At 46.8% G+C, this 130,627-nt stretch overlaps 2 protein-coding genes across 10 annotated transcripts; both read right to left on the bottom strand.

Annotated features, from left to right (window-relative positions):
* Window positions 1–15,108: 15,108 nt before the first annotated feature.
* Window positions 15,109–115,524, bottom strand: LOC142585837 (influenza virus NS1A-binding protein homolog). 9 transcript variants are annotated; one of them, XM_075696917.1, is made up of 12 exons: window positions 115,327–115,524; window positions 114,797–114,941; window positions 75,368–75,604; window positions 70,753–70,937; window positions 64,637–64,761; window positions 63,896–64,152; window positions 62,420–62,693; window positions 61,701–61,904; window positions 57,367–57,606; window positions 39,298–39,423; window positions 22,395–22,568; window positions 15,109–17,288 (listed from the first exon to the last, which is right to left on the bottom strand). In XM_075696917.1, the coding sequence occupies exons 3-12, from the start codon at window positions 75,527–75,529 to the stop codon at window positions 16,963–16,965; spliced, it is 2,073 nt and encodes a 690-aa protein (XP_075553032.1). In that variant the 5' UTR covers window positions 75,530–75,604; window positions 114,797–114,941; window positions 115,327–115,524; the 3' UTR covers window positions 15,109–16,962. The 9 variants fall into 9 exon arrangements, with proteins under 9 accessions (XP_075553032.1, XP_075553024.1, XP_075553007.1 ...); XM_075696909.1 differs by having other exon boundaries at window positions 114,804–114,941; XM_075696892.1 differs by lacking the exons at window positions 114,797–114,941; window positions 115,327–115,524 and adding exons at window positions 87,124–87,171; window positions 88,271–88,288.
* Window positions 115,525–116,299: 775 nt separating this feature from the next.
* Window positions 116,300–117,189, bottom strand: LOC142572183 (RPA-interacting protein A-like). Its single transcript, XM_075681119.1, has one exon. The coding sequence runs from the start codon at window positions 117,154–117,156 to the stop codon at window positions 116,467–116,469; it is 690 nt and encodes a 229-aa protein (XP_075537234.1). The 5' UTR covers window positions 117,157–117,189; the 3' UTR covers window positions 116,300–116,466.
* Between the last annotated feature and the right edge of the window lie 13,438 nt (window positions 117,190–130,627).

Raw genomic sequence — 130,627 nt, 5'->3', positions numbered from 1 at the left:
ATAAAAATATTATCTGCGCCAGTTTATGCGTCAGACATTCGATAGCCGCCACCGAGCGAACGTGTTTAAATACGCTGAATTTTATCAGCTGCGGCGCTTCACTTGCATAACGGCTGCACGGCTTCCATCGTTTGACGAGTTGCTTGAGAAAAATATGCTAGCTAGCGCGCAAATTCATTGCTGGAATCGAGCACAGTCGGCTTGGAGACTACCCACGAAAGCGGATTAACCATGCAGCCGGTGGGCGTGTGCATCAGTGAGTAAAAAAAGCACTGCTTCGCATTTTAAACATTGAATTCCTTGACGTGCGAGGAGGTTAAAGCAGATTCCTGTAGTCATTTCTTAAGAGTAAAAAAAATATAATTATTATATCGTTATTGCTCTTCAAAGGCAATGCAAACGAGGCTCTTGTTATTTTGCCGCGTTTCTATAATTCCTAACATGGAGTATACAGCATGAACAGTTAGCATGAAATCAATAACTAGGCTAGCCATGCACAGTAAGATAAGAGATGCTAGAAAAGGCAAGCTCACACAACTGGTTTACTCCGCACTTCACAAACATGACAAATCGCTAAAAGCAGTTTTTCTTTCTCGTCAAACAGCCGATGACAAACCTGAGCACAGTGTGTTCCCAAAAAGTTTTTGAAATATACACGGAGAATAGTGAGTTAGGCTTAACATTCAGCCAATCAACAGCGTACGAACAAGGGAAGCCTCAGCGTGGGAACTTGTCTTCGTCACGGCCCTCACAAATATGTTTGCTTTTTGAAACATTCATGCCGGGTTGAGGCTTCCCTTGCTCACCTATGTTATCTCCTTGCAACCTCTTTGCCTTGTTTCGATACATAAACCGATATCTTTTTTCAACATAAAAGCGTAAATTGTGCTTTCCAACGATCTGCGAGCATTAATTTGGTTTGCTTATGTGTTTATCTAGTGTCCTTGCTTCACACAATCTTTGCCTATATGTCTTCGCAAGCACTGTTGTCTCTATAACGTTCCTTGCTTTCCCATGAGTACTCCGCTTGTGTCAAAGCCTTTACTGCCGCACCTGAACACTAAATGCGCAGCAGAACTATCAAGAGCAGATAATATGTGCTGGAAAATTTAGCACAACGTTTTTCTGTTGTTTTTTCATACACTATGTGCCTCTCGTCAATGTGTTGTGAAAATAATGGGACATTACAGCTCGAGTTTATCTTGGGGATACTACAACTTTGCCGAGCACAATTTATTATACTTAGTTTAATCTAGCTGAAATCGTCGAATGCAGACAATACACGTGCAGTGTGAAACACGGCAAGCAGCACTGTACGCAACTACAGTACGAGGTAGCCCGGCATAAAATATCGTTGTCTGAAGCTTCGTTCTTCCTGCTTTAATCGGCACGCCGAACAGGATGAGAAAAATTCACTCCATTTCAACTTTCAATTCCATTAAAGAGATGGCTATCTATGTTTCTGTATGTTGTAAACTCAGTGACTGACCGCATTATGTCCACCTTGCCTGTGCGAAAATTGTGGGAACGCACTGCTTCATTCGGTATTGACAATAGAAACAGCCAGAAGTCGCAGGGGGTCATATCAGGAGAGTAAGGAGTCTGTTGAAGCACAGGAGTCTGGTTTTTCGCCAAAAAAGTCTGAATCATGTGCGAGGAATGTGCAGAAGCATTGTGGTGATTGATGCGCCAATTTCCTGTTGACCACAACTCCGGTCTCTTGCGCCGCACAGCATCACGTAGGCGACGGAGGACATCCCTGTAGTACTCTTTGGCGATTGTTTGACCCTGTGGTGCGTACTCCTGGTGTACCACACCGCGGGAGTCAAAGAAAGCAGTCAGCATCACTTTGACGTTGCTGCGCACTTGGCGGGCCTTCTTTGGTCTTAGTGACGTGGAATGTTTCCACTGTGACGACTGGGATTCGGTTTCCGGGTCGCACCCGTACACACAAGACTCGTCACCAGTGATTATGGTGTTCATGAAGTCGGGGTCACTGTTTGTGGAATCCAGCATGTCCTGTAAGACTTCAACACGAAGTTGCTTTTGCTCCACCGTGACCAGCTTCGGCACGAATTTCGCCGCAACTCTCTTAATGGCCAAATCTTCGGTCATAATGGAATGTGCAGAAAAAGTGCTGATGCCCACCTCTTCCGCAATTTCTCGGATAGTGACACGACGGTCCCGCATCACCACAGCGTTCACTTCGGCAATGACCTGGTCATTTCGACATGTTGATGGCCGACCGGAGCGTGGCTCGCTCTCCACCGATGTGCAGCCATCTTTAAACCGGTTGTACCACTCCTTAATCTGCGTGCTGCTCATAGCATCGTCACCAAAGGCTGTCTGAATCTTTCGAATGGTTTCCACTTGGCTGTCGCCCAGTTTCTGGCAAAATTTGATGCAGTAACGCTGCTCCAGTCGCTCCGCCATTTTCCTTGCAATAAACAACCGCCGAGAGCACTGCGCACTACCTCACTCAAACCGTTGCTCAAACGCTGCGTCCCAGCGACTGACGCTATCGGCAGGCGGGAAAAAATTCGCGCATGTGCACGAAGGTTCAAGGTCGGTTGATGCAAGCGCGCTTGTTTCATATCCATCAGGTGTTCGCAAAAAATAAAAAAAAAATAAGGTCGGATACTTTTCTAACAGACTTCGTATGAAGAAAGGGGTCAGCCAAGGGGACACAATCTCTCCAATGCTATTCACTGCCTGCTTGGAAGAAGTATTCAAGCTACTAAGAGATTTATTAGCAACGGGGGCAGGCGAATTGGTATCAGTCAGAAGCGTTCGGCAAGGACAGCAACCACGAGCTCATACCGGTAGCGATGGTGCTGTGGCGCAGGCAGGCTACTCATCTTCGTTACAATCGCCCTCCGCGGATAAAGGCGCCATCCTGGCGGCTTAAGGTGAACAGACTACTATTGGGTCGTAGTACTGCTTAATGCGAGAGACATGGACAAGTTCGCGGCCGCGATGGCGTAGATCTGTCGATGGCGTGAGCGGCTCTACGATGTAATTGACGGAGGACGTTTGCTCCAGGACGCGGTAGGGTCATTTACGACGATAAAGAAGGCCGTCGCGAATGCAGAAGTGGGTAGCCTGGCGGCATAGAGCGCGACATGGTGAAGAGGTGGATGGACCAGAAAGGATGCTGATGAGAGAACTGATCCAGGGATCCTTGCGCTGCTCCGACGGCATGTTGTGCAGTGCATGATATGTAAGGGTGGGTTCAAGGGCGGATAGGCAAGCGCAGTCAGCGGAGACCGGTGAGCGAGAAAGGGCGTCAGCGTCCGTGTGTTTACGGCCGGAACGGTAGAGAGCGCGGATGTCATACTCCTGTAGCTTAAGGGCCAAGCGAGCAAGTCGGCCAGATGGGTCCTTAACGGTAGACAGCCAACAAAGGGCGTGATGGTCAGTGACGACATCGAAAGGGTGACCATACAAATAAGGACGGAATTTTCCAAGGGCCCAAATAATGGCTAAACACTCTTTCTCTGTAACAAAGTAATTAGCCTCGGCCTTTGTTAGAGTTCGGCTCGCATAGGCAACGACATATTCATCGAACCCCGCTTTTCGTTGCGCGAGTACGGCGCCGAGTCCGACACCGCTGGCATCTGCGTGGACCTCTGTGGGGGCTGCAGGATCGAAGTGGCGGAGGATAGGTGGCGAGGTTAGCAGGTGGCGTAATTTCGTGAAGGCGTCATCACAGGCGGGCGACCAAGCGGAAAGTTCTTTGTCGCCACTCAGAAGGGCTGTCAGGGGTGCACTTATGGAAGCGAAATTTCGAAAGAAACGTCGGAAATAGGAGCATAAACCAAGGAAACTTTGAAGCTCCTTTAACTTCTTTGGTTGTGGAAAGTCGGTGACAGCGTGGAGCTTGGCTGGATCTGGAAGACCACCGTCTCGCGATACAAGATGGCCAAGAATAGTGAGCTTTCGGGCACCAAAACGACACGTTTTTAAGTTGAGTTGAGGTCCCGTGTCAGTAAGGCATTTCAGAACGTGCTCGAGACGGCTGAGATGTGTTCGGTAATCAGCGGAAAAGACAACTACGCCATCCAGGTAGCATAGACATGTGTTCCATTTGAGGCCGCGTAAAATATTATCCATCATTCTCTCAAAAGTGGCTGGAGCGTTACACAGGCCGAAAGGCATTACGATGAATTCTTATAATCCGTCAGGTGTTACAAATGCTGTTTTAGGTCGATCAGATGGTGCCAAAGGGACTTGCCAGTATCCGGAACGTAAATCCAGCGAAGAAAAGAACTCCGCTCCCTGCAAGCAGTCGAGGGCATCGTCGATGCGCGGTAACGGTTAAACGTCCTTGCGCGTTTTTCTTGTTCAGACGTCGGTAGTCGACGCAGAATCGAATAGAGCCATTCTTTTTCTTAACGAGAGCGACCGGTGATGCCCAGGGTCTGTTGGAAGGCCGCACAACGCCACGCTTGAGCATGTCAGCAACCTGGTGGTTAATGACACGGCGCTCAGATGTGGATACTCGGTAAGGGCGCTGCCGTAAAGGTGCATGACTGCCGGTATCTATCTGGTGAAAAACGGTCGCTGTGCGGCCCAAACCGGAATCATGGCTGTCGAAAGAAGCGCTGAACTTCTGCAGAAGAGCGATAAGCTGGCTTCGTTCTGAAGATGAAGTTCCATCGTCGATGGAGTAGTGGAAAGCGCGAGGAGTGACTGATCAACCACATGGTCACAAGTAAGTGCGCCAAGGTCCGCAGAAGTAGAAACGGCAGGAGCGTCAAAGATGCATAAGGTGTCGACTGGTTGAACGAGGCCTAGGCATTCACCATGAAATAAAGGTAGAGGGCAGGCCGTGGGATTGTCGACGACCATTTTCGTGACGCCACTGCGAAGAGAAAGGAGAGCAAAGGGCAGCGGAGAACATCGGCGGCGAATGAACACCTCAGAGGGCGTAAAGAGAACTGTGCCGTCAGAAATAGCGTTGCACGACACAGGCACAAGCAGGGAAGAGCGTGAAGGGACGGCATTGTCTTCGGACACAAACAGTTTAGCACAAGAAGGGCCGTTTTCGATAGTCTCAAGGTCGGGAAGTGCAGAAAGTTCGAGTTCGGCGTGACAACAGACAATAACGACGTTATTGTTTGCAAGAAGTCCCAGCCTAATATAATGTCATGCGAACACGAGGGCAGCACGACGAATTCGACGGTATACAGTTGACCTTGAATGAAGACACGAGCAGTACAGGCAGCGAGAGGCGTTATATTTTGAGCGTTCGCGGTTCGAAGGGAGAAGTCGGAGACAGGCGTCAAAACCTTTCGTAGTGTGCGGCAGAGTGCGGCGGAAATTACGGATACGGCGGCTCCTGTATCTACAAGTGCCAGGACGGCGATTCCTTCGACAGACACTTCAATTACGTTGGCTGGAGAGGGACCAGGACTTGGGCATTGCGACGTGGACGCAGTTCGTGCCTCGGGATAGCGGCCATCAGTTTTTCTGCTCGGTGGACACGGGACGGCGCCGCATCGGAGAAATCGAGCGACGACGTGGAGATGGTGATCGGCGAGTAGAGGCGGTTGGGCGGTCAGGGGAAAAGGAAGAGGTAGAGACTGGAAGGCGAAGAGGAAAACGGAGCTGGGAAAGGTGGCGCTCGCCGGATGTTCCGAATAGAGTTACTGTATATGCTACCGTAGGTAGCACATACAGTAACTCTAGTTCCGAAGAGGAAGCATGCAACGACGGCAATGGCGCGCCACGTGAGCAGCACCACCACAAGCAAAACATATTGGGCAGTCATCGAAGGTGCGCCCCCTGGTGGGGGTAAGGTCCGAGTCGTGGTTGAGGAGTCGGAAAATGCTGTCGGTCGGGTAGCGGCATAGGAGGAAAATGCTGTCGGTCGTGAAGCGGTAGATGGCGGCAAAAATATCGGCGGTTGATGCATAGAGGGCGGCAAGAGCGTTTGTGGACGAGATCGGGAAACTGCTTCAGCGTAAGTGAGAGGTGCAGTGACTGGTGTCTGTTCAGCGGCTGGAGGAACGGCTTGAGATACTTGCTCTTGAATGAAGTCGCGGATCGTAGGAGGCAAAGCGGGTGGTGGTTCCGGGACAGAAGTTATCAAAGATAGCTGGCGGGCGACCTCTGCGCGAACGAATTCCTGAATTTTTATGAACAGATCAGCATGGTTGTCGTCGACTCCAAGGCTTGACAGAAAGTCGGCGGGCGGAGTGGGACGTCGGGTGTGAAGCCGTTGCCTGCGCAACTCGCCGTAACTCTGGCACAATTCTATCACTTCAGCGACGGTGTGAGGACTCCTCGATAATAACATTTGGAACGCGTCGTCCTGAATACCCTTCATTATATCTTTGATCTTCTCCTCCTCTGACATCGACGCGTTCACCCGTTTGCAAAGGTTAACAACGTCCTCAATGTAGCTCGTGAAGTTCTCTCCGGCCTCTTGGGATCGTGTGCGCAAACGTTGTTCTGCACGAAGCTTTCGTACTGTTGGCCGACCGAAAAGTTGGGTGAAGCTGGTCTTGAAGACCAACCACGAAGTGAGGTCGGTTTTATGGTTTAGAAACCATAGTTTCGCAACGTCCGTAAGATAGAAGGCGACGTTTCTCAACTTGGTAACATCGTGCCACTGGTTATGGGCACTCACTCGCTCATAAGAGGAGATCCAATCTTCAACGTATTTGTCATCTGTGCCGGAGAAGATAGGGGGATCTCGCTGACGCAAGGCACCGGCACAAACCAAGGTTGCCGGCGCCGTTGGAGGAGTTGGAGGAGTGCATGCGTCGTCAGGCATGATGGAGGGTAGAGTGCGACTCCGAAGTTCCGGGGTGGTCGAAACCCAGCACGTCCACCACTTGCTAAGAGATTTATTAGCAACGGGGGCGGGCGAATGGGTAGCAGTCAGAAGCGTTCGGAAAGGACAGCAACCACGAGCTCATACCAGTAGCGATGGTGCTGTGGCGCAGGCAGGCTACTCTTCTTCGTTACAAAGCTATTAAACTGGGAAGGCTTAGGAGTGAGGATCGATGGACAATATCTCAGCAACCTTCGGTTTGAAGATGACATTGTTCTGTTCAGCAACACTGGAGACGAGTTACAAATGATTGAGGACCTTAACAGAGAAAGTGTAAGAGTGGAGTTGTAATATGCAGAAGACAAAGATAATCATCCATAGGCTGGCAAGGAAACAAGAGCTCAGGATCGCCAGTCAGCCTCTAGAGTATGTGAAGGAGTACGTTTACCTATCAATTACTCACAGGGGACCTGATCAGGAGAGGGAAATTTACATAAGAACAAAATGGGTCCGAGTGCATACAGCACACATTGCCAGATCCTGACAGCTCCTGAACGTTAACAGATAGGAGGAGAGCGGTGTGAACAAATTGGAATAGCCGATATTCGAATTGACATGAAAGGGCCCCTCACCAGGTCTGGTCATTTTTAGCTGACAAACCCAGAGCATACAATGCGCGCTAACGATCGTGTTTGCAATGAATTACATCGCTAGGCGCCGTGGAAAGGTCTGAAATTTCAATCCGAACGCCATTTTCCCTTCTCCTGGCGGCCGCTGCGCACCAAGCCGGACGGTGGCTTGATCGTGCCCCTGCGTCTACGTACTCGGGCCCGCAGTGCGACGTCGCTCGTGGTGACACGTGACTTCGAGAATTATTCAAGGCACCATATGTTACTTTTGTGATCTGTTGCATGAATTGACGAATAAGTTTAGAGAAATAATAAAACACACAAGCGGAATGTCTGCGTTTTTTGTTTTACTTCGCACCGAAGCAGGAGGGATATGTAGTTCCGCTTCGTCTGTTTGTTCCCACGGTCGTGCAATCACGTGCGCAGGTACCGAAACTATGCAATTTTCTACCGTGTTCCAGCGCGTCATCATGCTTTGCGACCCGCTTGTTCTGCCTCAGTATTCGTGTAGCACTGAATTATGTCGCTAGTTATGTGTCCTTGTGCACAGCGCGCAATATCGTGCGCTGCGCGAAACGATAACAGCTCGCGCACAACGCCGCCAGAGGAAATGCGCAGCGCCGAAAAAAAGAAAAGCGAGGAGGAAAAAAGAAATTGAAGGTGGGGCCCGTGACGTCTGTGTCACGCGATCCTCGAGGTCCGGCATGGGAGAACACAGGGAAGGAATTTCTAGACGGGGCGAGTGGAGATTGCGTCTCGCTTGGCAGTGGAGCCCGCCTGCTGAAATCATGGGTTCGCGGCACGGAAATATTTCTATCTCGGCTAATAACGAGCCGATTTGAAAAATGTTTGCGGCAGAACGCTCCCTAGAGGAGACGTAACAACTTCCAGCGTATAACCAAAATTTGCTATGGGGCCTGGTGAGGGACCCTTTAAGAGAGAGAGAGAAAAATGGAGCTGGGCAGGCAATCTAATGCGTACGTTAGATAACTGGTGGACCATGAGGGTTAGAGTATTGGTGCCAAGAGAAGTGAAGTGCAGTCGAGGATGGCAGGAGACTATAGGTGGGGTGATGTAATTAGGAAATTCGCAGGCACAAGTCGGAATAGGTTGGCGCAGGACAGGGGAAATTGGAGATGGCTGGGAGGCTTTTGTCCTGCAGTGGTCATAAAAATAGGCTGATGATGTCTGCCTCTCCTAGGAACTCTTCTGCGAAAATGCCACGTTCGCAACTCTTCTCCTAAATGAAACAACTCTATGTAAAAAAACAAGAAAGAAAGTGCCCTGTATATACATGCATACGTTGTAGGGGTCGAGGACGGACGTCGGGATGAAACTCTTGGGAGGTTTATTTTACATTATTTACAGTGAGACGTCAATGAACAGTCGTACAGTCATTACGGGCCGGCAGCAACTCGGACGCTGCGGCCCGCGGCAAGAAGTTCGAGAGAGGTGAATCCGGGAATCCTCCAGGAATCTCTGTTTTAAGCCCTTCGATGTCTGGAAGACGCGTCATGTTCGGCCAATGGGAGAGTCCGCTCAGATGACGCCATTTTCGGCCAATGGTAGGCGCCCGTGCGGTGGTGTCACACCCGGCGGCTCCCTGCGGTCTTGCCTTGCTGACTTGCAATGCGCTCTTCAAAGGCGGACGGGGGCGACGCTTGGGCCCCAATTGTCCGAGGGCCCCCTACTCCCGGCGGTATGGCCTCGCTGGCTTGCAAATGCCCTCTTCAAAGGCGGCCGGGGCGACGCTGCCAGGCCTTCCCGGTACATACCAGCCGTCTGGCTTCGGGACTCACGTTACCTGGAACAGCGCCGGGCTATCCCTTTCTTTTCTGGAAGAGTCAAGCATTGAATAGCTCCACCGGCTGTGGGGCCCGCCGACTTCTTTGCACGTGTCGTGCCTCCGGAATGTGGCATCCGTGCTCCTGCATTCCTTGCTTAGCAGTGGTGCGATTCGATGTGGTCTGGGGAACTCGAAGGGGGCCTAGAAAAAGGTCTTTCAAATCTCGAGCTTCTTAAACAAAACATAAACAGAGCTCATACCTTACATATTGAAAGAAATGCTAGTCTCAAATCGCGAAAATTATCCAATGCACAAAAATAAAACAAAACATGTTTCACTTCTACGGAAGCTCTGTTTGCCTCCCAGACGCTTACGACTGACTCATGCTTTTGAGCCGTACCCGAGGTGGTCGCGGTTTGAAAGCTATTCTGGCTGCCGAGGAACAACAAAAGGGCTGACTCACTATCAGCTCCCCCAAGACGTTACAGTCTCCCGCCAATTTGCGTCCGCGCGCCCCTCTTTCTTCACAAACTCGATTGACCGCGTCGCTACTCCCCACCTGGTCTCGTCCTGCCACCTTGCGCTTCTTCGTACTGCACGCTGAGCTTTGAAAAGAACTACGGAACGACGAGGAGTTTAACTGCCCCGTGCCCTTTGTCCGCGTCCGTGCAGAACATGTTCGCGGTCCCCCTTTGACCGGTGGCTCGAACGTTTTGGATGCGTCAACATCGTCCGTGACGACCGCACCTTTTTCCTCGCGCCCTGCCCTTTTGGGTTTCTCGCCATCTTTGGCGGCGCTACATTAGTTACCGTCTTTCGGTCTTTACCGCGCTTCTTTTTACGGCGCTTTCTCTTTGCACTCGCTTTCATGTCGCCTTCTCGTGCCTCGTGCTGGCCGGTACACATTTCGTCGGCCCGGATCGGTCTCTTACCCGCACAGTCTGAGTGATTTACATTTAAATCTACTCTCACTTTGCCTCGACTGGCGGACAGCTCAACTGACTCTGGCACAATGCAGCAGGCTTTACTCGAGTTATGCAACTCGCACTCTTGCGAACTGCCCTCTACTGCACTGCCCAGCTCACGCTGTGCATCGACACACAGCCCGTCGGTATCGATCGCTGTCTCACGCGCACAGTCCGAATGATTAACAACGGAATCATCCCTATCTAGGCTATCTAGACTGGCGGAGAGCCGCACCGATCCCTGAACAATGCAGTTGTTCTCTCGTGGACTACGGAGCTCGCCATCCCGAGAACTACTCTCAACTGCATCGTCCAGTTCGCACCTCACTTCTGCACGCAGATCTGACCTGACATGGGTGCTCGTGTCCATCGGGTCAGCAGTACCCTTTTCTTCGCTAGCAACCTCGCTAACATTACAAGCGACGCACACGCGCGGTAACTGTGCCAATTTGTTCGCAGCTGGCCTAGCTGTCTCTACAGTCATCTGTTGGCACAGCACCTCGTCGCTCTCGCTGCGGCCTTTAACGGCCTCTGTTGCCACTAAGGCATCGTTAGCGGCTAGCCTTTTCCCTTCACCTTTGAATGTGCAGCCAATCTCACAGGCACTACTCTTCTCGTCGGCTTTTGGTGAAAATCTGCTAGACACTTTCTCATTTTTGTGCTCTGTACTGCCTACAGAATTTTCAGACAGCCTTTGTCTCTGTGCCATTAACTGATCACAATACTGTATCTCTTTTAACAGTGCTGCCTTCTCTCTCTCATACTTTTGCTCACGCTCACGCTTACGTTTTTGATACTCACGTTCGCGTTCATTCTCACGTTCGTGACGCTCACACCTAAGAGTAAAAGTTCTTGAAGCTCACGCTTCCGTTCATTCTCGCGTTCTTCACGCTTACGCTCACTCTTACGTTCACGACGCTCTCGCTCACGTTCACGACGCTCACGCTCCCGTGGTTCTTGTATCACCTCCCAAGCAAGCTCAATGCTTTCCTCATTATTGCCACTATCTTTAATTGCCTTTATGATAGCTGGCGTTTTCATCTGTTCATCCGCCTCAACTCCCAAATCGTCGCACACCAACAACAAGTCTAACCTCGTCAACCTTCTAAGATCCATGGCAGCTGCCCCGACTGGTGGTTAGAACTGTTTTCCTTAATTAATTTGTGCAAACACACAATGCATCAAACTCCCGATTCCCAGAACTATCAAAATGAACACACAACATTTGAGTCTGGCGAATCAAAAGGAAAAAAACCACGCGCTCACTTACGGTTGCAGCACCCTCCCATCCGGTTCATTTGTCCGCTGTTCCCGGTTCCTCAGAACTCCCTGGGTCGAAGGCTCTCTCTTCTTCGCTCTTCCCGGTTCCTTGCGACACCCTTGGACGAAGGCTCTTTTTCGCTGTTCCGGGTACCTCAAGATCTCTCTCGACGAAGGCTGATCCGTAGCGCTGCCACCAGCTGTTGCATTCGGAGGCGATCTCACCGCTGTCAACCAGTTGTTGGGGTTGAGGACGGACTTCGAGATGAAAAACTTGGGAGGTTTATTTTACATTATTTACAGTGAGACGTCAATGAACAGTCGTACAGTCATTACGGGCCGGCAGCAACTCGGACGCTGCGGCCCGCGGCAAGAAGTTCGAGAGAGGTGAATCCGGGAATCCTCCAGGAATCTGTTTTAAGCCCTTCGATGTCTGGAAGACGCGTCATGTTTGGCCAACGGGAGAGTCCGCTCAGATGACGCCATTTTCGGCCAATGGTAGGCGCCCGTGCGGTGGTGTCACACCCGGCGGCTCCCTGTGGTCTTGCCTTGCTGACTTGCAATGCGCTCTTCAAAGGCGGACGGAGGCGACGCTTGGGCCCCAATTGTCCGAGGGCCCCCTACTCCCGGCGGTATGGCCTCGCTGGCTTGCAAATGCCCTCTTCAAAGGCGGCCGGGGCGACGCGCCTGCCAGGCCTTCCCGGTACATACCAGCCGTCTGGCTTCGGGACTCACGTTACCTGGAACAGTGCCGGGCTATCCCTTTCTTTTCTGGAAGAGTCAAGCATTGAATAGTTCCACCGGCTGTGGGGCCCGCCGACTTCTTTGCACGTGTCGTGCCTCCGGAATGTGGCATCCGTGCTCCTGCATTCCTTGCTTAGCAGTGGTGCGATTCGATGTGGTCTGGGGAACTCGAAGGGGGCCTAGAAAAAGGTCCCGTATCTAACAACGTCTTATGAGCAAGATATATTTTAATTGGAACCAGTGGCGTAGCAACAGGGGGGGCCGGGGGGCCGTGGGCCCCGGGTGCAAGGGGCCAGTGAGCGGGGGGGGGGTGTCATATATGTCTGAAGACACCCCTCCTTCCGCCGGCTACACCCGGGGAGGGGGTGATAGAAGACCTATGGGCCCCGGGTGCCAGACGACCTAGCTACGCCACTGATTGGAACACAGGTATCAGAGTGGGATCTGGAGGGCCCATGCACGCCACTCGTACGTCGGCCTCGCAACATTCAAAACGAGAAACTTCAACGGGCAGCGCTTGAGAGAACGTTCTTGTACCTCACGAGTTCTCTGATGCGTGAAAGACATGTCGAGCAGTCCGTAGAATGATTTCTAGCTACTGGAGTGCAGACGCCGGCCGTATCTTGAGTGCGCCTGTCCCCTCCCAAAATATAGGATTGCCACCTGACCAGCCACAAGTGTTTTTTTCCTTCAGTGTGCCATCTGCAAGTTCTCCCTAAATCTACACATAAGCTGCATCGCAAGCGCTTTGTTGAGCGTTTACCACAGCACACAAATGAATTGTTACAAATAAGTTCCCAATTCATCCAGACTTCCACATATTGCTTTGCTGTTTGTAAGCCATTAATGTGCTCCACAAATAAATTATTCGCAACATAAACATTTCAGAAGTTAAAAGTATGAAATTTTATATAAAGCCTTTTATTAAAATCCAATCATGCGGTGTTTATATTTGGAATATCACTACATCATTTTCATTTCGTATTTTAATGCGAATAGCATTCTTGGCACGCATTGCCAGACCAGTTTTCTTTCCAAGAAACCACCATTTTCGTGGGCAAATATGCCAAAGGTTGCGCAATCTAAAAATGTGGGCCTAACCTCTATCACTGTGCTCAATAAGAAAATCTGAACATTTTCCCCCATTTTAGTCTCAAAAGAATGACATTCGAAAACTGGGATAGTCATCGCCGATGAATTCTGGCCATATTTTTGCATAGTTTTTGCATACAAAAGCAGTCACTGCTCATGATAAACAATTGTCGGGGATCATTTATGAAGCAGACGATACCAGACAGAAGGTGTATGCAGTAATGCTTCATAGTTCCATTGCAGCAATGAATTAAGTTTCGCATTGCAGCATTGCGCCATCTTTTCTCCAAATAGTCGAGGCTCGAAATTTAGTTTAGACAATAGAAAAGCTAACATTTGGCTCCCAAGCAGACTACCTGCAGTTGTGGACCTTGCCATTTGATCCTCACCACAGAGTTGATGAGAATGGGAATGATTGCCGAACAGTTATTGGCATGTCTGAATTTCAGGTCTTTATTCTCCAGGCGTTCCACTTTATTTCAATTTTTTTTCATTATCCTTTTTTTAATGGTGGTTGTGAATAAGCAGTGCACAAACCAGTGCGTCCAGTAATTGCAGTCACTGGAGCAGCCAGTACCTCAATGGTGGTGCGTTCAAGCATAAATGACATTAGCAAGGGACTTCAGCATTGCAATCACTTGCTAATCTTGGCCTTGTGGTTAACCGCCTCTGTGTGGTTTTGAAATCCTCTGGGTGCCAGTGTTCTGCTGATTTTGTACTTATTTTACCATAAGTATGATTCAATGCCCCAAAGCAACACACAAGATATTAGGGTTGCCATAGTCGAAGGCTCCCAATTGATTTCAACACCCTGGGGTTCTAATGAGCACCTAAACTAAAGCGATTCTTTTTGCATTTTGGCCTCCTAATGCTGTCACCGTGGCCGCAAATCAAATCCACGAGACTCGGCAGCAAAAAGCTTGATTTACATTACAGTGAAACCTCACTAAACCATAGTTGGCCGGAGCTCGGCAAAAGTATGTACTAAACGGTAGTACTGCTTAACCGAAATTGTGCAAGATCGCCCACTTACCTGTCAAACGGAACTACGAGAGAATGCGTTGAAAAGAGAAATCATCCAATATTTATGCACTTCGCGCGACAAAAGCATGTTATTTTCATCTGATGCTGCGATGGGCTAGCCGCAACGACGATGGCCTCAAACTCACTCAAGCTACGAGCCAGCTTTTTCGCCAGCCCCCTCTTCTTGGCAAACACCCGCATGAGGCTGACGTACCGCACAACATGTGCCACTGCCGAGCCTGAATCGGCCGTGCTGTCGTTTTCTGTGTCGTCCTCACCACTGTCATTGGAGACACTTCGGCAAAGCAGAGGCAACGACGGCGAAAAGTTGAACCTCGTAGTCGACATATTTGCAGTCCCAGCAGCATTGCCTACCAACTTCTTTGAGTTTCCAAATGCCACATACCAAAGTCAATGGTAGATCCCTCTCACGTGCCAGAACCAACTTCTTCGTGCCACGTTTGATAGCACGAACAATGTCCAACTTTTCTACTATGCTGAGCGTCCGGTTTTTGTCCTAGCTTCACAGTGGGCCTCCAAGCGCCCACTGCATTTACACTTGGAGGCCATTCTGATCTCTTAGGCTCATTGTTCTGCCGGGCTGACGTACCACCATGATATTATGAAAAAAAAATGGAAACACTATGCGTTAACCGATACATATGCAATAAGCTGGTATAGTTTATGTGGATACAAAACACATTACGTTCAATGGCCGCTGAGTCGATAATTTCACTTTACTACTTTTAAAACGAAACTACTATTTAAGCGGGTACAGTTTAACGAGGTTTTACTGTATATGATTTCATGACAAAGAAACACTGGAAATACATTATGTACACTTTATTTATATATGCATTTCCATATAGCCATATGGGAAACATGTCTGCATATTATGCCGGTACACATTCCAAAAGAAGGAAATACACTGTTCCCTTTTAACAATGATCCCCGAGAGTACAAAATGGTCACTTTATTCTGTCATGTACCTTAAGCATATAGGAAATAATTAACAGTAAACTGCATTTGTAGAAACCAGGCTCTCGCACCTCCTTGCCAGCTTTTCGAAATACCCAAGGCTGGAAATGGTAATACTTGGGCAAGTTTTGGCATTCTTTAGCCAATTTATATGGTAAACCTGACATAAGAAAAAATACAAAGTTTTCCAGTGCAGCAAAATGTGCTCTCACAGCATTCAGGCACATGACCTTTGGGTTAAAAGGCAGTGAGTACAGTAGGGTACGGTCAACAGATGGTCAGGTCGCATTGATCCTGATTGTTCATCTTTCAAGGACGGGAAAGACATGTCAAACAGTAGTGGCAAAGAGATGGGGCTACCATGCTACTAGGTGCATGGCAGCCCATTTGCTTTTAACAAAGGCAAGGAGGACAGGAGATACATAAATGCAGAGCCCATAGGAAAAATAATCTGGTCCATGTTGATATCTTTTCAATTTAATCGGAAAACAGACCCAAAACGTATATTTGTGCCAGTACCAGTTTCTGGCTCTCAGTTTACTTCAACAGTACTCACATTTGTAACCATAACGCAATAATGGTTGTCATCACTGCTTTGTTAGAATAGTCAACACAGTAGTTTGTTAAGCAACAACACCCAAAGACCATCCGACAACTGAATTGTAACGGTCTATGTACAAATAACAGGCCTGCTTTCAGCAAGGTATAGTATATCTGATCACAAGAAATTCACAGCTAGACATATGTTGCAGCTTGAGTATATGAACAAAAATGCAGCACTATTGAGCAATTCATACAGGCAGACTATGCGATAATTTGGAGAACTTATGTCTAAAGCATCTTAGTACTCAACAATTATATTAATGAACAGGCAAAACTGATTTCTTTCGTGGCAGACATCCAACTACATGTACCACTTAAGACCTACCTCTGCCTTCTGTCTGCGATAAGCAAAAAGTGACTAACCACATGTTTGTAAAACATACAACATATGAAATTAAATGTACTGCAACAACCAGAGCAAAAGATTTGTCAATGCTAACAAAATTTGTTTTTGAACACTGTTCACCCAATTTGCTTGCTCTTTCGTGTAAAATATGAGAACTGGCTAATCAACATCTTCAGTTCTGGGACAGGCAAAGAAAAAATGTGACAGATCTTGAGGCAAGAGGTCAAGGAACTAAGGAACACACTATCACTTCTGGGAATAAGTAAACAAAATAACTATACTTTGTTCAGGAGTTTGACAAAGTATGTTTTAGATAACCATGACTAACTCAATATAGTGTGAGCAGGCTTTTGTGTCTGTTGCAGGAAATAGTAGTTGTTCCCATATCTATAGTCACTCCAGGCCACTGATATAAGTACAGCAATTAACAGGATCATGTAAAATTGACTTCCAATTGAGAGAACTTTGTCAATACTTAAACTGATGTTGCTGTCCATAACAGCTGTGCTTCTATAAAAGAAAGGCAAGTTGTTCTTGCCATTTACTGGTTGAAAATGACAGCCAATAATCTTGAAGGCTCCTTGGTACACAGCACACCTCCCATTGCCATAAAAACATTGGAAATGAAGTGGTGTGCATCAGGTAGCACACAGATGCATGCACATATAACAGATTCATAAAACAAAGACTCAACAGCAGTGGCCACAGGGAGCACAGCAAATACACAGGTGACAATAGGGGACTGACAACGACTGCTAACGGCACTCCTCAGCCGAGCCCTCACGTGAAGAGTCCCTGTCATCCTCTGCAATGTGGGGTACCGGCTGCTGGGACTCCGACTTGGCCACAAATGTGGTCCACTCATTGGTACGGACATCGAGAAATTCAACAGTGTTGAGGAAAGCCTTGCCATTGAAGCCACCCACAGCAAAGAGCCGGCCACCTACTACGGCAACGCCCACGTTAGCACGGCAGCTGGTCAATGAGGGGCCTGGGCTCCAATTGTTGGTCTGTGCATCATACACTTCGACACTGCAGAGGGAGCGCACCCCGTCATGGCCACCAACTGCGTAAAGCTTGCCTGCACAAAAAAGTAAGAGAAGGGTATTCCCACCAATTCTTAATATAAAATAATGTGGGGGCACATTTAAGAAGATGAAAAGACTACTAATGACTGGTACAGCAACCACAAGAAAACTGGCTATCACACCATCCACATTGTCTTGTTTGTCATTCGATGTGTTTGCCAAGCTGCTAACCCTGAAATGCAAACCTACACTTGGAACATGTCACTTCAGTTTCAGAAACCAACAAGAAACTGAATTTTCAGTAACAATACCAGTGATTCTGACTTTTAGCAGATAATAAAGAAAAATTAATTAAAAAAACCTCCATAATGACCCAAGAAAGAAATTAAGGGTCTTGCTTGAAAAGTTATTTGTTCCTGCAGGAACCATCCTGGTCAATAAGGAGGCCTAGTTGTAATATAGGATTCCTAATAAATACTTGTCACACAGGCACTTCACAAGCTGTGCCAGTGGACCTTGTGGTTTCTCAAGCTACAGTGCAGTCCACTTATAACGATATAGAGAAAAAGGAAAATATGATCGTTATAACCGATGATCGCTATATCTGGACTGCAGTTATTAAAGAAAATATTACAAAAATAAAAAAATGCGGAACATACCTTTGTAGCTACGAACTCGAATTCGCTACTTGCTCTAAAGAATAAGAAAGTAGGCTGTGAAAAACAAATTTTATTTCTAGCACCAATGACCGTGTCAAGGGTTAGGCGCACCGAAATAGTCCGAAATCTGCACTTGCTTTTGCAGAAGCTTCAGCTTCACAACCACGATGTGCATGGATTCAAGCTACTGCGCGAACACTGGCGGCAATCCTTTAGCATGCATAAAATCAATTAAGGAGTCGATTGACGACAGTGCACTTTGCGTGGACATCGTGGTCGGGGTCAAGGAGCCACTGTCAATCTCGTTGTCACTGTTGCTGCTGCCGTCGCCACCGTCGCACAACTTTGCCGTCTGTCGAGACAGCACATCTTCGGTGATTGCCTCGTCGGTGACCTCACCGCAGAACGAGGCAGCACTGTCTGCAGTCAGGAGCTCCTCCAACGCACCACCTGTGTCACCAGTAGGAAAGAGCTCCCAGAGCTCGGTTATGTTATGTCAGCGGTTTCCACCGTGTTGGTCTCAGCGGGTTGTGCAAGTTCGTCCTGATGCACAAAGCCTGCCTTTTTGAAGCAGTTGTATATGGTTGACTGCTTTACTTCATAACATGCATACCATGACAGTGCACTTGCGTGGACATCGTGGTCGGGGTCAAGGAGCCACTGTCAATTTCGTTGTTACTGTTGCTGCTGCCGTCGCCACCGTCGCCACCGTCGCACAACTTTGCCATCTGTCGAGGCAGCACATCTTCGGTGATTGCCTCGTCGGTGACCTCACCGCAGAACGAGGCAGCACTGTCTGCAGTCAAAAGCTCCTCTATCAACGCACCACCTGTGTCACCAAGGAAAGGGCTCCCAGAGCTCGGTTTATGTTATGTCAGCGGTTTCCACCGTGTTGGTCTCAGCGGGTTGTGGAAGTTCGTCCTGACGCACAAAGTCTGCCTTTTTGAAGCAGTTGTATATGGTTGACTGCTTTACTTCATACCATGCACCATAAACGAAGCGCACGGCTTTCAAAAGGCTGATCTTCAGGTCAGGGGTCTGCATGACCCGACGTGCCAGGAGGTGTGCGGTCAATGGCTAAAATTAGCCACTCCAGCATGCGCCGCCGATACAGGACATTAAAGTTGGCGATCACGCCGGCGTCCAATGGCTGCAGGCCTGCCGTAGTATTCGGAGGCAGAAACATAAATTCGACAGATGTTAGCTCCAGGTTAACGCTGTGTGCGCTACAGTTGTCAAGTAGCAACACTACTTTTCTTCCTTGGCCTTCAATTATACTGTTGAACTCAAGCAGCCATTCTTCGAACAGGTCGCGGGTCTGCTGCGATAGCGGACCAGGATGCGCCGATTCTTAAAGCACGTTGGCTTCTTCGATCGCCTGATCATGAAAGGCTCAAGACGATGGCTCCCGTCCATATTAACGCACAGCAACACGGTCACCCTAAGTTTAGAGTGCTTCCCGCTGGGGCCTCGATCTCCTTTAAGAGCGTGAGTCTTCGACAGCAACATTTGAAAAAACAGCAGCTTCGTCGCAATTATATATGTCCTTTTCTGCGTAGCGCTCCAGCACACCGGGCAGCTTTGTCTGCAGCCACTGCTTCTTTGCCTGTGTGTTCAAAGACGCCGCTTCCCCTACCATGTTTTTGTAAACGAATTCCATGTCGCTTTTTAAAGCGCTGAATCCAGCCTCCCCCAGGTTCAAAATTTGGGCGGCCCAGAAGAAAAGCGAAGTTTTTCGCTTTGGTGGCAAGTATTGGCCCACTAATAGGCACATTATTCGCGGGTTGCGATGAACCACTGGTAAAGCGCCTCTTCAACATCGGCATACAAAGGGTCTCTAACCCTTTTCCGCTGATCGGCATGGCCTCTGATAGCTCCTGCCTTCACAATCGTGGTGCTCCCAGTTTTCAAGATGGTTGATATCATCGACTGGGCGTGCTCATACTTCTTCACGAGGGCGCTAGCCTTGAAGCCGCGTCGAGAGTGCTGCAAAATATCCACCTTCGAACTGGGTCACTGGGTTGTACCGTTAATTGCACGCTGCTTCGGTGGCATCAGCCTGCTATCGAGAGAGAGAGAGTCTGAGTGCGGGACGGACGCCACCGCGCCGCTTTGCTTGTCGCTTTTTTTTTCTTTCTCTCTCTTTTGGAGCGACTGTAGCCGACGCGCATGAAGCAGCTAGCGCCATCTTGTGGCGCGCTGCACCTACTCAGGTACTCTCCGGTGCGCGGGCGCGGCGGGACGCACTGCGCGGCAATGCGGCAGATACGAACTTGAACATCGCCTCGTCTCGACATTGTTCGTTTCAGGGAACTAAGCAACGCAAATACGATTATTTGGCACAGAAAACGCCGTCCAGACGGCAAAATTTTGATCGATATATACGATATGCGGTGAATAACCTATCATTTATAAATGTTTTTTTTTTTTTCGCCATAGACCTAATGCAAAAAATGACACTCTCATGTCGACCCATCGTTATAACCGAAATATTGTTATATGTGGTATCGTTGTAAGTGGACTGCACTGTATAGAACTCGCAGGAGTTGTTGCAACACAGCAAAACTAATGGCCATGAAGCAAGATTATAAGGAGCGCTGACTCGGGTATCTAGCAATGCATTCATTTTCTGTCCTGAATTTCACACCTACATCACATGCTCTGTTTCTGCTGTGCTTTCACCCTTCACTCCACCTCCTTGCGTGTTTGTAGCTTTACCCCACACTTCCATCTAACCCCTCTCCCGGCAGTTACATGTTTAGTGCAGCATGACAACCGAAAGTGATAAGGCTGCTGACAGCTGCTTTTGTGGCCAGGAGCGAGAACCTGCGTGCGACTCAAGCATAGTCTGCTTAATAATAATAATTAAAAAAAAAAACTGACTGTGGCAGGAAGCTGTTGTCTGCTTGGGAGATTGCCCGCAAATGCCTTAATAGGAAGACTAAATTGGTCTTTCCTTAACCCTTTCAGGGTCAATGACGTAAATATACGGCACCGCGAACAAGTTCAATATGTTCGATGCCATATATTTACGGCGCTGTCTTTACGTTTAAAATGCGCGCCAATTTCCTAACTTTTTCTTTTCTGCCACTATGTGGGAATACAGGGAATCTTTTCGCGCGCCTCCCTTTCTCGGTTTTTGTTGCATGGTTTGTTTTAGAGCTAATTTGCTCCCGCGCGTCTATAAACTACCGCTCGTGCATTGGCGCGCGCGTGGGTGGGCGGAGGTTTGGGTTTTGTTCGGTGGCGGTTTCGGCTACTGGCACTTGCAAAACTGATGGCTATCTCGTTACTAATCGCTCAAAGGGCGACCACTTGTTTCTCGCTCGTTTAGTGCTCAAAGGGCTTCCCATGCGTAAGCATAGGAAGGATGCCGCCGTGCATGCTTTCCATTGCTTTTTTTTTTTTTTTGGAGACTTGCGAGAACTAATTGCCTCTGGTTGGCGATAAGATGAAGATTAGCGGAAGCTTGTCACATGTCTTGCTTTTTTGATGGGCACACAACCACACAGTTTTCATGAGTGCGCGCACCTACGCAGTTCGATTACGCTATGGATGTACATATTAGTGCAAGAGCAGGAACATTTGAGTCTTGCTAAATATTCTCGTGTGTGCAATTTCAAAGCCTTGGACTATGTGTATAACAATCAAATTTTTTAATTCTTATAAGTTTATTTCCTTTCTTTATTGTTATTCATGCATGAAGAGTACATATATACCAAAGCAAAATATTGTTTTCTCACTTTACGGTCACCCTAGAAAAATTACGATAAATTTTTTTCGAAACAAGTCCCTAAGAAGAATTGGAATCTGCAATAAGAAAAATCGACCCTGGACGGGCGCATATGGCGAAAAAAATCGACCCTCAAAGGATTTAAAGGTAAGTGGCAACGAGTTTTGTCTTGATGTGCAAGTACTACAAGGAAAAACATGTACCACTTCCACTAGTTATTTTACTCTAGGGACCATAGCAAAGAATCTCGTACCACTGACAGAAGTGCTTGACCTCTTGGTGGGGTAGGTGGATGGAGAATGCGATAGGTCCAGCCTATGCCATTTTTCCTGATGCTTCATACACTTTTTTGCTGAGCTGCTGTAAACATGAAGCTAAGAGCAGCAAAATTTTTCATAAGGTACTTAATTTGATGCTTGAGCGGTGGCTATTAATGTGGCTTACAAGTAGTCACTTAATGCAGTTTGCTTGCAATTGCACTAGTTTGAATGCCTGCCATCTGGTTTCGCATAATGTCAAGAGATGGCATGCTACAATGTAAAACGTGGTGTTTTTTGTCCCAAAGCTACTCCTGGGCTGTGAAAAATTAGAAGGTTATGGAATAATTTAGACCAGCTCAGTATGCAGGTATTTTTTCGCAAATCGCCCACACAGGAAATTTTTTTTAGCACCAATGAGTTAGTAGTAATCACTGAGAGCTCCCTATACACATCTGGCTATTTTCAAATTCACACTAAAAGAAAGCACAAATGTTGGAGGCCTCGTACCATTATACTCCACCACTCCACAGCCTCTCCTGGCATTCTGCAGGGATGCCATTTCTGTCCAAGTGTTGGTTATTGGGTTGTACTTTTCCACTGAGGCCACACATGTCCAGGAGTCGCAGCCACCAACAGCATACACCTCTCGATTCAAGCAAGCCACTCCTGCTTGGTAGCGCCCTAAAAAGAAAAAAAAAAAAACCCCAGGTATTATTCAATGCAACATTTGGATAACATTCCAATTTGGTACGCACAGTATAGAAAAATAAACGATTTGCAGTTCTGCATTAGAAAAACTGGAATTATGAAACTCTATTATAATAGAGTACCATTGACACATTACACTGCTGTAGCTGGGGGGCTCACATGCATTGCACTTCTCATACCTAAGGATAGGAAGTATACATGCAAGTACAGTCAAGCACTTCAATGAACATGTCTACTACAAAACGGCCTGCTCGCAATAGAAATGTCCCAGTTCTATTGCGAGCTGTGTGGTGACAACCTATACAACGAAGTGACCTGTGTAACGAATGACTTTGGAGATCCCAAGCACTCGTTAAAGGCAGATGACTAATTGTAAAGTTACTCAAGATGCCAAAATAGCTTACAGGTCAATACAATCCAACTCAATTCCAATTTTATCAACCATGCTGAGTGGAAGATCCCAATAAGAAATATGGGCAGCGTACTGCATTAACCAGCGACTACGAGTGAAGAACGATTTAGAGTGAAATTTATGTATTTTTGATATTTGCCTCAGGTACTGGCTTGGCTGTGTCACTAGACCTTGGAAATTGTCAACAAGAACACTTAGTACTTTGCACCATTGTTAAATACTTTTCCAGAACTGCACTAATTAACCCATGAAGTACTCAATTCTTTACTCTTGGCAGAAAATACAGTATGTTTTAAGCTACTTTTCTGGTAAGATGGTGCAGGTGCAAGGCAGCGAATTAGTGCAATCTGTACGGCTCACAAAATGTTGGTGCTATTCCTATAGCGCTTCGAGATAAGCTCTAGTTCCAATTCTACATAGCAAAATATCCAAAGAATTTTATCCATGCTGCTTTGCCGTATCATCCGCGGTAATCCATGGCCTTGCACCAACTCCATTTTGCCAGACAGAAAGCTCGTCATATGGCGAGATGCTTTGCTGTTCGGAAGGATTGCATGCCAAAAACTAGCAGGCTAGAGTGGCTTATTTCACTCCTTGCATTCGCGACCAAAAGATAGTACATCATATATGACAGAGACAGGTATGCGTCATAGAATTCAATCTAACATTAAGTCATACTTTCATGTAGCAAAATATAACCCAATTACCATGGATGGCATAGTAGATGTAAGTCTATGTACTGCCAAATGAGCGGAGCGACACTTTCTGTGACCACTGGCTACAGTGCACCACTGGCATTTGTGGCCAAAACCAAGCATGTCACATGCTGGAAGCACAAAGGTGGACTAATGATACACACTTTGAGGTAACATTACATTCACAGATTAGAGTTGCATTATATGAAGTAGTTATTCCACAGAAGGCATTGCAGAACAAAAACAGCAGTGCGATACATGCGAAGCGAAACTTCTATGACTGCACCACTTGTGCAGCTCCCACAGCGTTGCCTGCCGAGTATGAAATGGGGTATATAGCAAAAGAAATAGAAAATGGTCTCATTAATGTTAATCCTTGAAAAACAACAGTGCTTGAAAACAATATGTGCCTTCGTTTACCAAGCAAATCTCTCTCAGATTTTTTCCCAAGGCTTCTTGGGACGCTACCTGGGCAACGGAGGATGCACATCGCGTCGCAGCGGGCTCTGCTAATCCACCCTCAACCACCCGGAATCTTTCACCATCAGCACGAAATCGTACAACCATCGTCACTGGCAAGTCACCAGCTTTTACTTGACACCAGTATTTCCGGGCTCGACTCTTTTCTTAGCCCGAGACGGCCGTTTGAAATCCCTAAGCGGCGGTCACCGCGTTAAGCCTAAACGCGCCACCGCGACAGCGGCACGGCGGACGCGGACGCCGCGTCGGCATCCGACGCACCCTGCAACGCGGCTCCCAGGGTAGGGGCCCGAGCCGCGGAGATGTCCACCAGCCATTCCGACCCGGCAGGCCAACTGGACTGCATGGATGCAGACGACTTGGAGCCCGAGCGCGACATCGACTTCTGCGATTACCGCCCCGGCCGGAGCGGAGCAGCCGACATGCCCAATGATACACATCCTCAGCCACCCGTGCCTCACACTCCATGGTACCGGGTGGTCGACGCTCGCCGACGGAGGGTTGTCGCCGAGGTGTCCTTCAAGACTCCACCCGCCCCATTTGACTCACGCGAACGTCGACACGGACCCGGCTGGCCTCGACTGCCGCGCCTCCCAGCAGGGGACCACAAGGTGGTTCTCCGAATAAGAGGAGGTATATCACTACAACAAGAAGCGGTCTTACCTCTGCGAGACGCGATACAAACCGCACTCCGAGCCCCGCTGCCTCCGACGGCACGCATACGAGTACGCAAGGAACAGAACATCGCACTAGTCAGCACCCCGGATCCTGACCTGGCGGAACAGCTTTGCCACATTCAGACGCTCCTGCTCGCAAACAAATCGTATCAAGTCTCCGCGTACGTGGCTTCCCCGGACAACTCCTGCAAGGGGATAATCACAGGCGCCCTACCTATACCTACCGAGGAAGCCCTCATGAACGATACGGTCACCTACCCCCATGATATCAACATAATCCAAGCCAGACCCTTCGGAACGAACGGAGCATGCCTCTACACCTTCGAGGGCAGGCGAGTTCCCAGCTACGTGTACTTTCAAGGCGTAGAATTTCGATGCAGACCTTTCCGCCCAGTCACCCAAGTGTGCCACAGCTGCCTCCGAACCGGACATCGGCACGACATCTGCCCATACCCACAAGAACGGCGGTGCGGGAACTGTGGCTTGCTTAACCCAGATGAACACCACGAAGGTTGCCTTCCACGCTGTCTTACTTGCGGATCCGATGACCATCCCACCATCGACCTGAGTTGCCCGGCTCGTCAGAGGAGACTCGGGCCCCGATCGGTGAAAGAGCGGCGCCAGCGCCCAAAGGGACCCGATACGACTCCACCGAGGCGGAGTACCGAGATATCAACGACAAACCAACAACCTGACGACATTCCTAAGAATGCCTGCAGCCAAGCACCTCCCAGCACAGCCCGACCGAAGGAACCGGAAATATCATACCACGAAAAGAAAACCAAACAAGCACATGTTCAACCCCGAGTACCTCCTGCCATACGGACACCTGCGACACCACTCACGAACCACCCGCCACGCCCTCCTGTGCAGCGCGGCACGAGAAGCGACGCCACGTGGCCGGCACTCCCGCAACGATTGCCCACCCATGCGCCTGGCTCGGCGGCAAGAGGGGGTCTGAAGATTTCATCTTGTTTGGCAACCGGGGGGCGCCTGGGTCCAGACTCACAGCTGCAGCAACGGCAGGACCTCCTGGCCGACACTGGTAAGTCACCCGTTGAGCAGGCCTCCCCAATACCTCCCCATCCAGCGCCGCCCCATGCCCCAGTCCTCTCACAACAGATCTGTGCACAATATTTCCAAACTCCAGAATTCACACGAGGCCTCACGCAACTAGTTCTGAAATTTGTAAGCGACAGCCTCGAGGCTGTCAAAACACAAATGGTTAAAGAACAAGAGCAGGCCCTACAAAGAGTGCAGACCGCGTTTAATCAACGCATCGACAAAATAGAATCTGCAATTAATCACCTCTTCGATTTGCATGCCCAATCATCACCCACCCGTAAGCATAAACAGCCCAAACCTGCCGCCGCCGCTCACTCCCCTCAGCCCACGGAGGAGATGACCAGCCCACAGTTGGGGGTTTCGACCCCCGTAACGACTCAACATGGCCAACTCCAATAAGCGACAGAATTCGGGCAGAGTGGGCTTAACTCCTCCACCCGGAAACCAAACTTTATCTGACCTAATCATATGGCAATGGAATTGTAGAAGCATCAAAAAGAAACTCGCCCAATTGGCCGCATACATTCAACTTTTTCCGAAGCCGCCAGATATACTGGCCCTGCAGGAAACGGGGTCCGCGTCTCTATCCTTGCAGGGATATCACGTGGCATCCGTAACATCGCGTACCGCTATTCTTATTAATAAAACCCTCCCCTTCATAGACCGAACCCCTACCGGGGGTCCTTCAGAAGGAGGAACCGAGTACACCGCTCTCGAGATTATCCCGTCCAACCCCACATCGGGAAAAGGACTGTTGATTGTCAACATATACAGTCCCCCTAAAGATAAGGGCACAAGGATACCGGAAATTTTTGCTCAAACACGCTATACACATCGAATCATAGTGGGCGACTTTAACGCCCGCCATACAGCATGGGGTTATATAAATAACACGCCGAAGGGCAACCTTATACATAACACTATGATGCACCACACACTTACTTTAATCACAGATCCCACTATACCAACAAGAGTGGGCACCAGTACGGCAAGAGACACCACGCCAGACCTCACGATGACAAGCACACATGTGATGGTGAAAGCACACGAGGTCCTGCCGGACACATTAGGCAGCGATCACCACGTGATACAAACAATCCTAACGCAAGATTCCAAAATTTTTCGGCCCAAAATTCAGACCCTCGTTGACTGGGATAAACTCCGCTCGTACATCGCCGTGGAGGATACCACACCGCAGACCTTAGAGTCTTGGACTCAAAAGATACAACATGCCCTCGACAGAGCTGGAAGAAAGATTAAGAACACCAAGAATGCCCCCCAAGTAGACCCCCACCTCCTCCATCTGTGGGAGGCTCGTCGAAGCCTCTCCAAACGATGGAAGCGCCAGAGATTAAACCGCAAACTTCGCCTTCGTATCGCTGCAGTCACGGAGGAGGCTGCACAATATGCCACCCAGCTTGCTCAAACAAACTGGGCCAACTTTTGCGGCACACTGAAAGGAACGCTGGGCACAAAACGCACTTGGAACCTCCTGAGGGCTCTTCTCGATCCCACTTCCACCAAAACTCATGCGGACACTACTACTCAAAAGCTGATTTACTTAGAGGAGCAAAAGGGCACTGATATTATGGCACACATCAAAAATCTGTATATTCCACAGCCCATACCTACCCATCCGAACGCAGCCCCTTTAACACCCCCTGATCCAGACGAAAACCTGGATTCAGATGTCACACTGCCGGAGGTGAAACAGGCCCTTGGCTATATTACCAGGGACACTGCACCAGGGCCCGACCGGATAACGTACAAAGTCCTCCGAAATTTAGATGACATATCTTTGCAGGAGCTCACGGATCTCTTTAACGAACACTGGCGAAAGGGCACACTGCCTGGCGATTGGAAACACGCCCAGATTAATCTTATTCCGAAACAGAATAAATCGTTACTGCTTCAGAATTTACGACCTATCTCTCTCACGAGTTGTGTAGGCAAACTTTTTGAGCATGTGATTGTCCGGCGACTACAACCGCACTTAGAAGCTAAGCATTTCTTCCCCAACACTCAGTTTGGCTTCCGCCCCAACCTATCGGCGCAGGATGTCCTCTTGCATATTAAAGAGACCTTATTAAATCCCAAACGACGGACAGCCCGCACCAGAGCCATCCTAGCATTAGACATACAAAAGGCCTTTGACAATGTAGGACACGACCATATCCTCAGGACCCTTGCCACCACAGGTTGCGGCCGTAGGATCTGGCACTATGTCAAAGCTTTTTTGGAAAATCGTACCGCTGAGATTAGATTAGGTCCACTCACATCGGCCGCCTTTGCCCTTCCAAACAGGGGCACACCCCAGGGAGCAGTCCTATCACCACTATTATTTAACGTAGCCATGGCCCCACTCGCCAGAGAGCTCGCAGGTATCACTAAATTGCACCACGCTTTGTATGCTGATGATATGACTCTATGGGTGTCACAAGGCTCTATTGGGGAGGCCCAAGATGTCCTACAAACAGCTATCAACGTTATCGAACGGCATGTTCGCATAATGGGGCTCTTCTGCTCGCCAGAAAAGTCCGAATTGCTCACTATTAAACCCCACAAAGGCGACCCAGGCATACATCTGTTCATACACGGTCAACAAGTGCCTAAGGTACATAGAATCAGGATCCTTGGTCTGCACATCCAATCTAACCTAGATGCGGGTTTTACACTGAACCTCCTCGATAAACAAATAAAACAAATATCAGGACTGGTTCGCCGGATTGCGTCACGCAATCACGGCCTGTCTGAAAAGGACACCATGCAAATGATTGAAGCTTTAGTGGTCAGCCGCCTTGCCTACCACCTCCCGTATCACCACCTCACTCAGAAACAAATGGATCAGGCTAATCGTCTAATCAGACGGGCGGTTAAGACCGCACTGAGGCTGCCGATGCGCGCTAGCACTACCCGCCTCCTACAGACTGGTCTCTATAATACCGTCCAGGAAATCATAGAGGCACAGAGGAGTAATCAGCTTCTACGCCTCACCCGAACACCCACTGGGCGAAACCTACTCCGAACTCTGGGGTGTGAGCCAAGCGGCACGATCCCGATGGAAGAGCCGTGGTTCCCCATTCCTGTAAGACTCACAGCTAACATGCAACTCAAACCGTTGCCACGAAACATGAATTCGCACCGCTATCCGGGTCGACGTAAGGCGCGGGCTGATTACTACACCCGACGTTACCAAGATCGCGAAGACGTCCTTTATGTCGACGCCGCGGTCGGTCCGCTCAGAGGAACGGCCACGGCCGCTGCCATGACGGAAGACGGACGCATTAACATCTCTGCCTCGATTAAAACAGCGCGCACCGATGTGGCTGAGGGGGTCGCATTAGCCCTAGCAATGGCGCATGCGGCTGGGGATTCTGCCATTACAGAAATCTGCACCGATTCCCAAAGTGCATACCGTTACTTCCTTCAAGGCGTAGCACCTAAGACAGTCACACACATTTTGCAAAACATTCCTTCGCTTCCCCACCAGGTGACTATCACGTGGGTACCTGGGCATGAGCGTGTCCCCGGGAACGAGCGCGTTAATGCGCATGTCCGAGGTCTTTCCCTCCGGACCCTGGACGACCACTCACCCAACCCCATGGAAAAGCCAGGAGAGGGGATCTGCACCTACCACCAGATTACCACGTATTACAGGGATGGCAGACGAGATTTACCTCCCCCTCACCATTCCCTTACCGCCCATCAGAGTTCAATCTGGCGCCAGATCCAGACCAAAGCATTTATTTCTCCCTATCTGGCACATTTATTTCACCCTGGTCTCCACAATCCACAATGTACCACCTGCCGAGCGCCCCGGGCAGATCTTTTCCACTGTCTGTGGAGCTGCCCCACGCCCATGGCGGTAGAGCCTATTCCCAACCCTTCCTTTTCCTCGTGGGAGGCCGCTCTTCGGGCCACTTGCTCGGATGACCAGCTCTGGCTGGTGGACCGCGCTTGCCTAGAGATGTCGGCCAGGGGGCTCCCGGACGCTTAGGAGCCCAACCACATTCAAATATATTCAATAAAGTTTTATCCATCCATCCATCTAGGTAATTTTATCACTAGCAGCTTTCAGGCAATGTTTCTATAATTTGTGTGCCAAGCATATATTCTGATATACATGGTACCACCCTCTTGCCATTCTTATGCCATGCATGAGCATTCTTCAAGACAACTGCTTAGTACCGCTTCATGCTGCTGATGGTGCCATATGTTCTCTGTCTCAAACTATGCAAAGCCATTCATGCTGAAAATGAGTACAGTGCCACTTAAGTAAACGCCAATATGCTAGAAGTAAGAAAGCAGAAATACAATGAATCTGTCTACAAACGACCAAACCTGGGTGACCCAGCACGCCTGTAAGGCGGCAGCAAGGCAAGCCTTTGAGGTCCCCTCATGGGAGGCTTAGGCCCAGCCATCATAAAGTGCTGGTTCTATAATAAAAGTTTATTCCTCCTCCTCCTGTCTACAAGTAAGGAAGATATCCTCAAAATGGCATTATGGTACCAGGTACATCTACAAAGAACAGTTACAAGCATGACGTTTCCCTCATTACCAGTCCCAGATGCACCTGATCAAGCGAGCATAGTGTGTTTAAAAGTAGCACTTGCTTCAATGCAAAATTTCTCCCGTTATTGTGTACAAAATGAAGGGAATACTTTTCTGCAAAAATTCCTTCCCTGAGGGAGATAACAAAGCATACTGATCATCCTGTACATTTAGCAAATCAACAAGTATTGTGCCCCCATAAAATTGTTCACCCAGAATTTTTCAAGAAATGAAGCCAGACATGCAAGTGCATTACTTAAATATACTTTTTTTTGATTGAAAAATAATTTGATTCTTGGTTTTTTCATGAGCAGAGATGCTGTTTACTCAGTCACATGGCACTAATTCAACCTCCACGAGACTACATCCTGTGCAGAGATGCTGTTTATTCAGTCACATGGCACTAATTCAACCTCCATGAGACTACAGACTTGTTTGAATGATTTGAAGTCTGAATTGTTCACAGCTATGTGAAATATGAAAGAGCTAGATTATGTGATCTGCTAAAAAACACTAAGCAATATCTGATATACCCCTGAGCAAAAGTATATGGATTAGGAATTCCATAATTAAGTAAATTTCCTTCACCTGAGGACTGCAGTCCAAACTTGGACTTTCAAACTTTCCAGTGCACTCTTCAATTTCAGTTCGTGCATCTGAATTATGAATAAGCTGTTCTTTGGCAAGTGTGTGGTCTACATACTTTTGTTCATCGGTGCACGTACATATAAAGCCAGAGAAACTGTCTAACAGGTGTACCATTTTGCCATTGTCCTTTCTGTGTCTATGTGTGCCTTTTTTTTGTCTGTGTTTTCCATGCGCTTGAACCAGTTCCTAAAAGTGGAATATCAACGTGCCCAGACTGCCACATTGCCATTGTTCTGTGTTCAAACGTACAGTAAAACCTCGCTAATCCTGTACCCGCTTAAACAGTAGTTTCGTTTTAAAAGCAGTAAAGTCAAATCCCCAACTCAGAGGCCATTGAACATAGTGTGTTTTGTATCCGCATAAACCGTACCAGCTTGTTGCATACGAATCTGTTAAAACGTAGCGTTTCAACTTTTCGTCGTGCAAACACGGCGGTGAGCCGTCTCCATCGGGCAGCCCGGCAGAACAACAAGCCTCAGAGATCGGAACAATGGCCTCCAAGCGCCCTGTGCATTTGCGCGAAGCCACATCAACATCAACATCATTTTGACGCCGTGCTTTCTCCATGGCCATGCCGGAGAGCCTTACGGTGTCGTGCAAGCGAGGACTCGGGTTGTTCCGAAGCTCGGATAAAAAAGACGCCGGGTGCTCAGCATAGAAGAAAAATTAGACATCGTCCGTGCTGTCGAACGTGACACGAAGAAGTCTGCGCTGGCAGGCAACAGGGATCTGCTGCTGGCTACAGTGTGTGGCATTTGGAATGCTAAGAAGTTGCTCGGCAGCGCTGCTGTGACCGCGAAGACATGTCGGCTACGAGGTTCGACTTTTCGCCATCGTTGCCTGTGTTGTTGCCGAAGTGTCGACTAGCGACAGTGATGAGGACGACACGGAAAGGGCGATTCAAGCTCGACAGTGGCACAAGCTGTGCGTTACGTCAGCCTCATGAATGCAATTGTTGCGACGAGAACAGGGGCGCGGTAACATAATTCTATTCCAAATGAAAACTATTCTAAATTCCGGCATCCGGCAATGAAAAAGGCACCCCCGGGACTTCTGCATCACTACTGCGCACGTGCACGGAGAATATGTAACACCAACGAGGAATCTGCCATGTGAGTGTTTGCCGAGAAGAGGGGGCTGGCTGAAAAGCTGGCACGCAGCTTCAGTAGAGAGTTTTAGTTTAGGGGACGCAAGCGGCTTGCGTACGCAAGAACTAGGGGCGACAGTACTGCGCATGCCCAGACCGCTACGTCTACTTGCGTCCTTGGGTTGTTTGGCCGACCGAAAACATTGCTGCCCCTAAGTGGTCACGTTACCTACGTGACTCTCGCGGTGTCAGAGAACTTACGAGTAGCTAGCGGGTAGATAATCTAATAAATCTAATAAAAGCAATAATAATGTAATAAAAGCAAGTGTCGACAGACGTCGTTTTTATAGAGGTTTAGCGTGTCCGGTATTCGGATAAACGCAGTTGGGGCATTGGGGCGGAGCGATAAACGGGAGCGGCCTGCATGGTGCATCCACCCGGCGGCGCAAAGCTCAAACGGACAAAAGCAGCTAATATTGCTGTAACCAAGTCTATTCTACTTCGCTGCTGGTGTAAATTTTCGGCACTGGCGTAATTGTGTTGCTGCCAAAAATTTATACCCGCAGCAAAGTAAAATACACTTGGTTACTGCAATATTAGCTGTTTTTGTCTATTTGAGCTTTGCGCCACCAGGTGGCTGCACCATGCAGGCCGCTCCCGTCCATGGCTCCGCCCCAACACCCCAGCCTGCGTTCACCCGACTACCTGACACTCTAAACCTCTCTATTAACTGCTTTTAATAAGAATAGTTTTATGTGCTTTACTTCATATGCTTGATTTCATGTTTTAAAAAATGATAATGCAGCAAAGATAAGACGTTGATGGCGCTGCGAGCGCATGCAACCTCATTGCGGCTTGCGTTTGAGGCCGCTAACCTATAACATGTTTCTGCTTGCGTACGCAAACGCACCCAAGCGCTAGGGGCCCCAATGCCTTGCGGCCCCTAAACTAAAACTCTCTAGTAAGTTTGAGGCCGCTGTCGTCGTCGTGCTAGGCCGCCGTAGAATCAAACGAAAATAACACTTTTGTCGCGCGAAGTGAATAAATACTGCATGTTTTTTCCCCTTTCATCGCACTCTCTCTGAGTTCCGTTTTCAACAGGTAAGTGGGTGATCTCATGCTATTCGGTTAAACAGTACTACTGTTTAGTACGTACTTTTTCCGAGCTCCGGCCAACTACGGTTTAACGAGGTTTCACTGTAGTCATATATAATTGACTGCCTAGCAAGCATATAGAATTCTGCCATATTATATTTCCAGTGCTCCGGGAATGACTTTTCAGCTACTATGGGACACAAAGCCAATGTTAACACTACTTTGCCTGGGAAAGCAAAAATAAATTCACTGAGAGCTCCACTTTCCACTTCAATTGAGCAGTATACAGTGCCACTGCGCTGTTACCAAGCTGTGAACCTTTAATAGGCTACCTGAACACTGATTTCTCATGAGGCAATTTCCCCCTCTTCCCTCCAGAACTCCAACCGGAACAGTTGCAAAAGCACTCATTTAAAACCTACTTTTTAAGTATCTATTTGAACAAACCAAAGAAAAAAAGAAGGTGCACATGTAGATGTGACGTGAACATGACGAGAACTGAGGAAACAAAAGCTGATTTCACATAAACAGATAACTTGCAGACATCCTATAAGTGTGGCACATTTGATCAAATGACTACGCTATCGTGAAAAATTTAGCTGCTCTACATGCCTGCTCATTAATCCTTCCAGTGTCATTTTTTTTCTAAAATATTATAAGACAAACACTCCCCCGGTTTGGTCCTCAAATTCCTATCTGACAGAAAGAATGTCAAAAGAAACATGGCGAGACAAACTCAAAGACATACCGGTACATCAGTGAAGCTGAAAGGTTTAACCAACGCCTCTGCCTAGAAATAAAGCCTCCTACAGTAAGGCTACTTGGGCAAAATATTAAAGTGACCTAGCATTTCTGGCCAAATTGACATAAAAGTGATAAACCTCCCTTTCTGAAGCCTCCATAAATTGTAGTTCCTGTGTTATTTGCCAAACGAATATCTGCATCAGTCACGGTGTACACATTTGTGGACGTGACTTATTTTTGCCATTTCTGTGCAGTGGTTGCAAGGAATAGACAATGAAGATTAAGTTTTGAGTAAATTGAACATTATGCTTTCCTAAAGTACACCCATTTCACTTCCGAGTGAAATGTATCACTTCACGTGACTGCTTTGGTGAAGGCACTGCCATGTTTGAGGGGACGTTTGAAGTGTGGCATTTTGGTAGTAATTGCGAGAGATGTATTTTTTTTCCTTGTTGTAAAGCTTGCACCCAATAATTAATCTGTGCATGTAATTAGAGTGGGTGATTCAATGTTATTAATCAAGAAACTTAGCATGACTGACTGTGCAATAAATGAATATTTAATTACTATGTAATTATGATGAGTCACTATATAAAATGCACAGATTGATTCTCCTACCTTGACTTGTCTCCAGCACATCGGTACAAAATAATGTCATTTTCACACATTTATCGATAGCTAATCAAAACTCGTGACGGTAGGGGATATTGCAAAGAACTCTCAGCGGACCTATGTAATTTTTCAACATCATTAAAAATCAGTGAAGTTCAAGAAGCTTGTTTATAAAGTTTATGAAGCTGTCACACTCTCCTGTCAAAGCAGATCATGCCACCATGATGCACTATGCACTCTGGACACTAGTTCACTCCTACGACAGATGCATCTACTGCAGGGATGGAAGTGGCCAAGGGAGTTTTGGAGTAGAACACACGCGTTTTGTTCTCAACATGAGCGAAATACAGACAAAGAAATGATGTTCTCTGTTTGAATTTCCAGAACACTGTTAGGTTACGGCAAATCAGTTTTGCAGTAGTCCGCAAGGTGGAGGAAAGTTCAGTAGAGGAAAAAAATGTTATACACCTGTCAAAGGAAGCTATAAGCATTCCTCGGAAACCACTATTAGGTTACATACTGGATGCGCCAACTAAATTTGGAAAAGAAAAAAAAAAATACCAGGAAATTTACAAGAACAGCACCTACTGTACATTGATGGGCTTTTGCTAATGCTAGTAAATAGGTTTTTTTCCTTTGTACACAAGCAACTAATATTTAAGTTTATTTAGCTAACAATAATGATCTCACTTACTGGGTAAGGATATTGAATAATGCAAATCCTAGGTTGCTTTAAATCTAGTTATCGCTCATTTGAACATCTGCCAAGAACATTTTCACTGAAATCTTGTCGATTAGGTGAGTTCATAAAGTTAACTAATTAAACGCATTCATCCACAATGAACAAGAAATACTGACTGTGACAACTATGAACACCCATCAACAAGTGAACAGTGTTCGCGTGATGCCCTCAGTTATTTTGTAATTATTGGTGAGATTCACTTGGTATAGCAGAGTACCACAGAATAGATGCGAAGTTACTTTGTTGGCCATTGCATGTTTGCCAGTATTCCATATAACTTGGCAAGAAGAAAAAAAAAAGCGGCAACATTTATGAAAAGAATAAAGGGAAAAAAAGTGTTCAGTGGCTTTCGGATCAGCGTTAACCACCAATCTTTTGTGCAAGCTTGATTATTACGGCTGCCTCATAAAGCCAATGTAAAAATGCAACCGATATTTTGAATGCCAAACAATGGTATTTATGTTTTTACTGCTAGAACTAGCCCTGGGAGTGGAAATACCCAAGAAAGTGGATGGGAGAATGGCGCTGCGGTGGCTCAATTGGTAGAGCGTCACTCGCGTAATGCGAAGACGTGGGGATAGGTTCCCCACCTGCGGCAAGTTTTTTCATCCACTTTATTTCTATTTATTTGTAATTTGTTTAATTCAATCGGTAAGTACAAGTAATTTCCTCTATGTTGTCCATGGTGTCATTGTTTGTTGGCTTCTTATGATATATTAATAAAAATCTGTCCCCTCGGTTAACACCTTTCTTCTCGTTCCTTACATAACGAAGGTCTCAAATCTGGCAACATTGATGCCTTCAGATAGCATGTGTGGGTTTATTGACCAGTTGCCTTCGCCCAAAAAGATCATGTGCTAGTGATGCCTGCGTTAGAAAGGATGTTCCCCATCCGCCGCCAAGGTTTGTGAGTGGTGGCGCTGGCTAACAATAGTTCTAGTAGTAAAAGCAAATACCCAAGGAAGTCAATAGGAGAACGGCGCTGCGGTAGCTCAATTGGTAGAACATCGCACGCATAATGCGAAGACGTGGGATCGTTCTCCACCTGCAGCAAGTTGTTTTTTCATCCACTTTATTTCTATTTATTTATAATTCTTTAATTAAATTATTAAGTACAAGTAATTTCTCCTATGTTGTCCTTGGTGTCACTGTTGGTTGGCTTCGCGCGTACGTGTTCGGAAAGTATTAAGGAAGTCAAAGACTGCGTTTATTTCAAACAGTCAATAAAATACAGTGGAACCCCGGTTATACGTCCCACAATTTTGCGACGACCCGGGTTTTACGACGGATTAGTGTAATCCCGGCGAAGTCCCCATAGAAGCAATGCATTAGAAACCCCAGTTATCAGACACAATTTCGCGCCTGACCCGCGTTATACGATGACCCTCGCGAAGCGCGGGACGAAATGGTGGACGAAAGAAAAGTGCCACGGGTCTGTTTGCTCACTCCGTCTCTCCGCATGCGGAGCACTTAACACCACTCGATCGGTTTGCCCCGGCGCAGCTTTTTCCCTACCTCATCCCACTGTTCATTTCTCTCTCCCCCTCCAGCAGCCGCCCGCAACACTCGCTGTGCTGAAATGGCGCCTTTTCTTCTCCACAATCAATTTCTCCCTCTCGTCTCGGCGGCGCCGCCTCTCGTCGCGTTGGGGAAGCATTTCTCTTCTTCCAGTTTCCCAGAAGCAGATCACCGACAAGGTAGCGCGGAGAGGCCTAAATTTATCGCATGTGTTCTTCGTCGTAATCCTAGCGACCAGCGTTCAGCGGTGGTTTTGAGTTGTGTGGAGCAACCTGACGCACGATATCCCGAAAGCAGACAGTTCTGTCGCTTGGCGATAAGCTGAATATTATCGAGGAAGCGGAAAAGCGGAATGGAGCCACGAAAGCCAGCGTTGCCCGGGACCTTAAGATACCCGAATCTTCGCTTAAGACGATCCTGGCAAACAAAGCGGCGATATTGCAGAATGCCAACAAGTTCGGGCTCAAGCGGAAAGCGGCAAAAGAAAGACAGCATGAGAAGTTAGAAAAATTTCTCGTCAAGTGGCTGCATCAAGCACAGAGCTCTGCGATCAACATTGACAGCGCCATTCTAAAAGAAAAGGTGGACCTTGTGGCATTGCATCTGGACATTGACAAATTTCACGCCTAGAACAGGTGGCTGGATCACTTTAAAAAACGAAACAGGATTGTGTACTGCCACTCCTGCGGAGAAAGCACTTCCATGGACGTTTCAATGGTGAACGAGTGGATGGAGTTGCTGCCGGGGATGATTGCTGCATACAAGCCCTGCGACGTTTTGAACGCCGATGAGAGTGATATTTTTTACCATATGCAGCCCGAGCAAACCCTTGCATTTAAGGGTGACAGCTGTTATGGTGGCAAGCGTAGTAAAGAGCGTGTGACAGCACTATTCTGTGCTAATGAGGACGGTTCCGAGAGGATGCCCATGCTCATTGTTGGAAAGTTTGCAAAGCCACGGTGCTTTAAGAACTTGAGACGCTGCTGTGCAGCTACAACTTCAACAAAAAGGCGTGGATGACGTCTTCGCTATTCAGTAATTTTTTTGCAGCAGCTGGATAACAAAATGGGTGCTAAGGTGAGGAAAATATTGCTTTTCGTGGACAACGCACCGTGCCACCCACCCAATATGTCCAGCATAAGAAACATAAAGGTTGTTTTTTGTCTGCCCGACTGCACAAGCTGGCTGCAGCCGCTGGATGCTGGCATCATTAAGTGCGTCAAGCAAGGGTACCGGAAGCGGTTAGTGCAGCGTTGGCTGGTGGCTATGGAGCGCAGAGAGTCGGAAAAAAAAGATCGCTGTGCTTGACGCCATGCATTTTATTGCCAGTTCGTGGAACGCAGTGTCGTGAAGCCCAATCACTAACACATTCAAGCACTGTGGTTTTAAGCGAGAGACTGCCTCCTCTGCTGGGGACGCAACAACCTTTATGCTGCTCGAGGCTGATGCAGGCTTCGCCGACGACGATTTCAAGGGTTTAAACCTTACCACGACCTTCGCCGAGTATGTGGAGGCCGACGACAACACCGCGATCTGCAGCAAGGTGTCGCTGGATGACACCATCGAGTAGGCTTTGCCTAGTGCCGACACCGCTGCGACATCGGACGAGGACCAGGACGATGCCACAGATGCCGTGCCTGTGCCTACTACATTCGCCGAGATGCTACGGCCCATAGACGGCATCCGGAACTTCATCTGTTCACGCGATGCTGCAGAGGACCTCCTTTTGGACGTTGCCCAACTCGAGCGAAAACTCTTGGTTCACGGACCAAACAAGGTCCAAAAGAAACTTACCAACTTTTTTTAAAGTTTGCGCCGGCTGGCGGGAATCGCGGCAGTGGGCAGTGGAATGCCGTAAGGGTTCGTTTGAATAAAGGATGATTGGTACCTGTACAGCAGCATTAATTCTTATCGCATTTACTTTTTTGGTAATTTGGGTTTCCAAGCCTTGTAGAGCATGTTAGTAGTTTACATTGAGGTTTCTCGTAAATCCATTGCACGAAATAAGTAGTATATTTATAGGCATAAATTATGTTCGGATTTTACGATGCCTGCATTTTACGACGCTTTTTCGCGGTCCCGAGAAAGTTGTGTAATCGGGGTTCCACTGTATTACAAAATGTGATTTATTTTAAAGCTCTAATATTCGGAAGTCCCAAGTAGCTGATGTGCTCTTCTCAATGCAATTTTGAAAGCACAACTTTGAAGAACCTGCATGATGTGCCCGCATGTGTGAATTGCTTTTCAGAAAAGGCGCTGCTAGTAACATTGTGCCAGTTGTCAAGATGAAGCACTTTATCATGACTGTTTACAAAGGGCTGGGCATGTCTGCCAAGTACTTCTGAAGGCTCCGAAACGATCAAAACAGTGGCTTACCTAGCAGCATAGGAGCAGCACTGCTCCAAGCTTTGGTGAGGGGGTCAAAGACATCACAGCACGACAGGCCACGCTTGCCATTCCATCCACCCACCACAAAGACCTTGTTGTCCAGGTTACAGACGCCTGCAGGGAACAGGGAGTGCAGCTAAGCCACTGCGGAAATGCTTCCCCCAACAACCAGTGACAGAGAATGCCGAGGTGATGAGTCATACTGCCATCACGCTCGCTGTAGACAGCCATCGCCGTTTTTTTTTCCCTTCACTCACACATTCTCATTCACACCAGGAAATGCTGTTTCCTTGTTGACAACATCCTAGGATAGGAACAAGGAATGATGTTGGTGAACCTGGACAAACAGGCTTAAAAACTACCACACACAAAAAAAAAAATAGCTAAAGGAGAGCCATAGATGGATTTTATAAAGCACACACACAACAACTAAAGCAAGCACAGTGCCAGACATTAAAAATAATATAGGAACTGGAGGCTGAATAAATGTTTTGAGATTCTATTGCTAAAAGCCTGACCATAGAAAACAGTGAAACAAGGCTCCAATGGTGCTAACATTTATAAAAAAGCATGCATGAAAACTACTATGTTTAAGTGATTAAAAGAATGTGCATGTGAGGCCCACAAGAAAGATGAAGCAGTCAAGAGTGACAGGTGAAAAAGTCCCAGATGATGTGTGGCAATATGGCAAACGGCATACAAACAGGCAAAAACAAAGAAACAGGACACCACTTTAGCAAGCATCCTTGCAATATGAACAGGTGCACCATGCGAGTGCGCAGTGAATATAAGCACTGACTGGAGATGCATTATGAGTACGCCAGTATTTCACAACAGAGGCACCAAGCCAAATCTCCAGATGTGCCAAAATTCTTTGTACTCTTCAGCGAGGGAAAGAACAAAAAGTGGGAGGAGGAAGAGAAGGGAAGTTTTTTTACAAACACATTGAAATATAAAAAAGAATAAGAAAAGGCTGTGGACAAGATGAGGAAGCAAGAAAAAAGCTGCAGCTGGTGTTGCAGTTGCTGCCTTGAAGGGTAGCAGTGTGGATCTCGTATGCAGCCGAGGGGGCAGAAGAGCTGTGGCTCAGCAGAGAAGCCTGCAACTGCAATCCAACGATCTAGGGAAGGTAAACGATGCTCGCCACTTGATGGTCATCCCTATGTGCTTCTCTTTTGCTTGGTACTCTGGATGCCCACACTGTCAGCTTCACAAGTCCTCACCTGCACTGCCTCTATTTTGTTTGCACTGCTTTGGTGAGCAGAATTTTTGCACTGCTGTATTTTACAGTTTCATGTTCTCTTGCTGTGGCGGGAGGCAGAACTAGGAGTGTAGTGGGTGCTGGCTGATTCGACCTGAAAGCACAGCAAAAATGGAAACGGAGCATTACGTGCTTTTACTGCACTGAGCCATAGGGCCCAAAAGTTCTCTTGGCTGGCATTCTTCTGCCCTCCAACTGAGATGTACAGACATGAGCACAAACACACACACGCACACACACTGAGACAAAGAGGCACACAACACTCCTGAACATACCCACGCAGACGCCAATAGCAACAAAACAGCATACAAGGACAGAGAGCATGAAGTGATTATTGCTCCTTTTGAGCAAGCAAAATGAAGAGATGAAGATAAAGCCATGAAGCCTAAAGTCTGTTGTAGGCCTGCAAAAAGAGATCCCCAAAATTGTGTGTCAAAGAAAAAGTAAGGCATGTGAACTATGTGACACAAATGTGAACAACAATGCCAATTAATTGTAATATCGAGTGAAAGACCACCTTGCCACCTTTCCACCCTTGTTTCCATGCCACAACTTTAAGCAAATAAGACACGCTTTATATGATACTGACCTTTATGTAAGAAAGCATCAGTACAGTTATCTAAATCTAACTTTACAATGGACAATAACATTGCACTTGCACATATAAATGCACTTGTTGATCAATGAAAATGTAAATTATTTTATCTTTTGTCTAGCACATCAGGAGTGCAGGTTGAAGCAACGTATCACCCCTACACTTAGATTTATTCACTGCTTATAAGCTAACTTTCGAAGGGACTTCCAAAGGCAACTTCCAATCACCCCTTCTGAAATTTGATCCCAATATAGCTGTGTTTGTCAAACTTTTAGACATCATGGACCTTATAGGGCTCATTCAGAAACTGCCACGAGTGTATTTTTTTTTTCAAAATAACAATCGGGTTAACTAATCACATTGTATAGTCATAATTGTTTGGATTCACTTTCAAAGGATATTGGAAAGATTATGTTGAGTTCTGGAGACAAAAAGACTAAGCAGTTTTTCTTGATAAAAAAACTGAGGTTGAGAATGTTGCTCGACATCATAGCATGCTACATTTTTTATTTGGCTTGCATAAATTTAGAGAATGCAGCTTCACACAGGTAAGTCATTCAAAATGCCCTGCCAGATTTCACTCAAGATAATTTCAAATGACTCATGTTTAAAATAACCATACAGCTGTTCATAAAAAAAGGTTTATTTAATTGCATAATGGAACAGATAATTGTTTCCAGATTCCAACAAATATCACATGTGGATACTAAATTCCAAAATTTTGCATGAAATTAGCCAATAACAAGAACAATGCAATCTGCACCACATGCCATTGGCGCTTTGGTGTAGTGTACCAAAAACCACAACTTCTGATGCTTTCCCCCAGTAGCACAATAGTGAACTCACTGCAGTGACAAAATATGAACAATTGACTGAGTAATTAACATCCCAAGGTGACAGATGCCACAGCAGAGAGGTCTGGTTTAATTTTGACCACACAAGCCTTTTTAATGTGTGCCTGAAGGTCGGTACAAGAGTTTTTTACATTCTGCCCCAACTGGAATACAGCCACCATGGATCAGTGTGCCTCACTACTGGCATTCAAAATTACTCGCGGACAATGGTGACGGAGGACTCGCCCTTGGCAGTTTTTGCAAGAAACTCACTGGACACTGCTATTCCTTGACACTTAGAGTTAACTATCTCAAGAGTGCCCGTAAATCTGTGGACTTGTTTAAAAAACATCGCACAGAGGCTAAACAGCCTAAGCAGAAGATCCCATGATACAACACTACAGAACAATATAACCAGACTACTATGTGGCAGGCGCAATGCTGCTTAGCAAAGAGGAAAAGTTCTGCATCAAACACTTAGAAAATTTGTTTTAACACACTGCCATGATCAATGCTTGCAGGCCATTCACTACAAGTTACTCACCCACATGCCCACCCTAAAACATTTTCTGCTTCATTTTCTTTTTTCAGAGCAGCCAAAGACTGGAACAGCCTTTCCCACAACATCGCTGCCATGACTTGCCCATTAACCTTCATGCAAAGCATAACAAACGTGCTTTCGCACTGAATCATTGTGACAATTATCCCTTCTTTTGTACAAACCCACCTTCAATGTAATACCCCCATGGGGGTCTTAAAGAAAATAAAAATTAAATGGAATGAAAATGTGAACAATATGTCGCATGGTGACAATGAATGTGAGGAACTGGGAGAATCTAGAGATTTGAATTATTGTTAGTAACAACAATTCTTTTGATGTGCTGACATGGCAGTGTACCCATCTCCATATTTTAATGCGAGAGCATTACTTGGCTCATTGTGCAACCCCACTGTCATCAGAAAGCCATAGCAGAAAAACGGCTCGCATATTATGTCATCTTCATCGAACTAAAAAGTGGCCATGGTGAAAATTTGATTCTCTGTCCCACCACCATTGCTACTACTACGTAGTTGAGCGTGCTAACCACTGCGTCACCGTTGCAACAGACAACAGTGATGAACATCTTTGAGGCTGTGCAAGTGGTTGGGCTCTGCCTGGCAGGCGATTCACTAGATGGTGCATGGCGCAGTGCAAGCGCATGGCAGATGAGGAAGGATGTCTTGTCATATGCCTCAACGTGCATTCTCTACTGAAACACATGGATGAAGTGGGGCACGATGTGAATGTCAACACAGGTGACATAGTTTGCCTCACAAAGACATGGATGAGGTCAGATGACAAGGGACAAATCACGGGATACTCATTGGTGCGCGCCGCTCAGCAATCCGACAGTGTTGCTGCCAATGTTGCCATATGTGTCAAGCCATGACTTCAACTACTATCCCTCCAGCTCAGAGACTGCTTCAGTGCAGATGGAGAGATGTGTGCTGTGCAGTTTGTTGTAATGGGACTTGTGGTTATGTGCATATATGTGGTGCCAAATCTGTCGCAAACGGACGTGGCAGTGTTCCATGTATAGAAATCTGCCTTTGGCTATATGCTGCGGCCTGTCCATGCTTGTCGTAGGAGACTTCGATCAGGATGCACGTTCAACACAGCTCTAAACTCTGCAACATTTCGCTGCAACACTAATCTCAGCGATATACCCAGCGACAAGCAATACTCTTGCATTTCCACGTAATAGAAATTGCTTAGGTATACCCATAGCTCTTTTCATTGAGGTCGTACTATACAGCAACAGCCATGGAATTTCAACACTTATCTAAAAATTAATAAAAAATGAATCACTGCTTGCGATTCATTTTCAATTCATCAATCTTACCGAGAGGCTTCACAAGCCAGAACAGATGCAAGGAAGATGGGTGGTAATGCTACCTTGAAGTTCGCACAATGTATAGCAAGCACCACTCACTCAAAAAACATTTCTCTTAAGTCATAAAATGCACCTCCCATATGGAACAAATAATAAAGACGAAATTTCACCAAGAAGGCCTCACTGGATGAAACCAAAATGGTATTAGAGTTAGTAATAAAATTAGGACAGTGGAAACAGACATTTCATAAAACAGCCTTAGTCAAAATCTGTTAATCTGATATTCATTCAACTTCGTTTATTTCATCCAAGTGTCTTAACGAGTCCCAGTGAGTCACCAATCCTAACACACAAGTATATGCAAGGGAAAGCCCATCAATTTTACTCCAAATGTCAAAACTGATTGAAATGAGCTTAGAGTTGGTAAGTTAGGTAAATGGCCATGCCATACGTTGAACCAAAAATAAGGATGAATACTAAGAAGGCTCTATTGGTAGATTACACTCATTGAACGAGAATTCATCAATCTTACCGAGAGGCTTCACAAGCCAGAACAGATGCAAGGAAGATGGGTGGTAATATTACCTTGAAGTTCCTGCATTAGCTGCTAGTGATGTGAATTTTAACATCAAGGACGTTTGGGTATAGGTAATTATTTATTTACAAAGGATTTCATTGCATTCTAGCGCTACCAGAGATTCTTAGCATGAAAATTCTGAAAACAATTTTTCGTGCAGAAATGCTCTAATACGGGAAAACACTTTAAAACCTGCAATATCACACTGACATACCAGCACACTTGTCAAAGTGCAATATTGAAGAAATGAAAGTGACCTTCATTTTGTCTAGTAGTAATCGCCCTTTTCCTGCTAATTAAAATAGTTTTGAGAGAATACTTTACCAACCTAAAGTGATTTTGTACTGCTCTTAGTGTCCCTTGTCATTCAAATAGAACAACATTTGTGGAACTATAATAAATTTGAACCACAATTTTATGAATTGATAGTTGAAACAAACAACTTGCGTGAATGGGAATTCTGTTAACATGCTCACTGTGGCAGCACTTTTTGAGGTCTGATTGCCATGTGTCATGACCCACCAGTGATCGCCAGCGAGTTGCGCTACTTTTCAACTTTCACGGGCTCCAGACAAATGGCTTCATGACACGGCTGATCAGAAGCAAGAATGTTTGGTCTCCATTGATATTTTGTAAAGACGTCACTTGCACACTACAGGAAAGCCCTCCACAGGCACACACAGAGTAACTGCAGTGACCCATCTGTGTCCCATGTTGCAGTGAACGTGTTAAATTATCTGCACTGCTAAACCAAACAAGCCTTACTTTATGTTTTCAAAAAGTTCTGTCGGATAGCAAGCTCTAATGTTTAAATAAGGTTTTATCAGAAATGAAGGCCATAATTATGCAACTGATATTACGGACTATATGATTTATTTACACGACAGAAGTATAATCCCTTTAAGTACCAATTCATTTTTTGCTTAATTTTATTCTTATTCATTCTTTGCATTTACATCACAGAAAGCAGAAAGCAGTGGAAAAAGAGGTTCAGAATAAGATTTAGAAATGCTTTGATAGGGGATAGCTAGTATGGCATGACTATATGGTGTATGTTTGTGCTGCAAAGCTGGCATACATGGGAACGCTAACACGAGATACAAAAGACGAACACGGACCTTGCACTTACCACTATTACAAAGCAGCAATGTGCAAGGTCAGTGTTTGTCTCTTATTTTTTTTTGTTAGTGTTCCTGTGTGTACCACCTTTGTTGCACAAAGATACACCATAGTCATTCAGAATAAGTTTTGCCACATACACAAACGTACACTATGTGTTTCAAGTCAGAAGAATAGTTGCGGTAAAAAAACAAACCTTTCTGTTTATTAAAATACAGCATGCAGCGCACCTAGAAACACCAAGCAATTTGTGGGGCCTGCCTACCATAATTTATTAGTGGCAAAATCAAAAGATTGAAAGTCTGTACCTGACTAAACACTCATGCCACCAGAAACCACCCAGGCTTCATGATTATACAGCACCTTTGAATTGCAACCATTTCATTTAGTGCATTCTTATGCTGAAACTTGGCATGTAAAATTGTAGATATGGTGCTCAATAAAGATAACGTTGTGGCACCAGCGCAAGCCCTCTGATTATGAAGCAACAAGACGACTAATTTGTAAAGAGAGTGCTTCAGACAGTGGACCAGACCAAGCATGTTGAGGTGTGCTACACACACTGGGATGGCCCTTCTATGATACGCACGCAAAGCACACAAGTCACTGCACACTAAAGAAAATTGGCACAAGCATAGAATTATAACATTTTGATTTTGAGCAAACAAGTGCTATGGCCAGTTATTACTTGTATGTGCAATCTGAAAGCCGTCCACAATAGCTTGTCGTAGTGCTAAGCTTAAAACTCAAAAGACATCTTGGCCCCAGACTGTTTTGCACGAGTCTTGGGACGATGACTGGATGGTCAATCCCAAAGGATGTTTTATATATAGCTTTATGAATGAAAACTTGGGGCAAACATGTGCCTGATGTCTCTATGTTACAGCCTTGTTGCCGTTCATAAACCCCCAAAGCTAATCAAACACACACTGCTAGATTTCATTGCGATCAGCTCACAGAAGCTTACAATCCGGTCCTGCTTTTGCGCTCCACATGTTAGAACGAAATACAGGTGGTGTATAAGAGCTGAAATTTGGAGAAGTTTCTGGGAATGCATAGCTGACTTCAAGCAAAGAAAAAAAAAGACCGGGGACAGTAGAAAGGAAGACCAGATGGGACAAATGCTAACTTGAAACTAAGGTTTATTCTCAGAAAACCCCATGTTTTTATCAGTCGATACTGATTAGAAGCAAAATACATCTGCAAGCACGCTCCAAGCGCCCACAAAAGTTTAGGACACGAAGTTCTAAAATTCAATCATGACATAGCTACGCACATGAAAACAAAAGCTCTGAGAGTGCAAGATATAAAAGGAAGCTCTGAATGAGGCCCTTATCATGTGGGCACTGATAGTGTTGGATTAGCAGCGTTAAAAAAACGTGTTTTGTGGAGATATGCTATTTCACTTGTACGAAGGTTAACCGAAGGCTGCCTGACATATGTGGAACAGTTTTTTTTTAATGTAGAAGGCCTCTATAACCTCCCTAGTTGTCCTACTTTGGTGCTGAAAAGGGACTGATGTGTTGTGTAGAACGGGTTTACATCTGCATTGTCAGCAGTGTACAGCAAGATGTGGATATGGCGACTCTGAGGGAGCTGTCATGCTCCCAGAGTCTAATGCTCAGGCAGCGGCCTGTCTGCCCAATGTATTTAGGTCCACATAAAGGAATGAGGTACACAACATTACACGCACAAGTAATTAAAGGTTCTGCCATGTATCGTGGCACGCCGCGCTTGTTTTGGCTTCCCCTTTCTGTGCATGCGCTTTTGAAGAGCTGGACAAATAGCGCCTAGCTTGTGCTTAGCATCAACATTATATCAGGAGGCCATTTATTTTTAGGCAATGCGAAAGCCCATGAAAATGGGATTACCGTATACTTATTTCTGTTCTCAACCATTTCCTTTGGTGCGCACTCGGCCTCTACCTTGATGGCCTTGTGGCACTTCAAGTTGGCTGATGTAATAACAGCTTCAGGGAATAAATCTTAGTTTGAAGTTAGAGCTCATCCTGTTTGGCGTTCCTTTCTTCTGTCCACATTTTTTGCACTTCTACTCGAGTATGCACAGTCAGTGTAGACACCAATAAAGCACTGTATCACTGTATGGCAGAGCAATGGGCTGCCAGAATGGCATGCATTAAACTTAATATTTTTTATTCTTAATATTTTAATATGAATTTTTTATGTTAATATTAAAAATAAATATTGAAGGTGCGATGCAAAATTATGTAAATTGAGAAAAATGATGCACCTACTAGGTGATTAAGATTGTAAAGTCATAAACGCATCAAATCGATGTTCAACCATATTTGCTGTCCATTGAGAGCATTCAAGTTATGACAGTGCTACAGGGTACATACACCCCCACATCCAGAAACCAACCTTTAACTTACAAATATTATTTTAATAATGTGAGAAGGTACAGGTGAAAGAACATTGAGGAGCACCTCAAAAGTGTTCTTTATGGCTCCGTAAAAGTGGCCTCATGAAAGACGTACTTAGCTGGACAGTACAAGACATGGGCCCACGGTTCAAAATTAGGAAGAGTGGACCAAGAAATCCCACTCTTCGGCATAAATTGCTTTAGAGAATTTGGTTTTTCAGATCTTTTTATCATTCAAGATTATGTTAGAGAAATGTTATTTGCACTAGTTTTCTCGAACACTCGCATTCAGTGACTGGCCGCCGCCCCCCGAACAGCCCTTGTAGGAGCGACTGAAATTTTCAATGCACTTGCGCGGTGAAGAATAAATCAAGTGCCAATAGTCTAACACTGTTGCAAAGATTACTGCCTTTCGAAATTAATGAAAGACTAACACCTAGTAAAAGGCCATGAGAGGAGTGCAGTGGCTGAGATAAGAGGTGGTAAGCTATACAAAAGTTTGGACTGAAAGGTCATGCCACTTCATGATACTGTGAAATAAAGGTATTAAGGAGCACCCACCAGTGGCCTGGTCACTTATGTGTCCCTTGTTCAAGCCTGTCATCGGGGAGTGCCATATTACCTCTTCCCTAATGTTCGAAGTGTTACATCTCTAAAGGCTCCTTTCTGCTACAGCAGCAGTGGAGCATCTTGTTTACTTCCTGCTGAATAACTTGCTGCCGCTCTGCCGTGGACACGTGATAAGGTTGGCGGTGGATGGGAACAGCATCACCAGTGTTTATCCGAAGCTTAACAAGTGACGTCTGACCATGTGGTCAATTGTCAGTGTCAAATATGTCGTGGTAGGAAAGCAAAAGGTGATATAGGGCGGCTGCTTGGTCAGGTGCGAGGTCCAGAGCGACCATTGGACGTAATGGGCCGTCGAGGTTCAAGACATCCTGCGAGTAATCAGGAGGATCTGGAGACGCGTCGGCTGCAAAAGCAGTGACGTGGCCAGCTGTCACTGACTGGAGCGTGGCCACCGCTATGCCTTCAGGAAACGCTTCGTCAAGCCAAAATTGAAAACGGGGAGACACATCTGATTAGCGGCAAGGGTTACGACAGAGTGTGGCACAGAGATGTCGCGTGCCAGGAGGACATCACGAATAGGTGCAACGACATAGTCGCCATCAGGCACGGTTGCCGTTGAGGCCAATTTGATGAAAGTTAGGGCTTTTGGAGGTAAGCGAACAAACGCTGCAGTGCAGAGGGTGTTCGGTTGTTCGGGGTGAACATCTGAAAGAAAAGGAAGCTTGAGGCACAGCGTACCGATGGCACAGTCAACGAGGGCAGAATGCGTCGTCAGAAAGTCTAGCCCGAAGATTAGGTCATGAGGGCAACTGGTCAGCACGGTGAACAGGAGTATGCAAGCAGTGCACATACCCCTGATGGAAACAGTGGCGCCATTGGCGATGCGTACGGCTCGTGTGATGGCAGGCGTAAGAACGTTTTTGAGGCGACGACATAGGTTAGCGCTCATTATGGACACTTGGGCTCCAGTATCAATTAATGCTGTCAACAAACACCACCTACGTCTACTTCAATTAGGTTCGTGTTGCTGAGAAGCGTCAACGGAGGATTTGGACAGGACTAACGTGATGCAGCAATACATGTATCATCAATGTGGCATGAAATCGTATCATTTGTTGCTGACTCTCAAATTTATCAAAATGAATTGTTTTCTCATTCCAATCTGCTTTCTTCTATTACTTGATAATTCCATTTTTCTTACACGGAAAGGTGCCGCAGAATTTTTCGATTGGCGACTGTACTTATTTGCATAAAAGGTGAAATTTCAACACAATGAAATTTCAATGTAATGAAGCAAATTGCCAATTTTACCGACTTCATTACTATATTGAGGTTTAACTGTATATTTAGGGTTTCTGAGAACATAAATTGAAATGTTGTAATTAATGACTTTCATGGAAAACTACTCTGCACGTGTCTTGCTGTTCACACTGAACTTGGAAACAGGGTGGTGGAACTTATTCTCCTGCATTGTGCATTACTATTTCTCCTCATGTTGGCAGTGATGACCTGCTACAAAGCTGCTCAATCTGCTTCTGCAGCTCTCGCTTTATCAGAGAACTTGCACTAGTAAAATGCTGGCAAGCTTTCAGTGCTTTGTTGGGAGAGAATAAATACCACTGGGATGAATAAGCAATGCAGACTAGAGGCTAATGTGACATGACAACCTAAGAATCCAGTAGAAGCTGCTCCAAGACAAGAGTTCCTGAGGGACACTGATATTTTGTACTTGTGGGGAAGTGGCTCTTGTGCGGAACCCCGTTTTCCCCTGCTCTCATTTTACGAGTATTTTAGCATGCTTTCGGGAGACGCCGCTCCCAAGACCTTCGGCGATGGAAATAGAGTCAGCTAGACGTGCGGAGGAGACAGACGTCACAGCATCAAGCGCTCTGAAGAAGCGCAATCGCCTCATGAGCGACACAGGCAGCGAGGACACCCTGCTGTACTACTCTGCTTCAGAAGTTCTGTCAGATGATGGGGATTACTTGACAGTTGTGAGGCAGAAAGGGAAGAGGAGAATCGTCACTGCTTCCTCGTCTTTAAGGACGACGGCGATGGCAAAGAACAATGACACGGCTCATACCATCCTCTTCTTGCCCAAGACGCTGACTGACGACTTGAATCGGCTAAACAGGCAATCCATATCTGTCGCACTGGAGGCTCTTGTTCCAAATGAGATTACAGATGTGAGAATTAACACCTGTAAGAACATTCTCGTGGTCGATGTCAAGGGCAGAGCAGCGCTGAATATATTGAGAACAGCCAAATGCTGGGCAAGATTAATGTTCGCGCCATAATACCAGAGGACAGCAATACTTCAGCAGGTGTGATTAATCATGTTGATGAGTCGATCAATGACAATGATCTGCCTATTTTGGTTAAACCCGCCACAGCAGATGTCCGTTGCCTAGAAGAATCACATTGTGCGAGGATAACCTTCATGGGGGGAAGCTTGCCGTCACATGTGAAAGTTGGATTTTTCCGTCAGCCAGTGCGACTGTTCGCTCCACAACCGCTTCAGTGCTGCAATTGTTTGAAGATAGGGCATGTCAGCGACATATGCAAAATTTCGACCATGTGCCCAAAATGCTTTGAGCAGCACAGCGCTGATGTTTGCCGTGCGACTGATTTCAAGTGTGCGAATTGCTCTGGTCCTCATGAAGCATTGTCGAAAGACTGCCCGAGACACAAGATAGAGCTGAAAGTCCTAAAACAAATGATGAGAGACAACACAATGCACAGAGAGGCCGCTGTCAAAGTGCGACGGCTTCGTGCCTGCCGCAGACGATCTTTGTCTACTAGAAATACTGAGACTGTCGTAAGAAAGATGCTACTTCCAACAGCCAGTGCTCCCAAGACGCTCACCCACACTAGCGACACGGTGTCTGGTGATGCATTGAACACGCCTACTGCAAATATGTGGATTGCACTTCCGACACGAAGCTCTCCAGCAGAACAAAGATCGACGGTGGACTACCTATGCACCATTGACAGCACAGATTACGTGTGAGGTCAAGACAAGAAAGTAATCACTATAATCAAGTATCTAATGAAAGTCACTTGCGTGTTGATAAATGATATGCACATGCCATCTGCTTGGGGTTCATTGCAAGTGCTGGACAGTCTGGATCCGGTTCTTGCAAGCCTCAAATAGCAAGCACAATGGCCCTACCGCGTCAGCCATTCTTCAGACAAGTCAAGAAAGCTTCTATTATGCAATGGAATGCCCGTGGACTGAAATCCCATATTGCTGATTTTTGCCATTACATTTTCACCAATAGATTCCCTATTATTGTTGCATGTGAACTGAACCTACAGAAACCCATCCAGATCTCAGTATATGAACCTTATATGTCATCGACTTGTAATGAAATGAGCAAGGTGATCATCTACATACGGTGTGAACTGACTTACATTGTTCATCCAGTGCTGTCACATGACAATAATCAGTATGTCTGTTTGACCGTGAAAAAGTACAAACTTTCATTTACTCTAGCGGGCGCTTGCCTTTCTCCGTCAAGTCGTTCTGACAGACAGAGACTGAGTGACATTATAGATGAGACTGCTGGTCCATGGATTGTTGTTGGGGACTTTCACACACATCATTCACTTTGGGGAAGCGTCAAGGTAAATTTCAAAGGAAGAAACCTCGTTTGCTTTGCCTGCGACCATGAACTTTGTTGTCTAAATGATTGCAGTCCCACGTTTCTGCGCGGCCGGACGTACAGTAGTTGTTTAGACTTTGCTTTTGTCTCGCGATGCCTCGCTCACCGTGTCCTTTGGTTCGCAGATACAGAAACCTGTGGAAGCGACCATATTACTACCTACCTGAAGATTAAAGGCCTAACCAAATCCGTCCCATCCAATTTTAAAGAAACAATAGATTGGTCCGTGTTTAAATCACTTATGGAAGATGCATGCCACGAAGGCGTTTCGTCCACACTAGAAATTCAGATCGCTAAGGCTATGCAGTATGCTACGCGTTCATTTTGGCCATTGGAGAAATACAGATTTTGATGTGGAAATACAGAGCCTCCGTGCAATCCGCCAGTGAGCGGTGCAACGGTACAGACGGACTGAATCAGTTTACGACCTTGGAGAGGCCAGACGCATTCAAAAGAAAATTCAACATCATCTTCCTGTGCTACAAAATCAACAATGAAAATCCTTTTGCGAGTCTCTTGATCCATGTTGTCTCGAGAACCGGCCATTTAAATCTCTAGCCCTTCATCAAGGACGCCGAGAAGTCGACGTAGCCGAAGATTACTGGATCGCAGGTCCAGCTTTCACCTATTCACCTTGCGCACCTATTCCTATTGTCCCCCCTTGCTCCCATGATCCTCGTATGGACGCTCCTTTCTCCATTGAAGAAATTGAGGCCGCACTTGTTGGGTGCAGGCGATCTTTGCCACCAGGACCCGATGGAATCACATACTCTGCGCTTGCAAACCTTGGTCAAGAGGCCAGAGATGCACTTCTTGGTCTATACAACGCATCATGACGTGACGGCCTGGTCCCTACCACGTGGAAAGCCAGCCGCCTTGTTCCACTCCTCAAGCCTGGCAAATTTCCACTGGAATTGTCATCTTACCATTCGATAGCACTGGCCAGCTGTGTCGGCAAGGTAATGGAGCGAATGATCCTTACACGGTTAGAATGGTACTTGGAATTTTACGTCTATCCAGAGGTAGTGGTGCTGGTTTTCGACGCGGACGATCGTCAATAGATAGTGTTATTGACCTTGTAATATATGTACAGCACCAGAAACATCTGAAACAAATCACTGCGGCCTTATTCCTTGACGTTGAAGGTGCGTACGACAATGCTGATCATCATGCGATTCTGGACGCCTTAGAAGCTACAGGGATTGGTGGACATGCCTTTAGCTGGGTACGCAGCTATTTGAATGGAAGATCTTTCTTTATTTTGACTGAAGACGGATCAACGCGGTCTAGCTATACCAATCGTGGTGTACCGCAAGGCGGACTACTCGGCCGGACCCTGCTCAACCTGGTGCTCATTGGTCTCGCTGATTCGTTACCGCAAACTGTTCAGCTCTCCGTATATGTAGACGACCTTTGCATATGGGCTTCAGGAGTGAGATGTGTACAAGTCCGCGCACTTCAGAAGGCTTCAACGGCCATGTCAACATACCTAAGAAGGCAAGGCCTGGAGCTTCCCCCTGAGAAATGTACACTCGTTGCTTTTACTCGCAAAGTGAGGGCCCCATATGCTGTGCGGATTAATGACCAAACTGTATGATAGAGATGAACGCACCGCTTTCTTAGCGTCATCATTGATAGGGACTTGTCTTGGAGCCCTCACGTCTCGTACATGACAAAGCGTTTGGCCGCCATCGTCGACCTTCTCGCGTTTCTTGGCGGGAAGTCCTGGGGGGCACCACAGTACCATCAATGTTGCAACTATATAAAGCACTGTTTTTGGGCTTCCTGCGATACAGCTTACCTGTACTAGGAAATACTTGCACTACAAATATCCGCAAACTCCAGAGTGTGCAAGCACAAGCAGTCGGAACTTGTCTCAGTCTCCCCAAAACTATGTCATCGATTGTGACAGTGGCCATTGGAGACGCTCCTTTGACAGTCTACATAGATACAGATGTCCTGAGAGCACACATCCGACACCTGACTCGGATTCCCTCACCTTGCTTGCTTGCCAGCATAGAGGCCGCATTCAACTTTTGCCAAAAGTGTTGTAAGATATCAGTCCTACTTGTTATCATAATTTACGCCTGCGACACGATTATCAGACCCATTGTGGTGTCTGCACTGGTTCCAAGTGGAATTGACAATTCCAGGCATCAGATAGAAAGCTGGAGCACCGTTGCGAGCTTTGAAACAAGCAACTTTGGAACACATTCACAAGTACACAGATTCTGGCAACATGTCTACACAGATGGCTTGGTAAAACTCAACACCTCAGCTGCTGCAGTCATCATCCCGGCAAAATCTGAAGAAATAGAATTAAAAACTTTATGTGTGACCACATCGACGGGTGCTGAACTTGTGGCACTCCGTGCTGCACTTGATTTCATTAATCAGGAACCACTACAACAATGGACAGTCTCTAGCAACTCCAAGGCAGCCCTTCAGTGCAAAAGCCCAATGCGTCACGGACCCAATGAACAACTGGCCTCAGAAATTAGACACATGTATCATCGCAGCCATGACAAGGGACACAACATCATCTTTCAATGGCTTCCAGGACATTGCAGCATCAGCAGGAATGACCAAGCCAATGAAGCCACCCGATCTGTGCATGAAAGTGGTCAACGAGTATTCATTCCGCTTTCGCGAACAGGCGCTGCGGCTGGGCTGCAATTGATGTCCCGTGAATGTACTTTGCCTCTGTGGGACTCGAACGCTTTCACCATGTGTCGTTTGCGTTCATTGTCTCCGGACATACGGATGCACCTACCGCCTGGGTTACCACGACGTGAACAGTCCATGCTGTACTGTCTGTGGCTAGGCATTGCATTTACAAACTCATATGCTTTCCTTATTGGAATGGCTAACAGCCCCACGTGCACCACATGCAACATTGATGAGACGCTCGCACATATTATCTGTTTCTGCCCGCGATATAGTGCCCAGAGACAAGTGATGTGCAGAGTACTGGACCAGTTGGACAATCGTCCACTATCAGAACTCAAAGCGTTAGGTCAGTACTCCCACAGAACATTCACGCTGAAGGCCTTACTTGTGTTATTAAGGTTCCTGTGGTCTACGAGGCTTCACGATAGACATTAAGAACGCTGCCCCCTACCGCTCTGTAGTGTATGCAGTTTGTTTGTGCTCGTCTCTATTTCTATTTACCCCTTCCGCTCCCTTTTTTTATTTCCTTCACCCTTCCCCCTAGCAGGGTAGCCAACCGGAACTGGCTCTGGTTAACCTCTCTGCTTTTCTATGCATCCTTTTCTCTCTTGTACTTGTGGGAGTGCATCTCAGACTGCTGTGTTACTAATATTTTATGCAAAGCCATGACGTTAAGGCCATACTTTTAAACTTTCAATTTTACAAACCTGTTGCCATCACTTCTCCTAACCCTCCTACTGCTGTGGTTCCATACCAACAATGAAAAAACATATGCAGTAGATGCGACAGGTTTTTTTGCCTGTTTATTAAACACCTCATCTGCAACAAAAGCATTCATATAAACCTTTCGCACAACACAGAGCAAGAAAGTCCACAAAAGTTCCTGCATTGTCGGATGGAGGCACCAAATGCGAGCACACATGCCAACAGTGAAGCAAAGCCTTTTGGTGGTGGCAAAGCAATAATGCTGTTCAACACTGATGAGCACTGGACCTTCCATGTTGTCACACTCAAATGAATGTGAGAAGATTCAGTGTCCAAGGTGATTTTCAGACAAATGTGTATGCATACCCAAGGGATATGAGATAGACGTACTATGTGTTGCAACTTGTTTGCATTGGCGAAGCAACTGTTGGTGAGAAAATCAAGGACATGAGAACTTTCAAGGTGACAACCGCTAAGCTTTCACTATGTAGAAAGGCAACTTCCAGAAGCCATATGAAGGATGTGCAGCCAACTGTACCACATATTTGCAGGTATGTTGGAAAGAAAAAAAAATACCATTACAATACTTTTGGACACGCTCAATGTATTTCCGTGTCACAGATTAACTTGGTTACAAGGACGCAACACCGTATCGAAAAAGGTCTTGCCTTTTTCTGCCTAATTGTTTGCCTAATTGGCTGACACTTATATATGAATTTTCAGACTTGGATGGCACTGGATTTATTACTGCCATACATACCTAGCTTGTCAAGAACTACCCTGTATGTAAACAATGCAAAAAATTTTAAGCTGCTATTGTTGGAAAACAGCACATTAAGAACAGGGTCTGTGATCATTTTGAGTGGCTGGCCAGTGATGACATGAGGACATCTACGAGTTGGCTTTTGAGGTGCCCTGTGCACATCGCTCACTGCCCGCTGACATGGTGATAAGAGGCCTTTAAAAACTGCTACATCAATAATGCTATGGATGTTACTGACAATGTGCTGCGGGATGTCAAATGCAACCAGTAGCCATACTGGGACAAGAATTCCAAATGCTCTGATGAGTCCCGTGTATGGTTTTCACTCAGATTACTAATGAGAAAATTTGCAAAATAACTCCTTGTGGGTTCATGTCCTCCAGAATTTTTTTGTTAACCAAAGGGTTAAAAAAAAAATCGACCTGTATTCTGGTTTGAGCTACATTTTTAATGATACAGCATGTGCTGTGTAGATAACCTTCCCCTGGTTAGAGTTAAATATGCTTGGTTAATAAGGAGACTCAGTGTAATGTGTACACAGTACTCATCTAATGTTTCAGTCCCTTTATCCCTCGTCCCGCTGTGCAGCAGCGAAAACTATGTGTGCTTGGCTCACATCTCTAGCATTTCCTTTGTTTTCTTTTGTACAGTGGCCTGGCCATCTTTCTTAAAAATAGACTACATGAACTAATATAAAAAGTTTAGAGAACACCAATTTTCCTCTTTGTTTTCTTTTGTACAGCGGCCTGCCCATCTTTCTTAATAATAGACTACATGAACTAATATACAAAGTTTAGAGAACACCAGTTTCACCAATGCAGAAAATTGAGATAAAGGTTTCCACTATGGTTAAGACATTTTATGCTAAGCATGAAAGTACTAAGCACAAATGATGTTATAAAATTGGCATATGTTAACCTAACCAAGTGCGAAGGTAAGAGGAGTGCCAAAAGACCTGTAAGGAGCACTGCATCCATTGAGACTCTGCACTGGCATAAAATTGCAGTGGAGCTGTGGCCCAGCTAAATCGCCCTTACACCTACCAGCATTGGATCGTGCAACAGGCATGGGTGGAAGAGTGCTCCAGGTCGAGCCGTTGAACACCTCAGCCGATGCCAACTCCTTGGAGCCATCACTGCCTCCTATCACATAGACGAGGCCATGCAAAATGGTGGCGTCAACACGACCCCGTGGGGTCTGCATGGGGGCCAAGGAGCTCCAGCGATTTGTGGCCAGGTTGTAGGCCTCCACAGTGCGCAAGCACTCTCCACGATCATATCCACCTGGACATAATCGAATGGCAGAAAGAGCTTGTCACAGACTGCTATAGAAGTACATGAACCTGACATATGTGACTAGGAAAAATAGAACGAGAAGAAAGGGGGTTAACCGAAGGCTCCGATTTTTATTAATCATATCATAAGAAGCGAACAAACAATGACACCAAGGACTACATAGGAGAAATTACTTTTACTTAATAATTGAATTAAAGAAATGATACATTAATGGAAATGAAAGTGGATGAAAAAACAACTTGCCACAGGTGGGGAATGATCCCACGTCTTCGCATTACGTCTGCAATGCTCTAACCAACTAAAAGAAGCTTGCTAGGGTTGTGGCTTGGGCTAGTTTGTTCATGGTGCAAAAGTAGGGGGACAGTGCAAAATTGACAGAACACGAGACGAGTTCCAGCGCCATGTCTGTCCTTTCTTCATCTTGTGTTGCATCAATTTTGTGCTCCGTCAAAATTTTGTGTTCTGTCAAAAAAGAAGCCACTTGCATAACATGAACTAATGAGTATCTTATTTTGCTGTAACGCAAGCTGAACAAGGACAAGATATGCCGTACCAACAAGCCCCTATAGCTATCCTCATGAACTAATGAGGCGGAAGTAGCAAGGAATTTTGAACTTTAGACAAGTGAGTAGCAGCAAGGTGAACAATGACAAGCAATGAATCCTTATCTATAATATCAATTACAAAGAAGCGTCCATTCAGCTTTCAACTACTCACGATGTGGTCAATTAAGCTAGATTTACATGACAGACAATATTGCTGGTTCAGTTGATGGACAAGCATGACATAGACCGGGACCACTTCAATTCCACTATGCATGAAGGCAATGCAATTTCTGGCATCATTCTCAGTGCCTGATAAGATTACTGCACTCAAGTAAGCACTGTCGATATATGAGCTACTCTTCTTTCACAAAATTTGCAAGCATTTAAGTGTGCGATTGTTGTTATACTCAATTAGACTTCTGCCTTTCTTCTTCTTGATTTCATTGAACAAGATCAGAGAGCGACCACAGCTGACTTATTAATTCAAGCTTTACAGGACTAATGGAATTGATCAAATTATCCAGTGGATCAAATTCATAGAGCAAGCAGGGAAAAACACACACACCACTGCTTCATTTGGCATCCTTTACCCAATTCTAATGAGCATCCAGGCTTGTATGGGTTTATAGTCAAAACACTATAGACTCAAATGTAACGCACACCCAAGTTCATAAGAAGAAGAAGAAAAAAAGCCTTTAATTCTGGCAATTAGAAAAAATATAAGACCTTCAGAGTTGACCTCTACAGAATCTAACTTTATGTACACCTAATGTCCATGGTCATCAATCTCGAGCAACATTTCATTTTTGTCCATGGACACCAATATGTGAACTATCTTGCGGTCACTGCATTTGATGTTCCGCAGTTGTCGCACTACTTCACTAAAATTCTGAACGGGATGGTAGCTCACACCTAGACTAAGTACTTTGCCAATCCATCCTGCGAGGCATGCAAGTCGTGATACCTCTGCTGCCGCTAGCTTAGAATGTAAAATAACAAATTTCAAATTACCTTTTGTAATTAAAGCCTGAATGCAGTGATCAGTGCACTGTCATCGCTTTCCTACACGAAAAAACATTTTGTTGCAATCTCGTGATGACAGTGGCAGTGATGGCGATAGGCCTGAGGGTAGGCTGGCCCTAATGCTACAAATGCAGCTTTTATCTGGGAATGCGCAGGAAGTTCTCAGTCCAATTTTCTTGAGAAAAAGGTGCATGTTAAAATTGAACAAATGCTATTAATTATTCACTGAACTGGCACCTTTGCTTCGAACTCTGCCGAAGGCAGGCAGGAAATCTGCATATTTGGCCGTAGACAATGCGTCCAATGCAGTCACTGTCCACTAGTGTCACCAAGAAAGAGGTTGCTTGCATTGGGGGTCACAAGCGGGGTAACCATTTAGGGCAGCAGGTGTTTGTGTGCTGACCAGATAACTTTGGTTTATCTGGTGAGGGACAATTTCAGGAACAAAATAACAAAAGCCTTTGCCCATAGAAATGTACAAGTGCTGGCTGGAGCCGTCAGTCTGCCTCAAATTAACATAATATAATTGACCTGAGTCAAATTAATGGACATCTACTGTATTTGCTATTTAAATTTAAATTCTGGAGTTTTGCGTGCCAAATCTATGATCTGATTTGAGGCAAGCCATAGTGGGGAGATTCCAGATTAATTTTGATTACATAGGGTTTTTTAACGTGCATCAAAATTTAAATACACAAGTGTTTTTTACATTTCACCCACATTGAAATATGGCCGCTGAGGCCAGGACTGAACTTGTGACCGCCGTGGAAGAAGAGAGGTGCTCTGATGACGCGCCCGCGTTGGGGCGAGAGAGCGGCCACTTCGTGTGGCTGGAAGTGAGCACCACCGCTAGGGACAGGGGGCCTTGCTCTCCCCCAATTCTGCTGGCGCAAGTGTGCTTAATTTACAACCTCAGTCAGCATTGAAACACCCATACCTAAAGATATGCCCTTTTTCATTATTCAGATGCCTAATTCTGAGCAGGTGGAAGTTTTCGTGCCACTTACTGTCAAAATACCATCATTTCCGAAACAAGAGAGACGCGTCGTCTGCTTGAAGATGAAGCGCAATCGGAGGCTGCTTCGGTAAAAGACCAGAGGCTGTTCTTGTAAACCGAAGGGCACAAGGCCGGCTGCTGCACCCTCTGCTCACATCTTTCAAATGCTGGAGAGAGCCGAAGCAGTTTTCCGGAAACATGCTGAAAAGCGTGATGCTTACAACCTCACCATCGATGAAATGCTTGATAAACATCAAATTCGATTTTCATGTGCTCAGCACAACGTAGATATTGCAGCGCGTCTCTTAAATTACTAGGCTGCGATGAGGATGCGACAGTTCAGCAAACAAAGAAGGTCTGACAACAGCAAGTCGCACAACTTGAGAAAGCTCACGAAGCTTATGTGAGCTACATGCGTTGTTCTGCAAGCTGAGGGGTCAAATGTGAAAGCTCTTGGTGCAAACAGCCAGCGGTGGAGTGAGGTGGAGTGATCGAATGAAGGCACATTTTCAGCGACTTCTATGCGGCTTCAAATATCCAGCCGCACATGGTAACGCGAAACCAAGCATTGGAGCAACTGACTGCGGGATAGTCGATACCATCCATTGATACAGCCCAAGCTTTGCAACCGTGGGCATCTGCTGAAGGGAACAAAGACATGCAGTGTTGTGCTTGTGCATTCCTTCCAAACTTTCCGTTTCGAATTTTTCGTTTTAACCATTTAAGTATATAATTACCTGTTTCCTTAAACGAGATAAATGACCTGCTTAATTATAATGCTGGGCATCACTTCTCTTACAATAAAAGTAAGGAAAGCGAATGCAGTTTCCTTTGGCTATTGCACTCCTAGCACAATTCAGAAATCAATTATAGCACCCCTCAAATTGTGCTGTGACACTTTGCAGATTCAGCAATGTGCAACTTGTACATGTTGACAGCTGCAGAGGCTTATCTAGTGCTCTGGCACTTCTCTGAATGCATGTTACACGGTGCTCACTTAGGAACTTTTTAATAAGCATGCAGTTATATTGCCTGTGTTTCTCGTAAATATCAACATTAAGAGTCTAATGCGGCCATACGCTAAGATGACAGCTGCTAGAGCTTTCAATTAATAAATCACTCATGCGATCTCGAGTCGAATTAAAGCTCCGAATGTTGGCAGAAATATAAAGGGACGTTCCTCCAGCCCCATAGAGTCGTTTTAATCAGCCGAACGGCATATACGCATCGAAATAAAGCGTGTCTGCCGAGCACGCCCATAGAAGCGCCAGCAAAGCGAGCCAAAAAGCTAGACACACTGCTGCCGTAAGGGGCAGCACCTGTTCTGGGGGCCTAAAGTCCCACTAAGTGGCCACGCTTCGCGCCGCCATCAGATCACCTCTCTTCTTTAACCGTGCTTGTGACCTCAAGCTCAGGAGCAGAACGACATGGCCATGAAGTTACTGTGCTATTTGCACGCCACCACTTTTAATTATTTAAGTATATTGTGACAGCTGGTCACAGCTGTGGGCACTTACCGCAAACAAGCAGCCTGCCTTGGAACTCTGCTGTTCCCATGCCACACCGAGAGCTCATCATGGGAGGCATTGTGGTGTATCCTGCCGCAGTGTTGCAAACCTCAGGTGAGCTGTCACCAGTGCTGGCTGGACCATTAAGCCTCTGCACCACTGACAGTACGATCATGGTGCCTGACACAACAGCCAGGCCCATCGTACTGTGGGCTGCATAGCAAAGCACACGTTTAGGTGGAAAAAACTAATTTACAAGTATGCACTTGTTGACACAATGCTAATGGTCTGCAGACCAACTTTGATTCAGAAAAATCCAAGACTTAACAATGTTTTTCATTTCGTGATCTTAATTGCAATAGTCACCTGTGATTTATTGAATATTGTTCTGCAGTTTCAATTTAATGGAGCGCTTGTGAAAAAAAAAGAAAAAAAGCCACCACCTGACAGTGAATTAATTTTCATGCTTCCTTTAGGGTGCCATGCTGCTGCTGAGTGGAGGATGAAATGCAGTGTTTGCTATCTGTCAAGCAGGTACAGAAACCACACTGTGTGCACCCAATTTGTGCTCATCGTCTTGTGGATATACAATAGAGAATAGTAGAGCATTGGCATGTAAAAATATATCAGGCAAATTATATCTCTAATGCTTCTACATTGTGACCAGTGCTTTAGGCTACATATAGCCATACCTCATCTACCTTATTTAATAATATCAGCGGACTCACCTCCAGTGGCTGTAGTTGCAATGATCTTCCAATCACGATCTTCCTCATCAGACGATGAAGATCCACTGGAATCTGAGCGGGTGTAAAGGAACTGACGCGGCTTTGCTGGCGTTGTGATGCCCGAGCGGCCCTTAGTCTTGCTGCCCTTTGGTTGTGACAATCGACGGGAGAGACGCTTGTAGTCTTGGATCAGCTCAGTGTCCTTTGCATCTCCAGTTTCAATGTCATTGCAGTCATGTAACGTGCGGTCAAGGTTAAGGTAGAGCATGTGCACCTAGAAAGTGAGCAAGCTGTTTTACTAAACAACGAAACATGCAACACAGATTACTGCATTCCTGCAACCAAGTTGCCCAACTACCAAAAGAAACTTTCCCTGCCAGACTTTTACAGCGAAGCTGTCTATGGCTAGCATCTGGCAAATCGCGCCTGCATGTAGACCAACAATTTTTCATATGTGGGCCGATCCTGAAGATAGTGCAATACCAGGCCGAGCCGCAGCGGAAGTGAAGCAGGCGTTAAGCACTCCCGATACGTGAGCCGATCCCAAAAATAGTTCAACGTAGAGTGACTAGGTCTCTAGGTCCGAAAAATGAAAAAGCCTATTTTATGACACCAAGGTGTGGCAATCCATTGACTGTAAATTTTACACTCCCAAGCGAATTTGGTACTCCACGTGGTATGCCAACATCAGCTCCAGACAAAATGATTCTTGCAGACAAACAATGAGTGAAGCCCAAATTAATTGAAAGCACAATGATGCAAGCAGATTACTTAGTGTCTTCAAGATTTTTCAAGGCCTCATTTTTTGTGACCACATTGTGGTTAATTTTGAAGATGGAAAAAGGAAGTGATTTAAGTGCAAAGTGCTGATACCCATATTTTTGTATATAACCGTACTGCACCAGAGCTTAACAATAAAGTTGATTTCTTTATATTCACAAGGAACTGAAAAGTACTGTTGGTTAGGATAATTACCGACAAGTGACCCACCAGAAAAGCCCCTTTAAAGAGAAATTTAACCGAAAACAAAAATGGCCAAATAATGCAAGTTAAACTGACTTTCTGCAAAAGAAAAATGAAGATTGCTTTCACTCGAGTCTCCTGTAATATTTAATGTACTAACTGTAATTAACCAAATTCAAGCTATCATGGTTGCCTCGATCTATTAAGAGTTCATGTATTCAGGGACCCCAATGATTAGGTACATTTTTACATACTTATGCTGACCTAGAGCTACAACAAGGAAAAGCATAACCAACAAGAAAGGCATCATTGCAAGCTGGAAACTAAGTTCTCAGTTGAAGACAAACGAAATGACACCTTGTTTTTGGTTTGAACAGTATGAAAAGTAGCTTCACACAGAAAGGTCATCAGAAATAGCACGAACTATTGCACTGAGGGAACCAGCAAACGAACGCATTCCTACGCCTTGCCGTGCTCAATGTGTTAATTTGATAACCAAAGCTTGCCAATTACCTTCTCGGTGAGGGTCTCCATAAGGACTCCCTCCTGGTCAAAAGAAGAGCGCATCCAGTCGAGAACCATATGGCACAGGTGCTTGTTGTTTGTAGCATCCATTTCGCAGCTGCTGTGCTGCACTAGTTCCACCTGGATGTGGGGCAGGCTCTGCAGCTCCTTGCTCTTCACCACCTCGGCTATGTTCTCTCGCAGGTACGCATCCACTTCTGCGACTAGCTCTTGGTCCATGGACTCCACCAAAATGGCCCGCACTCCTGCACGTGTGGCAACAAAGAAAACTTTTTAATATCCTTCCACGGCATATGTGCACATGCGTGTGTGGGGGGGGGGGGGGGGGGGAGGGGTGAGAGGGGTTCATTTATGAGAAGTGTTGGACAATTGCTGCAGACCTGGACAATTTTCATGAGAAATGCTGCAAGATGCGGCCCAAACTGCCATAGGCTGTTACAAAGAGATTGGAAAATGAGCTAAACACCACCACCCTTAGAAATGTATCTTATAAAGGTGCTGCCACATGCATGCAACATGTGTAGGTCAATGGAAAAGAGAAATTAGGGAGAAGGTTTTGCTCGAAGTGCCATTAGCAGAAGATAGTAAAATATAAAGCTAATATGCAGAATTAATTTATTTGCCCTGAAATGCTTTTCTGCTACTCCTTGCTGATTAAGAGCAAAACCCTTAAGCATCAATCAGGTTGATCTAGTGCCACCCTGAACACATAGAAGAATGTACACTTACCTGTGCAGTTGTCAGGGGTTAGGTGTTCCACAAGGTACTTCCCACAATACTTGGTCACTGGATGTACTTTCAGCTTTGCAGCTGCCAGGTACATGGCTTTCATTTTTGATTTGGGTACTTCCAGCCTGCACATCAAAACTATTGCTAAGGCAAAGTCAATTTTAGAGATTGCAAATACAGGTTTTAAGGCTATGCCCTGCAAGCATAGCTGCACAATACAGCTCACATATTACATTGCATTTTTTTTGTGTAATTACAGATACATTCGATTCGCCTGCACCACCTGAACCAGTTCACGAGGTGCTGCACCCTGCCATTTATTTCAGCAGTAGAGCAATGGCGACTTCTGAACCACGCCGTTCGTTTCAAAAGGTGCAGGAAAGGTGCCGGACTGGTTCATGATTTTGCTGCACCCACTCCACTGTCAGAGCCGACTCGGTGAAGGAGTACAGGTGCGAAGCAGCAGCATAGCAGATGACACAGCATACCAGCACGAGCGCCATTAAAACCCCATTAAGCACATCTGATGTGTCTACACAAGTGTGGTGTGTATTTACGCCCCAGTAGTTGACCATACCTGCAGTTCAGGACCTCTCAAACATACGCATTCCGTGCACATTAGTTAGGACACAACATAATGCCTGTACTGTGTCTGCACCTTGGAATTCGTTTCCAGTGTCGCGCGGTGCCTGCACCACAGAAATCAAGCTGCCCAATTACCAAACTTCTCGTGAATCGCCGTGAACTGGTTCACAGTGGTGCAGGCGAATCGAACAGACTGTACGATTACCAAAGTCCAAAGATCTTTTAAAAAATGCAATACACTGCTCAATTCCACTTGCAATTACAAATACTGAGTAACTTTTGCAACATGTGCGCAAGTAATGATATCGTGCAAAATACTGCTTCAAGTTACTTGCCATCTTCTATTTGCAAGTACAGTCCAGCCCACTTATAACAGCCGCAGATATAACGAACGCTCGCTTAGTACGAACGAGGGCGGTGCTACCGTCAAAATATATATTGGGGCAATGGCACAGTGTCTCACATAGAACGAACTGTTGTGGCCTCAACACTCGGTTAGAGCGAACGCGAAGCTGTCGGGCCCCTGTAGTTGACCAAGCCGGCGGTGTTTGGTGCGGTTTCGCTGGACTGCGAACCCGCGGCAGGCGAATTTCGCGCACTTTGTGTTCCCCTGACACGACGCGAACACAGAGCGCACAAAGCGTCCCCCGGCGCTCCTTTGCGGGTAAAATAAAGTAAAAAACGAAAAAGCGCGCGTTGAAAAATGAAATCGAGAAAGCGCGCACGCGCGGTGACGAAAGAGAAAGTGGCGCCGCCCACGTTGCTGTGATGCATCCACGTGATCTGCGTCGGCCAATCCGAAAAGTTAGGCGTCTGCTCTACCGGCTCAAACCAGTTCTCCATTTGTTGCTCCGTTGCCACCCCGCGCTGAGGGCATTGCGCCGTCAATTCTTTCTGTGCGATGGCACTGCATTGACATCGTTGCCGCATCCGTGCCTTTCCCAGATCGGGGAGTTGAAGGCTGCCTCAGCGTGCGAGCCCAAGGGCTTGACTTGCGCCTGGTGCGATGGAGGACTGTACGCCGACCTCTTCAGGTGCTAGAAGGAAAGCTGTCGACATCGCAACGAAGATGGCCATTGTTAATGAACTTGCTCAAGGTGCAAAAAACTGCGAACTGGTCAAGAAGTACGGACTGTCGAAATCGACCATTTCAACCATTGCTAAGGGCAAGGAAAAGATTCTTGGTGCTACCGTGAATGCCGACCCGACGACTAGAAAGCGCCTTCGGAAGGCGACCTACGTGGACGTTGAGGACACAATGCTGAAGTGGTTCGCTGACGCGCGGTCTCGCAACGTTCCGATCAGTGGAAGGCTGATGCTCTCCAAGGCTAAAGACTTCGCCTTCCTTTTGGACTTTTCCGATTTCAGCCCAGGCAATGGATGGCTCCACCGGTTTAAGGCTCGCCACGGAATTGTTTTCAAGGCGGTCGTCGGCGAGGCCGCGTCTGTGAACAACGAGGACGTCGATGCGTGGCTTTCCGACAACCTCCCAACAATCACGAGCTATGCTCCACGGGACGTTTACAATGCCGACGAGACTGCATTGTTTTATCAGATGTTGCCATCTAAAATGCATGCCTTGAAAGGCGACAAGTGCGCAGGAGGGAAGAACAGCAAGTTGCACATAACCGTTCTTCTGTGTGTCAATATGGACGGCAGTGACCGGCGGCTGCCGTTTGTCATTGGCAAGTCACGTAAGCTGCGATGCTTTGGAAGCTACGTGCCCGTACGCTACAGGAACAATACAAAAGCCTGGATGAGTCGTGACTTATTTGCCGAGTGGCTTGTCGAGTTCGACCGCGACATGGCACGAAAAAACAGGAAGGTCCTGCTCGTGCTGGATAATTGTGCGGCGCACCATGTGCAGCCTTCCTTGAGTGCGGTGACAGTGCTCTTCTTGCTTCCCAATGCAACCTGCAAAATTCAGCCGCTGGATATGGGCATCATTCATGCGTTCAAGGTGTGCTACCGGCAGCGCGTCATCCAACGCTTGTTGATCGCAATTGATGCTGCCATGCCAGTTCGCATCAGCTTGCTTGCCGCCGTGGACATGTTGAAAGCGGCGTGGATGGAACTCACCATGGAGTGCATAGAAAATTGCTTCCGCAAGGCGGGTTTTATGGGCCCAGGCACCGAGGACGCCATAGATCACCCACCGGAAGGCCGGTCGCACGAGGACTTGTGGCAACGCGTCGTTGACACGCAGCTGGCCAGACCTGACGTTGCCTGGGACGATTTCGTTTCTGCTGACGACTACGCCGACATTGCGGAGCCATGCACTGACGAAGCTATTGTGCGTGAAGTGCGAGCCCTTCCTGACTGCCCAGAGACCGACGAGGACGATGACGAGGATGCTGCTCTACCGCTGGTTGCTGTGAACGCTTCAACCGCGATCGGTTACATCGCGTCGCTTAAGGAACTCGTGTGCAGCAGAGGCCTTGGCGATGAACATATTACCGCGCTGGAAAAATTAGAAACGGCAGTGATGCGATCAGCTTTGAAGAAGCAGACATGCATCACGGACTTTTTTCAAAAATAAAGTGAACTTTCGTCTCGCTTGCTCTTTTTTCCCGTATTATAGGTGGTCCACTTAGACGAACTTTGGATACAACGAACAAATGCCACGTGACGATCAAGTTCGTTATATGTGGGCTGGACTGTATACTATAATGCTACCAACTAGTCTGCTGCCCTCAAGCCTTACGTTAACAGATCAAAGATTCTTTTTCCAATGTATAGTTCTGATGGTGAGTTAATAAGTTGGGGTGGCCATAATATAATTATTGTAGGTGTCAATGTACAACCAAGCTCGCATCGTTTACACATTCTTTTTTTCTCACTTACTACATTTACTCGATTCTAACACACCCTCGATTGTAACGCGCACCCCCGTTTTTCGTGATTGAAAGACACGCCCTTGATTATAACGCACCCCTTTTCCGTGACCTAAAAAAAAAGAAGTCCTTTATACTTTCATACAGAAATACAAGTTTCTCTCATTTGGAAGAACAAAGATTTACTCCCAATACATTAAAGTTGCGATAAATAAAAGAAGTCGCAGTTTCACCCGAAAGGCAAAGCATTGATTGCAACAGCAAATTAGTAGACAGCTATACAAAAAGTAAGGATAGTTGTTTTACAGGCAATATAAACTTTTAAACATTCGCTTACTAACTAAATTAACAAGCATGGTGTCACGAGCGCACAAGCAAACATGAACACGTCTCACGCAATGACCGCGGAAACTCTTTACCAGCGGTAGCAGGAGCGAGCGAATAATGGAGCAAATTGACCTTTGTGCGGCCTCTCGCTTCAACGCGAGCTAAGTGACGAGAGCCACAAGAGCAGATCGCTTTCAACACGGGCACCGCGCGGCCGCGCCGTACGTAGCAGCTGCCATAGTAGAACAAATAAATCTATTTGCGCCAGTCCCGCACACAAGTTTTGGGAACTCCGAACACCCGTGAATGACACTTCATTAGCATCCGTTAACGCTCACAAATATCTTGGCCTTCACATAACTAATGATCTGTCATGGAATTTGCATACTAATTATATTACTGGTAATGCTAATGCTATGTTAGGATATCTTCGTCGTAACTTTTCTACCGTTCCTACTTCGGCAAAATTGACTCTACAAAACCCTAGTTCGCTCAAAACTTGAATACGCATCTGCCATTTGGGATAACAATCAAGCATCACTAACTGTAAAGCTTGAAGCAATTCAAGATCGAGCAGCTCGCTTTATATTATCTAACTATTCCCGCCATTCCAGTGTTACATGTATGAAAACAACCCTGAATCTGCCAGATCTTTCATTACGCCGCAAATGTGCTCGTCTTTGCCTATTTCACAAGGTTTATCACTCAAACCAGGTGCTCAAGAATCAACTTATCACCCCAACTTCCTACACTTCATCCCGTTCTGACCACAGATATAAAGTTGCCGTCCCATCCTCCCGAACGAACAAGTATCATGATTCTTTTTTACCCCGCACAAGTGTCGACTGGAACCACCTTCCTGCTTCCATCATTCAGATCACAGATGTAACTTCATTCAAAGCAGCAGCCTACCACGCTATCGCTTAACGTTGCCTTCATACCATTGTCGGCATATTACATTGCTTGTTATGTACAATTCCTTTCTGTAGTGCCTTAGGGCCTTGAAAGTATGTATAATAAATAAATAATAAATAAATAATAAATAAATAAATAAATAAATAAATAAATAAATAAATGCGACTCGATCTCCGTCCATCTCGGCACACGTGATCACTTTCCTTTTAATTACGGCATCGTGATGAAGTCTACACGTCTTTGCAGTCAGCACTTCCATGCTGGTAGCGCAAATGCAGAAAACGGGTGCTACACGCACTACAGCACATGGAGGAAGCTACGGCAGCTAGGCTCGAAGTGCGTACGAGGCGGCCATTTTTAAATGCCGATGGCGATATGATAACGCAGATTCAGGGTCTTATTCGATTCTAATGTGCACGAAATTTTCGGACCCGTTTTTTATCGCAAGAAAAGTGCACATTAGATTCGAGTAAATACGGTAATTACATAAGTACATAGTCAAACTTTTACAATTTATTCAGACAACAAGTTTAACACAAAAGCTTACAACAGTACAGCATATGTACATAAATTCTATGCGAGCCAGGTTTGACATATTTAGCAAAAACCAATATTGACAGTGGCAAGAAATGTTTGTCATCTGCTATGTCCATAACTTGGGTAACAATTTTCAAACACCTAAATATTAAACACCCTTATCCACTAGCAAAGTGGGCAGAAACAGCAGTGTGCCTACTCTTAAAATTATACGATATGCACTTCTTTTCCTGTGAAATTATACAAAGTGAGCAACAAAACAGTCAAGCAAATGAAGAATGGCAGTCACCCATTGTTCAGTCTTATATGAAAAAATATCTTTCTTCAATAATAAAAAGCAGTGGCAGCATTTGCTTCAATACTAAAGAGGAATAGTATGTTAGACTGCACTATAAGTGAATGACACTTCTGCAATAGCAAAGCAGCCACTCTTGCTCGACTACATGACAATAAGAGGGGATTGCATTTGACAACTGGTCACTGTGTTTATATTTTCGCCGACACGATTACCAGCAGCAACATTTCATAGCGCCTGCCTCGACAAGTACAGAGCACTCAGTTACTGTGTCCAATAATTTTCAATCTTGAACAGCGTAACATTATCTGCTAAGGCAATGGTGAGCATGGTAGTGGTGGTTGCCCGTCTTGTAAGGTTTGCATGCACTTCCAAAAGCTGCAACCTAGTGTGATTTTTCATCAAGCTCACAAATGTCATCACTGGGCATGTGTTTTATGACACCCATTAGCATGCAGCAACGCAAATTGATGGTATTTGGAATGTGAAGTGCTCTGCATCGGCAACGCACTGTCCAAGGCAGTTGGTTAGAAAAAAAAGGTTGTGAATGTGAATGATGCGAGCTTAAGGGCCACATGTCATGTGAATGCCTCCTTACGAATGGCATGCAAGAATAAACGCACCTGGATGTGTAGGCATAGTCCACGAGTCGTTCAAAAGCACTAATGTCAAAGTTCCCGTTGATCTTGCACTGGTTCTGCAGTGTGCCCTTGGTTTTCTGGGCCAGCAGTTCGAACAGGTAAGGACTCACACTGGCTACCACAGCACGATGTGCATATATCTCGTGCATGTCCTGACCCGACCCAACCTGCATGGCAATAGGACAGCATTTTCTGTTAATTGGACCTACACACTTTTGGTTACTTTTTCTTCGACATCTGCGATAATTGCCTCGTAACTTCCTCGAGTATACTATACGCAATGGTTGTGAACCAAACAGGAACCTGCATTGCCATGTAACATACGAGACCTTGAAGCTTGCACAAGAAAACTCTGAAGTACCAAATTCCAAAAGCCACAACACAAACATTAGGAATTTATTTCCTGGTTCCCATCTCTATCCCCCTACCTCGAATTAAAAAAGAATTAAAAGTTGGAAAACAAGAACAAAATATAGGTGGTTTATAGTCAAGGGTAAAACGGACACCAACCAAACACATCAAAAGAAACCAAGAGATGTTTTAGCCCCCACACCGGCCTTGTTCACAATGAAAAGTGACTTCATTGTGAACAAGGCCCCCGTAGGGGAGCCGAAAGGTCTTGCTTTCTTTTCTTTTAATGTTTTTGGTTGGCGTCTGTTTCATCCTTGACTATGAGCAATCCCAACGAGACGAGTTTTCGTCTAACTCTATTTCATGGGTGGTTTAGTTATAAGGTTACCCATTTACTACATGAATATTTACTTTCCTGTGAAAGAATAAATAAATAAAAAGAATAGAACAGCTTTTGTGTAGGCTAGCAATGCCCAAATATACCCGTTTTCAAAGAAGAAAAAAAAAAAAGGAAACTGCATGAGTTTAAACATAAAAGTCAGAATAGATGCATATCATGTATGTTGCAACGTATTGAAAATAGGGGTATACTTTACAATTGTTTAACATACAGTTCATTTGTATAAAAACTGTCAAAACGTCAGAACTGCTGAAAAGTAATTGAAGCTTCAACGTAAAAAAAAAACCAATAATAATGTTTACTTCTGGAATTACAGCTGGTGCCTGGGTACCAAAATTATGGTGCCATCATCCTCCATAGCCTGAATGATGGCCTCAGTATTGATGGTGGACTCAAAATGCAATTCATTCTACATGGTTTCCCTGCTCTTCACGCTCTTCTTTTGCCATGAAAAGTACTGGCATCCATTAAAAGGTTTATATTTCTGCAGCAGAATTGCAGTGTCAGAAACAAAACGTGTCAATTTGTTACATTACACTGCCAAATATGCTCCGAGCGAGGGTGATGTGCACCTTAGTACTACAGAACTACTCACAAATTGCACAGTGTATTATGCACGACAAAGCAACAAAATTCCTTGCTCACAATATCAGCTGAACTCATCTGTAGTAAAACTTCCCAATGAACTAATAAAGAGCAGTGCATGCACCGATCAGTTTTGCATTATGTTTCAGATGCAAGGATTATAAAAATAAGCGCCTTAATTGTTTGCATTTTGTATGTAGTGCACCAAGTTGTCACGAAACACTTCAGGGAAGGACAAAAGATGACCTGAGACTGTTTTACGGAGTAAGAGATATCGTGCATACGATTGCTAGATATGAGATTCCAGCTAAATGTGCAAGTTTTTTTTTATGTGCCTCCAAGATATGTAATAATGCAAAAATTTCACTTGAGATTCCAAGTTATTGTGTTTGGGTAGGTTGATATCATTTTGTCTGAAGCGTAAGGTTAGACATATGTGGGTCATTCTATGCCAAATGTCAGAACCGCGGCAATCGAGCAATTACCATTTCTCTAAAAAAATTGAAAAAAAAAAAATATTACATGTATATAAGCATTACCTGCACAGTATTTTTCCAAAATATTCTCAGTGGTAAAAATTCTTTTTTCGCTGGTGAGGGCCATTTGAATTTTGCAAAATGGTGGAAAACCACGTGTGGAGGGAAAAAAGACAAAAATTGACTGTCTCGTGCATTCCTTTGAACTTTACATTTTTGCGTTGCCTAAATATTTTATTTATACATACTGCAAATATTTTTATTTCATTACCGACGATTAATTCACCAACAATTACGATGCTCCCCAACGTGAAATTTGAGCACAGCTCTATAAGCGCTTTCATTTCGCGATATATTGGCTGGCGCAGACAATCTGTATCGTGTGACATGTTGCAAACGGAGCAAAGTATGGTGCGACTGCCTTGCTAATCTGGAGATTGCGAGAGGCAGCCCATGCGTGATGCATGGGCACGATTCACAGCAGCTGTCGCAGACAGACCTCCCAGATGAACTACGCATGGTGCGATATTGTAGCCACTGTCGCTGCACTATGCTTTTCTTCTCACACTTTCACTGCACCCTTCTCCACCACTTTCCTCCTCACGTCTTTCATCCCCCCTGTGTGCCGTGTTCGCCCTTGCATCCTCCTCTGTGCTCGTTTGCTCGGCTACACTGACGCCGACGCAGGAATGGGCGCCTAAGAGCCTACGCTCTAATAAAAGCCCGACTTTGGCAAGAAAAGCTATTTTGGCTTATGTACAGACGTTAAAGCACTAAGGTGGTTCATTGAAAAATACACAGGAAAGTGTATATAACTGAGAAGCATAACTTTTGCCGCAGGTATTTTAATCGAAGTAATTAGCATTTTGACTGAGAAAACCTGCAACAGCCTATTTTTTTAAATTTCTGTAAAGCTTAAAAATAATTGCCCCATATATAAATGCAATAACATACAAAGTCAAAAATATATTACTGATTTAAGGGCCCCAAAGCCCCCAATACTAAACAGCTGTAATTATTGATTTCTTCAGGCTTGATATCACAAAGACCTTGCGCTGCGTATCGCAACAAAAGATTTTTCGACTACTGTCTACTTGGCCCCAAGTAGCTGGAATGATAGTAGAGACATATCACGGTACAAGTGAAATATGCTCAATAAAGCTACCTATCAACAATATTCACCAAATGTATTCATCTTTTTTTTGCTAGTTTCACGGTGACTGAACGTGTGTCGTGCAAGTGGTGCTCCCAGTTCACGCTTATGAAAGCGAGTTATGGCCCGCTCTACGACTCCACGCACAGGTAGCTGCATCTGTATACTTCCAGTAACACAGAAGTACACAACATCAATCTATTTTAAGTAGGCATACCTTCAGTATTTAAATTCTTACAATCTTCTGGGTGATCAGTGCTTTTATTCCTCTCCACACACCTCAGCATCTGCATCACCCTGGTTTGTACTTCCCGCCAAAATGCTATGGAGGTGAAGTCGAAGCTCGAACCAAATATTGCAGTGGCAAGACTCATATTTTTTTTTTTCTCAGGGAAAATGAAAATTACTTCGATTAAAAATTTCCATGGTGAAAGTACGTAGCTATGCTTTTCAATTATATCCGCTTTTATGAAAATTTTTTCGTGGACCACCTTAGTGTGTTACTGACATCTAAACAGACCGAAATAGTGTTTGTGCCAAATTCAAGCTTTCATTGTAGATCCTGTGCATAGCACAGAGGCGAAAACAAAATTTTGGGAGATAGGAAGTTGTAGGGACAGTTCTATGAAACTAATTCCAGGTTTTGTTCCGTGACCATCTTTTTTTTTTTTTGTGAACAATTTCCCGAGAACACTATAACTTGTGCATTTTTTACCTCAGTGCTAAGGATTGAACAGCATAAAAGCATATCGTAAAACAGTTTTCCAATTAAATAAAAATGTTCAGACAATGAAAAATAAATTTTGAAAGAATGCGTCAGATGGTTGATTTTTGGCAAATTTAGTTTTGTACCTGGTTTTCCACTGTTTCGTGAAATTCAAGTGGCCCTCACCGGCACAAAAAACATTTTCTGCTCAAAATATTTTGGGAAAATGCTGTGCAACTTACGATTATACACGTAACAATTTTAAAGAATTTTTTAGAGAAAAGGTTATTGGTCAAGTGCCACGACTGAGACATGGTCTGGAATGACTTATGTCTAATCACACAAAAAAAAGGTGGAAAAGGTGCAAAATTGTGCACCGATATCTGAGGCAACAGCCATGACAAGCAAGGTCGTGCCAGAGTTACAGTATACAAGTATATACAGCAACTCTAGCACCACAGGAAACACAAAGTTCACAAAGGCATATAGTATCTGTACTTTGCTAGCACAGGTTTGTCATCATGTACCTGAAGGGGCAACTGATGAGCATGCACGCTAGCGGCACCCTGTGCACGAGAGACTTGAACTTGAGATAGCAAGTCCTTTAAGTTACGAATATTTTTTTTTTTTTTTACTTGTGTAAACTACACTAGGAAGTTCAGTGCGCACCATAATTCATATGGTATGTGGCAAAAAGTCAAGCAAGTACCACTGAACCTTTTAGAATGCTCTACGTTGTACACACAAAAGCAATTCTGCAGGCACATCTGTCTAATGGCAGCCAACTGATGTTACAGACCACTACGGAAATGCTTCAATGAGTAAAAGCAAATTAATAAAAAAAGAAACACTTTCGGTAAAATGAAACATTTGAGAAGTCATTGCATGCAAAAGTGATGAAAGAAAGAGAAAGCCAGTATGCGTACATGTAAAACAACATCACAAAACTGCTTGTTCTTGCGCAGCTTGTTCAAGTTCATAAGCACTTTGTTAAGGTGGGCAGAATCATCGAAGACAAGCATCTCTGCTGGCTTTGCAGGCTTCTGCTCATCCTCATCAAGTGTGTTGATCACAACGGTCGGATCCATTGTTCCCGAGTTAGTTCCACGGAAGGCACAGTCGCTACTAAGAGATTCCACGACTGGAGGCTGAAGACCAGAGTCCTGCAAAGGGGCAAACAAATTAAAATGTCACTAAGACGGGTAGCTACCAGATAAACGAGACAGCAACATTGCTGGCGATATCCTATGAATGTGACACTGCATAAATTTGAACAGGAAACAATGTGTACGCATGCCTATTTGTGCGCATACATGCACACAAGCATACAGTCGACCACAAATGTTCACGAACTCACAAACCACGGGTTCTCAAAAAACATTATTTCCCAGCAGCCTGTCACAGTAGCCAGTAAATTGGTATACAGCAACGTTGTTCGCTGATACTAGTAGGGGCTGGAAATGCTAACATCAGGCTGTGGAAAGCTTTTTCTCAGATCCAGTGGTCTGTAAAATTTTATGGTCAACTGTACATCACTTAAGAGCAAGCAGATTGCGGCTGTGCTTCAGATTTTGCATTAAACATATGGATCTGTGGACTAAGCAGCTGAAATCAAGGTGAAGAATAAAGATTCTTTTCCGCTGCTATATTCCTTTTCACCTCTGCCAGCGGCTCCGCCTTCCTTATTACCGGTATTGGCAATCGTAAGTGGTGAATTATAAGAAAGGACTACAATCGAGCGAAAGGAATCCTTACAGTGTACCGCCCAAGGATATGCAATTGAATAATCTGTACCAATTCCTTGCTTCAGCGTTAAAGCATCTATTCCGCATTAAAGCAACTACACCGCGCACTGGCGGACGTATGCAGCCACGATGAGATCGATCATCCCGGGAAGCCGCGGAGAATGTAGAACAGCAGCGCGGAGTATTTTGTATGACGTAAGGTAGCGCCGAGTTGACTGGCTGCATCTACCCAGCCTCGCTTAAGTGCACCCGTGGAGACGGCGCAGACAAGCGCTTATCGCGACCGGCAGCAGCCGGCGGGCCCTGGAAGAGCCGCGCTATCTGGCCGCCGCGTCTGCGCCTGGAAACACGTGAGGTCCACTAGAGTAGTCTGAGCGATTAGATAGGCGCGGCACCCAGGCACGATAACGCCGGGTCAACATCTAAACACATGTCGCCGTCTCTCAAAACAATACAACTGTGGTTCGTTTTCTCCCTCGCTTTCTCTACGAAGCTACAACGCCACTTTTTGAACTCTCGCTACGAGACTGAAACCTGCAGCCGTCGCCGCGCCAATGCCTCTCGCCTGTGCATAGACAGGTGCTCCACTCGTGCAACAAATTCACAACGATTTTTTTTATGAGCGTATTCGTAAACAGCGATGAGACACAGGGTACCGGGGACCGCACGATCCTAGACTGATTTCGTCCCTCCTGCAGGCGCGCATCGGTCGGACCGCTTTCGGTACAAGAAGCAGCCCTCGGGAACGACAGAGCCGCCAACGGGTACACTGGTAAGATGCGCATGAGCTCGTGTCGCAGCTCGGTACACGTATACTGCCTATAGCACACAGCGTCCGGACACCCGACCCGTGAGACAGTCGGCGGATGCTGCGCGTCTGATCGCGCCCCAATAGCCCATCGAGCAGCTTTGCTCGGCTTCTATTTGTCGAGATGCAAGCCGCTACCGGAAACACGCGCAGAGAACGCGAGACGCACATCCGGCGAACTCTCATTCACGTATACCACGTGCTTTCTTTGCGCAGCGCAAAGAGCACACAATGGTGCCATGGAAACTTCCAATGCGCCCTAAGGCTCGCAGTACGCTTTTATCGCGTTTGCTGGAGATGTGAAACGCCGTGAAGCGTCGATGCGCGATTCGAGAGTTGCGCGGTAACGAAGCAAACGCGCGAAAATGGGCCATTATCGGGCATTATCGGATGCAACGCACGCGCGCCATCACGCCAGCGCGATGGACAAATTTCCACAGACTGCAGGGAGCCGCGAACCGCGTGCACTTCGTTACACCCCTGCCGTTACACCCCCAAGGGCACTTCGTTACACCCCTGCCGTTACACCTCCAAGGGCACTTCGTTACCCCCCTGCCAGCTGGAACCGCAGCCACGGAAATAGGACGGCCGCTGCGCGCCATGCCCCCAGTAAGCTAAGGAGACCGGGGTCACAATCACGGGTCGCTCGCTGCAAAAAGAAATCCGATGTTACACACGCGCTGCAGCAGAGTCTCTTTCCTCACGGCCTCGCGAGAGCGCCGCTGTCGGTTACAATGTTACGAGGGTGATTCAGAAAGTAATGTCTCCAAGCCTACTACTTTGCCAATAGCACTGCAAACATTTGGAATTCTTTATCATGAATGCACTGATGTTTAATCCTCTCTCTTCTCGTGCCAGAGTAATCGAGCAATCCATGGCATCCAGTGGTGACGTCTGGTTGAGACAGCAGGCTGTAAGTGAAGGACTGCAGAAGGTTGTGCGCCCATCAACATTCATCGCCCTTTGACTACAGTTTACAGGGATGCCTGTATTGACGTCAGCACTGTGTATTGACGTCAGCACTGTGTATTGACGTCAGCACTGTGTATTGACGTCAGCACTGTGTATTGACGTCAGCACTCTGGGATCAGCACCGAAGTGGACGGTGCTGACGATTGACATGAAAGAATCGAGGAAGCGTACCGAGCGAGCGCAAATCTTGTAACGTAGGATGTCCATGTGGTTAACTGAACCAATGGAAATGGCTAGTGGTGTTGCGATCTCGTGTTGCTTGATCCTGCGATTGCCCCGAATCAACTCATCCACCTGATGTTGATGATCCTCATCAGAGGCCGTTGCGGGCCGTCCACTTCGCTGCTGATCCTGGAGATTTGATGAAGCTGGATTTGGTCTTTCACAGTCCTTGCCCACGTCTGCAGTGCTGACGTCAACACAGACATCCACGTAAACTGCAGTCAGAGGGCGATGAATGTTGATGGGCGCACAACCTTCTGCAGTCAGACATTCAATTACAGCCCGCTGTACGTTGGCACGAGAAGAAATAGAAAGGCGAGGCAAGTGACATTCTATAGCTTAAACATCTTTGCATTAATGGTAAAGAGTTCAAAATGTTTGCACTACTATTGGCAAAGTAGTGGGCTTGGAGGCATTACTTTCTGAATCGCCCTCGTATTATTCGTTCCGCTTCAGAGTTGACGCTCAGCTCCGCGGACTATTGTTACTTATGAGTTTGAAAAAGTGACGCCAGCTCGCTTTAGCTCAACGAACCCATACTGGAGCCCCATCAATGGCGACTCGCTGAATGTCTAGTTCTAATAGAATCCCACACTGCTGCGAATTTGTCAAAGGCGGGATCAGCGTCCTGGACACAGTCTAGCGGAACCGATCGAACTGCGCGAATCGTCGTTAGCGCAGAAATAGAGGCCACGGCATACCACGACGCTCAGCCCACACGACGCAAATATTCGTACTACATGCAACACAGAGCGCCGCCTGTACACGGGAACTTCTTTTCGTTTTCTTTCTTTTTTTTTCACGAGTGCGCAAAGCGTAAAAGATGCAACAAGTGGGCTTCGTTTCGCTCGGTCCCGCGGTGCTACGCGCGCTGAGCACGTGACTATTTCGCGTCGGTCGTGATGAAGGTCGCCATAGCCGCCGCAAGGACAGGAACACCTGTTTAAAGCCGTGAGCAGCACGTCAGCGGCGGTAAACAACCAGACACCTTCTCGTCCAGGACGCACCGCGATTGATATGCATAGCGCTCGGCTGAGTCGCCGTCGGAACGCTCTCACAAACTGCGCAGCTGGGCACAGGCGACGACACGTGCTGCATATCGATCACTTCCGAGTCTTATATAAATGCAATACAACGCACACGTTCTACGCACTGCGCAGGGAAACGCGCAATTATTTAAACGTGCGTGGCTCATACACCTGACATGGGCTACGTACTACGGTATTTGAATGAGCGTACAAAAAGGAAGGAGGAGCTATACGTCGTTATCGCGCAACGTGCACACTCAGAACAGGATGCCGGATATTGCTGTTGAACAAAACGGGGACCACAAGCTCGTAGTTAACATGCTTGTATTCAAGATGCACCCAAGCCGAAAGGAATCGTACAATACCATAATGTACTACACTCCGTCATTAAAAGTGTTTTTTTAGATTGTGAAAAGTGGCACGGTTCAATTTACGGGCCGCCTGCTCAGGCCACAAGCTTTAAAACATAAGAAAAAATGAAAAACACGTACGAATTTTCGTACGTGGTGTACGAATGGTGGCGCTGAAAGCTTTAAAATTGGCATGCACATATGGTACGCGTTGAGAATAACACACGTCAAAAGAGCCGCTGAGTTACAACTGAACTTACTCCCATTACTCAAATCGCGCATCACTCGGTATTTTCGATGTCTTCATTTTGAGTGAAACAACTATCAGCAGGTCAGATGTCTGGTAGATCGCGTCCCAGACAAACTTCCAAAACAAGGTAAGCGGTGCTATGACAGCAGAAATCTGCTTGTCGGCCAATGCAGGTGGAGTACAATTTGCTACAATATATGCTCGCGAGACACACACGAGGGAGGCGCACACAGTAGCGACAACAGCAACAAATAATGAGTACTGTTAAAGCTCATGACTATCGGGGACGTCGCGACAACACATCGAAATAACCGCCGTAGTTGCAGCGCTCTGGATGCCACATTAAACATATATGGCAACACCACTTTCCACAGGGCTTATTCTGCTACAGGGCGAACAGTTTTTGAACATGGCAAGAGCAAACTGTGTGTGGGAGAAGCATAGGTTGTGGTCATTAGTTAGGCGAGAGACCAAAGGTCTCAAGGTTTCCATACAAAACCAGCCATGATGCGCGCTTGCTGCAAACTTCGTGCGGCAAGCAGACGGCCGATTTCAGCAGGCCAAAAGATGTCACCTGAAAGACAGCTAGTCGATCGCCCGAGCGACTTTTTGCAGCTGATCGCTCTCCCTTACGAATGTAACCCTTAATACTCCATGTATCTCCATTGCACTAAATACACCTAACGACGGTTAAGCGGACGGATCCCTTGGCCCGATACAGGAGAAATCCGCTAAAGAGAAGCCGACAGGCATGCACACTTGCCCAAGCTGAGACGCAGGACGGACGCTGTACTCGTCAGCTCGGCCGAGACGGACTCCCCGGTGGTGCCAGATACAGACGAGACGGGGTCTCCTCGCGGCGGCCTTCCCGATGGGCCCCGCGACAGTCGAGCGCAGATAAGCGCTGCTCGGCAATCAGAGACAAGCAAACGGGGGCTCTCCACGTGCTCTCCACTACCCGGTTACGCAAGAGCGGCCCTCGCTGCATGGCCCGGCTGACAAGGTCGGAGAAGTAGCCGCGCACCTGCTGCCCAAGCAGTTTAAATCATCGACATACACCTCACGCCTGACGGGCAACACTCTTGAAGAGCAAAGGCCCAGTCCGCACTAAGAACGACTAAACAGCAACCTGGGACGGGCATTATAACGTGCCAGCTCATAATGTGACCAAAATACAACCAACCAGACGCATAGAAAAGCGGCGGAAAGTTTTCAATCCTAAAGGCGGGGAGCAAGGCACGGACAGCGCCTGTACGTATGATTAACGAATATTTCCTGAATGTCCCGCCACAGTCCACCTCGCTTCTCCCACACCGCTGCCACCCACCCAGACATTTTGAATCATTTTTTTTCAAAAGTGTCGCCTGTCACATCCAATTTGCCAAACATTACTGTAGTCAATGACTATCAACCGTTATACCAAAGCATTAACTGTTGGCTCCGGTGGTAGCTACTACATCGTACGTGTGCAACAGGACCCAGCGAACTGCGTTTTGTATGTGAGAAACTCGCGGAACAAGTTTAACGAGGCATGGGTATCACTGCCCCTGTGTAAATTACGTCACGGGCCAACCTTTTCTTTCAAGGGGCGCTACCGCGAAAAGCGCTAACAGCGATCACATGCGAAATCGGGCCGACTGCTGGCAGCGCGGCACATTGTAGAGCGCGAGCCAGCCCGAAGACGGGTAGCGCTGGTGTGTATGCGCCGTGCGCACCTCCGTGTCGTCGCTGTGCCTCTCAGCAGAGCTTTCCGCGCAGTCGAACGGTGGCAGCAGCCCGGAAGGTAGAGCGCGCCACGATCAATCCGCGGAGCGCCTCGGGACGCCGCTTTCGGGGGCGGCCCCAGGTCCGGTAGCCCGTCACGAAGGGGAAGGGGGGGGGGGGGCTAAGACACGCCGCCATACGGGGCACCCTCCAACGCTGGGAGAGCCGCTGCGATCGATGCGCAACCAGAGAGCCCAGCGCGAAAACTTCCATCGGAAAAGTTTCGCCACCGGTATTCACGAGCCTGTGTTTACGAACCTGGCGACGAGGAAGCGCGGTGCAAGTAATCCCGTCTTCCGTCAGCCTAATCTCATCACGCAACAACCGTCTCTAAATCGAAACTTATTACACTAATTCACAAAAATCAGCTAATGAAATTAATTACTTTACGGCACATATTGCAATTGACGAATTGTAGCCAGTGAGATTGCAAAGTGTATCCATTTGAAATTAATTTCCAGGATGACACTAGTTTCGAGACTTTTCCGTAAGTGTGGGACAAATACATGGGCGTTGCAGTTACTTTGGTGCTTCAATGCATAAAAAGCGTTTTTACAGCGAGTTTGATTATTATTATTATTTGTTTTGAAAACATATATACATTAGACAGGAAAGGGAAAGCGAGGAGCAGGCTGGCAACTGCCACCGGAAGGGTCACAACGCCTGCCTACTCTTCAGAAGGGAGGTGACAGCAACACAGAAATGGAAGATATAAAGGAGGGTAGGAAAGATAGAGCAGGATAACAAATCTCAAAGAATTAAGCAGAACACACACAGTAGGGCCGGTCCCTGCAGGTCACACCGCAGGCCACGGAGATAGTTTCTCACTAGCGACGTGCGCTGTGCAATGAAAGCGGGACATTAAAATATCAGGTGCTGAAGTGTCTCGCAGCAACCGCAGGACGTACGCGTCACCCTTGTGTAGAGCGCGGGATCTAAGGCCCCCGGGGCTCTCAGGAGCCAGCAAACGATGTCTAACGGTGTTGCTGGGCGTCAATGGTGACAAAGGTACAGTCGGCGTCACCCTCGACGCCGACTGTACACGATGGACTAGCCACACGTCCCTGTCGGTATAAGCGTCCGCATCCGTTCACGCAGCCAATCCTTAGCTTGAGTAGTAGTGCTATAAGCGCGACGAGGTAAGCCTCGACCGCGAAAACGGGGTGGGAACGTTCCATTTGCAACGCGTTGGTCTGGATGCTGCTTGAGTAGGTGTCGACGAATCAGCAGACGAGCGTAACCAACCTTGCACACAATTTCAGGGTAGACAGTCGTTATGAGCACAAGTTGAACCAAGCCGATCAGTCTCTTCCTTTCCGGCGATCCCTGCGTGTGAAGGTTTGATGGCGTAATTTTGGAAATTCATTCCAAGTGGATATCGCCTTGCAAACTCACCGGCTACAATTCGTAAATTGGAATGTGTGCCGTTTTGTAATTCATTAGGAATTAGTGATATTCTGTTAATAAGTTGAATATGTGTTCCGATTTATCGTGCAAGTAATGTCCGCCTGTCTGAATAATGCAGCTCAAGGTCTAGAACTATGTTACCTGCAACAGGATATTTTTAAAAATTCCGTAAAACTTCAATAATGACCTGTAGATCTGTGAAATATTGGCTATCCACAACGGTTCACCTAGCACTTTCTGTCTAATCATTTGTTGCACGGTTTTCAGCTTCTTCCGACTACCAATCACGAACTATTACGAGTATACAGGGCAACTAAACATTAGTAATTTGCATCTTAAGCCTCTTTCTCAGACTTTGCTAGTTCAGATTCTCAGTAATGTGTTGCAAGTCATTCGAAATCACTTTCAGCTCTTTGCAAACCACACATCGCGGAGATGTTTAACTGTAAATTCTAGCTTCTAATCCTTCCCGATACATTTATCCTAAATGCATCTTGCGAGTATGCAGTGAATAATAACTGCGTCTCGTTGCCTGACACCCTTTACAACCGTTACTTTACCATTTAAGAATTACTGTGCCTGTGTGTCGACGTAGATCTTACCTATAGGATATTCGCGCATACTTCATCTACGCGTTCACTATGCAATATCTAAATGACTGCAGCTATCTATACGAAGGTTATAAGAGCTGCTTATTTTCCGCCAACTCGCCAATAATAACCTGATATGTGACGTCATTGTAATATTATTGCTGAATATTCTTTCAGCCTGTTTCCCGAGTTGAAGTCGAAGTGTTTCCTTCGAAACTACCTTTGTGAATATATTTCACAAGCTAATCGGTCGATACTTCTTTATCATGTTTTGGGAGAGCTTTGTTTCCCGTTTTGGAACTTTACGACTTGATAGTGGCCTCTGGTGGTGATATGAATATCATTATTTCAGGTTGGCCTCCGGGCCTGCACGTGTCACCATTTGTTATGTCGGGTAAATTTAGCAGGAGTGTTATATAAGAGAGGAGTGAATTAAAATGGGGACCATGAACCCACGGCTACAGGCTATCCGCGTCAGCAAAATACATTACATTTGTTTTGGTTAAGGTTTCATATATTTGCATATATGCTCTTAGTGTTCCAATGCCCCTCACTTCTTCGCGAGCGGCAGCGTGAACTACAATGCTTTCCCTGAGTGCTATCAGGTTTCCGTAATAACTAACGAGCTAATTAATGAAATTCTTTTAAATGTTTATTCATCACTGTTGCGCAGATGCTTCAACTGCGTAACTGAAGTCGGCTAGTGTTCACGGCATGTCCATTTAGTACCCATCCTGACGCTAGCACTAGTTCGGAGATATACCCTGAAAATGAACAAAATACGCTGACGTTCCACGCAGTAGTTTATTTTTGCTCTGCAGTGCATGAGCAAGGATTTTTTTTTTTTTTGGGGGGGGGGGAGCGTTGAAAGACCACGCATTTCGCAGAATATTGATTGTGGCGCGTGTCCGAGGACTTAAAGAAATGTCATGGCTTAATTAGTGGTGACGGGTAGCAATTCGGTTATTGAAGCAGGTGCCCTGCATGCTAAACTTAAGAGGTACACCCGGCGACAAGATATTGCGGGGCAGGAGATCTGAAAAAAAAAAAAATGAATATCTCCGCAACCTCACAATGCAGCCTGGTATTTGCATTTCGGGCCTCGACCAGAATATGCTAACAACATTGTCGCGTACAGTTTTACTGGTTACTGCTACAGGCTGCTCGGGAATTGAAAGTTCTCGGAGATCCCGTGGTCCGTAAACTTTTGTCGCCGGGTGCACATATTACTGATTATTCGTGAATAGGTAATTAGTGCGTATCGTTGAAATTCCACCGGTCGCGACAATGAACAATGCGTTTCCGTGTGTGTGTGTGTGTGTGTGTGCGCGTGTGTGCGCGCGTGCGTGTGTGCGCGTGCGTGCGTGTGCGCGTGCGTGCGTGCGTGCGTGCGTGCGTGCGTGCGTGCGTGCGTGCGTTTTGCTTTCCAGTTTACTAAAACACATGGTATACGAAGCGGGTAAGATAAGCGCGAACGTAAGCCCTGCTATTTCCAAGATATCGTTCATGTAGCGTGCCGAGTTGCCTAGGCAACAGTACGTCGCGAAATGTCATAAAGCAGTGATGGGACACACCCGCCGCGAGGGCTCAGGGGTCGGAGAGATCGAGACCGCCAACGCTTCGTGTGCTCACGGCACTATGCTGCGCGGCCGTACAAGTACGCTTCACGAAAGGCCCGCCGAGTCGGCATTTCGTGACGCTCTCTATGAGCGACGGCAGATTTTTTTTTTTTCTGTTTGCTTAAGAACCATTCAGGAAAGTGTCACGCTAGGAGAGCTTTGGTGTTTTTCACCTTGCACGATGGCGCATCGCGCCAAAGCAGCCGCACAGTTAGTTACTCGTATCCTCCTCAGAACCGGATCTCAAGGAAATGCTTTACAAGTCGGTCACTATTACTGGCTGCTGTGTCAGGAACGTTAAAAAAAAAACAAAAAAAAAACATGTTATATAACACGGTTAGGTGCTGAAGGCAGCATCTCCATGTACGTGGAGAAAGGAATAACCGCCTCCTCGTGTTTGTCTTGTCAAGAAGTACTTCCCTTGTCTTATACAAGGTATCCCAACTATCATGCACCAAGATGTAAAAATGTGCAAATGTCACGTAGCTGGACAGAACCAACGTAATGTTTGCCGTCGCTTGGAGATATTCAGATTATTTTTTTCATTTCGCCTAATTACATTAGTCGCAATTATTTAGTCAAATTCTGAAATATTGTAACTAGATGAAAAAAGTCAGCGAGAAAATTGTAGCGCAACATGTAAAACTCCCGATACAGCTTTATCTTGCTCAGTAGGTGCTACATGAAAGTTTTTCCGAGCGTGAAAGAAGGCCGCGAATATATGCAAAATTGTCGCGCGACTGGCCGCTCGAAGCACATTGCCTGTATTCACGGGCATCTTTCACGCTCGGAAAAACACTTTCATGTAGCACGTACTGAGCAAGATAAAGCTGTATCGGGAGTTTTACATGTTGCGCTGCAATTTTCTCGTTGACTTTTTTCATCTAGTTACAATATTTCAGAATTTGACTACATAATTACGACTAAATACGTAATTAGGCGAAATGAAAAAATCTGAGTCTCTCAACGCGACGGCAAACAACATTACCTTGGTTCTGTCTAGCTACGTGGCATTTTCGTATTTTTAAATCTTGGTGAATGATTGTTGGGGCACCCTGTCTACAGAGATGAAGGTGCGACATCGTGTGGTAGGTGGCCTGGTTGGCATGCCGAGACTAGATTCTGGTTTTCATGCCGACTCGCCGTATTCAACATACTTCACGGGTAATTTTCGTTGTCTGTGGCGACACAACGGTACATAGATCAACTTATCAATTTTGTACAAAGCTGACGGCAAGAATGTGACTCAGCCACCTCCGTACAGTTCTGCACGCACACTACTTTACACCCGGGATGAGCATTTCCCGTCGGAGTCAACGTGGTCGAAAAGGACTGAAGGCAACGTGCATCACAATGCGTGTGCAAGGGGTCACCTAGGACTGTGCAGCACTCATCCCGAACAAGTGGCCAACAAATAGAGCGTCTCCTACAGGACGCCGGGAGGCACCATAGGCGGAAGCGCGCAGCGGCTTTCCTTGGACGCAGTCGCATTTGCCCCCAAGGCCAGTGCCAAACGGCCGCCGGTGGCCTTGACCGTGCCGCGGTCGTCAGCCGCGACGCATTCCGGGCGCGGCAGCCGGCTTGACGGGGACGCCCGCAGGCACGAGCAGACTGCTCGGCACGGTGAGTTTTCCGCAAGCCTTCATTTCGCAAGAAACGGCAGCCCTGGCTTGAATCCCTGAACCCTGGTTGCGGTAAACTCGAGAGTGCGCCCACTCTTGGCGCCCTCCTTGCGCTGCGCAGCATTCAGGATTATCTGGCGTGAGCGTACCAAGTCTGGAAGGTTTCGCTCCGACTGCTACATCGTAAATCCTCAGAGCCGTAAAACACGCAGCGCAATAACAGTATAGTTAGCATACAAGAAAGCGCCACGAAACGTACGTGCCATGGCAGTGCTCGCAATGACCCAATGGGCATTGAAACTCACCCGGACGTCCGGATAAGATGCCGACGTCCAAGTCCAAGAGCAGTCGTCCTGGGGACATCCAGAGGATATAGTTATCGGATTAATTTTTAACATCCACTTCTTATCCTCCTGTGGATGTCATTAGGTCATACGTTCTGAACATATTGCCAATGTCCCGGACCGGACTTTGTTCGAATTTTAGTGACGACCTGCACCTTTGCTGAGCATTTCTGCGCTTGCAAATGCCAACGTAGAACTGGCCTCGAGTTCATTCAAGCTATGTGAACCACATCTAGCTTTGTTCAATATAGACAGCAACGTTTGTCAGCGAAATATCAACCAGTCCTCAAAAATGCAGCATAAAATAGACCAATTCGATCGAATTCTACCCGCCCTTGGGATTTTTTGTCTTCTGGTGGAAAGCATGCAGGTACCCAAGGAAGCAGGTTTCTGGACTGATTCTAAAGCACAGCGTGATCATAAGCTACCAAGCTTGTGTGACCGTCTCATTATTATCTGTCAAAGTGATTGTCTGTTCATTTTATGTAAACATAGATTGCTTTTGGAATCTGTGTTCCATGGGCGCACGTTATATTTTCATTGCTACATGTCAATACTGCATGATGTTTGCAACAGATATTCTACAGAAGGCTAATGTTAACACCAACTGTGCAATTAAGCCGATAATAAAAAAAACATGAACAGCCCGCAGACATCCCTTAATGGTCCAGGGTTCGTTGTACGGATGTCTGGCGGGAGTTTAGCAATGAAAACACAAACGAATTATTGCGTCCGTGGAACATCCGTATGCCCGTGCTAGGCATCCTCGGGACACCCCTCGGAATGCCAATTAGTATGCGCCTGGTAGTCCAGTGTATGGCCGCCGTACGCTCTTAAGCGATCTGCGGACGTCCTACAGATGACCAAGATATCCAGAAGCGGTGGCTCAGCGGACGTCCATAAGAGTTTGAATGACCATTGGGGACACATGCCGCGTTTCGAAGCATGCAGGCTGGTGCGGCCATCAATGCTCGATCACGTCCTCGCGACATACCTTTAAAGGAGGAAATAAACTTGACATTAATATCCCTGCCTTCGCCTGCTACCGCTCGTACCTGATATAGCAGCAAACGGTTCAGATACCTGGAGAAAACTATCACTGGCTCACCATTCTTCCAATAGCTCCGCGCTAAGGACGATATCCCCGATCACATTTCTTCGTGAAGCGAAGTCAAACAAATCCCAAAACTCCACGCCTCCGTCATCTCTTCCGCAACCCTTCGAAGTACAGCAGAAGTCTGCGCCCGAGTGCCTGTTTGCCACGACGTCTAGATAAATGAGCTAGAGTTGGCGCTCCTAAGGAAGGCACAGGAGACAGATTCACCATCACATGCCGCCAGAACCCCATCCACCGCAAATCTTAGCCATTCCTTAAGTCATTTCCTCTTCCCCAATTAGCCCACCGATCCATTCTTTTCCAAAATTAAAGCTTTATCCATTCATTAGTTGTACAACACTTGCTCTCTCTCTCCTCCTGGCAGCGCACAGGCTTCGAAGATAAACATGTATATAGGCAACAGCCGGGACTCGGTTATACCCGCGGACAACTTTCTGTGGCTATGAAGGGAAAGCTACGGAGTGAAAGCGCGCACAAATGGGAGCGCTTCTTAAAAGAGCCCGTTGTTTTAATCCGCGTTAGTTTAGACTGGGGAAGAGAAACACAAACACCTTATTAACAACAGTTAAGACAGCATGCACCAGTGAGTGTAGAGGTTTACTTATTTTGCAGAGATTTTCCCTTCCGCGTCTGGGGAAAAGCGAAACCGTAGCACGTGGAAGCTGCGTCGATTCGGCTTCTGTTCCGAGCAACCAAAAACACTGTCAAACACTGCTGGACTATTTGGCGCGGTAACACATGTGCAGTAGCCACCCGCCCGTAGCTTTCCCTTTGCAGCCACAGAAAGTTGTCCGCGAGTATAGCAATCGAGCGCACAGCGCCGCGACCTGCGAATGAGCCTGCACGGCAGCTACGTTTCCAGTGTAGCATTTCGCAACACATCGGACGCGCAGAGAGGGAATGGCGCTAAGCACAATGACTGGATTCTAGCCAATGTTTCGAGGAAGTTTCACGCGCGCGTGACATGACGCCCACGGTGGTGCCTCATGCGCAAACAAGATGACGGCGACAGAAATCCACACACTTGCGATAAAATAACCCCGACAGTGGGCAGCAGGCATTTTCGAAGCAGGTCGCACAAAGGAACAGCTGAAAAGCTCTAGTGAAAGCCATCGTTATATTTTCGTTAATCTCGAAAACATCTGCCAAAAGTTGTGCCGCAACTCCAGAACCACCTCTTGCGAAAACAGACCCAAACGATTTCTGCAAAAACCGGAATCATGGCGTCAATAATTACATTTACTTGCAAAGCGCGGCCCCCGAGTGTACAAGAATATTGCCGGTTTTCAGAGATTAACTCACGGAGAACGGCGGCCTCGTCAAACAGCGGCACGGGACACTTGAAGCGTTTAAAACAAGCTCCGCTGTTTTTGCGTTATCATTCAATGCGCGACGTTGAAAACGCAAGCCAGAGTGTTACCAAGCCTACCGTATATGCACGACCATAGTGGTACTATACGAACGGCTACTGAAGGCGAGTGCAGATGACAAGTGCAGGAGAGCTCCCGACCTACGTGTAAATATCTTCGACGCGCACATCCAAATGCTTACCGATACGCGTTTACTGGCTACGGGAACAAATGCTAGAAACGGAGATCAGCGCCGATTTCGCGCTGCGTAGTGGATTGGTGCGTGTGAAGAGAGGGTCGCGTCAGGACGTGGACCCAGATTACCCGCAGAAGCGCCGCGGGGCACACTTGAATGCAAGACCAGTTGGGTAAACATTGAATGTAGGTTCATTAGGTTCACGATAATATTCGTGATTGGGTTCGCTTTCCAATATTCCTGTTTAGAAATTTGGTAAATTGAGTTAGCGGTCTGGCATGTCCCAAAGCAGCACCATGTGGTAATTTGGTATTCAGCATTTTGGTTATCGTTCATACATACACACACACACGACAAAACCGGCAGACGTAGATTAAATAATTTTTTTTCAACCAAGAAAAATGAAAGTACTGTGGTGCTTTCTGAATATGCGAGTGCGTGCAGATATCCTCATCGTGCGCATGCTGAGCGGCATCGCGGCAAGATGCGAAAGCTAAAGGAGAACGTGGCGCCGTTCCTTCTACTGCCTGCGCCCCTTCTTGCACGTTTCCTTCTTTTGGTGTTGACGCCATTGGAACTGCATACGAGCGGATAAGAACGGAAGAATCTTATAGGGCAACCATCTATTTTTATAAGCACCGTTCACTCCCACTGCTTCCAAAAGCTGCGATACAGTGCGTTCATATTATAACAAAAGCAACCGCCGGCCGCCCTTTTTCCATTTGGACTTTTTCTCTTCCGCAGTCTCGCCTCTACGGCAAGGTTTTACGTAAATACTCCCGTGGTTTAGCGCCTCCGGCAAACCGAGTGGCCTAAGCCGCATTCCATGAGTCAGAGAACTCGGTGCCCACATTTTTCTTCAACTTATTCCTTTTTTTTTTGCGCCTCTCCTTCTCTCCCCAATTCCCTTCCCCACGCAGAGTAGCACGTGAGCGATGTCTGTACGCCGGCTAAAATCTCTGCCTTTCATTAAAGGGTTCTCTCTCTCTAGGCCGCACAGCCAAAGCTATGCCGACCGAGTTTCCGCCAGACCCTTGTTTCCATCGACTCGTACATAAGCACACCCGTGGTCTGGTATCCCCAGCAAGAAATCAAGAAGAGAGCGCGCATTATGCGCCATCCTATTATGCAAAAGTGTCGCATCGTCTGGCCAATTGATTGTAGCATATCCGAGGTCACTGTAACCTGGCCACATACCGAGTTTCCCGCATCAATGGCCGTCCTGCTCGAGCTGTTTTAGTTATTTTCATTTCATTTATTTCACCTTAAAGGCCCGAAGGCATTACACAGGGGCGGGGGGGGGGGGGGGGGCGTACGAGGTGTAATATACAATTCAACAAAAACTCAGAGAAGAAAGAAACGCAGTACAGAAGGTAAACAATCCAAGAGCAATGACAACATTACAAAGCGGGACATAAAAGAGCATAAAACGGCATAGGATGAGTATATTCAGTTAGATTGCCACATGTGATTGTTTAGTATATTGCGAAAAGTTTGTCGGTTACTGCACGTGACTATATTATCAGGTAGGTTGTTCCATAGTGTTATACCATTGTGAAAGAATGAGTTATTCATGGCAGAACTTCGGCCGTTGATTGGTGCTATAGGGTGGCCGTGGTTTATGCGGGATGAAGTTCGATGTGATGGTTGCAGGAGGGCGTCTCGTGATGGAGGGCGATAGAAAAAACCATGGATAAGGCACAGTCGGGAAACGATACGACGAGATTCAAGTGACGGCAGATTCAGTGATTCTTTCAGTACAATATCAAATTTGAATAAAGCATTTCTTGTCCGTTGGCGTGCAAGAAAGATTGCTCAAGACGAGGGTGCAAGCAAATGAAGGAACGGTGTCCTTTCGCGTCTCGCCATGGCGCCGCGCCACATGTGGCCGACGATGCTATTTGTCACGCACTCACGTGTTCCCTTTCATAAAGATGATAGTATGTTCTTGCTTCTGAAGCAGCGCAGCAGGTCATGTGCGGCGGCGTAGTTCGCTTACTCCGTTACCTTTACGCATGTTCAGTTTGGAAGTCAACAAGGCTGTTTGTTTTCTTTCTTAGAGCGCAGCGGGGGACGAAAAAAACGGCGAGAGCGAAGTGAACGGGAGGAGGGTATGGCGAAAGTGTGAGAAGAAAACAATTATGCAGATCCCACGCAGTGTGGGAATTGACGTAAGCGAAGCTTTCTGTGCTGTTTGCTTTTATTGACGATAATTAGCGGTGATGTTGACGGCGCATGTAATTTCTTCCAACGTTTTGTCCAACACGAGAGTGGTGAGTTGATGTTAAACGTTACATTGCGTACACCACTGCTGTTTGCGTAGTAAACAAAACACAAATGGAGAGGTATTTGCTTGAGGCGTTGTGTGCCATATTTCATAACCTTTCAGAGGGTTGAGCGTTGTCATTTCCTCACAGGGAACATCGCATCGTGGCAGAAGCGCTAAACTTGAATTGGGTTATGAGGCTGAACGTGCCAAAACCACAATCGGACTATGAGGCAGGCGATATTGGCGCACACCGGATACATTTTGGCACCGTGGTGTTCTTTAACGTGTCCCTAAATCAAAGTGCGCGAGCGTTTTTTATTTAGACCCCGTCAAAATGCGACTGCCTTGGCCAAATCCACGATCTCGAGCAATTGCATAGCCGCAAAGCTATCGCGGTGGGCACAGAAGTGTTGATTTGAAGTGCGATCACTTCCGTTGTGTCGCCTAGACCCTGCGGTGTGCTTTAATTAATGCGGCTCTGCTTCTGCACGCCCTGCGTAAGTTGTCTGCTAGACATATTTGCATGGTTTTATTTTTCTGAAATAGCAGAAACGCACCGTACCGTACCTTGAACTTAAGTTTATCCAGCGTTTCCTTGCCTTCTCACGTCACCTTTTCCCTATCACGTTCCTCCCCTGCATTTGTATGCAAACTGCGAGCGAAGAGTGGCAAGGCTGTTATTCACTCGTTTCGCGACTGCGTCGGTTCTATACCCATTCTCCGCCTTCTCTCCCCCCTCCTCTTTCACTCTATCTAGCTTACGTGTATACTTGCACGTTGGTAGAAAGGTAAGCGCTTGCGGGGGGTCAGTTCCTCGCGTCCTTCCATGTATATAGACGCTCTGAACCCCCTCCCTCTCCGACGCGGTGTGCCGGACAGCAGCAGCAGCAGCAGTGAGAAAGTCTAAAGAAAAGGTCGCTTTAAAACGTAGTGCCGCGCACGAGGGGCTTTGCGGCGACGATGGCTATGAGATGGAAACAAAGCGCTGCACGAGCGGAGGTTGTCTGCGGCGGCTGCTGTGAATCGCGCCCAGGAGTCACCTAAGCGCTTCCTCTCGCGATCTCCCGATTAGTGTGGCAATCGCGCCACACTTCGCTCCGTTTGCAACGTGCCGCAAGAGACAGATTGCCCGCGCCAGCCAATACATCGCGAAATGAAAGCACGTATACAGCTGCGCTCTAATTTCGCATTACGGATTATCGTATAATCGTCGGATTCCTTTTTCTTTTATGCACTGAGCCAAAATGCAACAGCACCATGCGGTTACAAAACTTAAAGTGCTGAAATTTCTATACTGGAGTAAATGACGACCCCGAGTGGTTGCGCCGGCTACTGATCAACCCGCTACGAACTCATCCCAGCTGAGCGCAGATAATGTGTCGCACTCCCTTGGCGCAGGCTCCAACCAACCTTTCAGGACACAGGGCCGCCGCCTTGAAGAGCAGGCAAAAAGACAGTCAGATATCGTCGCAGAAACGACCCGCCAGTTCTTCCTTGTCCGTGCGCGTTTAACGAGTGACGTGCGAAGGAAACGAAGGAGAACGGGGTTAAGTACCACTCCGGGGCTACAACGATTCCGGAATGACGCTTACGCGGAACTGCAGGCCGCAAGGTAATTTCAGATGCGCCATCAGCATACAAGATAGACTAGAACACGCCTCGCGCGTGATTACTTAATACGAGAAGCTGTAACATTGCGCATCCGGTCGCGAAACGTGTCGTTCATCCAAATACCCGCGTTGTGGAATTAAGTGATGAGGTTTAACGACCCAAAGCAAAAGGGCTACGGATTAATCTCGATCAAACAAGCTTCTCTTAAGCCCACCCAAACCACGGTACACGAGCATTATTGTATGAGCAAAAGGCAGTATTTTCACCGCGCGCGGCACAGTGTGTGCCACACGCGGCCGCCGACAGCTTTGCTAGCCGCGACGATCAGTTAGTGGACGCTGCAACGTCCGTTCAAGGAAACAACGCGCCTACACTCGTCGGTCGGGCGACAACGCTCAATCCGAACACCTGTGCCTCGAGGCCCACAGTTGCCAGCCGGTCGGCACTGGTTCTCGCCGACCCAGTTGTCGCGTCACTCAGAGCCGGTTCAACCGCTGGGAAGCACGCAGAAATGAAGCACTGCTAAACACAGCGAAGCAGAGGAGCGACAGAATCATGGAGGGGAAAAAAAAAAAGAAGTATTGAAGAAATGATGCAGCACGTGGCGTCGAGCCCCCTCGCCCCAGGGCAGCGCCTGCCAACTGATTTTCCTCGTGCTTCCACTACGAGAAGACTGCACGAACGGTCGGTGCTACTCCAAGCGATTTCACCGCCATAAAAAGGGGCGCTGATCGCCTTTCAACAGGAGAGTTTGCAATGGCGGCACATTCAACCTTAGACAACATTCAGAACGCGAGCAGAACACAAAGTTTTACATTTTAGTTTTTAATTTTAGTTTCTACGTCAGAGTTGACTGCCTTGTTTACCTTTTAAGTGCACGTTAAAGAACCCCAGGTGGTCAAAATTTCCGGAGTCCTCCACTACGGCATGCCTCATAATCAGAAAGTGGTTTTGGCACGTAAAACCCCAAATATTATTATTATCATTGTTTACCTTTTTTTTTTCAGCCCTGCCGAACACCTTTATATCAAGTGCCTTTACTATGATATGACCGTTCTGAATTTGGGGTTTTACGTTCCAAAACCACTATCTGATTACGAGGCACGCCGTAGTGGGAAAGACTAAACACCAGGGGATCTTAAACGTGCCCCCAATGCACGGGCTATGTTGTATTTCGCCCCCATCGAAATGCGAGCTTTGATGCCGCGACCTCCGGCTTAGCAGCGCAACACCAGAGCCCCTAGCTAAGCCACCGTGGCGGGTAAATGACCGGTCTAAAGGAAGAAACCAAGGCGCGGCCAGTTTTTATCTTCCATACGCATCGTAAATCCTCCCACATCCAACAATGTTAAACGAATCAGCACGTTTAACGACAAACCAACGCATCCGCTACGCCTACTTTTATAACGAAAACACTATATCGACAGAGTAGCAAACAAAAACATGCATTATTGCGGCATTTCTACGAAATTTCCTGCCAGCCAACGTTTACCAAGATTTCTTTCTTCAATACTGCGGCCCACAGGATGCGCACGTCGGACGCTAAAAGAACAATGAATAACTTTTTTTTTTCTTTATTGCCGCTGCCACAGCTCAATTTTCCACTGTTTATTTCATGGGTGCTCCCTGTTGCCTACATTCTCACGTTTGTGAGCTAGTGTGTTTGTCATTTCTTTTTTTCTCTCTCTCTCCTTCATCCCTCCATCTATTATATATGTAGTAGCCTGTCAAGCATATCACTACAGGATATAACCTCTCCAGTAGACGCGTTTAACTCGGAGGAACGAAAATCTTTTTGTCCACTACTTTATATACGAGTGCACTTTCGTGTGGGGCATATGCGTAATGTTGCTTTCGATTACATGACCGCACGCTTGCTTCGGCTGCGAATTATTCTGGCTTTACCGTTTCCGCACCACGAAAAGCTTTTGTGGAGGAGGTGCACACCCCAGTAGACGACAGCGCCCTCGGAGAGAAAGGCCGACGATATCGCGGACGTCGTTAGAGGCCAAGAAAGATTGCGAGGATGTCCCAGTGGACAGTGACAATGATTCGGAGCTGGAGATGAGAGAGTGACGCATCCAACCGCTTTGAATCCCAGCGCTTCCGGATGGTCGACGTTACCTACGGGTCTCGCTGGGTGAGTACACTCGCATTCTATTACGACAATCTGCCGTCGGTCGGCGGAGAGCACGGCATCGGTACAGTGTGACAGAGGCGCCGACACGAAGGTAAAAAACAATGACGCCGACAGTCGGCAGACCGAAATCGGTGTCGCGTTGGCCTAGTGTGAGTCAGCCTTGTACAGACAGGCATTATTCCGTACAGCAATAGCGCACAGTTTAAGGCCCTTTACTACACGGTGTTAGATACGGGACCGTTTCCTGAGCCTACTTCGAGTTCACCAGACCACATCGAATCGCGCCACAGCTAATTAAGAAGCGCAGAAGCACGGATACCACATTCCAGAGGCGCGGCACGTGCAAACAAGTTGGCGGCCCCCACCTCGTGTGCCGCAGGTGGAGCTATTGACTGCTTGACTCTTCCCGAAAGTTAAGCGAGAGCCTGGCACTGTTCCAGGTAACTTGGGTCCAAGAGGCAAGACGGGTGTAATGCACCGTGAAACCCTGGCAGCGTCGCCCCCACCAGCCTATTGTGACGGCGCATTGCAAGTCAGCAAGGCAAGACCGCAGGGAGAAGTAAGCCCTCGGACAATTGGGGACCAAGCAGCGACTCTCTTCGCCGGGTGTGACACAATCGCACGGGCGCCTACCATTGGCCGAAAATGACGACACCGGAGCGGGCTCGCCGATTGGCCGAAAATGGCGTCACCTGAGCGGGCTCGCCCATTGGCCGAACGTGACGTGTCTTCGAGACACCGAAGAGCTTGAAAAGACACAGACCGAGAGCATTCCTAGAGCATTCCTTGATTCATCTCTTTCGAGCTTCTTGCCACGGGCCGCAGCGTCCGAGTTGCTGCCGGCCCGTAATGACTTTATGACTGTTAATTTCTTGGTCGTCTCACTGTAAATAATGTAAATAAACCTCCCAAGTTTTCATCCCAAAGTCCTCCTCAACTCTTACAACGGCAAGAAAACATCGCCTCGTCAATAACGATTCTCGCGACAACCCATTAAAACAAAATTCGCGTTTTTTTACCATCGCGTCGCTCCGATTTAAAGCGCTCTCTCATGAAGCGTTGTCGTAGGCTTTTCTGGGAATTTTAACACAGGCAGCTTCCGGAAATTATTTTAACTGTTTTGGCCAAGCGTATAGACACAAAAATACGCGGTACCTTTTTCGTTCTTTTTAACAGTTACGCAGCGTCATGCTTTCTGCCGGGCGTGGGTGCACTTCGAGACAAATTATAACACCGCTGCGCGCTGCCGGTGGCGCTACCCACTCTTACTGTTCAAAGCTGCAACAGGAGGGAGCGTCACGTGACAATGGGAAGCCTAGCAAAAAGAAAAAAAAATCATGGGAACACCCACGAGAAAAAACACCCAAGCACGTGATGGCAAGCGCGTGTTTGTCGTCTGTTTGGTGCGCCGCTCGCGTGGCAGTGCGATATATAGCTCAGATGAAATTTGACGTGAACCGCACGTCATAGCTTAAAGAGGCTAAGAAATAAAACTACAGACTAAGACAGTGCTCGGCGAATAATACAGACGTTCCGGACCTAATTGTTTCAGGTATTGAGGACAAGAACTAAAATTATCAAATGCGGCGAGAGAAAGCGGCGGCAATTCTGGTGGCCAGCGGCACACAAGTCTACCACGATTCAAGCCATGTATACTGCATGCTGTCTCCGGGATTCAGCGCGCGCTGCGCGCATTTTCTGTGATTCCCACAGTGAAAGCGGGGAGAGAACAGCGTCAGAAGTGTTGCCTCGTGAAGGCTGGCATGCTCCCTCGTTCTTTTTCTTTCCTCTATAACTGCAACGCACGACGACACCGGTGTCGCGATTATTACAAAGCGCCATACAAACGAAGACATTCGCGGCCTCGTGCGTGCGCTCGAATGTGCTACAGATGAAATGGTAAACATATACTCGATGGGATGCTAACATATGTTGTGCCCATCGAAAGTCAAATTGCACTACACGAGGTCGAACAGAAGCCACTTTATCAACGAAAAACAAGAAACAAGTCGCATTGAAAGGCTAGCAAAAGAAATACGGTGGTGCTTCCAATTTCAGACGTCGGCAACAAAACTAAAGCGGCAAGCTAGACAACTATTTTTGCTTCTTGACTGCGAAATCAATATGCACATGAATGGCGCGCTTGCCAGGAGCCCTCTGTGCGGTAAAACCGATCCGAGAGGTGAGCTCGTGGACCGTGCTGCGACCAAGACGGGATTCTCGGAAGAGAGTAGCAGAAAGCTTACGGCGCAGTAAGGCTGCAGCGAGGAGTAGCAGCGCATGGGAAGCCACGGGAGGCGCCAGCCAAACAAGGACGCCGCGGCGTCAGACTGACCATACACCGGTTTCTCCCCGCACTGGGCTCCCTAACGAGACTATAGGGCTCTGAGCGCATGGCTTCTCCGAATCTGGCCAGGAGAGCGTTCTTCCTCTCCAACTCCTGCAGCGGCCTTGGGCGGGTTCCGAGAACAAACGGGCAGGGAGAGCGCCCAACAGGGCACCGGGGGACGTTCGAACCTAGGCCAAGTCTGGACTCCTACCAAGCCGAACACAAGAACAAAACAGAGCGGCACGACAGCCCGACCCAGCACTAAATATAACCGCGGAGCTGCCAGACAGTACCGCCGTTTCGCTCATTCATGTCTACGCGTCGTTTTTTGTTTCCCCTTCTTTTTCGCACCTCTTCTGTGATGCACGCTGCTGGCCGTCTCACCGTGGAGTCGGTGACGTCAGCAACGCAGCCCGGCACGAAATGGGAGACGCAACGCGAAAGGCGCAAACCCGCTCATTCCGGCCACGTGCCACTGACTGCTGGCGGCGCCGTTGGCGCATGATGGTGGCTACATGGGGCACCTTTGCCGCAACAACCGACGGCCGCGACGACAGGTGTTCTGGCCAAACAACGGCGAAGGCGAGGGTTACATTTCGCGCTAATCGTTGCTCACACATACACGGGACACTCCTCGGGGCGGGCTTTCACGCAATCTTTCAAACAACCTTCCAGCATTCGTGTGACAACGCGGTATACGTTACCGTTTGATTGACGAGGTTTTACGTCCCTATGAGCTAGTACAGCGCTTCGAAGGACGCCACAGTAAAGGGCATTACAACCCTACCAACAAAAACTGTGCCCTAGAAAGCATCTGCGAACGCCGAGCAGTCGTGCCATTGGACCGCCGCACAACGCTGTGAGATTAGAACTCATTCGGCGCCATCGAGAAACGTCTGAATATGTGGCAGAACAACGACAAGGAACGTGTCGTAGACAACGCGTTTGCAGACATGCTATGCCTCCCCCGCAGTGCAAGCCGTACACATGGCCAGCTGCGTGTCGAGTGTTGATTTAGCAGCACACGAAATGCCGCTGCGCAGTTTTAGGCTGTAGGATACCTCCTCCTTCAGCCCATCAAAATAACCTTTGTTGGGGCGCCGGATGCTATAGAGACGACGCCGGCAATAAATACGATCGCTCCCCGCAACCTCAACACACAGAAGTTCAGTCCGCAAGTGGCCGCCGAGCTGCCGTGTTTTGCTGCTGGCCAAGAAGATGCGCGCCTCTCTTGGCACTCAACATCAGCCATCTGCTAGTTCTCAGACGAGTTTACGTCTGCGCTGCCTGTCTCGCGGTCCCTGAATTTAGGCTGCAGAAGACAACTGCGACGTGGCTGTGGATAAACAAGACGCGCGCGGCCAGCCAAAAAGGGTTCAGCCACGACAACCAAGGAACGCGCGTGTTTGGTGCGTGTGCGCGCCCTAAACTGCAACCAGGGTGCGCCAGCTGCGTGGCCAGTGAATTGCGCACCGCTGGCGGTCGATAACGAGCAGAGGTCAGGGCAGCTTTGTTTCGAATAAACAAACACGCCAGGTATTCCTATCTTAGTGGTCAGGTCTACGTTGAGTGATCTCGTAACTCCGATCGCGCGGGAGCACAGAACCCCGAGCGATGCACCTTGGGAGAGGCCACGATGCCGACCACGATGTCTGGCGGGGTCCGTCCGCAAGGCGATCTCAACCGTAAGCAGGCAAACAGTGGCGTAGCCAAGGGATGTGGCACACCGGGCACTATGAAGCAGGGGTCCGTCCGCAAGGCGATCTCAACCGTAAGCAGGCAAACAGTGGCGTAGCCAAGGGATGTGGCACACCGGGCACTATGAAGCAAACACCCGATCTTCATGCAGCGAGTCGCCAACGTGATCGCTGTTTCAGTACACTCGGCAGCTCAGCGGCGGCGGCGCGGGGGCTCGCAATTCGCTCACTACTTTTTAGAACCCGCATCATACGTCACAGCATAAGATTCATTTCGCTATCCTTCGTCGAACTGAACGCCTTCCATTCTAGATTCGCAGTACGGCTGACGCATAGTTTCTGGTATGAATGAGTGTCCTGTGCAATCTCAGGTCACGGCCAAGCACATAAGTGACGTAATCGACATTTGCAACAGCTTCTCGCTGAGAAAACTTGCGCACATTTTATTCTTTATCGATTCGTGCTTAAATACCTATCAATTGAAAAACATCCGATATCACAAAGCTTGTGCCTTGCATGGTTCCTTCATCACATAAGAAGTGTCACAATAAGCGTGCGATGCAGTGGAAAGGAACAACAAAAACGGTAAGATTAAGAGGATGCTTAACTTGGGAGCTCCTACCTAAACCGTGCAATAGCGAAACCACATTGCGCGGAATAAACTGAGCCGTATAAACTGAGCCAATGTCGACTAGGTGAGTTGCAAGCCAATACGTTAACTATCTACAGTTCGTTCTGATTGAAAAGTCTATTTTTAAGAATTGCAGGAACTGAAAATTTCGGAAAAAATCCAGCAGCAAGTTTGCAGCTCTAACTCGGAAATAAAGAAACATTGTAATTTTGTAAACTGCATGCGTCTATCGGAACATTTCAAGCGGACTAAAGCAATGTAACGATGCTACTTTTGGCTATACATATACATTTGTCATCTTTATTGGATCTAACATATAGTTTACATAATTGCGATATTTGTTTTTGGTGCAGATGCTACCGGGACCAGTTTTTCAACTAGAGGCTTTTTATTCATACTGAGACAATCAAAATTCAGCTTTTGGCAGTCTGTAGAATTTTGCTTTCTAAAGGGGAACTTTGGCTCCCGGCTAACTGCGACGTCAACGCAGAAAGGCTCTCATTAGACAGCGGGCTATCAGCAACGCCGTAGTGCAGGGCTCTGGATTAATTTTGAACACTTGCGATTCTTTACCAAGCACCCAAAGCACGGTACACGGACATTTAGCAGTGCATCCCCAACGCAATGCAGCCGCCGCAGCAAGAATTCGAACACGCGACCTCACGTTCAATAGCAGAACGCCTTAACCAGCGATACCCCGCGGCAGGTTGTAAATGTTTTGCATATTGACCAGCTTGAAACACGCGCTTGCTTTGTACTTGTGCCAAAATGTTACTCATAGAATCAGCTACTTTTTCTAGACTGCTGTACGTTGGACGTGCTGTTCGACCTCCCCCATTAGAGATAATTTGCTGCAGAAAAGAACCACCCCTTGGTATTGCTATAAATGGTCACTTCAGCTGAAACAGGTCCCATGCAATCGCATACGCCCCATTCGATTTTATTTGCAACTGCATACTGGGCAGAATCATCTTTCTTTTCCGGGTTCATTTCATCGTTCGTACTTTTAACACTACGCACTGCAATGAGCTCCTGAAAGTAACTGCGGTAAGGAAAACAAAAAGGGGGGGGGGGAGGCAAAGAACCTCACGCGCGCTGCGCCTAGGCTACCGCGTAATGCAACTTCAGGGGCTAATATCTGAGTGGGGACAAGCAGACGAAGCGGAATAATAATAATAATATTTGGGGTTTTACGTGCCAAAACCACTTTCTGATTATGAGGCACGCCGTAGTGGAGGACTCCGGAAATTTTGTCCACCTGGGGTTCTTTAACGTGCACCTAAATCTAAGCACACGGGTGTTTTCGCATTTCGCCCCCATCGAAATGCGGCCGCCGTGGCCGACGAAGCGGAAGTACGTCTCTCTTGCTTCGGTGTGAAGTAAAACAAAAAACACGCAGACATTCCGTTTGTGTGTTTTATTATTTCTCTAAACTTCAATTCGTCAATTCAAGCAACAGATCGCACAGATAACAGATGTCTTGAATAAGTCTCGAAGTCACGTGTCACCACAAGCGACGTCACACTGCGGACACGATTACGTAGGCGCAGGGACACGATTACGACACCGTCCGGCTTGGAGCGCAGCGGCCGCGAGTGAAGAGGGAAACGGTGTTCGGATTGAAATTCCAGATCTTTCCGTGGCGCGTAGCGATGTAATACTTAGCAGACACGATTGTTATCGCGCAATCTATGCTCTGCGCTTGTCAGCTCAAAATGGCCAGGCCTGGTGAGGGACCCTTTACCCCTCGCCTAGTCACGTGGTACTCCAGCGGCGAGGCTCCGAGCGAGCGCAGCTGCGACGCCTCTCCGCAGCGGATCACGTGGCGTAACGTCACACCTGCCACACTTGCACTCCGGCGGCTCAAGGTCATTGCGACGCGATCAATGACGTGGCGTAACGTCACACCTGCCACACTTGCACTCCGGCGGCTCAAGGTCATTGCGACGCGATCAATGACCTTGGGAGACATGGCGTAGTAAAGCTTTCGCTCTCGTTAAAGCGTCAAATCGTTGCTTCCGCGTGGTCTACTGGAACCTTCTGCCAGCATACGGCAACGCTACTCCCGCCAAGTTCGTTTAAGACGAGCCTAATGGGAACCATCGCGTGTTTCTCGCACTTCGCGAACAGTGCATACGTGGTAGCTTGCGCTGCGTTCTCTGCCTGCTAGCTCGCAAAGCCCGTCATGTGTACGTGGGACGCGACGGACCTCCCTGCGTTCGGTGCATGCGCATTTAGATCCCGCAAGATCTTCACGCACGTAGTGCTTCTACGTACGTGGAACTAAAACTGTCTACTGTCACCAGGAAGTAGGGCTTGCTTGCTTTGCTTGCGCATTCTGCCGTAACGATTCAACTAAAACTGTCTACTGTCACCAGGAAGTAGGGCTTGCTTGCTTTGCTTGCGCATTCTGCCGTAACGATTCAATTCCAATACAATACCATTCCTCGTCGCGCTTCGTCAGTATCAGAACGGCGCTCAGGCCGCGCTATCAATGCGATCAGCAGGCCGTGGATGATAAGAGTGGCATAGAATCGAATCGAAGGAATTGCTACGCGATACCGGTTCAGGCTTATTTCTGTACTTACTTGGGTGTTCACACAGAGTTGTGCATACAACGAATTACGTGTAATCACTTGTCATCAATTACATTTTTGGTAGTTTTATAACTGATGAGTTACTTTTTTCAGAAACCAGTCACTTTATTGACGAGACAATAGGCGAGGCAGCTTTGAACATGAATTCGGCGGGAACTACAGTAAAACGTCCGCAGACGTGCCACGGAACAGCCTCGCGGTTGTGCATATTGAGAGAGGCAAATCCGGTGCTGAGTATTTGTTTCCTAACTCTTCACCAGCAGAAGTTGGCCGACGAATTGCACTGGCATTGCTATGGCTCAATGCGGATGGCCACTTTACACAAAAGTTGCAGGAAATCGCCTGCAATTTCCAGAATAGTGTGTGGAAGAATTTTTTTTTCAGCTTTTCATTGGCGCTACCGGGAGTGGCTTCTTTGAGCCCCTGCAACACTGTAGCACTGCGCTTCATAGAGGACACAGACGCGAGCATCGCGACACTGAGTAACCAAAATCTTGCGCGCAAGGCGTTCTTCCATTACAACACCGCAATTCCTTCCAGCGCGCACATTGAGCGAGTTTTCAATGTCGTAGCCCCTAATGTCTTCGCAGCAAGAGATAACAGGACGAAAATTTTGAGAAGCAATTGTTAGCAATTATTATTGTGTAAAGGGCTGCAGAGGATGCACTGAAAGAACCTGGCCAGCTTGTTCTATTGCACTTGTTAAGCTGGGAGCAATGTAACAGAAGTAATTGATTGCTTTTTAGTAATTATTACTTTCGAGCTCCAGTAAATGGTCACTGTAATGCATTGCATTTTTTGAATGAAGTAATAAATTGTGATCGGTTACTTTTTTTTTCTGTAACACGTAGCAGTACAGTCTGGTGTTCAGCGACAGGAAGAACTATCTGCATTTGGTGCAAAAGGCCAGAGTCACAGCTCATCAAAAGGGTGCTCCGCTCTTAACCTAGCAACTTCATATGAAAAGGGGGAGCGAATAGCGCTGTCGAGTCTCTGAAACAGTTGTGAATACCCTTTAATCTAAAACTGCCACGCATAAAACATTAGAAAGGTCTCGAAGCCTGCTTCTGATGAGTGATGAAACTGCATATTAAGTTAGAGCTCATTGAACGACAAGCGGGGACTGCAAAAATAGAGATGACAAAACAAAATTGGCTGATGTGGCACCAAGTCATTTTCAACATGCAGTGAGGGGAATGTTGATAAAAATTTCACTTAGTGCCGTCACATAATTTGTTTTAACTCAATAGCGGTTTTATTCTGTTCATTAGCTTAATGAGTCAATTACATAATTATTCGAGAACCACGCATTTGAGTTGCTGTGCCTAAAGCTAATGGGCACAATCGTAAGTTCGGGACCCTTCATTCATAGCAGCTTGACTTCGTAAGACTTGAGTCGTGCTCCAAAGCAGCAGCACCGCCAAAATGCTTCAAAGACTTCTCATGTACACTCTGAAACAATGTTTACACCTTTTGGAATAAGATATTATCAGCGTCATCTGTCCCGTTTGCGTTTACTTCCTTGAAAACTCAAATGCTTCAAAGACTTCTCATGTACACTCTGAAACAATGTTTACACCCTTTGGAATAAGATATTATCATCGTCATCTGTCCCGTTTGCGTTTCCTTCCTTGAAAACTCTGCTCGCTACTTCACTGTCAAGAATGCCACGTCACGCTGATAACGCACATGCTGTTCATAGCCTGAAAGTATGGGGTGAGCAGAGTTGAAGGAGCAAGGTAGACAATTATCGTTTGGGGACAAGATAAGCCCAAAAGGATGCAAACTTTTTTTAGAGTGTAGCCTTGTACTTATCCAGCACAGCATTTTCTCTTCTTCACTATGTACAGGGTATGCAACATGTTTGAATTATTAGAAATTTACACCGCAGCACTGCCCAGACAGACATATATAGGAGGAAGGAAAAATATAGGAGGGAGCATCACGTCATGCAGCCAGCCTTGGCAAGCGATTGCTCCGTGAAGCCACAGTGGTGGCTCCACATGTGACCTCTTGCTTCGAGGTCACGGAGCAAGAATCAAGATTTGCTGAGACATTTGGTTCCCAGTAGCTATGCCAGTAGTTTTTATTCAGTGCGCACTTGTTCAGCTGCCCTGCCGTGACTCTTCCTGCAGAGCGGGAGCACTAAAACCAACCGTGCACTTTCACGTGCAATCACGTGTTGAGCCACCAGGTGTGGCTTCAATTGTGTTGCAGTATGTTCCCTCCCATCTTTTTCCTTCCTCCATGGACACATACCGCAGGCTCACACATTCGTAGCAGAGGCTCGGGGTTTTTAATACCAGAAACCGAGAGATGAGGCACTGAGGGCGCTGCTTACCGGCACATTTGCAGCCCTATCTGGGAAGCACAACAGGCAGCAAGAAACTGGACATAGGTACAGCGATGTGAACGCCAACACAGCGTACGGGTAAGGAGAAAGAGAATTAAGATATAACAAGAACGAACGGCAACGGCAGAAAAATTTGTACATGGCTAATAGACATTCACTTACATGAATTTGCTCCAGTGATCATGCAAGTTATGTTATAGGTTTTCATGAAAAGTTGGTGAAAACAATAGCTATGAGAAGATTCTAGAAGCGCCAGAAAAATCTTGCATTATGGCCTGCGTGCACAGGAAAGACTGCATGATCAGGTTAGGAGAAAATTGAGCTGTCTCACACGTTTCACATGAATCTTTCCAAAATTGAGAGTCCGCATGGGGTCTAACACTTCCGTTAGTATTCAGTACGGTATTAGGCACTTGTTATACTTTGCAAGAAAAAAAATGTGGCAGGTATAACTCCCTTTCATTATGGCTACAAACAGGTGCAAGGTTCTACTTTCATTGCTTCTAAACTCCTAACACAGATGTTTATTAGTGAAAGCTTACTATACATGCTTTCATTTCTAATTGAAACTCCTGTGAATGCTTGAATACTGCTGAGGTGTTCCCTCCACGAGCAGATCCTGGCACATAAGGAGACTAGGTTACACAGCCAGTTAAACAGGCTCCACAACACTCAGCAGAGGAGCCAGAAGACCCTATTAATGGCTGGCAGGTTCCCAAATATGGCTAGATTCTGAAGTTTGTTGAACACAACAGTAACACTGTACGTCAGGTCTGTAATGACTATAAATAACAGGTCCACCACAATTTTACAAGTTGCCTAAAGCGTGCGTATGACTGAATTCTCACAGTGCAAATATGCGTAGATGTGCAGTATTAACCAAAAACACCATTTTACATGTTGAGTAAGACAATGGAGGGAAGTTGATTCCTCATGAAAAATTGTCTGTCCTTTCTTGACAGCTGCCAAGCTAACTTATCGTAGTCAACTTTTTCCAGTGATATGTACTGCATTTTAAGCTAGCTTGACAAACAACTGCATCTGTGTTGCCTTATCACATGTAAATTGAGGCGATCATGACCCACATTTACATGAATGCGACAGTGTCGCATCGCATTTCTAGCGCATCGCATTCATGTAAACAGCGGTAATGCGGCAGGTGAGGGTAGATTTACGGGCGCGAGTAGACTCTCGCGGAGCATGTAAACGCAGGGCTGTCGCATTAGGAATTATGGGAAGGAATTAGCTGCGGGATTGCCATGGTGGTGAAGCTGCGAGACAGCAACACCCGAAGCAGAAGCAAAATGGCGTCTTCCCCGGCAACTTCGCTTGCCACAGCGTGCTCTACGCGAAACTATTTCTCGGCACTCAGCCAACAATGTGCACTCGGCCCACTACCGGAAACCAGTTACACCGGAAATCGGCTGCACTTCATTTATACGACACCATGTGGCGCTACGTTCTCGTGAGAGTTACTGCACTACATGTAAACGGTGTCGCATCGCCTTTCCCAAATGCGCTTGGAAATGCGATGCGCCACATGTAAACGGGGCTATGGTGAATTAACAGATAAGCCATGTATTTCTGTTAAATAACTTGGAAGCTAGAAAGAGCACACATGTCCAGTTGCTTGATGCTACACATTAGAAGATCACAAGAGGGCAGTTATTACTCATAGAGACACAGGAAGAAAGTTGACTTCAAATTCAACCTTAGTTGAATTGAAATGTCTCTGAAACTGAAATGACTGAAGGTAGAAGTGAAGGAATTACTGACAGTAATCATAGACTACTGTCAATAATCCAAGCAAAGAAACCTTGGATGTTGAAATTGATAAAACAAAAAGATGCACATTTCAAAGAATTTCTAGGCACAAGCCGAGTTTAAGAAATTCTGGAATAAAGTAGGAAAAGTGCAATATTCTGAGAAATTTTCTAATGTTGAAACGCTTGGAAAACACTAAGCAGTTTAGTTCAAGTAAACAATCAGCCAGAGAATGTAGAAGGGTTAGAATAAATAATGAGTCGACATCAGGCACGGTATTGGCCGAGGTTTTTGACATTTATTTTGTGTTGCTGGTGAATAATTCCTATGACCCTCGTTGCACAGAGTAAGTAAGTGAAACTAAAAGTCATCAAAGTGCATTCCTAAGCCCCACTAACACAATGAAATCTACAACACGTTTCTTAGCCTTCAAAATTGCAAAAGCTGCAATACTGGTTATTTGCAGATTCACCCAGCAAAGAATGAGCTAGACCTAATCGGTCCTGTATTGGAGCATGTGTACAATCTTTCGTTGGCGAATGGTCCATTTCCTCGGCGCATGCAAATCGCGAAGGTAAGAGCCCTTTTCAAATCTGGCGACAGGAACGAGCTCTCAAATTATAGGCCAATATCAATCCTCCCTATTTTTTTTAAGTGTCTTGACAAGTGAATACAAGAATAACCTCTTTTTGTAAAAAGCAAAATGTAATTACAGATTACGGATTTCGGTTTAGAAAGGTTGCTCAACAGAAATAGGTTCACTGATACAAAAGTGATAATTATGCGAGGCTTTGAAGACAATTTAGTTACTCTTGGCATCTTTAATGATTTTTCAAAGGCTTTTGGTACTATTAATCACAATACCCTACTAACACAACTTGACATTTATGGCTTTAGGGGAACATTCCTGAATTTAATTAATAGTTGTCTGCAGTATCAGACCGTTGTAGATAACCACTGTTAAAAAAATTTGCCTATATTCGCTGAGGCTCCTCAAGGAAGCATACTAGGACCACTATTGTTAAACCTGTATATAAATTATATAACTACTCTCAATATCACGGCACAATTTGTTATCTAGGCCAACGACACTAGTTTATAACTTCTAAAAACATGCAAGAATTGCGAAGTGTTGCCAATGATACACTAGAAGAAGTGGAGCTCATTAAATTCATTAACTATTAATACTACTAAAACAAAAGGCACGCTTTTTCAATCAGAGAACAAAAAGCAGATCATCAATGGACATCTCAAAATAGTAACTTCTTTGGTAGAGATAGCACCATCAGTCAAAAGTTTAGGTGTAATTTTCTAAGAGATTATGTTGTGGAATGACCATGTTAACATTATTGATAACTTGCACAAGTTATTAGAATATTAATAAGATTACGCTTCCTTTACCCATCAAGACTGAAGCTCATACTTTATAACTTTTTTATTATCTTGTGTTACCTACTGTCATCTCGTTCCATTCATCAACATTCCATTTTTATTGCAAAACAAAACCATCTGTATAATTTCAAGCTCATCAGTCGACGTGCATACTGATCTTTTTTTTTGTTGATTAGATGTAATGCCAATAAAATCATTCTGCATACACTTTTACTAAAACATTTAACAAAAAAAAAAGGCAACACCAATTTTTCTTGAGTACTTGTCAAGGCTAACATTAAATACAAGCAGATGCAGCACATGTCACAGAGAAAGTTGGCATATGCCGCCTCCAAGAACAAACTATGGGAACCAAATGCTGTGCCATGAACTGCCACCTTAACTCTCTTCATTAATCAGCATATCTATCATTTCAATTAGGTGCTGAAACTTGTCGTTCATACTTTTATTTCCGTGTACGCTTTAGTGCTTTTGGTTGTGCTTTAAATGATAAACATGCATGTTAAGCCACAATGGCATAGTGACTTGTGTAATTTTGTATTTCTGTGAATGTTCCCCTTGTGAAAAGTGATTTATGTTGTCTGCATTTCATTGTTTTTCTGTAACATGTATGATCTGCATATTCCTGCATTCATGTCGGTGTTTTTGCTGGTGTGCAAAAGTAACTTAGTATAAGTTGTCCAATTTTATCCCCACAATGTCTATTGCTATACTGTTTTACAGATACATGTGCTCATGTGTTATATTTATGCACATATTGTTACCCGTTGCCAAAAACCAATAAGGACACAGACCTAGACAAGCTGAATTTGTGGGGTTTTTCTGTGTCCCTCTCATCTGTACATTTTATAGACGTGAAAATAAAGCTCTAAGTTCAAGTCCAAGGGCACCTTTTAAAGGTCCATCGGACTTAACCCTAGTTTCTTTCAGGAAGCTCCTGGTTGGTCGTCAGCCCTAATGGTAAGAAATGAGCACTGTACAACCTTTCAAAATTTATAAACTGCCATGCACCTTTAACATTCTTTCAGCAGGTGAAGAAATGTACCACAGTGTGACATGTTTTCAGTTCTTGGCGTTAAGACAACCAAGAGTGTGAACAGAAGCTTGATGACAACGCGAGAGGAGACTCGTACCCTTCAATGTGAGAATATCAATTGTTGAGTTCTTAAACTGTCCTGCTCATATGGCCAGCAGGCCGCATGTCAGTACTGAACTTTGACATTAGGGAGCTTTAGGGTATTATGCACCCAAAGTTATGGGACCAAACTGCTGGGTGTACAAAAGTGTGCAAAAAGAGCACAAAAGAATGCAAGCAGGACATGTGTTTTGGGTATGCAAACCAAATTGGGTGCGGTATTTCTAATGTTGAATTTCAATGGCGGAGTCGAAGCAAGTTTTTCTGCTCGTTGCGGAGCAAGTTTGTTCCAATGACAGAGTGAGGGCGTGAGTAAGGTGTTCCAATGAGAGAGTCGGAGTGGATTCAGAGCGGGAGTCACTCCGTGGAGCAGAAAAAGATGCTCTGCCAAAATCGGCGGAGTGGACCGGAACTGTGCGTGACGTATTTCCTTTACCACATTTGTCTGCTGGGAGGCGCCACCGGTCATGACTGGCGAGGAAGCAAAAGCTGCTGCACGCTTGGCGAGATATCCCTTCCGCACTTTAAAAAACAACAAAAGATGAACGGCGCTGAAGAGACAAGTGACGGCTGCGGTGGTGCTGGGAGCAAACAGCGGAAGAAAATGACAACACGCAAGGTATCCTGGGTAACTCAGCGATAGAAGTTCCGCTTCCGCCTTGCTCCGGCGGCGCAGGTTGTGTTCCACTCACGGATTTGGGGGCGTTGCTCTATGCCAGAGTCGAGTGCTCGCTCGCCGAGTCCGTCGGCCACTCCGACTCCGCTATTGGAATTCAACGTAGAACTCCCTATTGTAGGTCACAGAACCTTGGCTTGGTGGTGTGTAGAGAATGGATGATGCACTTGTATGCCTGCCACAATTTGCTTATTCGAGCCAAGTGACATTTACAATGTCAAAGATGAATATTGCAATTTGTTGTGTTTATAAATGCAGGCACGATCACTGGGGTTGCTGATTAAGGTGAAAAGCCACATTAAGGAATGAAACACTAGTGCAAGTGAATGACCTTAATTATGAAGAGGCTGACATCATGAAGACAAAATGAAGCTTGGGATACACAGGGGAACTAGATGGCTCAATGCATGCCGAGGAGCAGATAGAATATCTTTGTACTGAAACTGTTACAAGGTGATTAACTCCATTGATAACAGAATAACTTCAGCCATCAAATGTCAGTCTATGAAGCCTGTTTCACATAATGTGACTTTTATTGCACCACAAAGTGCGATTTTGGTTGCATGCTACGGATATTGCAGTCGCAGGTGTCGACCCCCTCCCCCCCGCGGCTGTGACAACCCGTTGGCTGCACATCACACAGATTACACCGATTTTTCGTCAAAATTGCACCGAGACCCATGAAAACAATTTCTCAGCTTGTTTTTGGAAATGGCGTAGGTCGCTCAACACAAGGTTTAAGAAGCTTTATCTATATACATTGGCTCAACAAGCCTTGAACAGTGCAACTAATGGAGTGGAGCCGTGGACTGTGTGAGCAATACGTACCACCAGCAGACGATTGAACAAGGCATATAAAAAGTCTGTCACGTTCAGTTCAGCGATTTCTATGCATTTGAGTGCATGCTACGTTGCTAATCAAGGGACGCTTATTTTTCACGTTGGCTTCCGGTGCTTATAGCATGTACTTTTCCGTGCCATTCCGTTATTACCATGTGCTGCAAGTTGTCAAATGCTGTTTAGAGGGGATATGACATGAAAGCATAGTATCCGACGTTTAAACATCGCGCTATATTGATGATGATGATGATGTGTGACCATTTAGTTGCAGTCTGTTGGTTTCGGCTTTCATGCATATTTCTCCCAGGGAATTCTCGTTTCAAGGCTCTGTTATTCCCGCTTCGAGATGCGACTGTTTATCAAGCTCGCAATGCAAACGTGCTAACTATATATTGTAATGAATTTTCTACAATAGCTTATGTAATGCTTTGACTAGGAGTAAACAGCATTGCCAATTTGTTTTCAAAGCGTTAACACACGATAAGCACAATTTAAACAGTTTTATCTCTTTTTTTCTGATCTATCATTTCTTTCCAGCATAGAAACTAATAAACCTTCAATGTGCTGCAAACTATCCTTACTACAACTCATGAACCCTCTCTTTAACAAGTAATTGCATATTGCACTTCATTGCACTGAACTACTTCTGTATATGCTGGTCCTAACATACTGTAGTATTCTAAGAAACTACTTCGCAGTAAACATCCCTGCCTTTTCTTGCTTCTCTCTCTCTACCTTCTCTAAAACACATGCAACAATGTGAAAAGCAGGCAAACGTTTTTATAAACAGTAGATAACACATTAAACAAAAGTAAATCAAAACTGAGCAGTGAAGTCAGCTGGTTCCAACCCTTCCGGCGAATGATAGCATCTTTTCAAGTGTAGCTGGATCTTGCATGTCCACAGTTAATAAAGTATGCAGATTTATCGCGAGCCATAGGCCATGCCCAACAAGGTGGAGGCAAAAGTTCTTAATGAGTTTGCAATTACATGTACTACTGCATAAATACGTAACCATATCTCGTCAGTACTACCTCTATAAAATTAGTATTGTGCAACTTGCAAGATATACAAAAGAGAGCATGACACTTGTGTATCTGGATCTTGTTTTTCTCAGATTGTTCTGCATTCTGATGATCTGGCATGTGTGTAGACTCCCCAAAATTCTAATCAGCCTAGCTCATGCAGACTCAGACCGAGTCAAAACTCTACTTAGCCAAGCTCACATAACTCAGCCTCATAGGTCAGTCCAAGTCTTAATAAGCTGACGTTTCAGTGAGTTCACCGAACTATGTATACATTACACGAGATTAAAGTTGCCCCATGTATGATGCATAAGCAAACATTGCATAGTAGTTTATGTTGCATCGGAAAAATATAGACAACTGTACATACTGCAGTTAGTTTTATAGAATTTAATTGGCCGTTGCATGAAAGCTTTGCCTCATGTCGATTACAACAAGTGCATTGGATCTGCATCATATTTTTTGACGATGCTGTTGGCTATCTTAGCCATTTCTGGGTGACCACAATTTGTACATTTCACCATGAAGTTGAATAACTTACTGTGATGCAATATATAAAAAAAGCATGCTTACATCACTGCAAGTACAACAATCAGAACATGATACAAACACATGCACATGATAAGATGCACATGAATGCTAAATACATGTACAGACTGAATCACACTTTGGCCAAGTTGGTTGCCATCTATTGCAAAAGGAAAAGCACAGGTCAACACTGCAACGAGACCCCGCATAATCATGCCGCTTGCCAGGTACCATGGGCTATAGGGGAAACATACATGGAACTTATCGGGTACCTCAAGGTAGCAGCTATGGCCGCTGTTGCATTCCACAGTCGTCCACTCAACCACTCAAGTGTGTTCAGTCTGTACTTGTACTTAGGCACACTTTTTAATGTCTATATCTTAAAATTTTGATGTGGTCTCCTCAAAAATTTCACCATGTTTGGATTCTGAAACTTGCAAACGTGAACAGTTTTATTCCATTGTTGCTCATGAAGAAAGCTCACATAAAAGCTTAGAGGTATTGTCAAAACAATATGTAGAACAGAACAATATGTAGTATGCTATTGACATTAAAGCAGCTTTTCAACAGTAAGAAAAGGAATCAATTTTCCCTATCTTGAGCATTGGGTTAAAGCAGGCACTTCATGCACGCATAAAATTTTCGTAATAGTACAATCCGTTTGGGAATACCAGAGTAGATTGTACCACGACGTGTTCCTTGCACTTTCTTATTTTGGTGGAATAATCTAGTTTGAAATGGCTCCTGTTAACATGCTCTAACATTGGTCTAATACAGGTTATGTATATGACTAGCCTAACAGATTGAGACACTTGCATTAATTTTCAATAAAGGAACCATAACATCTGCTCCAGTTGCATAGGTTTCTGGTAACCTGGAGTTTTCAGCCCCTCCTTAAATATATGGGCTGAAGCAGGTGCATAGAGGTGCACAGATGCATGTGCATAGAGGCACATGCATCCAAACGAGATTGGCCGATGGTTACGATGGCTTCTACTTTTCACTTGCCACTACAAATACAAAATTTTAGCACTATTTTGTTATTAAACAAACGGATGTACTCCTAACAGCAATTTTAATGTTTGCCATGGGGCTACGCAGCCACGCTACGTACTGCAGCATATTGAATTAAGCTTCTCGATACAGATTAACAGTAAAGTAACATTGCGCTCAAGTGCAATCTACAGCAGTGCCATGCCACACCTGCCTCAGCAACAGGTGAGGTCGAACCCTCGGCTCCAGCAGATGCACTTGCATACATATGCCACTTTCCAATTCTACACAAATTCCTGCACATAATCATTCTGACGGAGTACATTCAGGACATTTACCTGGCATAGTTCGCTTGAATAGGTAATCAACCAAATTGAAGTGCTGTCCTCTAAAGCTAAATGTCACAGACGCCAACACGGACGACATATTAGCTCGCACACGTTCGAAGGGCATAAACGCAAGAGATGGCAAAGAGCAACAATTAACCAGTTAATAACTACAGGCCAAACTCGCGGCATATCACATGTTCCTACTGAAGCTGATGAAATTCTTGGGCAATTTACGATACTACCGTATCCCTATTCTATTAGTTCGATTGTTCAATCAGGTAAAGCTCACCTGAAAAAATTTTTCGCTTCGCTCTCACACACGAGAGAAAAAAGAAAGCAAAGAAACGCGTGCGAATCGCATAATTTGCATGCAACCGCCGGAGCAGATCTATAGGATTATAAACTTTGATTCCTTATAGAATAATAAAGCCAGTGGCACATCAATAGATAAAGCTTAGTAGTCTGCTGGCACATAATGGCGCTTTCGAACGCGGAACGATAGCAGAGAGGTCGGTCCATATTCGCAGTCATATCGTATACAGAGGGTATAAGCTATTTATAATTACCCTTATCTAATGCACAAGAAAGTAACGAGAACAAAGTGGGCATAACTGACATTTCAGAGCGAACGACACGTATGAACAAACGGTACAAATGACGTACAACAAACCTTGATGAAGGATGGCTTGTCGGACAGCAGCCGTCATAAGAGCACGTGCATGCCTTGCAGCGAAGTGACTCGGCAGGGGATGTTCGGAAATGGTGGCAACCTAGCCAGATGACCGGGAACAGATTCCTCGCCTCCAAGCTGACAGAGATCAGAAGAAACGCCATTGTACCACAGTTTACAGCGACGCAATGTCAAAGAGTAAACGGCCTTTTTCTGGCTCATTATTTACGTAAAAACGCCAAACGGACTACTAAACCTAACACGGGCGCGAGCTCCAGGCCGCATTTAACTCAAGCCTCACAAGCGGGAACATTGCGTGCAGGCGCGCGGAGCAGAGCACGCTACTGGCTCGATGTTGCCATTCATCCTATGCCCGAAACATTACAAAGAAACCACCACTACCTACTGAAAACCATCCAAGATGGTACCAGTTAGTTGAGTACATGAATGTGGACATGTGAGAAGGGTATGAGACGCACCCAGCGCTCCGATGCAGAACTCGCAGAACATGCCGGTAACCTACCTGCGCAGATGACTTCAGAGGCTCCGCCAAAGGCTGACACAGGCTCAAGGTAATTAGTGTTCAGAAAACAGACGTTGTTATCTTTGCTCTCAGCTTCAGCCCTGACAGAACCTAACGGAGCTATTCCGCGAGCACCACCAGCTGCAGAGAGATGTCGCGCAGCGCATAGAGACGAAGGGACATCGCGCACACACAGGAGCCTCGCTTATCCTAACACTGTGACGTCATATAGCAACCAATCGGAGAGCTTCGTAGGTGTGCTCACATCCGCACTCTCCATATCGCCGACAGATGGCCTAAATGCGTTAGCCAATTTAAAGCCAATTTACTTAGAATATAGCATGTATGCTCTTTTGGCGCCGGCTGAGCATTTTTAGGAATGTATGGTTTGATATATTCGGCTAAATTCATTACTTAGGACCAAATTTTTGCTGAATTCGTGGCGACATATTTCGTAGCCGTACCGATATCACACAAAACTTACACAGCCTTGGGGTTAATTCTATGCCCGCATCACTGCTTTGATAATTGAATTGTGGTTTTCCAGACGGAATACATTCCATAACAAAATAACCCTTTAAACAACCATCTAAAGTTCCGCACAATGGCGTTTTAAATCCCTGATCGCAGAGCCTTCTAACGCTGGGATGTGCTGCCATCCAGAATCAGCAAAGGGATACGCTTGCTAGTTCGCCCGCACATGTGTTGGTAGATGGCAGCACCGACACAGACGCAAACTACGAACCTTCACCTCCCCCTCCCCCCCCCCCCCCCCGTTTCTATAACTGCTGAGCAGATAAGTGCAAAGTATGTTCAACGAGTTTACGCCTTTGCTGAAATAAAGCACCTCTTTCCGATGCCAAAATAAGTGACGAGGCACAGTACTCACTTTCACTGCGGGTAGCACCCAATAGCTTGACTCAACAGCGAGAGCTTCGCAGTTTCTTGAGGCAAGAAAAACATCCCACGATACTGAATTTCAAACTCTTTAATGAATTCCACAATTTTGAACACCAATGAAAAAAACGCATGTCGACTGACCATGGCTTACGTAACTTTTCACTTTTACAGCATGTAATAAGCGAAGTAAAAAAAAAAATCACTTGTACTGATAATTGTTCAAACACGACAGCAGAAAAATCACAGGACACTGCTCATAAAGTCGCAGTAGTTACACAGGCACACCAAGGCAGGTTCATATGCCTCGATCAGTGAAAAGGTTAGAGATGACGGACAACGTGTCGAGTGAGACTCAATAACACGCTCGACACACAGTCGGAATTCTGTCAGCGACAGTGCAGTGGGAATTATCAGCCCACAAGCGCAGACAATGCGCCCTTCTTTCTTGTTCAAATCATTTCTGAGGCAGACAGGGCACACCACGATTTCGCTGCTCCACGTGTGCACAGCAGCGTCAATTTCCTGATTTTGCAATGCAAGCATGCTTTCATACTGTTTCCAAACGTTCAATTCTTCCTCCAGCAACGCAGCAAGAGTTTCTTCCATTAATTGTTCGTTCAATTGAGTGTCATCCCACGGTAGTCCAACAGCAGAATTTTCTTCATTCCTTGGTAAGAAGGTTGTAGACGAAGCTGCAGACGCAGAATGGAATTTGTCCAACTCCTCCCTAACAACCTCTGTAACTGAGTAACGGAGCTGTTGCTCGCTGTGACATGCTTCTCCAGTACTTCTAAATGAGTCGAACAAGGCTTGCCTTCCTTTTCGAAGCCTCTCCCTGCATTGGTTGCGGTACGTTTCTTTCCAGGGCGGCGTTTTCGACTTGTAAAGCATCTGGTGCCGCGAAAGTACATGCGTGCAAGGCGACGCCATCTTGCTCAATTGGTTTGTACGAGCAGCGACTTCGCTTGGCTCGACTGCTTACTCAAAAGGATACGCAATATATAAAAATATGACGTTTTTAATAGCTCAACTGGCTGAACCTGCAGTTAGCAAAACCAACGCCTCCTTTACTAGATGCCTGCCGCGTTGTCCGGTAAACTCGGTTCCGTGCCCTATCTCTTTTCTCGTCTCTGCGAAAAAGCAAGGAGCGCCTCTCATGGCGAATGGCTCCCTTTTCTCGTCTCTGCGAAAAGGCAAGGAGCGCCTCTCATGGTGAATGCCTGCAACTTCGATTACGTGCTGCGACCTCTGAGATTGCCATGGCATCTGTCACTGTCTCGGAGGCCCGCGATAACGCTCGCTAACACACGCCCGCCATTATTACTCGCCGGCGGAACCATTCAGCAGCCACTGCCACATCCGCCGGAAGTTAAAAAGGCAACGAGCGCCGCCTCACGGAATTTATGCTGAACTAAAGGAACCGCCGCTACAATGGGAAAGCGAGCAACGCGGCGGTCATCCAGCCAGTAAAGGAGGCATTGGCTAAACCAACGTTTGTAGGCAAAACCATAGGCTTTGATATCTGTTTTTGTTACTCAGAGGAAACCATTGTTGGAGCGTAGACTTTTGGACGCCACTGGAGTGTACTAGATTACGGTTGAGCGGGACGAGCGGCTGGGGCGGCGCAATGTTTCTTTGCAGTAAGGCGCGCGACGACGAAAAATATTGTGGCGGCGCTGCGAACGAAGTGAATTTAAGTGGATTGGGCCGCATCAAGGTCGCACCAGGCCCCGCACACTCTCAAGTTCAACAAATGGCCACAGAGGGCGAAAAATCAATCGAGGCGCGTTTCAGCGTAAGCGCGCAAGTGGAGCTACTGTAATTTGGTCGAATACTTTAATTGGTGCTTTCTCTGCTAGGGGCGCTGAACATGCTGATTTCTTTAATTTACACAAACCATTGACATGAACAATCGAGGTGTCTAAGGATGTTTTTTTACCTCAAGCAAATAGGCAGTTCATTTTTTTTTAAATTTGATTGTTGAAGCTGCTTTTTAGTCATAGCGTCAAGGTTTTTGCACTTGATTAACCACCGACAGCCGACAGCCTATTGGTATCGATGTGTTTCCTGGCCGTTGGCGTTCGAATACTACGGCGGTAAAACATTTTCGAAAGCATGCTGGTTTCGTCTGCGAGTCATTACACAGACTTGCTGTAAAGAGGTCTACTCTTGGCAAAAAATAGTGCCTCATTTTGTTTAGGCGTTGATTATCATAATGAATGCGGCGGAGGTTGACGGAATACGCTTGAAGGTACGTTTTTATGCCGTTGATCTCCATAACACCGTAAGTACGCAAACCGATGTCACAGAACACCCGATGCATCATTGTGTGTTCTCCGTCATCGCTTGTTTGCTGTACGCCTACTAATTCTTCACTTCTTCTTCAAGTGCTGCATCCTCCTTTTGTCCTTGTTCTCTTGTGCTTCACTTACAGTATGTCGTTCCGTCAGCTGTAATGCGCATTTGCAAAACCAATACGTTTGATAGGACGCAGTGGTTATCATAGTTTCCAGAAGAGGGTTATAGCGCCGAAAAAACACAACACACAGCAAGCGAGACGGACAGGCAGTTTTTTCGGCGCTATAACCCTCTTCTGGAAACATGCACCAACTAGCCCCCCAACAAGTATTACTCGGTTATCATAGTTTCACTACACATGTATTAAGCTGGCACATGTGGTTCAGATACAGATACCTGTATGCGGACTTGCACGACGTTGATGCGGAGATTAGGATAATTATGACACCCGTAAGGAAGAGGCAGCTGACGGCCGTAAGCTGTTGCGTTCTTCTCGCCAAATTACCCGGCCTGGTAGTGCTCTAAAGATGCTGTATAAAAGTGACACGCGGTGACAGGGAAGTTATGTTTAGCAGCCGACTGTACGTTTTGTAGCTTAGGTCTTCTTTCTTGTGCGTCTGTGCTACCCTTATTAATGAGCCATTTCTTGACTATGTTCTTGACTATGTAACCGCGTTTGTGTGGATCCGTAGACGTGTGCTTTTTGTTGTACTTGTAAAATGCAAATAAAATATGTTCAAGCTTACTCAATCTTTGGTGTGTGCGTTTATTCCAGTCGAGGCCATCGTGCCACCTGGAAACCGCACTCTGTCAGTAGCCCTACACGAAATGCAACAGCTGGAGCGCGGCGGCACAACTCGGGGTAACGGCGGCGTAATAAACGAAAAACCGCTCGGGATGCCCTTAAAAGTCAGTTCAGAGTGTGCCTTAACTCGATATGACTCAGCGCTACATATATTCTGCTGCGCCTTGATCATGCTCCCGCCAGTTTGGTTGCTGTGTGGCAAACGTAGCGCCTACATACATCTGTAGGCGCTACTTTTGCCATACAGCAACCTAACTGGCGGGAGCACGATCGATGCGCATCAGCCAGAACCCAGTAGTATAGAGGCTAGAAGGTTATCCTAGTGTCGTGAAGGCGCGTGCCGACGTGAAATACTTTGCTATGCTCCGGCAGATGGCGCCAGCGCTCGCTGGCGGGTTGCTCTTGCGGGCTCCGGCGCGCTTTGCAGCGGGCGCTCGCAAGTGACCGGCGCTTTCCGCCGATTTGCAAGTTCAGAAAACAGGCACGCAATAATCTATGAGGGCTAGTCAACCTTACTATATTGGCCAGTACGCTTATCGTGACGAGCGGTGAAATAAAACTTCGTTTTGGGCTAGTTCGCCCATAGCTGGTTATGATGGCAGCGTAAGAGATGAAGACACACAGAAACTAGACGGTGCACTCGTCATGTGTTTCTATGTGCCTTGTCTACGTCCCTGTTGTGCTGCCATTTTAACCAGAGTGACGGAAGCTACGCAAGCGGCCGTAATAAAATGGGGTTGGTATATTTTTTTTTCTACGGGATAAGCGACACTAATCAGCCCACAAGCGTGGAGAGAAAATGGAATGCATTCCGTTTTTCTCGTGCATATAGTTTATTGCAGCTTTACAAGATTGCACACTATGGTCCGCAAAAACGCTGTATGGGGAGCGCTCTCAAAACCTATGTTACAAGTTCTTTTTTTTTTTATTGCACAACGAAGGTATGTACAAAAGCAGGGAGCATTTTCGCGACTGTCATGCATCGCCTCATTTTCAGGAGCTTCTGTTTTTCTCTTTGAGTGCTCCGTTCCATGCTCTTTGCTTTTGCAAAGAAGTGCAGCCTCGTCAGTGCATAGAGCTTTATTATGTTTGTTGTCAAACACCGCCCATGCTCACTGCAACCCACTTCTTTAAGCTTCGCTCCCTGAAGGAAATGCAAAAAGCAGACCATGCTTTCAGCATGAAGCTTATTCCTGCTGAAATACACAGTAAATGTGTCCTCAACTTTACAAACAAGCTCCTCAACAGCATTGGAAGGGAAGATCAAGCCCCCATGATCAAACTGCCTGGTTAGTATAGAATTTACATCAGAATCTGCTTGTAGGGGCAAAATACAAAGGCAAGAGGCACACTCTGGGCATGGAATTTTTTTTAAAGACTTTCTGACAACATAGCCGGCTATATAATATACTAATCTACTGTCACTGTGCTTTTCGACACAGTTGTCATGATCAAACTGCTTGCCTTGTGTTTTCAACACAGATTCTGCACACTCCAAATTGCCATCAGCTCATCAATAATTTCTGTTAGGTGGTCAGCCTTTCGTTTTCCAACGTCTCTCTTGATGTTCCTTGCCCATGCCTTCAAGCGAACAGGGTCGGATGGAGCGCGGAACAACGACACCTTTTCTATAACGACTTGTAACCGCCCTTACAAAGGGGAACAAAACATGTCCTCTCTTTTTTTGAGAGCATTATCACAGAAGTTCAACGTCGCATCGCACCGAGCCGTGGCACTACGGTCTCAACGAAAATAAAGGCTGCAACAAAGTGAACTAAGTCGGTACACGTGCTACCCAAAACTGACGACGACTTGTGTCTGCATTCCTTCGGCTGGCGTCGGTAACCCGCCACAGGAGCGCAGCGCCCTCTTCGAACTACCCCACCAAGCATCCAAACTGGTTTCTCCGGCGCTTCGGGAAAGGGCGCCCGCTCCCGACACTAGGTAAAGCCCCTCAATCTCCCAAAGTAGCGCCATTCACTTCCCTCCTCCTCCGCTCGGCGCGGCCTCGACGGTGGCGCCGCCGGTGGTGGGCCTGCCGTAGCAGACGACGGCTGACACGCTACGGGAGGAAATCCGCAGAAAAGTTCGTTCGAGCCCTGCGGAGCAGTTTTTTCAATCGAGATCTTTCTTCGTCAGTCGGTAACTGGCCTTTACAATTTCGTGTTGGAATTGCGGAAGAAATAGAGAAAAGGACCATTATTCAAGGCGGATTTAAGGCGTAAAGCGCGCGACGTTGAGAGTTCGTGTTGCTGAAACACGACGCAAGCATGCGGTGTACTCAAACACGCGCGTGATTAGTAACGTTTCAGGTGTTGACAGCGTGAAAGTATGTGTACGTGGTTTCGTAGGTTAATTTATGTACCTGTAGGATACTTTTGTTCGGCCGGCGCGTGAGGGATTGCTGACCGCTCACAGCCGGAATGGCTGTGTGCGGTCAGCAATGCCTGGCAACAGGACCGTTTTTTTTTCATTACGGGGTGCTTTGGTAATCGTGACGATATATTTTTTTTACAAGTACTGCTCCAGGAGGGCACATGTAATGGCTAACGGAGGCCTCTGAAGAGCACGTGACATTACAATAATGCAGGCGTCGCAGGGAGTGTTCGCATACAAAATTGGCTGTCCGCGATCTTATTCCCCCTTGGCATGCACAGGCTTCGGCGAGCCCCATCCAGCCCTGGTTCTAGCTTTGGTGTTCCCGTAGCCGCTTTGGTGCCCTGGAGGCGCCGTCAATAATACGAAATAATGGCAAGGTGTTACAAGTAGTAAATAAAATTTATTGAAGAAATACAATCGCGCCGAGGCGCCAACTTCTAAACAGCGCTAGCGCGCCCGCGCGAGTATTATGAAACGCCAACGAGGAATTTACCGGCCCACGTACGACTCTACGATCAACGTGCGCGTTAAACATCCCCAGACGAGCTAGATAAAGTTATCCGGAGCCATCCACTACGACCTGCATCCTAGCTTTAGTCACTTCTTAACGTTAAAAACGCTAATCATTACAAACCAAATCAATACATGCGGGCGTACATTCGAAGGTAAAAGACTGCATCGTAAGTCATATTGAGCCTTGCAAAAGCGTCGAGAATGTGCCAACTTCTGGTGGAGCTCAAAACACACCCTGAATAAAGTCGCTTTTATGTCACAGGCCAGCTGCAGATGCGTGCATTTCACCGCAAGACGAAACTACATGAAACAAAGAGAGCACATTCGAAAAAAAAAGTCAGACAACGCGCTAAAAACCACACAGAGAATGAACACACACTTTTTCGAAACGGAAGGCGTGATCTAGGCTCGAAATAAGAGGTTGTGAGTAGCCATGGCCCTTACTTCACTAAGCCGTGCGTTCTTTGCCACTTCCTCGAAGTCAGCCCACCTGATCCTGCTAATCCACACTTCATTTTGCGTTGCGCCCACCGGACGGCAAAGCAAAAAGCTTTTTGCCCTCGCTGTGTCTGTTGCGGCAACCGAAGGCGCAGCAGCATGGCATCGCAATTACGTTCTCGGCCCTACACATTCTATTAAGCTAACGCACTCCGTCAGTCCGCCTGCCGTACTTTCGTCGCGCAGGCCCAACAATGGAGGTCGGTGCGCGCTGGAAAGAAAAAAATATACAAAAGCGCGGCGCCTGCTCCGCGCTGGAAGGAAAAAATATACAAAAGCGCGGCGCCTGCTTCCACGTGACACAGATTGGCCAATGGGGGAGCGGAGGAGGCTGGGGCGACAGGAAGCGTGGAGGAGGAGGCTCCAGGGTGAGAGGGGTGGCGGAAAGATCTAAGAATGGCGCTACTTTTGAAAAATTGAGGGGCTTTAACACTAGGATAACCTTCTAGCCTCTATACCAGTAGGTAAAGCGACCATACTGTGCAAAACCCCGTTTCCGTTTCCTGTTGTACAGCGCCACCCGTGGTCACATACTTTAGTTCACGACGCCACCGCTACGCTTATTTCCGTAGCACTGTGGAAGGTACAGTTTGCCTACTCTAAGTTTGTATAGGTGTTCTGTGGTCGCACCGTTGGAAACTGCTGGCGATTCTGCTCGGCGGGGTCGTTCGTACTGCTTCGCTCGCTACTGTTTGCGATCAGACTACTCAAATGGTGTTTATAATTGGATATGACATGTATTTATGCTTTAGGAATAGACGCCTTTCTTTCTCTTCTTTATTTAACATTATTGATCTTCAGCACCGCTCGGTGACTGCGCGTGCATTGTGGCTGCAGTGTCGGCTTTCATTCTACTATGTTATTGTACGGTTCCCATTGGAGAGCTAATATTTTTCTTGTTCTTCAAGCATTATGTATCTCTCGTCTGTATCTTTGCGCATATAGTTTTTCATCAGTAGGTCTTGCGAAACGCAGACGGAAAAAACTTATGTAAAGGTCCTGCTTACCGCTTCAAACAAATAAAACCCATCCCATCTGAACAAATAGGCCCCATCCGGCGCCCTGTACTCAGCTTTACGGGAAGTATCCTTATAGAAAAAGAAAAACAACTGCAGTGCAACATTCCATTCATGTTTCCGTCTTCCTCGCGTAACAGAACGCGGAGTGATTGGCACGGGTTATTTTATTGCGGTCGGCACTCGGGCAGCGAAAACAGCTTTAGGTAGCTATTATATATGCTATTCTTTGGCCCGTAAGCCGTGTGATATGTTTTGTCCAGTCGATGCTTAACAACAACAAAAGAAAACTCAGTGCCCTTCCACTCTGTGAAGAAGGATGACTTGCGAAGCTGTGTATGTTATGTGGGCCCCTTAATGACGAACTGCACCTCCGCTTCGGTTCGGCCCGGTAATGTACTATTTTCGGGATCGGCCCACGTATGGGGACGCCTGTGTCACCACCGCCACGGGTCGGCCTGGCATTGCACTTTCTTCTGGATTTTTTCTACACGCGGACGCGACAGTGGGGAAAGTAGTTCTTAACAGCTTCGCTGTTCATAAGTAGACATGGCGTTGCGCTGCTAAACTCGAGCTCATGGGTCCAAACCAGGTCGCGAAATTAGATGGGAACGAAATTAAAAAAAAAAACACTCGTGTAATTCTGTTTAGGTGCACGTTGTTTTGATCGCACCGCTGGCGCGATCGAGTGTTGGGAACTCGGCGCTGACGCCCGTGGTTGTACCTGGGTCGCAAGCCCCAAGGGTAGCGTTGGCCTGGCGGCCTGGGGTACAACTGGAAGCACCCGAAGGTCCCGGCAAAGCAAGAGTCGACTGGTAACAACAAAACAACTTGTTTATTTTAACATTGCAAAGAGTTGGCGGTCAGGTTGACCGAAGTAGAGAGACGGGAGAGCACTTTACTCAACAGAAGAAATCGGAGCCCTCCTTTTGGCGTCCGGGGGCAGCTGTTTTTATACTCTCGCAGTTGAGGGCAAGAAGGAACCCCTCAATAGACGAGCACGTGAATGTACAATGTCGTAGCGCTGTCGTAGCACAATGTCGTAGCACAATGTCGTAGCACACTGTCGTAGCGCTGCCGGTCGGGCACAATGACTGTAAGGAGAGGGTGATCCTTTGCGGTCGCATCGCCGCAGTCGCGCCTGGAAACACCTGGCGGGGAGCGTTGCGGCGACGACGATCGGGCCAAAATGTCTGCCGCCCCGCCGCAGTAGCGCCGGCAAAACCACGTGTCGCAGGCGAAACGCAACAGACCGCCCCGCCGGGGAAAGGAGATCCCGATGGACAGGGGACTGCATCCGCTGTCCGGAGGGATGTCGCTCGATGATGCTCATAACCGAAGTCGGGCGTCCCTCGACGTTTCTTGAGCGCAGCGCACAGAGAAGGCCTCGTTCTCTCGTTCAGGTTCGCACGGGACACTGCAAAGTGACTTCGGGAGAGTTCACATTTTTGTTCTCGTTCCCGGCAAGCGTTAGAACTACGCTGAAACTCAACCGCTCAGTCAGCAAGCACGGCACAACCCTCACTAAGCCCTGCCAGGCTCTTTCCCCTTTTTATACCACTGCCTAGTTCCTTACAGTAGTCTAGCATCACTCAGAACGCGTCCACAAATTGGAAAATTGCACTAGAAAGCATATCATCACTTTGAAACACTAAACAAAAGCAATATGTTAAAAAAAAATCCTGCCTCAGGAAGAAAAACATCAGTAACCAACAATTTTGAGGCTGATTCCCACGTTAGGGGCTTCGACTTAAGCCATCGGCGTTACCGTTGAGACTCCCCTTTTTGTAACGCACCTCAAAGGAATATTGTTGTAAAGCGAGGCTCCAGCGCAGGAGGCGGCCATTTTTGGGAGAGATGGTCTGCAGCCATTGGAGAGGGCAGTGATCCGTCTCAATGATAAACCTCGAGCCGGCTAGATAGCATGACAATTTCTGAACGGCCCACACGAGACACGCACACTCTTTCTCGGTGGCGCTATACGCCTGCTCACGACTGGTCAGCTTACGACTAGCATACAGGACGGGGTGTTCTACTTCTCCCTTTTCCCGTTGGCACAGTACAACGCCCATGCCTCGCTCACTAGCATCGCATTGAACAACGAACCCTTTTGTATAGTCTGGCGATCGTAGCACAGGCTGGCTTGTTAGGGCACTCTTTAGGGCGCTAAAAGCTCTTTCCTTTGTCTCGTCCCAGACGACTGTTTGGGGCTCTGTCTTTCTTAGAGTATCCGTCAGGGGAGCCGCGATATCAGAGTACCTAGGGATGTACCTCTGATAGTAGCCGGCGACACCCAAGAACGACCGAATATCGGTCTTTGTGCGCGGTTGCGGAAAGTCTCGCACAGCGGCCACTTTTATTTCAGAGGGGCGGCGACGACCCTGACCAATCACGTGACCGAGGTAGACAACCTCGGCCTGTGCTAACTGGCACTTAGGAGCCTTTACTGTCAAGCCCGCTTCGCGCAGGCGGGTTAGCACTGCCCGCAAGTGTGTCATATGCTCAGACCAGGATGCGGAGAATATCGCTACGTCGTCTAGATACGGTAAAGCGAATTCTTGCTGTCCCCGCAACACTTTATCCATGAGGCTTGAAAAACAGTATGGCGCGTTCTTCAAACCAAAACTCAACACTTTAGGACGGAATGTTCCCATTGGTGAAATGAACGCCGCATACCTACTAGCCTCTTCTGTGAGTGGAACCTGCCAATAACCCCTGACAAGATCTAGGGTGGAAATAAACTGAGCGCTACTAACTTTCTCAAGGCGCTCCTCGATGTTAGGGATCGGATAAATTTGATCCTTAGTGATGGAATTAAGCCTGCGGTAGTCGACGCAAGGACGAGGTTCCTTGCCCGGTACCTCAACTAAAATCAAAGGGGAGGTATAATCACTCTCACCTGCCTCAATAACACCGAGCTGTAGCATTTTCTTTACCTCAGCCTCCATAATATCGCTCTGGCGGGGTGACACCCGATACGCCTTGGATCGTACTGGCTCTGGGGAGGTAAGTTCTATATCATGAGTAAGTACAGAAGTCCTACCAGGCCTCTCAGAGAACAGACCTTGAAACTCTTGTAAGAGCTGGTGTAGTTCGGTTTTCCGCTCAGGCGACAGCGGTGCTTTACTGATAAGGTCACTAATGACTTGACCGGTGTCTTCCCTGTTCGTCACTGAGCCTAGTCCCGGAAGCTCGACCGGAAGCTCTTCAGGAACGTTTACCATCATGCACACCACTGCTTCCCTTTGTCTATAAGGTTTGAGCAGATTACAGTGGTAAACTTGCTGTGCTTTCCGCTTTCCTGGCAGACTTACCACGTAGTTAACGTCCGACAGTTTCTGAACAATTCGTGCTGGGCCCTCCCACTGCACGTCTAGTTTGTTGTTTAGCGATGTGCGCAATATCATGACCTCATCGCCCACCTCAAAACGACGGGCCCTGGCTGTCCGATCATAATAAACCTTGGCCCTCTGCTGGGCCTTTGCCATTGCTTCACCTGACAACTCCTGTGCCCTTCTTAAGCGTTCGAGGAGCTTAAGCACGTACTCCACCACGACTGGGTCGTCGCCCCTGCCTTCCCATGATTCTCGAAGCATGCGAAGCGGAGATCGAAGCGAGCGACCGTACACCAGCTCAGCTGGCGAAAACCCCGTAGCTGCATGCGGCGCGGTCCTTAATGCAAACATCACCCCAGGCAGACACAGCTCCCAGTCAGTTCGATGTTCAAAACACAAGGCTCTCAACACGCGCTTCATGACGGAGTGGAGCTTCTCAACGGAATTCGACTGTGGGTGGTACACTGAGCTGTGTAGCAGCTTTACCCCACACCTTTCGAGAAAAGTTGTCGTCAAAGCGCTAGTAAACACTGTGCCCTGATCTGATTGGATTTCTGCAGGAAAACCAACTCGCGCAAATATGGACAGTAGTGCATTAACTATCTCAACTGAGCTGAGTTCTTTAAGCGGCACTGCTTCAGGGAACTTTGTCGCTGGGCAGATCACAGTCAAAATGTGTCTGTACCCCGTGGCTGTTACCGGCAGAGGTCCCACTGTATCAATAACGAGCCGTCTAAAAGGCTCCGTATTGATAGGTACCAATTTCAACGGCGCCCTCGATTTGTCCCCTGGTTTGCCCACCCGCTGACAGGTGTCACATGACCTCACGAAGTGGTCTGCGTCCCGAAAACACCCTGGCCAATAGTACTCTTGCAAGAGACGGTCCTTAGTTTTCTTAACTCCTAGGTGTCCCGACCACGAACCCCCATGCGTCAAGCGCAACAGATCCTGACGATAGCATTGAGGCACGATCAGCTGATCGAACTCCACTCCTCTGCGGTCTAGATACTTCCGGTACAGGACTCCACCTCTTTCCACAAAACGCGCATTTTTCCTGGCGATACCTTCCTTGACATTGCAGCGTATGTTTTCTAGGCTACCATCCTTCTTTTGCTCGGCTATCAAAGCCGACCGGCTGACTTTTAGCAACCTATCAAGTCCGTCTGACGTAGGCGCGATGAGCAAATCAGTAGATAGCTCTTCTAACTTTCCCGTGTCGGGCGTTTCCTCTCCAGTATCTGGTGCCTTCAACGCTACAGGCTCAATTTTATTCAGTTCGGGCGTGCTCTGAATATCGGCTTGCTGCGCCTCTGACCCTTTTTCGTTGTTTGATAACATCGGCCCCGCAACTACCGCCTTTGCAGCGAGCTCCCGAACCTTCGATCTGGTTAAGGCCTGAACGCTAGCCTCACCAAACAAAAGCCCCTTCTCGCGCAGGAGGTGATCGGACCTGTTTGAAAATAGGTACGGGTACTGGGGGGGCAGCATAGATGACACTGCCGCCTCCGTCTCAAGCGCTCCAAAAGGTCCTTCAATAAGCACCTTTGCTACTGGCAGACACACGCTATGAGCTTCCACGGCTTGCTTGATCCATGCGCACTCGCCCGTGAACATATGGGGTTCTACGTAAGACGGGTGAACTACATCCATCGTAGCTGCGGAATCGCGAAGCACTCGGCACTCTTTCCCGTTCACGAGGAGGTCTCGCATGTAAGGCTCGAGAAGCTTCATGTTCTCGTCAGTGCTGCCTATTGAAAAAAACACAACTTTTGGTGTTGTTTCCGGACACTGCGCCGAAAAGTGACCCGGCTTCTGGCACGTATAACAAACGCGCGCTTGCCTCATCTCGAACCGCTTTCTGCGTTCGGCTTCGGCTGCCGCCGTCTCCTTAGGTTCGGTCGCACTGCTTCCACTCGCATCCGCACTACGCGTGTTCCCCTTTGCTCTCATGGGTGTGAACTTCGGCCTCTCAAACTTCAAGCCAAATTCACCCTTTTGACCGTCCTTAGCTCCGCGAGCCCGACGCGTCACAAACTCCTCGGCTAGCTCAGCGGCTTTAGCCACCGTACAAACGTCTGGCCTATCCAAGACCCAGTATCGCACGTTCTCCGGTAACCGACTATAAAACTGTTCTAGCCCGAAGCACTGCAGAACTTTATCGTGGTCACCAAACGCTTTCTCTTCTTTGAGCCACTCCTGCATGTTCGACATAAGCCTATACGCAAACTCTGTATATGACTCACTTCTGCCTTTCTCATTTTCCCGAAACTTCCGACGGAACGCCTCCGCAGACAGCCGGTACTTTTTTAGCAGACTCGATTTTACTTTGTCGAAATCCTCTGCCTCCTCTCTATCCAAGCGAGCGACTACGTCGGCCGCCTCGCCGGGTAACAAAGTGAGCAAGCGCTGTGGCCACGTTTCCCGAGAGAACCCCTGCTTCTCGCACGTTCGCTCGAAGTTAACCAGGAACAAACCAATGTCCTCTCCAAGCTTAAACGGCCGCATCAGGTCAGTCATTTTGAACAATACGCGTTCTCCTGCACCGTGTGCCTGACTTCCATTACGAGCGCGTTCGATCTCTATCTCGAGACGCTTCATTTCCAAAGCGTGTTGACGGTCACGCTCTTGTTGCTCTCGCTCTTTCTGTTCTTTAAGTTCGCGCTCCTGTCTTTTTGCAGTCTCCCTCTCTTCAATGGTCTCAAGGCATTCCGACAGCTCGTCATCCTCAGCCTCTAACTCAAGAATAGCCTTTAGCAGTTCAGGTTTTCTGAGTTTGTCCGAGACATTCAGACCCAACTCTCTTGCAAGCTCCAACAATTTCGGTTTGCGCAACGACTTCAAATCCATGGCTGCTCTGAATGCTGCTTTCTCTACTGCTTACTATTGTCTTGCCGCAAACTAACCCGGCAGCAACGACAACCACAATTACCAGCTCTGTTTCTGACACTAACAAAAGCCTGGCAAAGCTCAGAAGAAGAAAGTCCCGCACTCACCAAACCTCGCAGCCAAGAGTCCAGCGCAGTCGTTCCGCTGCAGGCAACCAGTCATCACACAGGGCTCGTTGCACTGCTCCCGGATCGTCGATGAGCTGCTCAGCATACAGTCAACTGCATCTCTTCGCTGCTGGCCTCCGTTGTCGCGATCTCACCGCTGGCAGACAGTTGTTTGAAGTCGGAGGCGATCTCACCGCTGCCAACCAGATGTTTTGATCGCACCGCTGGCGCGATCGAGTGTTGGGAACTCGGCGCTGACGCCCGTGGTTGTACCTGGGTCGCAAGCCCCAAGGGTAGCGTTGGCCTGGCGGCCTGGGGTACAACTGGAAGCATCCGAAGGTCCCGGCAAAGCAAGAGTCGACTGGTAACAACAAAACAACTTGTTTATTTTAACATTGCAAAGAGTTGGCGGTCAGGTTGACCGAAGTAGAGAGACGGGAGAGCACTTTACTCAACAGAAGAAATCGGAGCCCTCCTTTTGGCGTCCGGGGGCAGCTGTTTTTATACTCTCGCAGTTGAGGGCAAGAAGGAACCCCTCAATAGACGAGCACGTGAATGTACAAT

The sequence above is a fragment of the Dermacentor variabilis genome, chromosome 1, assembly GCF_050947875.1.
Source record: "Dermacentor variabilis isolate Ectoservices chromosome 1, ASM5094787v1, whole genome shotgun sequence".
Lineage (NCBI taxonomy): Eukaryota > Metazoa > Arthropoda > Arachnida > Ixodida > Ixodidae > Dermacentor > Dermacentor variabilis.
The sequence above is the reverse complement of the archived record's forward strand: the minus strand, read 5'-3'. Positions and strand labels throughout refer to the sequence as shown.

Bases quoted from the DNA above. Each gene is read 5' to 3' on its own strand.
- LOC142585837 (XM_075696872.1), bottom strand. From the start codon at position 76,971: ATGCGCATCTTACCAGTGTACCCGTTGGCGGCTCTGTCGTTCCCGAGG. The intron at 22,569-39,297 runs GTAAGCCACTGT...TTTTCTTTTTAG, and splicing joins TGCTGCTCCTATGCTGCTAG to GGCGCTACCAAGCAGGAGTG. The intron at 17,289-22,394 runs GTACGAGGCCTC...TTTTTTGTGCAG, and splicing joins TGGAGTGGTGGAGTATAATG to GCAAGCTTTACGCAGTTGGT.
- LOC142572183 (XM_075681119.1), bottom strand. From the start codon at position 117,156: ATGGCGTCGCCTTGCACGCATGTACTTTCGCGGCACCAGATGCTTTAC.